This window comes from Halichoerus grypus, chromosome 5, assembly GCF_964656455.1.
Source record: "Halichoerus grypus chromosome 5, mHalGry1.hap1.1, whole genome shotgun sequence".
Classification (NCBI taxonomy): Eukaryota; Metazoa; Chordata; class Mammalia; order Carnivora; family Phocidae; genus Halichoerus; species Halichoerus grypus.
This window is the reverse complement of record NC_135716.1, coordinates 154,385,052-154,515,580: the sequence shown is the minus strand read 5'-3', so window position 1 is coordinate 154,515,580 and position 130,529 is coordinate 154,385,052. Positions and strand designations below refer to the sequence as shown.

At 48.3% G+C, this 130,529-nt stretch overlaps 5 protein-coding genes across 8 annotated transcripts in view; 3 read left to right on the top strand and 2 right to left on the bottom strand.

Annotated features, from left to right (window-relative positions):
* CFAP144 (cilia and flagella associated protein 144) overlaps positions 1–7,385 on the top strand; it is an 8,623-nt gene extending 1,238 nt beyond the window's left edge. Inside the window, exons 2-4 of one of the 3 annotated variants that reach the window (XM_036073447.2) lie at positions 2,203–2,262; positions 4,220–4,323; positions 7,204–7,385. In XM_036073447.2, the coding sequence (XP_035929340.1) occupies positions 2,203–2,262; positions 4,220–4,323; positions 7,204–7,314 (275 nt within the window). In that variant the 3' untranslated portion in view covers positions 7,315–7,385. Of the gene's footprint in view, positions 1–2,202; positions 2,263–4,219; positions 4,324–7,085 lie in introns of all 3 variants that reach the window. The other 2 variants (XM_036073448.2, XM_036073449.2) reach the window with 2 other exon arrangements.
* A 4,994-nt stretch (positions 7,386–12,379) lies between these two features.
* On the bottom strand, positions 12,380–19,841 carry EBNA1BP2 (EBNA1 binding protein 2). The gene is made up of 9 exons (XM_036073443.2): positions 19,599–19,841; positions 19,432–19,515; positions 19,036–19,205; positions 18,262–18,385; positions 16,877–16,966; positions 15,232–15,307; positions 14,917–15,010; positions 12,946–13,108; positions 12,380–12,839 (listed from the first exon to the last, which is right to left on the bottom strand). Exons 1-9 carry the CDS (start codon positions 19,662–19,664, stop codon positions 12,789–12,791), a joined length of 918 nt encoding a protein of 305 aa, XP_035929336.2. The 5' UTR covers positions 19,665–19,841; the 3' UTR covers positions 12,380–12,788.
* A 5-nt stretch (positions 19,842–19,846) lies between these two features.
* Positions 19,847–88,230, top strand: CFAP57 (cilia and flagella associated protein 57). The gene is made up of 23 exons (XM_036073440.2): positions 19,847–20,095; positions 20,219–20,391; positions 24,496–24,812; positions 26,166–26,452; positions 28,206–28,413; positions 31,478–31,630; positions 38,438–38,577; positions 39,580–39,745; positions 40,468–40,581; positions 46,391–46,603; positions 47,992–48,165; positions 50,812–50,973; positions 55,019–55,174; positions 56,579–56,672; positions 57,270–57,460; positions 60,673–60,846; positions 61,961–62,119; positions 64,517–64,660; positions 69,478–69,594; positions 70,905–71,039; positions 71,123–71,266; positions 78,556–78,688; positions 87,906–88,230. The coding sequence occupies exons 2-23, from the start codon at positions 20,235–20,237 to the stop codon at positions 88,118–88,120; spliced, it is 3,753 nt and encodes a 1,250-aa protein (XP_035929333.2). The 5' UTR covers positions 19,847–20,095; positions 20,219–20,234; the 3' UTR covers positions 88,121–88,230.
* Positions 88,231–95,964: 7,734 nt separating this feature from the next.
* On the top strand, positions 95,965–99,249 carry TMEM125 (transmembrane protein 125). Its single transcript, XM_036073446.2, has 3 exons — positions 95,965–96,115; positions 97,440–97,577; positions 97,799–99,249. The coding sequence occupies exon 3, from the start codon at positions 97,940–97,942 to the stop codon at positions 98,597–98,599; it is 660 nt and encodes a 219-aa protein (XP_035929339.1). The 5' UTR covers positions 95,965–96,115; positions 97,440–97,577; positions 97,799–97,939; the 3' UTR covers positions 98,600–99,249.
* A 9,350-nt stretch (positions 99,250–108,599) lies between these two features.
* On the bottom strand, positions 108,600–112,096 carry C5H1orf210 (chromosome 5 C1orf210 homolog). Of its 2 annotated transcripts, XM_036073445.2 has the most exons (5): positions 112,042–112,096; positions 110,834–110,926; positions 110,094–110,146; positions 109,826–109,942; positions 108,600–109,703 (listed from the first exon to the last, which is right to left on the bottom strand). In XM_036073445.2, the coding sequence occupies exons 4-5, from the start codon at positions 109,842–109,844 to the stop codon at positions 109,384–109,386; spliced, it is 339 nt and encodes a 112-aa protein (XP_035929338.2). In that variant the 5' UTR covers positions 109,845–109,942; positions 110,094–110,146; positions 110,834–110,926; positions 112,042–112,096; the 3' UTR covers positions 108,600–109,383. The 2 variants fall into 2 exon arrangements, with proteins under 2 accessions (XP_035929338.2, XP_077927866.1); XM_078071740.1 differs by lacking the exon at positions 110,094–110,146.
* Between the last annotated feature and the right edge of the window lie 18,433 nt (positions 112,097–130,529).

Sequence of the window (130,529 nt, the reverse complement as noted above, 5' to 3'; positions counted from 1 at the left end):
TCAGTCTGCACTGATCTGATGCGCTCCTAACTACTCTCTTCCTCCAAGCCCACTCTCCCCTACACCACTGCTGGCTGGAGCTATGCTAAAAGTGAGTTCGATCTCCCCAGTCCCTCTGTAACCCTCAGTGGCCCACAGCTTCTGAACTGAGGTTTAATCTGCTCAGTGTATAAGATCCCCGTGGATCGGGCTCTGCCGCCCACCTGGCCTCATCAGGACTCCCCTCTCCAGCCACACACTGCTCCTTTAATAAATATTTTAGTGCCTACTCTGCGCCGGCCACGAGCTCCCTTCTCTCCCACCATGTCTAAATAAATGGATTTCCTAAATATATCGCACCTTTCCCCATCTTGTTACCTTCATAATCATTGTTTCTTCTTCCAGAACTTCTCTCCCAACTTCTGGGCCTAATTAACTATAGTCCACTGCAGCTCAGCTCTGTAGAGAAAATGTAATGTCCCTTTCTAGATAAAAATTGTATATATTTAAGATGTACAACATGATATTTTGATATACATATACAGTGAAATGCTTACAACAGTCAAGCTAAGTAGCATACCCATCTCACAGAGTTACCCTGTGTGTATGTGTGTGTGCTTGTGTGTGTGGGGGGGGGTGTGGTGAGAGCACAGAAAATGTAATGTCGTCATTTTGCTCATAACTAACCTGGCTTTCCTCTGGAGCTCCCAACCAATTTCAGGAAAACAAATTAAAGGTCAATTCTGTTTAAACTTGGTCCATTACCACAATTTAAATAATCCCTTCAGGCAACATTCAGGCTTTCTAGGTCTCCCAGCTCATGTCCCTTGGGCACATGATTAGTGTGATCCATTGGGGTAAAGTGAGGAAGTATTAGAATTAGAACTCATATTTCTACTAGAATTTGTATTTATGTTTACTTTTAGGTATAAAGAAAGAAATTATACTACTCATAGTACATAGAGAACATATAAATACACATGTACTAGGTGTGTGCTCAGAAGTTTTTTACTGGTAGGAGTCTGAGGTAAAAAATCACTTTGGATAATGCAATATATGTTAAGAAAGAAAAAAAGAAGAAGAAGAATGTAGCAGGAGGGGAAGAATGAAGGGGGGGAAATCGGAGGGGGAGAAGAACCATGAGAGACGATGGACTCTGAAAAACAAACTGAGGGTTCTAGAGGGGAGGGGGGTGGGGGGATGGGTTAGCCTGGTGATGGGTATTGAGGAGGGCACGTTCTGCATGGAGCACTGGGTGTTATGCACAAACAATGAATCATGGAACACTACATCTAAAACTAATGATGTAATGTATGGGGATTAACATAACAATAAAATTAAAAAAAAAATCACTTTGGAGACCACTGGTTCCTTCTGGCCTCTGCTCATTTCCTACTAGCCTCCACCTAGCTCACTTCATGGAATTACTCTGGCCTTCTCGATGTTTCTCAAACCCACCAAGCTCACTCTTGGATTCCCTCACTTTATTTGGAGCTCTGCTCACACAGCACATTCCTTCACTTTATTTGGAACTCTGCTCTAATGCCCTTAGGGACCTGTCACCCCCACTCCCACCCCACCATCAACTCTCTACCCATGTAACATGCTTTATTGTTCTACAGCTCACTTACTTTTGCCCAGGTATTTATTCGTTTATGTCTGTCACCACAAATAGAAGCTCAGGGAGTACAGGAACCTCCTCTGTTTACAGCCCGGTCTCCTGGGCATCAGTAATTATGAGTTGAATGGATGTCTCTGGATTCTGCCCCTCTGCTATCACATAGCCTTCAGGGGATATATCACCGTGTGTCTAACCTTGTTTGGCTGCCTGGTCTGTCTGCATCCTTGTAGACCAGCTGTTTGAGAGAACATTCTGCAACAATGAAATGTTTTGTATCTGTGCTGTCCAAAATGGGGGCCATTAGCCCCATGTGGCCACTGAGCACTTGAAATGTGGCTAGTGTGCCTATGGAATGGATTTCTAAGTGTATTTAATTTTAACTATTCAAATTCAAGTAGCCACATGTGGCTGGTGGCCACTGTCCTGGACAGTGCCACTCTGGATTGTGAGGTCCTTGAGAGCCTTATTCCCAAGTGCCCAGCACAATACCTGACATGTGGCAGACACTCAGAAAATGCTCAGCAGGTGTCTGGCTCAGGTAGTCTTCAAGAGGGTGGGGCGTTAATGTTTTAACGTGAACCTATGATGCTGTTTTTCTCTAGTTCACACAATCACCAGAAAGCCCATGTCTTGGCACGATAACCTGGAGGAACCCGCAGATGGTAAGTCCCAGGCTTTGTGAACACCACTGAGAGAGAGCACAGATAAGCAGGGGGCTGGAGAGAGCTGTCAGGGTAGTGTTACCTTGGGGCAACACTTTGATCATCTGGAAACTGGACTCACACTTGTGAAGCTCACAGGAGACTGACATATCCAACCATACGGCCAATTCATTGACTGTCAAGCCAAGAAATGTACTCCTAATGGCCTTAACAGTGCATTCATATATTCATTCATCAAACATTTTGCTGTTACAAGCAGAGGCTCTGAAGTCATTTTAATGGAGTTCAAATCCTGGTTCTACCACTCATTAACCATGTGACTTCAGGCAGGTTTTAACCTCCCTGAACCTATCTCTCACGTTGTTGTGAGGATTAAACAAAATAAAGCAGGTACTCAGAGTATAGAACAGTATCGTACATGGTGATCAGGAAATGCTATTACTTTCATTATTACATGAGACAGTCACTCTGATGGGGCGGGGGGGTGGGGGAAGTGCAGACCTCATACCGCAGTGAAGGAGACAGACGAGTAAATAGAAAGTAAAATTGGGATGGCAACAACAGAGAAAACAGGTGCCCTAGAGAGGCCGTGGAGTTCTGGGAAGTCTTCTTGGAGGAGGTGATAATAGGCTGAGGTGGAGTAGGTCAGGTATAGAAGACCAGAAGGATATTCTGAGTTATATGGAAAGGCACAGAAATGAGAGACAGCAGCATGGCCCAGGAAGGCAGGTAGTGGGGATGGCTCTGGTATCCAAGTGGGTGGGCCACGCTCAGGACCGATGGAAGAGAGGTATTTGATGGAAGCCCTACCCTTCCTGGAAAGCTCGCCTCCCTCCCCACCTTAGAGTAGAATTTGATGGAGGAAAGATGTAAGGTTTATATAGGACGACAGGGTAGGAAGGTGGGGTGGGCAGGAGGCGGGAGGATCTCAGAGCGTAGCGGAGACAGACAAGTGGATAGACTCATAGAGCATCGTCAGAGGAAGTAAGGATGTTATCTGTGGTGAGGCGACCAGCCCAGCTGGAGGAAAGGAGAGGAGCTGGGGCCTTGCAGTGATGAGGAGAGTAACAGGCAGCGAGGGACCCGAAAGCGAGCCAGGAGTGTATTGCTAACTGCTTATATTATGGATAAGCTCAGCCCGGGGCCAGGTCCTTCATTCTCAGTCATCTTGCTGAGGTGGATATTGTCACTTGGCAACTCTGGATATCTCCCCATTTTCCAGATGAGCAGAGTGAGGCCCAGAGAAGTTAAACTACCCGTCAGGCTAGTAGCAGAAGGGCCAGGAATGTCTGACTAGGAAGCCCAGGTTCTTCCCGTTGTCAAACTGCCTCTCTCACATTGAGACGTGATAGGGTGGAAATTTAAAATGAAACCTTTGGAAGTCCTCAGACTCTGCAGTTACAGAGAGGCGTGGGGTTGGCAGCCATACCTATAGCAGTACGGAGGATCTGGCCTTCTGACGGCCCTCCTCCTCACTCCGCCGCAGCCACGTTGGCCCAGCTTGCTCGTGCCTCAGGGCCTTTGTTCTTGCTGCCTGTACTGTGCTTTTCCTCTGCCTCGGTCTCAGGGCTGGCTCCTGCTTGGCATCCAGATCCTGGTCTCAAGTAGCCACCCCTGCCTCTTTGTGCCCCTTTGCGTCCTCCTCCTTCACAACTGGCATCGCTGTCGGATTTGTTTGTCCCCTTGGGTATGGTGCCCGCCGTCACCCCACCTAGACCACAAGCTCCAGGAGAGCAGGGACCGTGTCCGTCACACGCTGTTCTACCCCTGGGGTCCGGAAGAACGCCTGGCACAGTTTGTGCTCAACCAGTATTTGTGGAAAGATGAGGCTTGCAAGGCCTTGGCAGGCCCCCGAGGCCCAGGGCTGTGTCTCTGAGGCAGGCTGTGGCCTGAGTAAGGGGCACAGGAGCTGTTGGTCCAAGCCTGCCTCTTTCATAACTCATGCATCATCTCCCAGCCAGGTTTCTAAATCTTATCCACCATGCTGCTCATGGGCCAAGGAAGAAATACACAGAGACACAGACTGAAAGCCAGGAAATCGGATGGGACTCAGAGCCCTTGGTAAGTGTGGCTCCTTTTACTTAGGAAGCACAGAGGAAACAGAGTGTGTGGTTAAGAGAACAGTGTATGAGGCCCGACTGCCTGGGTCTGAGCGCTGGCTGCCACTTATAAGCTGTGTGACCCTGGGTAAGTCACTGAGCTCTTCTGTGACTCTGTTTCCTCAGTGTAACATGGAGATAGTCCAGATATTACAGAATGAGGTGGTGTTCGTAAGGTGCTTCGAAGAGTGCCTAACACATGGCAGACGCTGTGTAGGTGTGGACCGAACAAAGCCCGCTGGCGACTGCCTGCCTGAGTCTGCTCTGCCCGTTACTAGGAGGGTGGTCTTGGGCACGTCACGGAGCCTCACAGAGTTCCATCCCCTTATCTGTGAAATGGGAACGCTGGTAACAACATGCCCCTCGTTGTCCTGGAAACGTACCGGTAGCTGCGAGGAGCCTGGGAAATGGATCATCAGCACGTTATCACCCCCCAAGGAGATAGGCTTCTGGTACGAAGACAATTTGAAGGACTTCCTGCCACATTTGTCTTTTAACTTGCCCACGTCTTTTATCACATAGACTGCTTTAGTTTTTGAGTCAGATGTGCCAGCCTATTACATCAGGTTTCTGGGGTTTGTGCCTTGCTTAGGAAAACCTTCGATATCCAGAGTTGCCAAGTGACTAGCTTTCCTTTTAGATTTTTCTCCAAGTTGTCGTATCTTCTTAACACTTGGCTTTTAGTCCATCTGTGTATTTGGCACCTGATGTGAAGCTGGAGACGCTCTTCCTCAGCTATATCAGAACTTCCTGCATTCCCTCAAAGGCACCAAGGTCTTGCATGCCCTGTGTCCTTACGTAGACTGCTCCTGCAGCCTGCCTCCTGACCCTAGCCTATACTCCTTGGGGGGTCCTCCTCGTCCTTCAGGACTGCTCAGGAGTCACCTCTTTATAAAGCCCCAGGAAGGGACGTGCGCCCCGCACTCCCCACCAGGCAGAGCTGGGCACCTTCCCAGTGTGCTCCTGGAGCACCGCATGCCTCGGCTCCCGCACCATTCAGCTCAGTTCCGTGGATCAATGTAACGTGGTGGCTCTGGAGCCAGTCAGCTGAGTTCAAATCCCAGCTCCACCACCTTCTGGCTGTGGGACCTGAACCTCTCAACAACCATTTACCCACCTTAAAATGGGAACAATAATGCTGACACCTGAAGGTGTGTTGTGGGGATTAACTGAGACAATGTGTCTAAACTGCTTAGGGCAGTGCCCAGCACATAGTAAGTGCTCAATAAATGCGGACTACTGTGATGCAAGTGAGGAGGAATAGGAAAGAGAGCTCGTAGCCCAACCAGGGAGCAAGCACCTGCTTCTTTCTCTTGGCCCCTTGTCTTGATCCCAGTTGTCCTTCTCTACTGAGCGTGCACCCTTCCCAAGAACTGCCCACATCCTGTAGGTCTTACCTTTCTACTGCGGGGCCTGGCCTTCTCACCCATTTATACAGCTCTAGGCTGGGGCACGGGGCTCTGCCGGAGGGCTACTGCAGGGAGATTGGAGTAAATAGCTCAGTAATAAGGAGGGAGGGAGGGAGGGAGGGAGGCTCAGAAAGAAGCTGCTCCTTTACAACAGCTCCTCTTCAGATGTGAGGCCTCACCCTGGAGAGCGGAGACTGGGAGACTGGGACACAGGAAGTGGGTCCAGCGGGCGCACCCCACCCTCACAGGGTGACGGAGTCTAAAAAGAGCAATGCTCCAAGGGACAGAGGAGGAGGATGGGTGGGGGACTGACTTACAGTGAATAAGGGCGGGGCTGGAGGGTTGTGAAGGGAAAGATAAATTATCCGAATTAGATAATTAAGCAACTTCAAAAAATATTACAAAGCGCAAATAATTTAACTCACTATTCTTCATTTTCTTAAAGAGGAAAGGCCTGGCTCCCGTGGGGACAGAGTGTGCATGTGGAAATGCATCTGTGACCAGCATATCTCACGGCAGGCTCAGATGGCCATAACAGGAAGGGCCAGTGAGGGTGCCCTGGCCACCCTGCCCTGCTCCAGCCCTCCTAGGCCTTGCAGATAAGCGACAGTGTGTGCCAGCGGGTCAGCCATCGCTGTGGAGTTGCAAAGGGTCTACGAATATGCCAAGCCTGTTCCTCGTCACAAATGTAGGGACAGTGCTGTCAGATGGCGCTGGTGGCAGAGTAAGAAAGTGTACCCCCCAAAGTTAGATCCAGGTGTCATGCAACCATAACAGTTAATTAAGCCGGAGGTTCAGAGTGATATGACTGGGGGCAAAAGAGGCTTGATCAGCCCGAATTTAACTCAGAGCTCCCTGCCCCCTAGCAGATCCTCACCCTGGACAAGCAGAAAACCCCAATCCCAATATTGGGACACTGGGGAAGCCGCACTCAAATACCTCTCAGCTTCTGCTCTCCTAGTAACATCTGATGAAGATGTATCCTTTAATTGCCTAAGTTCATCTTAGAGCTTCTATACAATTTATGTCAGAGTGCTTGCCCTTAGTTCTCTGTGTAACCACATCAACAGCATCCATTCTTTCATTCCACAAATGTGTCCTGAACCCCTAGGGTGTGCTGGATACTGTTCTAGGTGTTAGAGATAAGCAGCGACTGAAACATAGAACAGCCGCCGTCCTGGAGCTTCCATTCCATGGGGACCAAGAGTCCAGAGGTGTGGCCTCCAAGGCAGGTGTGGGAAAGGGAGGTGCAGCAACTCTGCCTAGGTTACAACTATTTTGATGTAAATGCTGGCATTTCCATTTCCCAAACAAGGTTGTGCAAGGAGACACACTGGAGGCCACACATTCGAGCCCAGGTCCATCCGACGTCGAACCCAGCTCGTCCCACCTCCGCTGAGGTTTCCTTCTGATGCCTGCGTTCTCCTCTCTAGGTCAACCCGGAACGTGATGACCGCAGGCTGAACCACTTCAGGGTCTACAATGATATCACGCTGTACAAGGCTAAAATGTGGAGCTTGGGAGAAGATGATCGCCACAAGTAGTCTTCCAGCGCTGACGGTGGCCCTGTCTTTAATACCAAACCTGTGTGCTGCTCGGATGAATAAAGATTACTTTCAAGCATCAGTCTGACTCTTCCTAGCTGAGTCTCACATTTCTCCTTTCTGCCCACATCCACTGCTTCAAATCCTTGATCTTATAAACTAGTGGCAGAATTTCAGGTTAAGATGCATACAATATTCCCTCTGCCTCTCCAGACCCCAATAAAGGACAATAAAAGAGACAAAAACATATGAGCGCACAACAGAGAGAATGGGAGAGGAACATCAGCATCCAAGAAGACTGAAGACATATTTCAAAGATGGAAAGTTGATGGAGGAAGGTAAGGAAACCACAGATAGGACACACTGAATGGGACACCTCAGAACACAGAGCCCTGGAGAGAGGTTCAGGACTTGGAGAGAGGGGGCTGTGAAGCAGGGAACCGAAAACGGACATTGGGAGGGAGATCCTCTCCCCACACACCAGCCAGGCATGGAGCATCTCCCATACTGGAGGTCTACTCTTGGAGAAACGGGGAAAGCCCAGGGCTCAGGGCCAGTGCATAAAACATAGGGTAGGAGTGAGGTGTGAGGCTACAAGCAATGAAAATCTGTCAAAGGAAGGCTGAACCCCTAGCCCACAAGTACATTGCGTTTCTACCCTGGGACCGAAGCTGGCAGGTTCCTCTCTGGAAAAATGAAATGGCTCTAAAGAAAAGGCCCCCACCTCCCCCCACCCCATGTAGTACCATTGGGAGGTCCCATAGAGAAAGAGGCACGGAACTCAGGGCTGGTGAGCGCATGGAGGTGCTGGGAGGGGGGAGCACCCCAGAGCACCCGGGAGCCCCGCACCCACCCACACCTTGCTCCGTGTAGCTCTTGCATTGGGCTGTTGTGAGTTATGCCTGAGAGGTTGAAGCCATAGATTGCTGTGATCACTCCTGCTTTTGGAACCTGACAAGATCTAATGGAAGTCTGCAAATCTGAGTGACCTTGCCCCGGGAGACATTTTCATACAATGTGATGAATTATTAATCATTAATGACTACTTGTGCATCTAGAAATGTGCCCTTTTGCTATAAGGGATCTGTGGTCAAACACCAGGAGGTGACCTGTGCTATCATAGATCTATGCCTTTGTCCCCCATTCCTGACACAAAGCTCCTAAATCCCATGTCATTTCCTTAGAGGTGATAGGGACACCTTTTATTCTAATGAGGCAACTCTTAGCAGCCTCTAGATAGCTTCAGAATGGGGGCTGCTCACCAGAAAGACCAAATCTTGATGAGAAACTTGGAAGTTTAGCCCCACCCCCACCTCTGGGGAGGGAAGAGGGACAGAAGATGGACCATCAACAGTGGTCAGTGACTTAATCAATCATGCCTACATAGTGAAACCTCCATTAAGAACCCCTAAACGGGGTGCCTGGGTGGCTCAGTTGTTAAGCGCCTGCCTTCGGCCCAGGTCATGATCTCAGGGTCCTAGGATCGAGCCCCTCATCGGGCTTCCTGCTCTGCAGGAAACCTGCTTCTCCCTCTCCCGCTCCTCCTGCTTGTGTTCCCTCTCTCACTCGCTCTCTCTCTGTCAAATAAATAAATAAAATCTTTAAAAATAAATAAATAAATAAAAACCCCTAAACTCAGGGTTTGGAGAGCTTCTAGGCTAGTGAACAAACACATCAAGGTGCTGGGAAGGTATCATACCCGAAAAAGGCATGGAAACTCTGAGCACCCTCCCTACCCCCATACCTTTAAAACATTTTGTCAAAATTTATTAAGATCCCCTTGCATGATTTCAGCAAGCAGCTCATTTTTCTGGTCCTGCGCTACTGAGCAAAATGAGGACTGCCCTTGTACAGAGTAACAGCTTACTCTCTCTCTTACGCTGAAGAAGTGAATGTGCTGCATTTAAAGGAACAGACCTAGCAGGGACGACTTTCAGAGCCAACAACTCTGTGATGAAAAAGAACCTGGGACCTGATCTATTTTATAATTTATACTAGAATCAGAATTAGACTCACATCTCTGCATATCAACTGTCTGCCTTTTATGCTCTCCTCGAAATACAATATCCAAGATGATGAAGAGATTTTTTAAAGTTCATCAAAGTACTAAAAGCTCCTATTGTTAAATGCATAAAATGAAAAAAATAATAAAACTAGCATTTGGTAGATTAGAATTTAAAACATTAAACATATTTGAGAATCAAGTGTTTTGCTTATAAAAAAACAGTGCTTGCCTTTTTCCTTGTGCAGGACATGGAGCAAGCTTCCTCTCTGCGTGTTGGCAAACTGTCTTCCTCCTAAGTTTGGATTCGCTTCCACCATTTTATCACCTGTACTTTCAACGTTACAAAATACCCCCGCAGGCCCCTTTAATGTGAACTTTCCTATGGGTGTCACCTCCTCAGGGACATCTTCAGCCTTTTTGTCATGTTCCTCATCACGTTGATAAGCTCGCTCTCACTCCCTTTGTGGCTGCGTATGGAGTCTCCAGAAAGCAAGTGTCGCCATTCCCTTGTCACCTCTTTTCTCCTATGGCTCCACTTGTGTCCTATGCAAATTTTACTACCAACCTTATCGCCTGCATTTATTCGTCCTACTTTCATCTTTCTTGGTGGATTCTCTTTCAATTGTCTGCTTTTGTAAAATGTGGGTTTATGGCTGGAAGACGAAGAGGCCGCCCAAGGGCACTCTGCCATGTGCGCGTGAACGGGGTAAGATGTGTAGTGACCCACCACCCACGCACCCGCAGTGATGGTTGCTCACTACTCATTATGCATGTTATTTAGGTAGAGATTTGTGGCCTGAAGAGCTAGCAGCAAAGTTTCTACTTTCTGCAATTACTCATGGTTAACAATACTTGGGTCACTGAAATGTGAATAGTGTTGCCAAGAAACTGCTACCTTGAGAGCTGAAATCCACCCACAAGCAAGAACAGCCTGTATCTGGCGCTGGGACCTGCCCGGTCCCCACCTACGTCTCAATGCATGGGACTGCAATATAATGCAATGGGAGGGATAGTTCTGCCTGCACCCTGGTGATACTTTGTGGGCTGATATGGTAGAGGAGGTGACATAAAGGACTTCTATGAAGTATATCTCTGAAATTGAGGAAAGTGATTCCATTTGCTATCCAAGAAAAAAAAGAAAAGGAAGAAAGGTAGGTACAAGTTTTCAAATTCTTTAAAGGTACTAGCAGTAATGACTTACTTTTGGCCTTACCAGTGTGAACTGTTAACCTGTGTTCTCCTTTCTTAAAACTCTCAATATGTTCCACACATAATCCAAAGTCTTGAACTGATTCTGAGGCTCCTTATTTGAATTACTATACATTACCCCATCCACTAATATTGTAGATTGTCAAAAATAGGTCAGGGTAAAACATTTTGGTCTTCTGAACACATGACCTGTTCACTCAGAATTTTGTTAACTGAAATTAGTTTACAAAAACTAAATTCATTCTTTTTTTTTTTTTTTTTTTTAATTTTTTTTTTTAAGATTTTATTTATTTGCGAGAGAGAGAACGAGAGACAGAGAGCATGAGAGGGAGTGAGAGGGAGGAGGGTCAGAGGGAGAAGCAGACTCCCTGCCGAGCAGGGAGCCCGATGTGGGACTCGATCCCGGGACTCCAGGATCATGACCTGAGCCGAAGGCAGTTGCTTAACCAACTGAGCCACCCAGGCGCCCCTAAATTCATTCTTTTGGTACCAGAAAGAATTATATGGAACGAGAAATTTTATACACCAATGATGCTACAAGAAAGGAAACAATGTGAAAATAAATCATTTTTTCTGCTTAAAAATGTACACTTCTCAGGTATTTCCAGCCTCCTTAAAGTATGGTTTCTAAACTGGAATGGAGAAAGGGAGGGCAGGTAAACTTCCTACCCTATCAACACAGAGTAAAACCTAACATGCAACGTGGCCTGCCCACCCATGTCCCACCTATGCCTAGCTTCCAGACAGCATTTGAGTACCTCTCAAATATGTACCACCAAGGCTCAGACATTATGAAAAGCCCCCAGGCAAAATAATTCCAAGCAGGTATAAGCTCTTACCATATGGCAGGCAATGTTCTAAGCATTTTACATATGTTAACTCACTTAACGCGGACAGAAACTGTATTTAGTAGACTCTCTCTAGACTCATGTCTATACAGAGATGAGATAGCACAAAAAAATTAACACAACGCCCAGGGTCAGACAGCAGGTAAGCAGTAGAAACAGGTGTTAAACCCAGCAGTCTGGCTCTTGACTTCCACACGGCTCAACATGAAAAAGGGGTATCATAATGCACAGGGAGGGGCTGGGGGAAACCCAAGGAAACAGAATGAAAGGAACAGAAGAAAAGTCTTAAAAAACCAAAATTACAATTCACATTCTAAGATAATAGAATAAAGAACTCTTAGGGGATAAAATGGAAGATGAAAGCCAAAATAAATATTCACTAGATGATTAGAAAAAAGAACCAAAGAAATCTTTTCCCTAAAGTGGAACTAAAATACAAACTTAGATCATCAGAAGGGATTCAAAATGTGACTAACAGAAACTCCAGAATTAGAACAAAGAAAATAGGGAGAAGCTATCCAATAAAATTTGCCAGAACTGAAGATCCAGCATCCTTCCAAATACCCTAACCAAAGAATAAAAACAGGCCCACACCAAGGCATGTCATCATGGAATTTCAGATTGCTGGAAGAAAAGCTTCCAGAGAGAAGAAAGAGAAGGAATGGCAGCAACTTCTCACATCCTCAGGAAAACTCCACCAGCCAGACTAAAGGCAACTGCCGAAATGTAGGAGTTCCCAAGTTCCCTTTCCTAGGAAGATACTAGAAGATGGTACACGGCAAAAGAAGGCATAAGCTAAGACGGGAATGGATTCCAGGAAATAGTGGGTCCAATCTAGATGGTCTAGAAGAGACAGGGTGAGAGCTGTATGACAGACCTAGGTTGGAGCAGGAATATATAAGGTGGATAAAATGACATGCGTCTAAGGAAAAATAAGGATATAGAAGGAAAATTAGGCATACAGAAAAATACAAAGTAATAATTAACTCGAGGAAAACCCAAAACCTGTGCCACAAAGGAAATTTTATCATAGTACATCTAGCTGACAGTGATGGGTATTTAAACAATCATAATGATATAAACACTGACTCCTGATTTATCTAAAATCGCGATACAATTACTTAGAAGGATGAGGAAGGTGTAAGTTATATCTTCATCTATCATAAAGGAAAGGCAATTTGAATTCAAAGTCTAAATTATCGTCAATAAATAGCAATCTTACTTAATACATAAAAGTAACTTCTCCATCTTTTATTCCTGAATTTTTAACCAAGATTATATGTTTTTTTGAAAATATTTTAGTTTATTAAAGAACTTTTTACAAAAAGAAACCAACAGAAGAAATCCAACCGGATGGTGAAATCCCAAGTCTACAACCCTTTTTCTTGGTTCTTTGTATACAAAGATGCTGCTTAGTGTGTTCTGCTCTTCATTTTCTCTCTTGTCCGTTTTCCAGGTCTCTTCTATGGAAAAAGAAATACCACATGTGGTCACACAGCAGTTTGGCCTTCTGCCCCAAGGAAAAGAAGGGCGTGGGTAGCTGTGGGATGGGACCCATGGCTCACTTACATTTGATCCTTTCTTTCCAGGCCTCTTGAGGCCCTTGCCATGAGCCGTCTTGGCCCGGAAGCTGGATACATCATCATAGCTCTCACGCGTGTTCCACTTGGAGCCTTTCTTCTTTCCACCAAAACCAAACTTCTGGTTTTTATAGCGCCGCTTAGCATTGGGCCTGGAAAAAAAAGCAGGCTTACAGGTTACCCACAACACTACAAATCCTGATGGATCCCATGGCCCACCAATACTCTTAGTTTCCTGCCTATAAGCAAAAGCTCTTAGATGCTACCGTTACCCATAATCTCATCCTTGGCCCTACATTCTTAACTCCAAAAACTCTCCAGGCAAGCTCATTTACGTATGGTTTTAACCACTAGAGCATGAAAACAAAGCAAGAACCAGGAAAGGATCCACATATATCTTGTGGCTCAACACTTATCCCTGGAAAGCTTCTTCTATTTTAACTAACTCTTGCTAGATCATCCTCAGTTGTTTCTATTCCTTTCAAGGATAGGACATGCAATTAACATTCAAATGTAATAAATTTAAAAACTGGTCATCCCACAGGAATCTCAAATTCAGCATATCCAAAATCACATGCCATCTCCCTTCCTAGACTGGTTTCACCTCCTGTCTATGAACACTGACTCGAGGCTGGTAGTCCTACCATCTATTCCAGCCTCCTAGGCTAGAAACCTGGGCGCCAGCCTTGATTCTTCCTTCTTTCACTCTCTATACCCAACACAATTACTGAGCGCTGCTAATTTAACTTCTTAATTATTTCTTCAACCCGTTTTCTCTTCTCTGCCCGTTACCACGTTTAGCTCATTATCATTGCTCTCTGGACTTTGTAGTAGCCCCCTAATCAGTTTCCCTGCCTCCCTCAGGTCCATCTTTTATACAAGTACCACTGTAATTTTTCAAACACATGACTATGACCTGGTCATTATTTTAAGCAGAGCCTATCAATGTCTCCCTCATTGCCTACTAGATAAAACCCAAGCTTCTTAACAAGGCAAACACTGCCTCTGTGACTCTGCCCAGGTGCCCCTCCAGCTACATCTCACCTCTCCTTGCCCCACACTGCACTCCCAGTGGTACCAAATGTTTGCTGTTCCTCATACACAAACCTGCTGCTCTCATCTCTATGCTTTTGGTCATTTGTATTCTTCATTCTTGCTAAAATCTGTGTCTCTCCTATTCTCCTGGTTAATTCTTGTTCATCCTTCAGACTAAGCTCAGGTGGGACTCTCCTCCAGGGAGCCGTCCTCACACCCTGATCCCCAGACCGGGTCTGCTATTTCTAAAATATACTTCCACACTACTTGGTAAATGCCTTTATCATGACATTAATACATTCTACAGAAATTATCATTTCCCCCAGGCCTGGTGTCCAGAGATGCATAAAGGTAAACTAGGAAGAAAATAATAATATTCGCCATTAGCCCTTTTAAATCTGCATAATACTATGAGGGCATACAATTTTCTCATTTTCACAGATGAGGCAACTAATATTTAGAAAGGTCAAGTAACTTGCTCAAAGCTACCCAAAATGGCAGACTCTAGACCCGAACCCTAGGTCTGCACTCTTAACCATCATACTGTGAGATGAGGAAATCAACTTTTACTGAGTATTCACTTAAAATGTGCTAAATCCTTAAATCACCCTACTTTAGGTTTTTCTTTTTTTCACAAATTATTTTTTTTTAAGTAAGCTCTACATCCAACGTGGGGCTTGAACTCATGACCCCAAGATCGAGAGTCAAATGCTCTACTGAGCCAGCCAAGCGCCCCCTAAATCACCCTACTTTAATCTTCCAAGACTGATAGGGCTAAAAGGGCCCATCACACAGGCTTGTAAGCCTTGGTCACAGGCAGCACTGTGCCCTCTCAGTTCTTAGGCCACTCCTGTGGAGGTCTTCATGGTGCTCATGGACTGCTTGCCCAGTACCCACCGCAAAGCCAAAGCAAAACCCTTCATACCCCTTCTTCATCGGCTGGCCTTTTGCTCCTTCCTTCGTTCTCCGTGCCACAGGTTTCTGATCCCCCTCAAGGAAATCCAGTTTATCAGAAAAGCCTAGGAGTGAAGAGGTACTTTGATCAGCACCAACACATTTTAAGAAACGCTTAAGTTTCAAAAAAAGGTTGTTCCTTGCTAAATTAATTTTAAGAGGCACATCCTGCTCCCCACACTGTTCCCAAACCTTAGTTCCAATGCAATCAAGGCTCTAGAGCAGTAGGTGTTAAAATTAGCAGCTGCCCCTGCCCCCCTATATCCTACAAGGGAGATATACTGACCTTTCTGATATTTCTTAATGGCATTCATCATATGTGTTTTCTCTCGCTGCCTCTTCTGAAGAACCTCTGTTTGCACCTGGGACATAAACAAAGGGCTGTCACCCCCACTCCAGACCATCATCACTGCAAGTGTCTCCATCCTCTTGGTGAAAACGCTGTGCTACCACCACCACCGACCATTTACTATATGCCAGAACTATGCTAAGGCTCTAAGTATATTGTTAGTTTATCTTCTCAACTACCCTGTAAAGTAGAAATTCCTATCACCCCCTGAAACTGAAGCACAGAGAGGCTAAGTAACTTGCCTGAGTCACACAACGAGAAAGTGCACAGCTGAATTCACACCCCGGAGTCTGCACTCTTACCCCATTACACAATTGTGGCTACAAAACCATAGCAAATCATGCCTAGGTCTACATCCAATTCTCAGATTAAGTACCTAGCCCCTACCGTTAGGAGGCATGAAAAGTACCAACAGAAACAATCTCCCAGAAAACCAAAAAGAAAAATAGCCGGAAGGACAAAAGCAGATGCTTACACTCAAAGGCAGGGTTTCTCAATCTCAATACTACTGATAGCCTGGACAGGATCACTCTTTATTGGGGCGTGGATGGCCTGTCCTGGGCATTGTAGGACATTCAACAGCCTCCCTGCCATCTACCCACTAGATTCAAGTAGCACACTCCCCATCGAGACGTGACACCAAAAATGTCTCCAGGCATTGCTGAATGTTCCCTGGTAAGCAAAATTCTCCCCAGTTGAGAACCACTGCCATGACATTTCCTCAAACCCAGGTCTTTGAGTTGACCTCAGCCATCAACCACCAGATCAATCCAATAAATGCACAGCTGCCCTTCTGCAGAGAACAGGATGCTGATCTACTCTTACTCCACTGAAGACCCATCAGTGAAGTGACTCCAAATATGGACAGCAGCTCACCACCCCAGATCATGAATGTTTATGTCCAAAATGTTGACAAAGTCTGAACACTCGTGCTGATCCTCCTCACACTCACTTTTTCCCACAATCCTGTCATCTTCTTTCCTAAATAACCATGAATTAAGAGGAAAAACCAAGAAGGGTTTCCCTAGATTTTACATTAGAACTCAGACAACCATAGTTCAAGCATACAGGTGCCATTTTTTCTCTCAGTTGGATGACAATCAACAATATGGTTCTTTCAAAGACCTTACAATCATCTAGGCCAGTGATTCTCCAAAGCAGGATGCATTTCAGAATCATGTGAAAAGTTTTTGGGGGAAGGGAAGATAATACACACAGATTCCCAGACATTCTGAAGCCTAGAAATCTGTTTTGAAAGATTTCCCCAGGTGATTTTGCTGTGAGGTCAGGTTTAGAGCCCACTGATCCAGACCCACCCCTTCACTGTCTAGATGTGCAAATGAAGTCCAGCAAAATGAATGACTCCTCGGCAGTTACCACGCCCCCCCCCGCTCCCTGCCCCGGTGAGACCCTGGTGTCAAGGAAAGATGGTATTTACGGATCCGAGCACACATGCCCCTTCTGTGGGGAGATAATTAACACAAGACAGAACACACACAGGGTACGGAACCAGATCTGACCCCGGCACCCCAGGCTGACAAACACTCGGCCACATCCTATGCCCGCACACTTTCCTTCTCACCTTCTTCCCGTATTTCCTAAGTGCTCGCAGTTGCTTCGCCTTTTCAGACTTCTCCATGGCCGCCTGTTTAGCCTGCAGCTTCTGTCGAATCTAAAACACAGAATGTGGTCAGCTTATGTGATTTCAGTCTGGGCTGACCACTACTTAGGGTGCACTGGAACGGGAGCAGATCTTCCCAGTTCTGCAAACTGGGGCTCAAAGAGAACTTGTACATCATGTTTTACACCTGAGGACAAGACGCCCAAAGACTGAGCGCTCTATCCAAGATACCAAAAGTATCAGGGACCTGAAAGGGCCTTCCCACTCCCAGTGTGCGGTTCCCTTATGCAGAACTGCCTGCTTGCCATTTTGCCTGGAGAAACTAACTTCTCCCCAACCCTACTGTCTGCAGACTGAGGTCAAACCACCTTGCAGCCTCAGTTCCCTTCTCCAATATAGCACATACACGTTAAAAACTCAAACCGGTATCAGGTACCCAGCCTTTTCCATCAGACACACACATTTCAGTCAAAGGGTAAGCACCTGTCAGGGTGAGTGTACAGAGATGGGCCGAGCTCATCTCTAGATTAGCTTTCCCAGTACCACTGAGACAAGAACTCCCTAAAATCCAGCTTGAGACCCAACAGAACTATTGGAATAGATCTTAGATTAAATTTTGGCAATTCTCTTCCTCCCAAAGTTAAATGAGGACCAATTCTACCCAACTCTAAATTATGCTACATCTGATATTAATTAGTCCCTCATCTTAAAGAAAACTAAGGCCCAGAAAAAAGGAATTGTTTATAAGTTATAGCCCCAGCCCTTGGCAATGGCAGGACAAGAAGTATGTTTCTTCTATACACCATGCCATGACCACACCAGCTAGGAAATGCAAAAGACCATCTTCATCTCTGGAACCACAGTTCTTACAGTACTTCTCCTCTCCTTAAATGTTTAAATTAGGAAAAAATCATCCTTATATTTATCTAATTGGTGGTGACTGGCAGCATGAGTCTGAAGTAGATAGTTAAGACAGTAATTGTCCTCTGACAACTACTTCCCTATTATTGGGCTTAGTCTTTTTAAAAATGTTATAGGAGATGGGGCGCCTGGGTGGCTCATCGGTTAAGCGTCTGCCTTCGGCTCAGGTCATGATCCCGGGGTCCTGGGATTGAGCCCCGCACTGGGCTCCCTGCTCAGTGGGGAGTCTGCTTCTCCCTCTGCCTCTGCCTGCCGCTCCCCCTTCTTGTGCTCACTCTCTCTCTCCCTCTTTGTCAAATAAATAAATAAAATCTTAAAACATAAATTAAAAAATAAAAAAAATTAAAATGTTATAGGAGATAAAGCCAGCTGACCACACTTAAGTGTAAAGCCTTCGCTTTCCAGAGAAAACCTTTATTTCTTACCTTCTGCATCTGCTGATCAGACTTGGCCATCTCAGCGAAATAGTCACTGGGCCTCTTGGTAGGGACTTTGAGCTGATGGAGGCGGGGTAATACTGCCAGCACCGCAGCCTGGGCCTGCCGGTAGCTGCGGATGGAGGACAGTGTGATGTGGGACAAACTGGGAAATAAGCTACGGGAGAGAGACCTTCTATTCCTTCTCACTTGCCTATCTGACAAGGACAACCTTGGAGTTATCTATCCATGGTCAGAAAAACGCTCAACATCTAACCTCCACCAGCAAGAACACACACACAAATGAAAATGTAATAAAACCTCATTAACTTGGTATCTAGGAGAAATTTAGCCATACACTCTTTAAAGAGGAAGGGGAGTCTGCTAAAAATAAGTTTAAGAGAGTGACCACACTAACAGTACCCATTAACTTACAAACTAATACGTTATGAATTCTTACGTAGTCACTGGAAAAAGTTCATGTAAGAACCTTCCAGAAGCAAGTTTTTGTTTAAATAACTGAAAGTACAAAAAGACTTGAACACTGAATACTTCAAAATAAAATTTAAAAATAAACTGGACTTTGGATTATAACTGGTGGACCAAGGGGCTCTTCTCTCAAACAGGCACAATCTCCTTTAGCTCTTTTGAGTCTAAGGAAGCCCTCCTTCTTACTCTCAGGCTTATGACAACTTCTGAGGAGCACAGGCTCACTACTTCTCCCCCCCCTTCCCACTGTCTAGCACAGGGACCCTTAACTCCCACACTTGAAAACAAACATACAAACTCATCTCGCGCTGGAAGTCATCTTCTGGATCAACAGTTTTCTGATCCTTGTTCTGAGGTGTTGACTGAGGTCCACTGACTTCCGGCACGGGACTCAGGGTCACATCAAGCCTTTCAACCCATTCAAGATTCCGCTTGAATTCAGCCAAACACTGCTTCAGGCCACTCTAGGAAATTCAAACACTGAGCCAGCATGAAGCACACGGGTCAACGGACAAAGCCCTAACCCCCAACAACCGGGTCGGTAATTGACCGTCCTAGCAATGAGCAGGCTGAGTCTTCCCTGGGACAAGAAGTCAGCACAACACACAAAATAACAAACAAAACAAAGCACAACAGTGTCTGTTGTGAGTATCTGTGTCCTAGGACCCCCGGCCAGGCGCCTGAGCTCACCACGTCGTTCACAGCCTTCTTCGGCCCCTCTAGCACGACATTGAGGCCTGGCTTCAGGAGTCCTCGGGAAAACGCATCCTGCAACTGCAGGGTACAATCGGCAGTCAGCACCGGGGGAGTGTGGCCCCTGTCCCGCGCCCAGCCCCGCGAGCTCGGCTGACACCTACCTCTCGGTCTGTGACCAGAGAATCATCAGAATCCGAGTCCGAACCTGACAGCGGGGGAGTGTCCATGTCTCAGCGAGCGCGCGCGTCCACTCTAGTCGACAGAGCCGGGTGGCCAGGGGCCCGCGCGGCCGGAAAGCGGCGCCTCTTGTCGCGGCGGCCTGCCCCCAGCCCCTCGCTCTCACGCCGCGGCCCACGTGCACCCGAGCAGCACCAGCGCCCACTGCTCTCCGCCGCCGCTCAACTTTTCGACCGGGACTTCCGCTTCCGGCCGCAGACGCACACTTCCGGTTTGCCGTTGCTATAGGAACCGGTCCGGCGTCGGAGAGAGTCAGGATTGCTTGGGACCCGTAGGAGTTCTACCGCTGGATACACGAATAGTCTGGTATCCGGAGGGAAGAAGCGAAAGGTGGGAGCGCGTAGCTGGGGGTCGCCTGGAGGAGCAGGCAGCCGTGAGGAGCGAAGGAGAGGGGAGAAGCAGGAGCCGCGGGCAAGAGGAGGTGAGGAGGGTGCTGGAGGGGCGGGGGGAGCGGAGGAGGGCTCCGGGGCGGGGTAGGGGGCGGGGCCGGGCGGAGGGGCGGGGCGTGTCTCCAGCCTCACCAGCTGCGCTGGATGTTCTGCAGAACTTTGTGGGGTACCATGTCAACCGTGGTGGCTCAGTCGCTGCATGTTTTTGGTCTTCGATCCCACGTGGCCAACAATATCTTCTTCTTCGATGAACAGATCATTATATTTCCTTCAGGAAATCACTGTGTGAAATACAATGTGGATCAGAAGTGGCAAAAATTCATTCCAGGTAAAAAGCCTTTCCATCCTGACACATAAATTAACCGTAGGTGCCAGATGTAACCCCATAATCCCAGCAAGGTTACTGAAAGGAAAGTTTTTTTGTTTTTGTTTTTGTTTTTTTTTAAGATTTTATTTATTTGACAGAGAGAGAGACAGCCAGGGAGGGAACACAAGCAGGAGGAGTGGGAGAGAGAGAAGCAGGTTTCCCGCAGAGAAGGGAGCACGATGTGGGGCTTGATCCCAAGACCTGGGATCAGGACCTGAGCCGAAGCCCGACTCCCAACGACTGAGCCACCCAGGCGCCCCTGAAAGGAAAGTTTTGTGGCCAAATTAAATATACGTGTTCCATCATATGAATCGAATGTCTCAAATATGTTTATCCATTGTAGTGTGGATGGACATTTGGGAAACAATAGTTTTTTTGCTATTACAAAGCATGCCACTATAAAGTTTCTTGCATTTGTGTATGCTCCTCCACCTGTGCAGATTCTGCAGGGCACACAGCCAGGACTAAAATTACTGGGTAATATGGTAGTACCAATTTACACTTCCACTAGGATGCATGAGAGTTGCCATCCCTTCCCAACCTCTCCAATCTTTGGCATTGTCCAACTTCCTTATTCTTTGCTAAGCTAGTGGTTGAGAAAGAGTGTCTTGTTGTAGTTTTAGTGTGCATTTCTCTACTACTAATGAGGATGAATAGCTTTTCACATGTTTATGGGCTATTCCTATTTAGTCTTGTGTGAATGTCCTGTTCAAGTCTTTTACCCAATTTTTTCTTTCTTTCTTTCTTTCTTTCTTTTTTTGGTAATTTTCTTATTGATTTTTGGGCACACTTTCTATATTCTCTATAGAATTCTTCCCACTTTGCAGCTTGTGTTTTCTCCTTCTTTATGGTATCTTGATGAACAGAAATCCTTAGTCTTAATGAAGTAAAATTGATCAGCATTTTTCTTTTTGTGTCTTGTTAAAGAACTCTTCCTACCTATTTCCTATTAATATATTCTCCTATATTGTCTCTTTTATACTTTATACTTTTGCCTTTCACCTTTTAGGCTCTGAGTTAGGAGGGTGCTTAGTGTGTTAGGGGAATAGCAAGGAGGCCAATGTGGCCGGACTGGAGTCAGTGGAGGAGTAGGGAGGGGGAGGCAAGATGGAGAAGTACCAGGGCTTTGTAGGTCAAAGACTCTTACTCTGATGAAGTAAGAAGCCATGGGGGCCTTCTGAGCAGAGTAACAGGATCTAACTTATGTTTCAGCAGGCTCTGTGGCTACTGTATAGAGATCAGATTTAAGGAGGGGCAAGGGAGGAAGCAGGAGACCAGGTGAGAGAAGACGCTGGCTTGGAGTGGAGTGGTGGCAGGCAGTAGGGATAGTGATAGAAAAGACTGAAGAAGGAGCAGGTTTTATGGAGAGTATGGGGAGGTTAGTTCTTGACATGGTAAGATTGGGATGCCCACTAGTGAGGCAATGGAGATCTTAAGTGAGCAGTTTGATTTTGGGTCTGGATACAAGGAAGAGAAGTCCAGGCTGGTGATAGAAATTTGAAGGTCATCCACACAGAGATGAAATATAAAGTCACTCAAATATCAGAGATTCTCTTAAGGAGTGAATGCATTTATAAAACAGTAGAACCCTAAAGAGTGCATTCTAGGACACTCCTACCTTTAGTGCTGGGGAACTGAGGAAGAGCCAGCAAAAGAGTCTTCAAAGGAGTAACCAAACAGATGGGAGAAGATCCATGCAAGAGGTGAAAATATTTCAAGGAGGAGTCCGTCATCAACTGGGTTAAAACAGTGTGAAAGCATTTTACAAGCTCTGCAATCAGCCAACATATATTAAGCACCCATTTGGTGTCAGGCACTGATGATTGGATGGATGGATGGATGGATGGATGGGTGGGTGACAGAAGGATGGATGGGCGGATGGATGAGCAAGAAAGCCATGGCCCCTGCCCTCTAGGAGCTCTCACTATTGTGGAGACATGTATGTATTCAAAGGAGCAGGACTTGAAGATGAGCAGGACATATGCTCTGCCAGGTACGGCCCTGGTGTGAAAGCACAAAAGGAAGGAGGGAGAAGTTTTCCTTTGCCTCCTCCAGGCAGTCTCATCTGTACTTAGAGTTTCAGCTTCCCACTGTGACTCTTATCTCAAATCTGCCTTTTCAGTCCCAACCAGTCCCTGAGCTTTAGAATCACATACGGCTGTCGGCTAGACCTCTTTTCCTAAATATCCCGCAGTGTGTAGCTCCCACACCGTATATCCAGAACTGAATTTGTCCTTTCCTTTTTGCTCCCTCTCTTCCCTTAAGACCCTCCTTTGCCAGATTGTCAAATACATGATAAAGCTATGATTACAAAAATAATGTAGTGCTGGTTTAAATATCCCAGAAACCCAGGTATATATATTTGTATATGTAAATGAATTTGATATATCATAAAGGTGGCATTAGGAGTCTGTGCTGGGACAACTAGTGAGGTATTTGGGAAATGGGAATCAATTTAAATCCTCACTTCATGCCTTTTACCATCCCAAATCCAAGATGAAGTAAAGACTTTAGGGTTAAAAAAAAAAAAGAAATCAGAAAAAAAAAAAAACTAGAACCAAATAAACATGAATAAAAATAAAATCCTTGGATGGGCTGTTTTCAGCAAAAAACAGTGGACGTCATCTTCACCATGACCCCTAACTCCCCCCACCTATCTGTGTTCCTTCCCAGCTGTCACCCCTACTCCCCGTCACCAGATGTCAGTCATTGGCTCATTTCTCCCCTTCCCCCGGCCTGACCCAGGCAACTGGTTGGACTTAGCCTTTCTCTCATCTCCCATCCCAGCCTTGTCACTACCCTCCTATTTTTGAAATAATCTGCCCCCTGGTTTCCCTTCCTCCAGGACTATCTCCTGCACAGTTGCCAGAGGGATCTTTCTACGACACACATCTGACCCTTCCAAAAATCTCTGTGGCATTTCATTTGCCTCCGTGGTAAAGTCCAGGCTCCCAGTGACCTAAAACCTGGGTTCTTTGCTGAGGCACAGTGACTTCCTGCAGCCCTTCCAGACAGGTCCTGCTGCTGGCCAGACTTGCTACAGCTCCTTGTGAAGCACAGCACAGGGCACATGGCGTCAGGGCTAGCCTCACTCACCCTCCCTGCCCTGGGCTTGAATCTGGGCCGGCTTATCCACACAGCACGGAAGGCACAGAGCCTTGGGCTTGTTCAGACACCCAAGGAAATGAACATAATAATAATAAATCCAATCTGCATTACATTCTTCTTTATACCAATCCAGTCATAAAATATAATTTTTACCATTTTATTTTTTAAACCATTTTATTAATTTTTACCATTAATGGAAGAAGGGGTCCGTGAAAGTCATAACACGGGCCTGATTTCGTCTCCCAAATAAAGTATTTGCCACTTGAATCTTGGCCTCAGCCTCTGCTTTCTAGACCACAACTTCTATTCTTGTGCCTTTTACCTCATGGTTGCAAGATGGCTGCGCTAGCTCCAGATATCACTGACATATTCCAGGAAAATTAGGGGTAGAATGCATCCATGTCTGGTTTCTGAGAAAGCACAAGCTTTACCATAAAGCCAGTCCAGCAGATTTCTGTGGCTGTCTCATGGCCAGAACATCACATAGATGACCAAACCGTGAAAGAACCTGGGGACTCCAGCCTCAAAAGTAGAGGACTATCGAGTGCTGGTGGCTCCGAGCATAAAGGCCTACCCTATTCCACCCCTCCAGACCCACGTTTGGTTTCCCCTGGCTCGCATGCGATTCTCCAGCCATACCCCACTGTTTGTAGTTCTCCACCATGCTGTTCCCTTTCTCACATCCACACCTTTGCTCTTCCTGCCACCTGCCGCCACCTGGTCCTCCTGGCACTCTTCCCTGACTTCTCCTCCTACCTCAGCCTCGGTGAGGTACCCATCCTTGTCATTTTCCTAATACCCCAGACATAGTGGTACCAAGGGACTGCAGGGATTGACAATTACCATTTCTGTGCCTCTCTCCCATATGTCAAACCTGCCACCACTGTGCCTGGTTCATGTTGAGTCATGGTGAAAGCACGATCTGCCCTCATTATCCCCCTTTACCTCTGTTTGCAGGCTCAGACAAGAGTCAGGGCATGCTGGCCTTGTCCATCAGTCCCAATCGGCGATACCTCGCTATCTCCGAGACTGTGCAAGAAAAACCCGTCATCACCATTTATGAACTGTCATCCATCCCTTGCCGGAAGCGCAAAATCCTTAATAATTTTGACTTTCCCGTTCAGAGATTTATTAGCATGGCTTTTTCTCCAGACTCCAAATACCTGTTGACTCAGACATCACCTCCAGAATCAAACCTTGTCTACTGGCTGTGGGAAAAACAGAAAATCATGGCTATTATTAGAACTGACTCTCAGAACAATGCTGTCTACCAGGTACCTCCCCGCATAACAAGTATTGTGCAAGTTACAAAAAATAGTAAGAGCTTGATGGAATGCTTTCTATGTGCCAGGAACAATGCTGATTTCATTTGCATTTTTAAATTTAGTCTCTCAACAACCACGTGTGGTCTGCATAATTATTATCCTACTTTTATAGATGAGAGAACTGAGGCTTCTAGAGTTTAAGCCTCTCACCTAAGATCACATAGGTAGTGGGTGGCAGGGGCTGGATTCACTGTCTGCTGTGCCTGTCTTCTTTCCTGTAGCCCAGAACTGCTTTCCCAGGTCGGCCCCCGAGATGGATTGAGAACCCACTTTGTCTTATGTCTGGCCTCTTCCTAGCAGCTTTGCTGGGCAGTGGAAAGATTTTAAGAATGTAATGTGAAGTGGTAGATCTTGAGGAACATGTCCATGAAATTGTAGTTACGTGGGGAGTGGAACTTGCCATCATGGTTTGAGGGCAAAACAAAGAGGACCCTTGGGAAGGCTGATTGACTGCTTAGGCAGTGGGTCCCAAAGAGGTTTTATCTTGGTGCAGTCACCCCAGGCTAGGATCTGGTACTCAGCTTTACAAGTTCAAGAACTCAGATCTGCTCCTGTTCAGAGATATAGCCAGTCAGTGTCTCAGGAATGGACCCCATTTTTCTCACAAGAGGCTGGTGGTTAACCCAGCATGTGACAACCAGAATGCTCCTGTCATTTACCTGGTGCAGTTCCTCCCTAATGATAGAGAACTCGGGAGGTGAAATTAGTTCTCAGAGGTTACTTGGTGACTACAGAATCAGACCAAAGACAGAGAGAGCCAGAAGATTATTTCATCTAGGTCTTGGTGAGATCAGGTCCAGCATCCCTATTCAGAGTAGAGTACATCCTCCCCAGTAAACATTTATCAGATGCCCACTATGAACCCAGCATTGGGAATACAAAGATGAAGAAACTATGGCCGGTCAGCTGCTCACCATCTAGTAGGGGTGTAGGTTGACTACTATTACTATATATCCCATTTGGTAGGAGACTGCATAGCTGTCGCTGACATGGTCCCTTTCCTCCTGGGCAGGGCACGTAAACCAACCAGATCCCCCTTTTCCAGCTGAGCCTTTGTTCCATTTTGTCAAGACTTGCTCATCTTCTTTTTGGCCTTGGTAAAATGATTTCTGTAGGTTTCCTAGTTTAAGATGCATGGGCCCTACAAACGTAATGAATCTGTGCTCTTATCAAATATGGTATCAAAATTTATCATGACTTCATGATGTTTAAAGGATACTCTGAGCTACCTGAAATAAATAGTCATTCGTAAAATGAGAAGTAATTCCATCAAGATTAGTTTTATCCTTTCACATTTTACAGGTGAGCTTCAATCCTCAGGATAACACTCAGGTTTGTGTCACTGGAAATGGGATGTTTAAGCTCCTCCGTTTTGCTGAGGGAACCCTGAAGCAAACCAATTTTCAGAGGGGAGAACCCCAAAACTACCTAGCCCACACCTGGGTGTCTGATGACAAGATCATCGTTGGCACTGATACAGGAAGGCTCTTCCTCTTTGAATCCGGAGATCAACGCTGGGAGACAAGTATAATGGTCAAGGAGCCCACCAGTGAGACCAAGAACCTGGGGAAGATCCAGGAATCAGAGAGGTAATGGCGCCCCTCTGGGTTGGTGCTCTTGTGAAAATATGCTCGTCATCCTAATAGCCTTATGCCAAAAATAGCATTCTTTTAAGGTCACTCAGAACTCCCCCACCTTAAAATCGACTCTTTTCATCTTCCCTCTGCCTTTCTCATGTTCGTCTATATTCATGCACAAATTTGACAGTTATGACCACAGCCTAGATACAATTCTTTTTATTTTTTATACCTACTCTCATTTTATAAGCATTTGGACTAGTTTTCAAAACCATAGATTTTCAAACAGACATTTTCTAGTGGCTGCCTAATTTTCTGATTCAATTCAATAGCTGGCCACCAAGCCCTTGCAGTGTGCAAGGCACCTTGCTAGGTGCTGGGGACATGGGTCCTCAAGGACCTCACAATTTGGAAGGAGCCAGCAGACCCACAAAGAAGTGCAGGGAAGTTGTTGGTAAATCTGACAAAAGCATATGGGGTAAAGTGGGGTCTCGGGTCAAGTTTACTTCTACTACAGCCAATAATAATCATATCTCAAACATATTAGAATGTACCATTGTATGTACTAGACACTGTGTTAAGCACTTTATATGTATTCTCATTTGAGTCTTACCCTATATAGTGCAAATTATTATCATGCCCATTTTATAGACAGGACAATGAGGCTCAAACAGGTTAAGCGACTCACCCAAGATCATAACACTGTCTCTGGAGCCTGAGCCCTCCAACACATGGCATATGATAGATTCTTCTTCCTGGGTAACTTTCAGTCCACCATTTTTCACCATTCCCCACACACGTGACCTCTCCTTTTTCCGTCGTGATTTTATTAGGAGCTTCCTAATGAGTCCCTCTGTCCTCCAGTTTGCCATGTTCCTAATCCTGCAGTGGGTCTGGTGCTCTAAGAATAAAGCCCAGACTCGTGAACTTGGCGCACATGTCCCTGCTGCTCTGACCCATCTTTACATCTGGGGCATCAGCTCCTGCCTCTGTCCCCCACACATGTCTCGTGCAGTCTTGCTTCTAGGCTCAGTCCTGTGTAGTTTCCCCTACACGACTCCTCGGGACATATTCACAGACTGACATAATCCTGTTCGTTTGGCAGATCAGCTGGGAGTTCTCAGCCTCTGCTCATCTCAGATGGGTGTACCACTTCTGTAATTGTCCTCAGAAAACCCTTGTTCCTTGCTGACTGGCTGCTCCCATCCCAGCCATCAGCTCCCTAACGGTCCTTAGCACTTGTCCTCTAGACTCTAAGCTCCTGAGGGCAGGAACTATGTCAGTCTTACTGAGTTTCACAGAGTTGTTAACACAGTATAATTCCAATACATATTTGTTATGTGGAAGGAAGGAGGGAAAGAAGAACAGGAGGGACGGAAGGAGGAAAGAGAGAGGGAGGGGGGAAGGGAGGAAGAAAATGGAACCCTGTATTCAAATCTCAGCCCTCCTGTTTACTAATTGTGTATCTTGGAAAACTCTCTGAGCCACTTTTTCCTAAACGAAAGGAGGATAATAATGCACGCAACAACCCCAGTAATAATAGTGCCCACACAGGGTGGTGAGACTACCAAATAAATGTGTAACCTTCCAGTCTTTCTTTGGAGTTTGTGTAGCCGTCTGAGGCCAAAGGGTGGCATTTTGGCTATGGGGCTCACAATGGGTGATTTCTCCCACCCCCAAAGACAGCCCTTCCTTCTCATCCCTAGCTGAACTCGCCTCGTGGGGACTGTCTCTGTAAACTTTACATGCTATTTTCTTTTTCTAGCCTGATCGAATTTCCAACCATCAGTTCCCCGGTCCCTTCCTATGAACAGGTCACGTTGGCCAGTAGCCACAGCCAGCTGGCCATGCCCCAGGTGTTCGCCCTTGCAGCCTATTCAAAGGGATTCGCCTGTTCTGCTGGGCCAGGCAGAGTTTTACTGTTTGAGAAGATGGAAGAGAAGGATTTTTACCGAGAGAGCAGGGAAATCCGGGTAAGGAGGGGAGAAAGAAGCAGAACTGGGGTCCTCCTGGCGCGTGTTCTCCATCAGCAGAGCACTGACAGGGAGTTTGCTGGGAGGAAGGGGCTGTAGGGTTGAGTGGAGATGGGGACTTGAGCCATTTGTCCCTGTGGGGAGTTTTCAGGACGGGGTGGACAGAGTGGGGCTTAAAATTGGGAGGATCTGGATTTGAATTCTGGAAGAGAACTTTGGCAAGTTATATTTTCTCTTTGAAGCTTAGTGTTCCAACAAAAATCATATTATGATATATACTGATACTTAACGTCTGGCACATAGGAAGCCTTCGGTAAATGTTTGTGGAATAAGTGATACAGACCGCTATAGAGAGAGAACATCTGTGCTTGGGGAGGATCCAGGAAGGCTCTGGGTGTTTGGTGGTCATCTCTGGGGAGGGTCCTAGAGGAAGGGTAACAATTGATGGGAGGGAACAGGTTAGGAATTGCAGGTGGAAGGAACAGGTGAGGCAGAGGCACCATGGACAGGGAGCAGGTGGTGTGTCTGGGAGATATTCTGCTCCCCGGTGGAGAGGAACTGAAATCACTTGAAAGGCAAAGATGGGAGCTGAGCCTGGTGAAAGATCTCAAATGCCAGCCTGAGGAGTGTGCGTGTAATTCAGCAGACAGCCTGCTTTTGAGCGCAATCTGCCAATGGTGTATAGTTGGGGGGGATTTGGAGGCATTAGGTGTGGGGTGGCTACAAACGCACAGACTGAGCCAGACTTGACTCTGACGTTATCGGTGAAGTGACTCGAGACGAGTTGCTGAATCCAGCAAAACCTTGTTTCTTCCTGAGAAAGTAGCCCATCCCTGGTGGTTATCAAAAGGATGAGCCAACACCTGTGTAAATCATGTGTGCGGTGCTTGGTGCTCAGCAAATGAGAGCACTCACTATCGCCATGCTTCGGAATCAGTTAAGAGGCTTTGTTACTTGAGCCAAGCAGTACTGAGGTCTAGTCACGGCAATGAATAGCAGGGAAAGTGGGAAGGAAAAGAGCCTTTGTGGAGGTTAAGCCTGCAGAACTTGCCCTGAGTAGACGTGGACAGCCAGAGATAAGGAGCTCCCAGAAATGATGCCTCGGCTTGGAGACTGGATGCCTGGGAAAAGATGCCAGTGGTAGGAAAATGGGGGTAGGAGCAAGGTGAGTGGGAACCATGGGGAATTATTAGGAGTTTACACTGCCTACTTCCAAAGCAATTCATTCTTGTTTGATTATTCACTTCACGAATATATGTTGAAGGTTTGCCATGTGCCAGGTTCTATGCTAAGGGCTGGGGTGCAGTAGGGAAAGCAAGCACACTAAGAGCCGGTCCAGAGAACACAGTCAACAGGCAACCAAACGAATATGAACTGATTGTCACATGCGGATCAACACTGTGAAGAAAATAAAGCCAGGAAAAGGACAGGGAGTGAGAAGGTTTCTGTTCTAGAGAGAGTAGCTTGGGGAGGCCTTGCTAAGGAAGTTGACGTTTTACCAGGCCCCGGAATAAAGTGAATCAGTTGGCAATGTGGGTTAGACTTTGGGAGTTAGATCAATATGTACACACAGACACACACACACACACATAGACATACACACACACACACAAACACACACAGCACAGAGTGCTTAGCTTGTGTCTGGTACAGAGCCGATGCTTTGTTTACTATTTTAAGGATTTATCATTGTGATTACTTTCACTACTGCTGCTTTCATTGAAACCCTCATATTAGGCAAAATCACTGACAGATAAAATATAGAGACGGAGAAGAAGAGGACTGAGGACAAAACTTAGCATTTCCTAATTCAGAGCCTGAGACAGAATGAGAACCCAGCAGAGGACACTGAGAAGTAGTGGCCATTCACTCACTCATTGAACAGATGTGGCATACCCACCATGGCCCAGGCTCCGTGCCTGATGCCTGAGATAGATGCATCAGTCATGGCCGCTTCCCCCAAGGACCTCCCTGGCTCTAGAGGAGAGCAGCAAGGCAGCACTTACTCTTCCGTTGAGCACTGCTACGCACTAGGTACGATGCTGGGCACTGGGACACAGACAAGGTCCTCAGTCTGTGGGTTCCCATACTGCTTTACACAGTGTGATAAATGTGGCAGCAGAGGACAGCTCCCTGGTGAGCACACTGAGGTGAGATTAGGGCCCACCCAGCCCAGGGCAGGGCAGGGCAGGATATTTCTCCCTCCCAGAGCCCTCACTGTGCTGGCAGAGCCGGGGGCGTTGACTATGGGAAGAAGGAATAGGGGGTATACAGGAGGACAGAACTCCAGGCAGGGGGAGGGAAACATGAGAGCCTGGTGTCCTGGCCCCCAGGGAGGCAGGTGCTGCCATCACTGCAACAGGATCTAGAAAAGTCAAGAAGATGAGGACGGAGCAGGAGCCTCTGGCTCTGGCAAGAAGGAAATTTCTAATATTGATGAGGACATTTCAATAAGTGATGCAGTGGGAGGAATTAAGAACTGAGTGGGTGGTAAGGATGTGGAGATGGTATATGCAGGCCAGCCTTTCGAGAAGTTTGATTGTTAGCAGACAAAAAGCAATGGCAGGGGGAAAGGAAATCTGAGATTATAATGTCTACTTGGGAACCCCAGGCCCTTTCAGGGATTGCTGGCTGGGCTGCTGTGTGGCCCCTTTTCTTTTCTCTGCCCTACATGGAAGAGGGGCTGTCACCTTCCCCTCTGCTGCCCCGAAGTACACATTGGTGTGCTTGACCACATGCCCTGGGCTTCTGACAGATGGGCAAGAATGGGATTTAAACTAACCCTTGTTTTCAGAGGGGATCTCAAACTGAGATGTAGAGTGTGATCATTTTTATCCATGCTACTGTCTCTTAGTCAGCCACTCAACACGTTAGGGTGAATACAAAACCCACAGAAACAGAAGTGACTCAAACCCTCCCTTCTCCGCATCTGAGGAGGATCCTTGGAAGCATGCTGGTCTGGGAGTCTGTAAACTAAAAGTATCTGAGAGAACTCTGAAAGTCCAAGGACACACTTATTGATGATGTGGGAACATTACTAACAGTTATTTTGCATCTTGGGCAGATTCCTCTGGACCCACAGAGCAATGAGCCAAGTCAGTCTGACAAGCAGGACATCCTCTGCCTGTGCTTCAGTCCCTCAGAGGAAACCCTGGTTGCCAGCACCAGCAAGAACCAACTCTACAGCATCACCATGTCCCTGACAGAGATCAGCAAGGTGAGTCTTCCCCAGTAACACTTCCTCCCAGCCCAAGGACTGGTTACCATGTGGGCAGATTTTTAATCCAAATTTGCTGAGCATGGCTCATTCAGCCTCTTCATAAGAGCAAAAGAAACTCTAATCTTAAGATTTCACTGTAGACACACTCTGCTATCCTCAGTGGGATTGTGATTGCTGCAGCCTCCTTGGAGGACACATTGGAGTTGTCTGTCGGGTTTAAATTGTACATCTCCTTTAACCCTGCGGTTGCACTTAAGAGAATTCAATGTACAACTATAGCTGCTCATGTACACAAAGACATATGTATATAAAGAAGTTTATTTTTCCTTTTTTGTTTTTAAATAACAAAGAAAGCTAGCATAAATACACTGCAGACATTGCAACAAAAAAGCACTATCAAAGATGAAGAGAATCACTTTGAACTTCCAAAAGGTTCACTTCATCAAGAAGATATTACAATTTTAAAACTGTATGCACCTGATAGCATGCACTCAAAATATATGAAGCCAAAATTGACAGAACAACAAGGAAAATAGACCATCTACAATCATAGTAGGAGATCTTAACATATCTTTCTCAGTAACGGTGTTTTTTCTTAAATAATAGGTTTATTGAGTATTTATTGGTATTTATTCACATGCTATACAATTCACATATTTAAAGTATACAATTCAGTGGTCTTGAGTATATTCAGAGAGTCGTGCAACCATTACCACAGTCAATTTTAGAACATTTTCATTGCTTCTGGTTCTTTTTTGTTTGTCCCTATGGATCTGAATTACCATCTGAAGTCACTTCCTTAGCCCAATACAGATTTGCTCCCACCTACCATCTTTTTGCTGTTACTGGCAAATACATTTCCATTCACCCAACAATGCATAACATACATATTGTTTTATATAGTGGCTTTTTCAGTAAGGTTAAAGAAGAGTGGGGATAAAATATGTGTTTATGTTATCTTTCATAATGACATAATACCTTTACTGGTGTTCTTTCTGTTTTTTGGTGGATTCAAACTACTCTCTGGGGTCACTTGCTTTCAACCTGAAGAATCTCCTTTAGTATTTCATTTAAGGCAAGTCTGCAAGCAATAAACTCTTTTAGTTCTTGTTGGGAATGTTTTTATTTCACCTTCATTTTTAAGAGATAGCTTTGCTGGATACAGAATTCTTGATAGACAGTTTTTTCTTTGAATACTTTGAACATGTTATTCCACTCCCTTTTGGCTTCTATTATTTTTGCTGAGAAATCTGCTGTTATCTTGTTGGAGTTCCCTTGTAACTGATCAATCATTTTGCTCTTGGTGCTTTCAAGGTTTTTTTTTTCTTTTGTCTTTGGTTTTTGATATTTTTACTATGATATGTCTGTGAATCTCTTTGTGTTTATCTTTCTTGGAGTTCATTCAGCTTCCTAGATGTGTACATTAATATTTTTCAATGAGTTTGGGAAGTTTTCAGCCATTATTTATCCAAATATTTTTCTGCTCCTTTCCTCTGGTACTCCCATTGTACATATGTTGGTGTGTTTAATGGTGTTCCACATTTACCTGCAGTTCAGTTCATTTTTCTTCATTCTTTTTTCTGTTTTTCAGATTGTGTAATCTTTATTGATCTGTCCTTAACTTCACTAATTCTTTCTTCTGCTAGTTCAGATCTCTTTTGAGTCCCTCTAGTGGATTTTTCAGTCCTGTTATTGTACTTTTTACCTCCAGAATTTCTTGTTTTTGTTTTTGTTTTTTGTTTTTTGAGAGAGAGCATATGCACAAGGGGGGGAGGGGTAGAGGGAGAGAATCTTAAGGAGGCTCCATGCCCAATGTGGAGCCCGACGCAGGGCTTGATCTCACAACCCTGAGATCATAACCTGAGCCGAAATCAAGAGTCAAATGCTTAACTGACTTGAGCCACCCAGGCGCCCCATGAATTTCTATTTTTTAAACAATTTTTATCTCTTTTTGATGTTCCCTATTTGATGTGACATTGTTATCAGAAGTTTCTTTACTTCTTTAATCATGGTTTTCTTTAGTTCTCTGAACAGATCTATAATGGCCACTGTGAAATCTTTGTACCTTAAATCCAATATCTGGTCACTCTCACAAGCAATTTCTGTTGCCTGTGTGCAGAAAAGTGCAAATTAAAACAAGTCTGAGATCTTTTTTTTTTCCAGTGACACTTTTCCTTGCTTTAATATTATCTTTTTCTGTTTTTGAAATGAGCTTTCAATTACAAAATAGCAAACTACACTCAAAAATGCCAGCCATTGGCATGCTATGGAGAAGCTCACAAGTAAGGACAGATAACAGCGTCCCGTGGGAGGAGGTGGGAAGTGATTGAAGCAGTGGTAACAAATGTTCACAGGAAGCTAAAACTATCCAAAAAGTTGTACCTTAATGTTAGCACAGGTTAGACTCGTCACTACCTTGGGGGGTGGCCTCAGTGTGTTTGGGTTCAGATTCTACAGGGCAATGCAGTTTCTTCCAGTTAAGAGTTCTTGGCTTGCACCAATCACAGGGGAGCCAGATGGCACTGGACCAGTCTAGGCTATTAGCTTTTCAAAATGCTGTTGTAGATGTACAGAGAGACTTCAGGAGCTCTACACTTCAGTGACAGTGTGCAACTTGGGTTTCCTGGCTGGATACGTAGCTCAGCCAAAATCCAAATGCCATCAGTGAGCTTTAGGGATTGGTACAGCATGTTCTGCCCTTCCACATTCCTCTTGGCAGTAGTATAAACGTTGTTTTGCAATTTGCTGGAAAATGTCAGCATTTAAATGACATTGTTTTCATTGGGAACATCCTTCCATGTTGCAAGGAAGACCTGGTGCTTCATTTTGCCATTTTCTACAGAAAGCACATTGAGTGGGATGAGGCAGCAGAAGTAGCCTCAGGGTGATATACTACACCTCTGGTTCCCCAGACAGCAAAGTGACAAGTGGAAGGGCCAACTTTTTCAGTAGCATATTATAGTAGTCAGAGTCCTTGGGTAACAACTCTAGAAACTTCATTAGCTAAAAGCACCAATGCTGAGTTGGCAGGAGATAGCCAGAGAATTACATGCTCACAGATGCTCTAACCTCCAAGGCATCTTTAGGGTTGTAATTAGATAGTCCAAAATGAAAATCTGGCCCCATTCAGTGCACTCATTTGGGGGTGTCAGCAGCTTATTGATGTTCTGGGTTCAGATCGAGCAGGTTGCTGTTTAGGTGAGATTCACTGATTTCAGATAATGCTACTAGAGCATTAGCCACCACCATCGGATTTGAATCTGCTATCAGATCCCACACAAAATCCAGAAATCCCTAATCTTCCACCATCTGGGCATTGATATCATGGAATTTTGCCATACAAAACTGCTGCTGCTGTTTTCTAAACATAGGGATCTTCTTCCTTCAAGCACTTGCAGAGGGGCGCACAGCGATCTTGTGTAATCTTGTCCACCCAGATGCACCCCATGGTCCTGACTGCCAAGGCCCAAATTAGAGGATAGGGATCTTCACAATCCACAAAGCTGTTGACAGCCATGATGGCCACATCTGGCTGACTCTTGGAGTAGTTCATCAAATAGAGGTACATGAGCTTCTTCAATTTCAGACTGTCGGTTTGCATACAGTTCACTACAACTGGAAGGAAAGAGCTGACATCCTTCCTTACAGTCATGGCAACAATCACTTTCTTCACAGGCTCCTTCCTCTTTTCTTTCTTTTCCTCATTGAGTTCAGCCTTCAATTCAAAGATTTCTCCTTTTTTATTGATTGTGAAGTGCTTGGAGTCAGTCATGGTTTTGGATCTTTTTAATTTAAATTCAATTAATATATAGTGCATTATTAGTTTCAGAGGTAGAGTTCAGTGATTCATCAGTCTTATATAACACCCAGTGCTCATTACATCATGTGCTCTCCTTAATGTCCATCACCTAGTTACCCCATTCCCCTAACCCCCTCTCCTCCAGCAATCCTCAGTTTTTTTCCTGTGATTAAGAGTCTCTTATGGTTTGTCTCCCTCTCTGATTTCATCTTGTTTTATTTTTCCTTCCATTTCCCTATGATCCTCTGTTTTGTTTCTTAAATTCCACATGTGAGTGAGAGCATATGATAATGGTCTTTCTCTGATTGACTTATTTCGCTTAGCATGGTTTGGGATCTTTAATGTGCGCCAGAGGCAAGGGCAGAGGGTGGCCGCAGCAGCCAGAGAGCATGGCCTGAGTGGTGGGGTAATGGTTTCCTGCATGTCACAACTGAGAGGCTTCTTTATAAGAATTATTTTTATTATATTACCAAAAATTAGAAAGTCAGATCTCACCGGAGATTTCTGAGAATAAGGGAAAATGGGAATCCTAATGTGATGATGACACAGGTGTTCTAGAGAGCAGTCTGATAGTTCCTGGTCAAATAGAGAATGCATACATCTTGTTACCCAGTGTTCTGCCCCTGGATGCATACCAGGAACTACATCATGCTGGTCTGCTAAAGAACATGCCCAAAGGCATTCACCTTGATGTTCATAATAAGGAGAGTTGAAGACAACCCAGATGTTTATTCCTAGGAGTGATAGAGAAGTGAAGTAGCAGGATGCATACTACAGAATACCAAACCTAAGTTAGAAGCGATGATTATACATATGAGAACATAGATGGTTGAGAGAAAAAAGTAAAACTACAGAATGCAATCAGAATCACAATGCCATGTATAGAAATAGCCAAGGACATAAATGAGACACATTAATTGGTGCCTTTGATAAGGGAGGAACAAGAGTGAAAATTAGAGAACAAAGGAATGAAATGAACACAAAATAAAAATTGACCATACATGAATTGATTATGACAGTCTACAGCTCTGTGCCTGAGATACAAAATCAAGAAAACAAAGATACAAAATCAAGGAAATAGGAGACAAGGTCATCAGATGAGCTTTGGGAATGGGGGAAAGACGAAGAGAGTTTGGAAGGCGTGGAAAGAGAATAAATGGCATGAAATCAGTATCTCTTGTAGATTCAGAAAGTGAACTTACTGAAAAACCTGGTGGAGTTACCGGGTCCATTGGAGGCTTGCAGTCATGAATTCTAAGTGAAACCAGTAAGCCTGCTTCCCTGATTCTCCATCATTGTACAGCTTCTCAGGCAGAGGTGCAGAAAAAAGACAAAAGAAAGAGAACTGCTGCTGTTTTTAAGAGAAGCGAGATTTGGGTGTGTTTAAAAGCTGATAGGAATGTACCAGTAGAGACAGGGAGGTTGAAGATATTGGAGAAAGAAGGGGTAAGACATGGAAAAGAATGGGAATAATTGTGCCTGCCCCCCGACCCCAGCACAGCACCTTTTCCTCCGAGGTAGTAGGGAAGGATGAGTGAATGGAGGTAAGCTGATAAGTGGGAAAGGGCCAGGATTTGAGGGAATCCCCACCCCAGCCTTCGTCCTCCTTGTGAATGGACCTAAAATCCGTGCACCTCATTGAATTTCCCAGCCATCACTCCTCATTCGGGTGTCCCAGCGATAATGCCCCTGGTTACAGAACATGGGGAACCCACACAACCATTGTAGTAGAATACATTTTCATTTCAAATCATTCACTCAGCTCTCACTGCTGCCGGTGACAGAGCAACACCATCTCTCTGGAGAGAAATTTGGCATACCTATCAAGGTCTTTAGAATTTAGAATGACATTTCCCCCCAGTATTCTACTTGTAGAAATGTATCCGTTGTGTCAGTCCCAGCCTGCTGATAGTGATGCTATTGGCTAGGAATGCCGGAGGCACTTGCCCAGACCCATACTACTCCTAGCAAACCCCCAGATGTTTCTACCACCAGGGCCAGTGATGTGGCTGGACCGGACCTTTTGTTTCTTACTATGATACTTCGGCAAAAAACATCAGGGAACTTTGGGGGAAATGATTTATTACTCACGGGTTCTGGAGGGTACACAGCACACGTTAGGGCCACACTGTGAGGTCATGGGGGGCAGCATGGGGCTTTGCCTTTATGAGGCTGTAAGGGTGGGATGTCTAGGGTTTTGTGGGTTCACTCTTTATTGGCTAATTTAAAGCCTACGAGTGGGATTGAGAGCACAGGAAGGGAGAAGTGGGAGCAATCAAGCAGTCATTATCTAAATTATCCAGGGCATCTGAGAAAGGGACCTCCATGGGTGGGGGCAGTCTACTTCCTTACCTGGTGGTTTTGCCAGCAGCTGACAATATGTTTATTCAAGATGGATATCTTTTGAAATGGATGCCTACACATTCGAAAGCTTAGTGTTGTACACTCACACTGCAGGATCTAAGGAAGTAATCAGAGAGGTACACAGACGTACATGCAAGGATGTTTAGTCTAGTGTTACTCCTCAATAACAACAAAAAAATGGAGGGGCGCCTGGGTGGCTCAGTCATCGGCGTCTACCTTCAGCTCTGGTCCTAGGATCCTGGGATCGAGCCCCGCATCACGCTTCCTGCTCGGCGGGAGGCCTGCTTCTCCCTCTCCCACTCCCCGCTGCTTGTGTTCCCTCTCTCGCTGTGTCTCTCTCTGTCAAATAAACAAATAAAATCTTAAAAAAATAAATGGAATCCACTGAAATGTTCCCACAGTAGACAAATGATATATATATTAAATTCTGGTATATCTATAGAATAAAATATTTTATCGCCATTAAGATAATGTTTTAAAATAAGAGTAGCATTGGAAAACATGCATGATATTAAAGCAGTCTTCCTACAGCCTGATTCCTGTGCACCCAGGCTAACTAATGTTCACGGTAGTACTGAGAGCTGAAGTGCACAGCCAGCCTTTTGCTCACTCTGCCAGATCTCACTCTGTGATTTCTCCAGGGGGAGCCCGCTCACTTCGAGTATCTGATGTACCCCTTGCACTCGGCATCCATCACCGGTCTAGCTACGTGCATTCGTAAACCCCTCATTGCCACCTGTTCTCTGGATCGATCCATTCGCATCTGGAATTATGAATCAAAGTAAGAATGAAAGGCTTTGCTACTGTAGTATGCAAGATTTCAGTTGTTAAATTTGTTCATGTGAATTATTTTAATTAGAGAGTTTTAAAATGTAATTACTTAGAAGCTTTCAGTTGGAAAAGATTTTTTTTTTTAAGATTTTATTCATTTATTTGAGAGAGAGAGCACAAGTGGGGAGGAGGGGCAGAGGCAGAGGGAGAAGCAGGCTCCACACTGAGCAGGGAGCCCAAAGCAGGGCTCAATCCCAGGACCCTGGGATCATGATTGGGGCTGAAAGCAGCTGCTCGACCAACTGAGCCATCTGGGCGTCCCGGAAAAGTTTTTTTTTTTTTTTTTTTTTTTAATCAAGCCAGGCAACTTACATGTTTCTCTTCTCTTTTTTGTTCGTGCTTGGCCTAGAAAATTGCTTTGTGTTTCATTAAGCGCTTACCACATGCCAGACACCATGCTGGACTCTAGGGACATAAAGATAACACGGCAGTATCTCACCTTCTCATATAACCTCCTATGTTCTTCCAGTTTTCCCATCCCCTCACTCCCACTAGATGTGTTTTTCACCATATGGAGCTCTCCAGACCACTCATTCCATCTATTTCTCCTTGTCACTGCCCCTAGCCACCCTTAACTCCCTAGTGAATTTATCCTCCTGGCATAGATTCCCTGAGAATCTCCAACCTAGTTTGGCCCCACACCGGAATATCTTTGGTCTTTGTATATAGCTGCTGGGCTGCTGAAAAGAAACTGTGTGATCCTTCTGATTTGGGGATTCTAAATGGAGCCGTGCCTTCAGCATCACTAGACAGCTCATTGATCACTTCCCCTATCTTCCATACTCATTGCTGGACACTCTCAAATAACCAAAGTCCAGAAAAAAGAGGAACCAATCATTTTAAGCAATAAAGTATCTCAAATGCTATGACAAAAGTATTTGCCAGATACAGTGGAGGGCTCAAGGGAATTAGCAGGCTGGACTTCTAATTCAGTAATCGATCTCTCTCACAGCACACTGGAGCTATTTAAGGAATACCAGGAAGAGGCATATACAATCAGCCTTCACCCGTCTGGACACTTCATTGTAGTAGGGTTTGCTGACAAACTACGCCTTATGAATCTACTCATTGATGACATACGTTCTTTCAAAGAATACTCTGTCAGAGGATGCAGAGAGGTAAGATGCTGGAGATAAAGGTCCAGTTTCTTAGAAAACCAGGGTTGAAATATCAAGGACTAACACGCTCTGGCAAGGTGAGACCAAAGCCTATCTTAGAGAACTTCAGTGGCTTTAAAAGAAAAAGGAAGAAATCCAGTTCTTCTCTCACTTCTTGGGCATATGGCTCCATCTCATTTTTCTCATGCTCATCAGGATATTTCATTGAACCCCAAACCTTGTGAGATCCCAGGTGTGATTAATCCTCTCTGTGATTGCAGAGGAACAAAAAAGCATCAAAAAGGAAAGTTGTCTCAGACTCAGGGTCCCAGCTGGAAAGGTGAGGTTGGAGACTGAGAAGGGCCAAGGAATATGCAGGTTAACAGGGAGAAGCAGGAAGCAGCCCATCACATTTCCCCCTGAGATGACTGCAGAAACCAAACAGTGACTGAAGGAATTGCTTCCCCACTCTGAAATCTCTACAGAGACGAGTGAATGCTGTGCTTTACCATCTAAGCAGCTTCATGGTCAGTGCACATGGCAGTGGCAGCATCTTGGCCAGTATGAGCTACAGGAATAGTGAAGATGTCAGCCAGTCCTCAGTCCTATCTGTGCCTCCCCCCAATTCCCACTTCCACACCTGTTTTAGCTGGAACTCTTTAGGAAAAGGAGGTCTTGACTGTAACCTCCAGACTGCTCATTTCTTTCTTTCATTCTTGCTGTCTTGTTTTGCTTCTTTATAGTGTTCCTTTAGCAATGGGGGTCACCTGTTCGCTGCAGTCAATGGAAATGTGATTCACATTTTTACCACCACAAGCCTGGAGAACATCTCAAACCTGAAAGGACATACAGGGAAGGTAAGTGAGTGAGCAGTGTCCAGGGAAATGAGGGCCACAGAGTCAAGCATTACACTCACCGAGTGAACAAAAAAGAAATGAGTCCTTTCTTCCTGGAGTTCACTGTTTACGTGGGGGAAAGAGACAATAAAACAAAAGCACAGGCTAATTACTAATTGCAGTAAATGCAGTGAAAGAAAAACATGGGGTGTTAGAATAAATAATGAAAGAGTTAGCATAATTTAGATTGGGGTGTTCACAAAGGCTGGGTCCTAAAGGAGTAGGAAGGAATTAACCAGACAGAGCTGGTGGAGATCATCATTGCAGGTAAGAATCCAAAGACCCTGGGATGAGAGATTGCATGGCTGTCAGAGGAACTGAAAGTCTGTGGGACTGGAACATAGATATCAGGATGAAACTCAGGAGCGAGCTGAGATTGGTGAGGTTAGCAGGGGCCCAAGTGCATGGAAACTTGCAGGCCTTTTAAAGATAAAAAAGATAAAGGTGGTCTTTCTCCTCCTTGTTTCTTGAAACCATTGAAGACTTTCAGGGCAGGAAATAATACGACCAGATTTGCATTTTAGATTACTTTGGCTGCAGAAAGAAGAATGTATTGAAAGGGACGGGGTGGAAATGGTAAAGAGAATATTGTGGATATCTACACTATTTTGGACCACGATGGAGGTGGGACAGATGGGGAAAGGTAGGTGGATTCAAAAGATATTTAGGCAGCAAAACCAATAGTTTTTAGACAGAGTGAGGTGGGGCATGAAGCGAAGGGAGGGGCCAAAGGTTGAAAGACTAAGAAGAAGTAGGCAAAAGAATTTGGAGAGAAAAAGCACTTGAGAAAGAAAGGCATTTTAGGCAGAAGGACTTGTTAAAGATGATGGGAGTATAAAATAGGGTAGTGGTTTGGGATATACATGGCTGGAACATTGGGCACATTCCAGAAGTGGCAGAAGGAGCTGGAGAGGTTGGCTACATCATAGTGTGTATACCATGCCAAGAAATTGGACTGTAGGCGATGAGAAGCAACTGAAAGGATTTAAGAATGTAGTAATGGGATTAGAAAGGTACTTCTCCAGGGGCACCTGGGCAGCTCAGTTGCCTTCAGCTCAGGTCATGATCCCCGGGTCCTGGGATCGAGCCCCACATCGGGCTCCCTGCTCAGTGGGGGAGCCTGCTTCTCCTTCTCCCTCTGCCACTTTCTCTCTCACTCTCTCAAATAAATAAATAAAATCTTGAAAGAAAGAAAGAGAGAGAGAGAAAGAAGAAAGAAAAGAAAGAAAGAAAGAAAGAAAGAAAAAGAAAGAAAGAAAGAAAGAAAGAAAAAGAAAGAAAGAAAGAAAGAAGAAAGAAAGAAAGAAAGGGGTACTTTTCTAAACAGTATTGAGGATGCATTAGAGGGGAGGGAAGTTGGAGGGATGGAGACCAGCTAAGAAGTGAGGGTAAAAGATGAGTCAGGAAGTAAACCATGGCTTTAGTAGTAGAAACAGAGAGAAGCATGATATTAAATTCCATTTTGTACACGTTACGTTTGATGTGTCAAAAAAGTATGGTACATGAGTGTGGAGATCAGGAAAGAAGGCTGGAAATGAAGATTCACGGGATTAGGTGGTAGTGGAAGTCAGAGGCATAGATTACATCACCAAGGGCCTGTGTGGAATCTGAGAAGAATCTTGGACAGAAGACAGGTGGTCAACATTTAAGGAACTGGTTAAGAAGAGAAAGCCTGCAAACAAAGGCACAGGAGAACTTGGAATCAAGGAATTGTTTCAGAGAAGCTAAGGAACTCATTCCCAAAAGGATAAAGTAGTCAGTGGCATTAAAGGTCAGAGAGGGGCACCCGGTGGCTCAATTGGTTAAGCATCTGATTCTTGGTTTTGGCTCAGGTCATGATCTCATGGGTTGTGAGATCAAACCCCGCATTGGGCTCCATGTTAAGGGGGGGTCGGCTTGAGATTTTCTCCCTCTGCCCCTTTCCCCACTTGTATGTGTGCACACACGTGCTCTTTCTCTCTTTCTCTCTCTCTAAATAAATAAATAAATAAATCTTGAAAAATTTTTAAAAATAAAGGTCAGGGGTGTCTGGGTGGCTCAGTAGGTTAAGCGTCTGCCTTCGGCTCAGGTCATGATCTCAGGGTCCTGAGATTGAGCGGCGCGTCAGGCTCCCTGCTCAGTGGGGAGTCTGCTTCTCCTTCTGCCCTTCCCCCCTGCCCGTGATCTCTCTCTCACTCTCTCTCTCTCTCTCTCAAATGAATAAGTAAAATCTTTTTAAAAAATAAATAAATAAAGGTCAGAGAGAAGTCCTGTAAAGTCTAAAAACGGACCATTGAGTTTAGCAAGTAACAGGTGCATCAGTGCAGGTGCTATGAAAACGCAAGCATTATTGAGTTGCTGAGCTTCCTGTTTCAGCAGTGTGATTGGTCTTCAAGCAACTGTGGAGATGCTGATGAAAGTATACCAGGTGATTCTGATGCTCTTTCTAGAACTATGTGCACCTCCATGGGAGGCCCTCCCTCACCAGTCCAGGAAAGCAGACATTTGTTTTACCACTTTGCAAGTATTTATAACACTGGTCTCTAACCAGGAATATGTGTTGGACTTACATCTGCAATACTAAAAAATACAGATGGAGAATGCAATAAAGCCCTGCCTACAGGGACATTTATAACCTTAAATACATATATTAGAAATATTAAAAAGATTTAAAAATCAGTGATATAATCATCCACTTCAAGAAATTAGAAAAGGAACAGCAAGTTAAATTCAAAGAAGATAAAAGGAAGGAAATAATAAGGATAAGAGCAAAAGTTAATGAAATAAAAAACAAACGCAAGAGAAGATCATCAAAGCCAAAACTTGGTTTGGATTTTTTTTTTTAAATAATCTCTATCCTCAACATGGGGCTTGAACTCACAACCCTGAGATCAAGAGTTGCATGCTGTACCAACTGAGCCAGCCAGGTGACCCCAAAGCTTAATTTTTTGAAAATGCAAAATGGACAAGCCCTTGACATGACTGACCAAGGGAGGAAAAAAAGAGGAAAGGTAAATAACCAATATGAGGAATGAAAAGGAGGTATCACTACAGATCCTATATATAATAAAAAAGATCAAAAGAGGATATTATGAACAACTTTATGTAAATTGAATATATAGATGAAACCAACAAATTCCTGGAAAAATTGAATCTGTAAAAGAATCTATAAAGAAAACTCTAGGCTCAGAGCATATCACTAGAGAATTATATCAACTTGTAAGGAAAAAAATGACACTAATCTTGAAGAAACTCTTACAAAGAACAGAAAAAAGAGCAGATACTTCCCTGTATTGTTCTATGGGGCTACCATAATCATGATACCAAAACCTGCCAAAGACATCACCAGAAAAAGAAATGATCAGCCAGTCTTTTTCATGAACATAAAAAAGTTCTAAACAAAATATTATCAAACCAATCTATCAATATATAAAAAGGATAATACAGCATGACCAAGTTGGATTTATTCCAGGAATACAAGATGGTTTTACAATTTGAAATCAATTAGTATACTATACCACACTAACAGAAACATGATTTTTCATCCTTATTATCTCCATAAATGCAGATACAATAAAATTGAAACATTTAATATCCATTCATGATTTTATTTTTTTTTAAAGATTTTATTTATTTATTTGACAGAGAGAGACACAGCAAGAGAGGGAACACAAGCAGGGGGGAGTGGGAGAGGGAGAAGCAGGCTTCCCGCGGAGCAGAGAGCCCGATATGGGACTCGATCCCAGGACCCTGGGACCATGACCTGAGCCGAAGGCAGACACTTAATGACTGAGCCACCCAGGCGCCCCTCCATTCATGATTTTAAAAAACAACACTTAATAAACAAAAAATAATGGAACTTCTCATTTTATTTATTAAAAATCTTATGCAAGATGTTTAAGTAAACCTACAATAAACAGCCCACTTGATCATAAGATTATGAAAGCATTCCTTCTGAGATAGAGAATGAAACATGATGCCTTCTGTTAGCCTTATACTGAGTCCTAACCAATGCAATAAGGCAAGAAAAGGAAATAGGTCTTAGTCCATGAGGCTCCTATAACAAAATAGCACAGATTGGGTAGCTCATAAACAGCAGAAATTTTCCCTCACAGTTTGGAGGGTGGGCAGCACAAGATCCAGGTGCCAGCATGGGTAGGTGAGGGCCTTCTTCCTGGTTGCAGATTTCTCATATCCTCACAGGGTGGAAGGGGTGACCTAGCTTTCTGGGGCCTCTTTCGTAAGGGCACTAATCCCATTCGTGAGGGCTCTACCCTCAATGATCTAATCACCTCCCAAAGGCCCTATACCTCCTAATACCATCATCTTCGGGGGTTAGGATTTCAACATATGAACCATAGGAGAGGTGGGATGGGAGGTAAAAGACATAAATATTCAGACCATAGCAAAATAAAAGGCATAAAGATTGGAAAGGAATAAATAAATCATCACAGATAACATGATTGAGTATGTAGGAAACTCAAAGAATTTTCAGATAAACTATTAAGAATAGCGAATCTAGGAATACTCCTGGAAAAAATGTCACTATATTTTTTCACGTGTATTTTTACATAGTAGGAACAGACAATGCAATTTAAGTGGTGGAGAGGGAGCTGAGGAGGTGGGTAAGGATGTGCCCGACAGGATTGGAGTCCTGGAAATACCAAAAGAGGTGGCCAGTGGGTCAGGAGGTTGGTTACTTATGAGGAGATTGAGAAAATAAGCAAATATACTGAAGATAATGGGAGGCAGGTCTCTCAGTCCTGGAGAAGGGACTTACAAATATGACAAAGGGGAAAGCCTAGAAAGTTGTTTCTTTGTTTAGTGACCTGGCTGAACTAATTCTGAGAAGTCTTTCTTTCCCCTGCAGTATGCAGCCTTGATGTCTCTGCTCAGATTTTTGTTCTTTTACTTTCCTTCTGGCTACCTAGGGGCTGCCCCTGGGTTGATCTGAGCCACTTATGAGTCACAGATTGTCCTTAGCCCCCTGAGCCAGGTAGCCTTTCACCCTTTCCTGTTGGATTTGTGTGGCCAGGAGGCTGTTGTCACAGTGCATGGAGTTCACACTTTTTGTTCACTTGTTCAGCCAGAGACTGACTAGTAGTTTGGAGGTTCTCTCTCTGACTGTACCCAAGAGAGTGCAGCCTTAGTCATGCATACAGTCTTCCAGGCTGCCAGGAGTAAGTGTGATTTTTATCTCTAAGCCTGGCTTCCTGGGAGATGCCCGTGCACCAGAGGAGATTATTATTCAGTTAGCGTTTGGTCAGATGTTATGTTTAAACCCCTTGTGCCAGTGAGGCTTCTGCCTTGTGTTAAGGGATCCCTGTGCAGCTTAGGAGATGCTTTCAGGTTCTCTCCATATCCTGCTCTGATTGCTCTTGAGTGGGTGTGGCTTAGCACATGCACACAGCCCTCCCAACCCCCAGAGTTGTCTCTGTGATTGTGGAAGGGCTCTTCCTGACCGTCTCTTTCCCTTGTTCTATAAAATTCTTACGCTCTGCTATTTTGCTTATATCGTGGACATACCAGCCTTCTCTTAATTGCTCTCCACCAATATCTCCATCATTTAGACAGTGCCCAGAGGGTGGACTTCTTCATGCCGTGTTCCAAATAAAGTCAGTTTTGTGCTTGCTGAAGGGCACGCACCAGGAAAGGACATGCTGCCTCAGTCTAGTGGAACACGTGAGGAGTGCACCCTCCTTTCCCGAAGGAGGGGTGTGCGTGTGTGCGTGTGTGTGTGTGTGTGTGCGTGCATGCATATTTTTACTGAGTATGTCTTCATCCCCTGTAGGTTCGTTCAGTTGTGTGGAATGCGGACGACAGCAAACTGATTTCTTGCGGCACAGACGGTGCCGTATATGAATGGAATCTGTCCTCTGGAAAGAGAGAGACAGAGTGCGTGCTGAAGTCCTGCAGCTACAACTGTGTTACTGTCTCCCCTGATGCCAAAATTATCTTTGCAGTTGGATCAGACCAGACCCTCAAGGAGATTGCAGACTCTTCGGTGAGTCGGCCCGGCCCCACCTCCCGGCTGCTGCCTGGGTCTGCAGAAGACAGCCTCCATGTGGGCCGCAGAAAGTGTGATGGGAAGAGGGCTCGTGAGAACGGGGCCCCTTCTTCTCGGGATAACATCCGGCCCCTCATGCCTTTTGGGTCAGCTCAGTCATTGTTACGCCTGGTATTTCCTGCCCAGCGGCTTACCTGACTGGTTTAAACTGTGGGGCCCCTTTCCACTTCCATTTTGCTGGCGGGCCCTAAGGTCTCCTCCACCCTCCAGGCCCGTCGGTCAGCAGCATCTCTAAACCGCACGCTTACCCGGGGGTAGAAACAGAACTACAGTTCCTGCTGTCATCTCGGCTTGCCACCATATTTGTTTGAAACCCTCAAACTCTGAAATTTAGGAACTACCTCATTTGGCTCCAAAGAGTTGAGGGAGGAGAGAAGAGATCAGCAAGGACACTTCTTCATACAAACGTGGCTGTGTCCTTCTCTGGGCACCCAGCGACAGCTGACCTTCGTTGGCTTCTCCAGCTTCTCTTGGGTGCTTGTTACCATCCCGGCGCTGGTGCCTGGGAAAGGGCACAGATACCATGGCAGCAAACTGACCTGAGACAGGTTTCCCCATGACTGGGACACAGCTGAGAGGAGGGCTTCTCTCCACTGTGCCCCTGAGTAGCTTAGTCCTAATTCTGTCATAGCTTTTCCAGGGCTGGACCAGAACAAAGCTCCTTCAGGGCAGGCCCGCCGTTCAGCCTCTTGGTATCCCCACTAACTAGCCCGCAAACATTCAACAAGTGTTTAGTGGGAGGGGGGATGTGTGGTTGGGTGGCTAGATGGGGAGGTGAGTGAGTTAGCAAATGAAAAATTGAATGAGTTCCCTGCTGGTAAGGTTTTCTTTATGCAAGGGACACTGGTAACTGCTGAATAACTGTAGAACCTACATCCCCTTCTGAGTCTGAGATGCAAGGTGGCACAGCGGTCAAGAGCAGAGACACTGGGGCCTGACTGCCACGGACTCAGTGGGCGAGTTGAGGCAAATTACTCACTGTCCCTGGGGTTCGGGCAACAGTAACTACCTCAAAGGGTTTTTTGTGAGGATTGAATGAGTTACAACATGTGAAAGCCATAAAATGGTGCTACTTGAAGGCTTCCTTTTATTAGTGTTGCTCCTAACTCCTCGAGCTGTCTGTCCACCAATCAGGCAGCCACAAACGACTAATTCGTGTCTTTTCTGTGCTTGGCACTATGCCAGGTGCTGTAAGGAATACGAAAACATTTTTTTCAATAGAGAACTTGCCCCCATGTTGCTCTTAGAGGAGAGGAGCGAATGACGTGGGCACCCCGGGGGTACAGCTCAGCCCCTCACCCTGAACAGAGCCGTCTGTGTCGCAGGTCCTTCGAGAGATTTCAGCATTTGATGTCATCTACACAGCCATTGTCATCTCGCATTCCGGGCGCATGATGTTTGTGGGTACCTCAGTGGGGACCATTCGCGCGATGAAGTATCCACTGCCTTTGCAGAAAGAATTCAATGAGTACCAGGCCCATGCAGGTCCTATCACCAAGGTAAGAAGGGACCCTCTGCTCGGGGGCCCATGCCCAGAACTAGCCCTTGCTGGGTCCATCTGATCTTGCCATCCACACACCTTCTTCATCCCTTCAACCCCCCAGTGGCTTTTCTCCCCTTATTCCTCTCTCCCTCTTTATTCATCCAACCACCCATTCAATGACCATTGATTGGCTACTAATATTCTTTATTTAAACTACTCCCAGGAATATATCCTAGGAGAGAATCAGAAATACACCTAAAGATTCTTGTACAAGGTTGCTCACCATAATATTATGCATGATAATGGGCCATTTAAGAGATGCTAGAGGCATCCCACCCAGATCTCCCATCCGCTGAGTGCTGTTCATGACACACACGTCTCCTCCTCCAAGGAAGTGCCTTGGACTAAAAAGAGTCAAAGCCCAGGAGATGAGCCCCTGCCCCTCCCTGAAGGTACAAAAGGCCTTCCCTCACAGAATAGCATGAGTACACATTTGTAAATTGTCCCTCCAACAACTGCAACACCTAAGGCTTTGAAGGATGTGCCAAACTGTACACTGGCTTGCCTGCAGACAATATCCTTATTAAGAAAGGATTTTTCATTACCAACTAGAACATTCCTGTACTGAGCTCGAGTCTTACACTCAAAGTAAATTAAAAAATCCCCTCTTTTCTTCAAAGCTATGAAGTTTTATGGATAAGGTATTTATCTTTCTGATTACAAAAGCAATGCATGTCTATTTTAGAAATAAAAATCCTCGAGGTGCCTGTGTGGCTCAGGTGGTTGGGTGTCCGACTCTTGATGTCGGCTCAGGTCATGATGTCAGGGTCGTGAGGTCGAGCCCCGTGAGGGGCTCTGTGCTGGATGGGGAGCCTGCTGGAGATTCTTTCTCTCCCTCTGCCCATCCCCTACCCATTCTCACATGCCCATGCTCTCTTTCTCTCTCTCTAAAAAAAGAAAAAAATAAAAATCCTCTTAATAATATCATTAATATTTTGATGCATTTTCTCCTCTTTTGTGTACATTTTGTGTGCATTTTAAATAAATTGAGACTATACTGTATGTACTCTTTTGTAGTCAGCTTTTTTTTACTTAATGCTATTATAAACATTTTTTTTTTTTGTATAATTAAATATTCCTCAAAAACATGATGTTAGTAGCTACATAAATGTCCTATCAAATGATGGACCATAACTTATTTAATTCTTTTCTTACAACTGGGCATTTAATGATCTTCTGGATTCTAACCAGTAGGCTGCTCTGCAGAGTCCCGTGGCCATCTCTGATCATCCCAAAGGCTGAGTTGCTAGACTGAGGTGAAATTCCTGAGTGGAAGAGCATTGCCATTTGTAAGGTTTTCGACAGATATCGCTGATTGTGAGAAGGCCTTTTTCATCATTGATTCTTTTGCCTTCACTTTTTATTTTGAGATAATTATGGAGTCACAGGAAACTCGAAGAGAGCACAGAGGTCCTGTGTGCCCTTCTCCCAGTTTCCCCCAGTAGGTACATCTGTTGATGTACCTATTGGTGCGATATTATGGAATGGTATCGTACCAGAAGAACTGATGTTGGTACAATATGTGTGTGTGTGTGTGTTTCCATGTCATTTTATCAGGTGCATAGATTCCTGTCACCAGCACTGCAGTCAGGATATATAAGTGCTCCATGGCCACAGAGAGCCCCCTCGTGCTGCCCTAGATAGTGACACCCACCCCCCTCAGCCACCACCCTCCCCAGTCCTGCACAAACACTCATTGGTTCTCCATTTCCATCATTTGTCATTTTGAGAATTTTATATAAATAGGATCATACACTATGTGACCTTTTGACCGTGGCTTTTTTCGCCCAGCTCAATACCCCTGAGCTCCAGCTGAGTTATCTCACGTATCAATATTTCATTTTTTCTTACTACTAAGTAGTATTCTATGGCATGGATGCACCATAATTTGTTTAACCATCTACCTGTTGTAGGATAGTTCATTTTTTCCCAGTTTTTGGCTATTACAAATAAAGCCGCTGTGACCCATCATACACAGGCTTTTGTGTGGGCCTTCATTTCTCCGGGATAAATGCCTAGGGGAATGATTGCTGGATCATAGGATAAGTTTCTGTTTCGTTTTTTAAGAAACTGCTGAGCTGTTTTCCATTCCCACCAGCACTGCATGCAAGATCCAGTTGCCAGCATTTGGCATTGTCACTATTTTTTACTTTAGCTGTTCTAACAAGTATGTAGTAATATCTCCCCATAGTTTTAATATGCATTTCCCTAGTGGCTAACAATGTTGAACATCTTTTCATGTGCTTTTTGCCATCTGTATATTCCCCTTTGGTAAAATGTCTCCATATTTTTTGCCCACCTTCTAGTTGGATTGTTTGGGTTTTTTACTGCTGAGTTTTGAGAGTTCTTTTTATAATCCAGGTAATAGTTAACTCTTAAGATTCCAAATCCACAGAGGACATAAACACAGTCTTGCTTCCTCTATTCACTAACAGAAGCTTATGAGAGCTCCCTGTCTTATTCTTACCCAGGATCCAGTCTTCCTGCCCGTGAGGGTGTGCCCGCTCAGGGTTGCCTGAATGAAGACCTCGCACATAGCCAGATCAGTTCTGGTCCTCCATGGCCTCTGAAAGCTTCCTCTCTAAGCTCTTTTTCTCCTCAGATGTTGCTCACCTTTGATGACCAATTCTTGCTGACCGTTGCCGAGGATGGCTGCCTGTTTACCTGGAAGGTCTTTGATAAGGATGGTCGGGGAATCAAGCGAGAGAGGGAAGTGGGCTTTGCCGAAGAGGTGCTTGTTACTAAAACAGACATGGAAGAGAAGGTAAGAATCAGATCGAATGAAGAGGGACGTGGAAGTGCCTTACCAGACTGTGTCCGAACCCCTGGGATCGGCATTCGAGGCCCTGTACGCCTGGCTGCACCCAGTGCCCCGCTCAGACTCCCATGCTCCCTGCACATTTCTGGCCCACACCACCATGCCGCTCTCCTCCCTGTGGCTGGATCTCTTTCCACCCTCACCCCTGCCCGCTATCCTGCCCCTGGTCATCCTGACTCCTACTCTGCTCTACATTTAGCCTGTGAACTAGCTCTCCTCCTCCCCCTCTTGGAGGGCAGGAACCATGACAAGCTATTCTCTTGTGTGACCAGCAGTTTCTAGCCCTTGCTAGACACATGGAAGACAGTCGATACATATTTACAGAATGGAACTGACAAGCTGAATATGCCAGTTGTATCTGTGAAACTTAATAACTGCTTAGTGGAGCCTTATTTATTTAAAAAAATGAAGTATTTAGAAAACATCCCTGAAACCCAGTCTTCTTAATAATAAAACAATAAAAGTAATGATAACCAACATTTTTTTTTAGATTTTCCATGAACCAGGCACTGTACTAATTACAAGTATTTTCTTGTTTAAATGTGACATCATCTCTATGAAAAAGATACTTTTATTCTCCCCATGTTTCAAGAGGTGACTTTGGAGAAGTTAAGTGACATGTTTTAGGACTAGAGTTCTGCTCTAGATTCAATCTAGAGCCTACTCTCCAAAGGGCCCTCCCTCCTATGAATGTATCAAACACTCTGGGAAGATGTGTTTTGAGAGTTTTGAGTGGGCAGCTAGCTCTGCACCGCGCTCCCTAAGGGAGACACTGAAGGGGTGGGAAACTCACAAGGCTTACAGAGAATGGCAGAGCTATGCATTCATTGCTGTTTATCCAGAATCTCGAGTGTGTTTATTGAATACCTGCGTTTGCTAGGTACTAGGGATGTATGTGTAAAAAGACAGGCCTGGGCCCTGTGATCAGGAAACTCATAGTCAAGTAGAGATGAGTAAAACCATCAGAACAGCCATGCAAAAATGGCCCCAAAGCAGGATGATAAGACCCAGGCATTTCCAGAGATCCCTGCTAGAGCTCCATGGAACTTTCTACAGGAAAGGCAAAGTGGGAGGAAAGGATGAGGGACAGCCTATGAGAGTCAGGGTCTGACCTACGGCAGGCAGGCAAGTATGTCTCCTCTCTTCCTTCTTCTCTCTGTTTTCTCCCCCATTCCTCCCAGAGGGTAGGGGAAGAGAGCAACTGGGAGACTTCAGGATGTGCCAAAGGCCTGAGGTGTCTGGGCTGACTCCCAACCCAGCCCCCAGCTTGGCCTAGCAGAAGTGCTGCCAAGCTGGAAGTGACTAGCATATGTTCTGCTCATTTCCTGGAGCCCCTTCTCTCTCTACATCTGTGAGACCACGCTCTTATTCCCTGTGAGCCTCTCTGTCCTTCCCAGCTCCCTCCCAGCTCTCTCTCACATTTCCAGGGACTCCTGGGTGGCTCGGTCAGTTAAGTGTCCAACTCTTGATTTCGGCTCAGGTCATGATCTCAGTGTTGTGAGATTGAGCCCCATGCCGGGCTCCACACTCAGTGGGAGTCTGCTTGGATGTTCTCTCCCTCTGCCCCTCCCTGCCTCCCACACTCGTGTGCGCTTGCTCTCTTTCTCTCTCTCTCTCTCAAATAAATAAATCTTTTTTAAAAAATTAAAAGTTAAAGTCACATTTTCCAGAATTCCTGGCTCTCTTTTTCTCTTTATAGTCTATGATTTTCTATGTAACTGTCTCTCAGGACATGATTCACCTACTCATTCAGTCATTCATTCATTCATCCATCCATCCAACTAGTACTCACAGAGGGGTCTGTTATGTACCAGACACTGTACTAAAGTCTGGGATGACAGAAGTGAAAGATATGCAGGGGCCTTTAGCTTGTAGCCGGGGAGGAGGCATAGGTAAAATTAAAAAGGGAAATTAAGTGTGTTACAGGTGTTATGAAGGAACGATGCTCTGGGGTCACAGGGGAAGGGACACTGACCCAGGCCAGGTGGTGCCAGAGGAAGTGAGCCTTGGATGGAGCCTTCAGGAACAGATGGAAAAAGGTCTTCCACACCAAGGAATGAGTGTGCAGAAGGATGAGAGAGGTGCTCTGGGGAAGACGCTCCTGGCTAGGTGGGGCCGGAGAAGAGAGGGTATGTGGAGCTGGAGCTGGAGAGGGATTGTGAGGGCCTTTTACACCACGTTTTAGACTTCGGACATTGTTCCTAAGGACCCGCTGAGAGATCTAAGTTAGGGAATGACTTGATGAGATTTGCATCATAGAAAGCCACCTCTGCAGCCAGGTGGAGAACAGACTGAGGGAGGGAGGAAGGATGATGAGCATGTGCCTGAAACCAGCACTCCCATCAATAAATGTATTCCACCAGTCCAAGGCAGACCCCAGGGTGACCTCCTCATCTGATAAACATTCATTTAGTGCTATGTTGCTGGTTCTGCGCTAGGCACCCAGGATAAAGCAGTGAAGCAAGATAGGCCAAGTGCAACCTGCAGGGAGCGCTCTTCCGAGGAGATGGTCTTCATCCACGGCCCTGTCCCCTTTACCCCACACCCAGTCAGGCACCACGTTCCCTAAAATCTTGCTCTTGAATCTCTCCATTCCACTCTCCTCCCCCAACCCCCACCCGGACTGTGCAGTACCCCCCCCCACACACACACCTAATCCCTCTGCCTTAGTGCTTGAATCTAGCCTGAGCTGCACACTGCCACCAGAGAGGCCTTTCTGAGACCAAATCAGCTTAATCAGGTTGGACAGGACCTTCAGAGGCCCCGTAGGAGAAAATCCTAATTTCTTATCATGGCTGGCAAGGACCTTGATGGCCTGACCCGGTCTAGGCTTCCTGTCCCTCTGCCTCCCACCCATACAACATCACACACAATGCCCTGACCAAACATCCCCTCTCTCATCCCCACCTTTGCCCTTGCAACTTGTGTTCGTCCCTCATCTCAGTCTCCCCTCTGTGCCAGGCTCACACTTGTCCACTGGCCGGGAATGGGGAAATGTGCATAACACATTGTCAGTGGCCGGGGGGGGGGGGGCGGAGATGGGCCAAAAGAGATGAGATAGGGATACGCAGCATGGGGTGGGGGGTGATCCTGGATGAGCGAGACGAAAACACCTGTGTTCTCCCCCTCTCTGTCATCAGCGTTACCTTTTTCAGGAAATGAAGGTGTGTGTCTCACGGTATTTTTAAAAAACTTTGGCATCAGTGAATACAACAGATTGCAAGAAGAAGTCACTAGACAGGAGCCAGCAAGGCAGGAAGAGTTAGGACCCAAATTAAAGTAATGATAGTGAGGCCAGAAGAGGCATGACAGATGTTGAGCGGGACACACTGACAGTCTTGTGGAACCACCTGGCTCTGGGCATCTCTCGCAACTTGTAATGATGTCATTTGACTCCTCTGTAGTAAGTTCCATGGGGCAGGCGTCATGGTTCAACACGCGTTCTTCAGGTACCTACTGTGTGTCAGGCACGCTTCGGTATATCAGTTTGCAAAGCCAACAAAGATCTCAGCCTTCCTCGAGCTTGAATTCTAATGGGGGAAGAAGACAAAAGGCAATAAACAAAATCATACATAAATTGTATTGGAAAGTGCCTAGATCTAAGAAAATAGTAAAAAGTAGAGCAGAGTGAGCAGGGTCATGAGTGCTGGGAATGGGAAGGGAAGGGTCACAGGATTAACTAGTTTGGCCCGAGTAGACTTCACTGAGCAGGTGGCATTTACGCATATTTGAAGATGAGAGAACTAGCGTCATGCCTGGCGCACAGCGGGGCTTACTGAATGGACGTCATGAGGGCAGAGGAAGAAGCTCATATGTCTCCTGGTTTTTAGTCGGGGTGTCTTGTGGGGAAGAGATGACAAGTTCTAGTGGAGACACGTGAGTTTGAGGCTGGGCGGGGCCACAGAGCTCAGAGAGCTCAAGGCCACCAGTTTAAATATTCTAATTCACCCACACTGTGAATGTTCTTGATTCTGGTGTCCTTCTCCCAAAGGCTCAGATTATGTTGGAGCTAAAGACTCGTGTGGAAGAATTAAAAATGGAAAATGAGTATCAGCTTCGACTGAAGGACATGAACTACTCTGAGAAGATTAAGGAGCTAACGGATAAGTTCCTCCAGGAAATGGAGTCCTTGAAAACGAAAAACCAGGTCTGTTTGAGAGACTCAGTCAACACCCACAAATAACAAGACGTTTTCAATTTACTCAAGATGGAACTGGCGTACACTATCCAAGCTACGCTCAAACAATGAACCATATGATAATGTGTGATTTTTCAGCATAGTTGATAACATCAGAAATGCTTACAGCAAAGTGCCAGGTGGAACAAAGCAGAATATAAAACTCTCTATAGTGAACGGCATTAATCAAGTAAAATAAATACACATAGATCAGTTCGTAAGAAAATAGCTAGCACTGTGATTACCTCTGGAAGTTGGGATTCTGGATCATTGCAATTTTGTTCTTTATACTTTTCTGTATTTTGCAAATTCTCTACAATGAGACTATATTATCTTTATGATCAAGAGAAACTTACCTAAAAACAGAATGAAAAGGTCACAGGAAAAACAAAGGATAGAAAAAGAGCTACCAGAATTTCAGGATCGTCGGCAGATTAAATAAAATTAGTCTAAATGGTCCTCTTGTAGTTAGATTTGATCCAGAACTCACCCAGAATAGTTCCTTATTCTCCACATATCTGTCTTGCCCTTCATCCAAAACCCCCAATTTTTGGCTCAGAGGGTATTTGTTTTTTTTGTTTTTTTTTTTTTTTTTTTTTTTTTTTTTTTTAGATTTTTTATTTATTTATTTGAGAGAGAGAGAATGAGAGAGAGCAAGCACATGAGAGGGGGAGGGTCAGAGGGAGAAGCAGACTCCCTGCCGAGCAGGGAGCCCGATGCGGGACTCGATCCAGGGACTCCAGGATCATGACCTGAGCCGAAGGCAGTCGCTTAACCAACTGAGCCACCCAGGCGCCCGAGGGTATTTGTTTTTTATGTTACCTCCACAGGTCAGAGAGTTTGACCAAAAAAAAAAAAAAAAAGTCCCTGGCTGTTAGTTTTATTACCTTTAGTCAACAAACATTGCTGTGGGGCCCTCCATAAGCTAAACACAAAGTTATTCCTGGGGGCGGCCCCTCTGCCTGCAAGGAGCTTTCCTGCTCGATTAAAGAAAACACTCCTTAGAAGCTGACACATTAGCACATCCAAGAATTTAGTTGACAGCAACATGCAGACAACAGAGAATTCAAATGAATCTTTACTTTCTTCCACCCCAAAATCCATCTGCTACATGTCCAAAACCGAACTCATCATTGACAAGACCCATTTAGTAGAAAGGATATAAATAGAGAAAGTCTAGAACTTTCAGAGCAGAATATAATGTAAATAAAAAGTGATAGCTTGCTTGTTGCTCATGGAACAACGCTTGGTGCAAAATAAGGGCTTGAGAAATATTTGTGAGTGAAGGAGGATGTCACTTATAAAATGTGTTCTTGCCCTAAGGCAGCTTTCAGCAGATGTGTGGGAATGAGAACAGTCCATTCTGTGTTTTAGGTTTTAAGAACAGAAAAAGAAAAGCAGGATGTGTCCCATCGGGAACGCATTGAGGACCTGCTAGAGAAACAGAGCCATGAACTGCAGGACCTGGGTGAGTACCCAGGTAGAGGCCATGGGGTTGGGTGGGGGCAAAAGTCTGAGAGTCCCCCAGATCCCACAGAAGTCCCAGGTAATCTGGCTTTATCTGTCCACACGCTGCATTTATGCCCTGGATCTCACTGTGGTTTTTACTCCTGTGTATTTGCTCATTCGTTAAACATGTACTAAACCCTTACTGCATGCCAACAGGAGATAGAGAAGAGTGGGGGTCTGGAGCCTGATAAGCTATCATGGGTCCCAAACTCACCAACCATATTAGGTGCTCTGGGGAGTCACCTAACCTCACTGAGCCTCAGTTTACTCTTCTGTAAAACAGGGCTGCTGATAACTATGTTGCATATTCAAGACATTCTTCTTGGCCCTGAACCCCCAAACATCCCTCTGCCCTTTCCTGGAAACCTTCTGCCTAGCCGACACTGTGGGGGCGTTTGGCTGCCTGATGAGCTGGTGGGGTGTGGGCAGGTGAGGAAGCTGGGCAGGCATTTGCCTCGTGGCTTTGAAGGCACCTGCCCTAGCTGCTGCTGGCTGTGAGTGGGAGAGCTCAAAGGCTCCTGTCCCACGTGAAATAACCATCCTTGCTTCTCTCCAGAATGTTGCAACAACCAAAAGTTGCTTCTAGAATATGAGAAGTACCAGGAATTACAGCTCAAATCCCAGAGGATGCAGGAAGAGTATGAAAAACAGCTTCGGGATAACGATGAGACCAAGAGCCAGGCCCTGGAGGAGCTGACTGAGTTTTACGAGGCCAAACTGCAGGAAAAAACCACCCTTCTGGAAGAGGTACTCACCAGAAGCTGACCTGCACCTCCCTTTCACGGTGCATCCTGCAGGCCTGGCCTGTGACCAGCCCAGAGAGCTGTGGGAAAGCCAGCCTCACTTTTGCCTTCCGTCGCCTCCCTTCAGATGCGTGCATCTGGCCTTGGCATCTGCTCATTACCATTTCTTTCCCTCTAGACCAGGGAACCCAGTGAGCTGGGAGGTGCTCAGCTTTAGGGACTGAAATTCTGTGGACAGGCTATGTTCATATCTGCTGTTCTATCCTAATTGTACCTTCAAGCCTTAAGGACTGGAGAGACCTTTTTAGGAGAAGTCGGTAGGACCTAGAGAGGAACCAGGGCCATGAACGATGGGGCAGGTGGTTGCCTGAAACCCTTTAGCCACTTCTTATGTCTTACGAGATGAAATCATTCCTTCACGGATTTAACAAACCCAGATGGTATCTTAATGGTTTACCAGCTTGAGTGTTGGGTGACCAAGAGAAATAACGACTGGGGGCCCGGTTTTCAGTTGTGTGAGGGAGGTGGTCACACAGATGGATCCTTGGAGAGGGGCACACAGGATAGCTGGGGGACGCAGACCGCCCGGAGAGGGCAGGGTCGGCTTGCAGGAGCGAAGGAGGCCCAGGAAGGACTGAAGCTGGAATGAACAGGAGACGGGGAAATGCAGGAGGGAAGGGCACGCGGGCAGAGCCAAGTCAGAGAACGTTCAGGCAGTTTGGGTTGCCAAAATATCTAGTTTCCCAAGATGAAGAGAAAACTGAGAAGAGCCAGATGGCCGCCTTTTCCACATGAAATTGCAGCAGATGGCACACTGTAAGTGAGGGGCAGGAGAGCCAGGGAGCTGTGGAAGGGGTTTTGGAGGGAAGGAGGCAGGGGGCGACGGAGGAAAGGACCAGCAGGTGCGTAGCTGAACGCGCAGCCCCGGTTGTATACCTGAATTCTGGCAGCCTTCGTCCGCCGGGCCGCGTGCTTTTCCACAGCAGGGCTCAGCAAGCGGGAAGGCGAGTGAGGAAGATGTGGAGCAGCCCTGCCGCCTGGCTGGGGCTTTACTGAGCGGTGCCACAGACGGACACAGGTCGTCTGCTGAGCAGCCAGCAGGTCCGGGCCAGAGAGGGGTAGAGAACTGAGAGCCTGGAAGACAGTGGGGGAATCGGGACAGGGCCAGGGGACGTGGCGAGCTGGAGAGCTGTGCCGGATACCTGGGGTCCAACAGGGAGATCACCGGTGCTGAGGGCAGGGCCTGCATTTTCAGGCTTCAGATGTGGCCCCATTCCAGGACTGGACCTGAGCGTGGGTGGCTGAGGCCACGGTGAGACAGGGCTCAAAGCACCCTGGGACATTACAGGACCCTCTGTCCCCTCCCCCAGTTAACGGCAGGAGGACTGAGTCGGCGCCCAGAAGTCTTCAGTGAGCTGGGAAGGGAGTAGGCAGTGGGGGATAAAGGAGGTAGGAGGTGGAGGGTGGAGGGCTCCTCACAGCTTGAGCCTCTGCAGGCTGAACTCTGACAGCCACACTGGGAATGTTCCCTGCCCCAGCCCTGCCTGGCCCTGCCGGCCTCCCAGCCCTGGTCTCAGGTCCCTGCCCACCTCCCAGCCCTGGTCCCCGCTGCTGCCATCCAGCTCCCTCCCATCCACCCATGTGGAGTAGCCAAGTTCCCCACACAACCTCTGAGCCTCTGCTCTGGATGATTCCTGGCCGCTGGTCCTCCCCCTTACAGAGTCAGGACGAGAGCCAACCCCTGGAGGGATTCTTCACTGCCTGTCTCCCCTCCCACGGGGCTAAGCAGCCTTCCTCTGTGTCCTCAGGGCCCCGAGACTCCTTGCTCTTACGTGGCCTGTACAGTGGCATCCTGCCTTTACTTCTCCCCACCCCCCCGCCTGGGAGCTTCTCAAGGGCAGGGACTGCGTCTCACCCATCAGCGATTTTCAAACCCTGCAAGGGATGGGGGTACGTCCTAGATGTTCCAGAAATGTTTGTCCACTTCCAGTAAACTGATCTGAGCTTTGCCTTTGGGGGCTTGGGGTTTGGGCAGGGGGATGAATCTGCCCTGAGGGGAGAGAGGCTGGCCTTCCTCCCAGGACCCCCACAGTGATTACAACCCGTTTCTTCTTTTGAGTCAAAGATTTCAACTCAGAACTTCCCTAGGGAGCTCCCACCTGGCAGGCCTCCTCGCCCACTTGGCTGGCCTACTTTCCTTTTTAGCCACATCTACCAGAGCCAGAGCGGTGGCTGATGGGTGACTCTGGGATGCAGACGGAGCACACGGCCCCAGGCTTCTGTCTAGCAAGGGTCTGGGGACACGTGATGGGGAACGAGAGCAGCCTTCCTTGGGAGCCCAGTTTTAAAACCATCTTGTCTCTCTGAGCCCCCGAAGCGCTCACTCCAGGGATGGTACAGCTCGCGAGCATGCCAGGGTCGGTGTGAGGGGAAAACAGTGGACTCTGACTTAATCTATAACTCGCACCACTTGGGGGCAAAGAGGAGGAACGCCCGAGTCACCTCTCAGACACCGCCAGGCAGGCGGAGTTAGTTTTCCCAGCATCCGGGCTCCAGGCTTTCACTGTCTACGTACCAGCTGCCGGGCAGGGGGTCCCCAGAGGTGAGCAGAGGGATGTGACGCCGCCATTGAGGAGCTTCCGTGCCAGTGGAGGGTCCTGTCCAACAGGCATCAGTAACATAAAGTGCTGGGGGACGTGCAGGGGACTGGATTAAGGAGCAGGAGGGCAGAGTTCAAGATGCCCTCGTTCAGGTAGAGACTGAGTACCTACTGTGTGCCCGGGCAGGTTGTAGTCTGGGAACGCAGTGGTGGGCGTGAGAGACCGGGTGTCTGCCCTCAAGGACCTCCTATCTAATGGGAAAGGCAATCAAGTAGTTCTGCAAATATAAAGTTACAACTGTCCCAAGTTCAGTGAGAGAAAGATAGAGGAAGCGTGGGTGTCGGGGTGAAGGAGACCCGCGGTGGGGCAGGTATGAGGATGTCAGGAAGGTGGTGGTTGAAGTGATGGAGCCTGCGGCCTCCTCCGGCAGGGAGAGAAGGGAAGACAGAGGACAGACAGGAGGACAGTGGAAGGTCTGGGGGCCCGTGGCCTTGGTTCCCGTGTCTGTAATAACACTTGCCCTCCCATTCCGCACGATAGGCCCCATGTGCACCTCTCCTCACGGGCCCGGGCAGCGCGAAAGTGTCGTGTGTCCCTTCTCCCTTCTCTGAGCCAGGCACAGGAAGATGTCAGGCAGCAGCTGCGGGAGTTTGAAGAGACCAAGAAACAGATTGAAGAGGATGAAGACCGAGAAATCCAAGATATCAAAACCAAGTACGAGAAAAAGCTTCGGGATGAGAAGGAATCAAACCTGCGGCTCAAAGGAGAAACGGGCATCATGAGGAAGAAGGTATGGCGCCGTTCTGGACAGGCCTGGGCTCAGGCAAGGGCTGCATTGCCCAGAATACCTCCGCCCTGCCAGGCAGGCACACCCTTCCCACCCCTCCTCGGGGCTCTCCCTTCTCTGTCCTTTTCACAGCGTTAACAACATTCACCCTGACACTGATGGACGCCGCCGGCTTTCATTTATGGGCAAGTAGGATTTAGTCAGTTTTCAGAGTTAAACCTCTGGTAGAGGGGCACCTGGGTGGCTCAGTCGTTAAGTGTCTGCCTTTGGCTCAGGTCATGACCCCAGGGTCCTGGGATCGAGTCCCGCATCGGGCTCCCTGCTCCGTGGGAAGCCTACTTCTCCCTCTCCCACTCCCCCTGCTTGTGTTCCCTCTCTCACTGTGTCTCTCTCTGTCAAATAAATAAAATCTTAAAAAAAAAAAAAAAAAAACCTCTGGTAGAAATGGAGATGAGGACTTCTGGAAGTTAGGTCAAGTCCTAGAGGTGTCCTTAGGCTCTCGGTGCAGGGACTTCTGGGTGGGAGAAGGACTAAGGCAGAGGATGCTTAGTTTACAAAGCAGGGCGAAGAGCTCACAGATCCTTGTAGAACTGCCAGTTTCCCCAAAACGTTTAGCCTTAGAGAAGCCAACTTCAAAGCAAACTCACGTTCCTTACCGTTAGAAATCACACTGCTTATCAATCAGGGACAATGTCGTCTTCCCTTCTTAGACATGGCCAAGGTGGCTCATCCGTTACAACATCTATGACCTTGAAGGGGCACGGATCCCCACCTTTCAAGGTTGGTGTGGTCATGGAAAACTCTGGGTCCAGGGGAGTTGGTCTCCAAGCTTCTTGCCCCGGACAGTCCATCCTCACAGAGGGGAATGGGACTGGATCTTCCCAGGCAGGATGCTACATCATTCATGTGGCCTAGGAAATCCCCAGACCTGTCCCAAATCAAGAATTCACTCCTCAAAGCCCAGAAATGTTGAGTGCTAGGTGTGTTTTCAGCTCACGAGGGTGGAGAGTCCGGGTCCCAGGTTGGTGATGGGAAGTCTGTAAGCGTACAGATGTTTGGGAGGTGGGGGGGGGGGGTGCAAAGACTGTTGTCTCTGTCGCTGCACTTGTATCCACAGTTCAGCAGCCTGCAGAAGGAGATCGAAGAGCGAACCAGTGACATTGAGAGCCTGAAGGGGGAGCAGGTGAAGCTGCAAGGGGTCATTAAGTCCCTGGAGAAGGACATCCTGGGCCTCAAGCGGGAAATCCAGGAAAGAGACGAGACGATTCAAGATAAGGTGAAGGCTCATCTCTGTCCTCCCCCAACCACCACCTAGATGGACCCAGGGGATGAGGACAAAGCTCAGAAGACAGGGCCCCTGGCTGCTTGGAACACATTCATGGAACCTGATGGGGGATGAGTGGTCTGCGAAGTACCTGCTGTGCGCTTGGTACTGGGCTGATTGCCGCAAACACACCACACTCCGTTTTCCCAGCGACCCCAGGGGCCACAAGGACCCCAGCTGTAGAGCTCAGGAAACTGAGTTCCAGGTGGTTTGGTATCTTGCCCAAGATCATATAGTCTATAGGCAGCGGACTTGGGCTAAGAACCTAAGTCAGCCGACTGCAGGGCCCGTGCTCCCCACTGCTCCAGGCATCCTCGGGTGACTGTGCCCATGGACGGGGGGCAGCCCACCCACCTCCTTGCCCCTCCCTGTGGTTGGCCTACAACTGCTGGGTGCCCCAGAAAGCCGGTATCCCTTTTCAGGATGCGTTTCTTACAAAGCACTTAGAAGACAGACACATCACATTTTGTGAGGCTTACCAAAATTTTGGATCCTCCTAAGCAAATCCAGGCTGTGTGCCCTCCTGCCCATCCCCTCACCATTCCCGCCTCAGGCAGGCAGAATTCTCCAGTGGTTGAGATCATGGGCTTCCACACTGGTTAATTGGGTTCCAGCACAGGTTTGCCATTTACTGGCCACAGGACCTTGTGCAACTTCTCTGAGCCTCGTTTTCTTACCTGTGAAGTGGGGTCCTTCACGGGGTCTGCTAAGGGGAATGGGATTGTGCCTGCGTGAAATTTCTGCATGTGAGTGTTTGTGTATGCATCTGGGTGTTGGTGTAGGGAAGGTCCAAAGCTCTCTTCAGATGCTCAAAGGGGGGTAAAGAGGGTAAGGCCTCCTGACCTAAAATTGCAACAGTCTCCTATCCAGCCAATGGCCTTCCTTCCCGCTTCCTACCCCTGCTCCCCACCACCGTACTCTGTAACCGTGTCACTCTTCCACTTAAAATTCTGCCATAGCTCCCCATTGCCTGTGGCAGGGGCAGCAAAGGTTTTTCTGTAAAGAGCTAGGTGGTAAATATTTCGTCTTTGCACACAGGGTGGCCTCTGTCACACTACTCAGTTCTGCCACTATGTTATAAAATCAGCCGTGGACCCCGCATAAATGAGTGGGCTTGGCCATGTTCCAATAAAACTTTATTGGAAACAGGTCAGATTTGACCCAAGGGCCATAGTTTGCCAATTCTAGCCTCCTGGACACCTTCTGAACCCCCTTGAACCCAACAGGCAGGACCGTAGCCTCCTCCCCGCCTCCTCTCCAGCCCCATTTCTCACTTCCCCGTGAACCACTGCTTTACACACCCGCTGGTTATTCTTGGCGCCCTCGGTATATACCGTGCCTTCTGCGCTGTCCTCTTCCACAACACCTCTCACAGGGTAGGGCTACACTTGTTGACACGTCTGCTTTTCCAGCTGGTGCTTTCTCCGTAAGGGCAGGGACTGTGTCATAGTTCTATTTGGCATCTCAGCCAAAGGTCTTCATTCAGTAAACATTTGATGGATGGATAGATCTGCATTCCAATTACTATCGCTGTGTAACAAATCATCCTAACACCTAGTGGTGCAAAACAACAACTGTTTTATTATGCTCTCAGATTCTGTGGGTCTGGCATTCAGACAGGCTACAACAAGATGGCTTGTCTTTGTCCCCAGTGGCAGGGACCTTGCTGAGCCTCAACCAGGGGTGACTCAAATAGCTGGGGGCTGGAAAATCAGTATCCAACGTGGCTTCTTGATGCACCTGTCCAGCCCCTTGGCCAGGAGGGGACTGGGAGGCTGGGTACAGCTAGGACTGGCCACCAGAGTACCAGCGTGCTCCTCAGCCTGATGGTCTCAGTGTAGCGGGACTTTTTCCAGGGCAGATGGCTTCCCTCAGAGCAAAAGTCCCAAGAGAAGCAGGCGGAAGCTGCTTGGCCTTTTCTGAGCTAGCCTGGGAAGCCACACAGCATCCTTGAGCGCGTTCTTCGGGTTACAAGCAAACCATAGATCAAGCCAGATGCAAGAGAACCGAATTAGATCTTAGCTCCTGACAGAGAAGCATACGGTCCCATTGTAGATAGAAGAGCCTCTGGGACGAGAGATGCTGTGGAGGCCAGCTTTGGAAAATACAGTCATCTACAAGCTGTACTTGAATGAGTGAATGAATGAATGAATGAATGCAGTCCTAGCACAGAAACCACAGAGGCAGGGCTGCAGCCTCATGGGGGAACCAGCCTTCCTATCCCCGGCCAGGAGAGCAGTCTGTGGCCTCCTCGGCCAGGGCACAGAATTGATGTCCTTTGCCTAAAGGGGATGCCATATACCATGGCTTCCTGCTCTCTCTCTCACTTCTCTCTCATCTCACCCACAGGAGAAGCGCATCTATGATCTGAAAAAGAAAAACCAAGAACTAGAGAAATTCAAGTTTGTACTTGACTACAAAATAAAGGAGCTGAAGAAGCAAATAGAACCACGAGAGAATGAGATCAAGGTGATGAAGGAACAGATTCAGGAGGTGAGAGCCATCTGCGACACTCGGGCCTCTTGGACCGCTATCTCCTCCCCGACTATTCCTGACTGGCCTGGGGTGGGGCAAGGAGAGAAAGCTCTCCTCACAAGCCCTGCCTGCTCCCAAGGGGTGTGGGCCTCCACTCTGCAGGGAAGCCACAGGAAAGGCCCAGCGGGGAGTTCAGTGGTGCAGAAGTGAAATGCTTTAAGGTTTGGCTTGCGGCAGGGGGTTGGGGTGGGCCTGGGCCCTGCCCGCACCTCAGTGTGCGTGCTCTGGGGGGCCTCTGGCCACCAGGGGGCGGTGTGTACTCAGCCACCAGCCCGTTGCAAGAGAAAGCATACCCCTCCAACATTTTTTTCTCAGTCTGGAAATGGTGGGGGCATATGCGAAGCTGCAGTGTTTGGAATCCATCTGAGGAGGAACGGGAAGTCATGAAGGCTCTTGAGAGGAGAGTGGCAGCTTTAAGTGTGTGTTCTGGGAAGCAGACAGGATGAAGGTAGAGAGGAGAGATTAAAAGCAAGATCAACAGGACAAGGGCTCCTAAGAGTCCTGTGAGGTACAAGTGTCCCCTTTCAGCCCCTCTGCCCCATGCACGTTGCATCTCCTTAAGCAGATTGCAGCTGACAGTGGGGTCCATGGTTGATCTAAAATCAAATTCCTGGGGCACCTGGGTGGCCCAGTTGGTTAAGTAGCCGACTCTTGATTTCTGATTTTGGCTGAGGTCATGATCTCAAGGTCAGGCTCTGTGCTCAGCAGGGAGTCTGCTCAAGGATTCTCTCCCTCTCTCTCGCTCTCATTCTCTTCTCCTCCCCCTCCCTCTCCCCCACTCTTGTGTCCGTGCTTTCTCTCTCTCTCTCTCAAATAAATAAATCTTTAAAAAAAAAAAACCTGAATTCCTGACTTCCCCTTCCTCCTGTTTCCTGTTTCTCAGTGAACGGCACCACAATCCACCCAGGTGCTTAAGGTATAAGGGTAGAGTCTTCTTGATTCTTCTCTTCCCCTAACTGCTGTCTCCAAATGATTGCCAGTGCCTATCTGATGGGCTTCCCAGAGACAGCTCCAATCCAGGCCTCCTTCCTCTCTGCTGCCTCACCTGCATCCAAGCCTCAGTCATCTCTCATCTGGACTTGACTCCCGCCTCCAGTCTGGTCTCCAAATAGAGGCCACAGCAAACCCCTACTGGTGTCCTCTCCCACCTAGAATAAAATCCACACTCCCTACTGGGGCCCTGCATGATCCAGGTACTACCCCTCTCCAGCCTCGTCTCCAGGCTCCCTCCCCAGCGCCAGCCCAAAGGCCCTCCAACAGTTCTGCTCCCCATCCATTTTCGCTGATGGTGCTAGGCAAGGATACAAGTGTGTCAGGGAGCACCCATGGTCTCAGTGGAACTGGATACCCAGGAGCTATGGTGGAGAAAAGCAAAGCCTTTTCTGTAGGAGACTCAGGAAAGAAGTCAGGTGCTGGGACCCGTCCAGGGCCAGAGTGTCCAGACAGGGTATGTTCTCGTGGCAGTGACTTACTCCCTGGCCTCTGGGAAGAGGTAGGAGGTTCCCAGTTGACCACAGAGCCACCTCATCCGGGCCTCCTGCCATTCTTGAGTGACATCAGGGTCCAGAAATGGCAGTCCAAAAGAGAGCGGAGGCCCCACTTGCCTGGAAAGTGAATGTACTGCAGCCCCCCAAAATCACTGTCCTGTTTCCTCTCCTCATTCGTCGGGGAGATTTACAGCCAGGTCAGTTCCTTTCCACCCCAGCACACCTGAAGGATTATTCACTTTCCCGTCAGGAACTGGGCCACCCGTGGCATTGATTCTCAGCAGGGCCTGTCTCTGCACCCTGAGGGTGAGTCCAACAGGGCCCCTCCTACCCCGACCCCTGGTGCCAGTGGCCACCAGGGCTGATATCTGGGCCCGGTTCCTTCCCCAGGCGCCTCTGACTTTGGGGCTTCCCTCTGCGGGTCAGAGACCCATTTGGCCCACCCACTGCGGGTCTCCTGTGAAGTTCTTTTTCCTACAAGAAGGAAGCTGTAAGAAACTCTGGCTTGTTGCTGGAGCTGAGACCTCTGTGAATGAAAATCTAATACTTCCTTATTTAGGTCCCTCCCTGAACATAGACTTTTCCAGAAGAGACAGGACCCCTTCCTAGGGAGAGAGTGTCCAGAACCTTGTTGTTGTACTTCACACTCTTGTTTACTCATCTAGTGCAGGGTTCCTAAACCTCAGCATTTTCATGTTTTAGGGCGGATAATCCTTTGTTATGGGGAGTTGCCCCATGCACTGTAGGATATTTAGCAACATCCCTGGTGTCTACCCACTAGATGCCAGGGGCCACCCTCCCTTTCCCCCAGATGTGACAACCAAAAATATCTCCAGACGTTGCCAGATGGCCCCTAGGGGGTAAAATGCCTCTTTCCTGCCTCCTCCCCCCATTGAGAGTCACTGAGTGTGAGGAGTAACACATGGAAAAGTTGATGGGATTTCCTCACCAGGAAAAGGATGCTTGTTCCCACATACTGGCTTGTATCCTAGCTGTCCAGCCAGTTATTCAAATTCAGCATATTTCACAATTTTTCTATGAAATAGGTCATTTTTGTTCTCGGCATGTTTTCATGCTTTGCCTGTATTACTTCCTTTCTCACCTAATCGGTCGTTGCTGGCTTCAAGACTACAGAGGAAGACGCACAGCCAGCTGTAGGCACTCAGCCATGACCTTGGAGAAGCCCCTTGCTCTCTTCCAGCCACCGTTCCCTTGGTCTCGCACCCTCGTGTCGCCTCCTGACCGGTCTGCCTGGCTCCAGTCTTGCTCCCTTCAGTAGGACCTCGGCGTCAGGCCACCTGACCCAGCTCAGCCAACCTCTCCGGCCCCCATCCCCCTTCCTCCCTCACCTGCAGCCCCCCCAGACCACCTGTAGCCTGTAGAGCTGCACCAGGCGGCCCACGCCTCTGGCGCTCTCTCTCTGCCTGGAGTTCTCTTTCTCCACTCTGACCTCCCATATACCTATTTGTCTCGCAAAACCTGACTGAGCCTCCCTGTTCTGGGTGCCACCCCTAGCTTCCTCCGTGCATGCAGAGGGCACTTTCTCCCTGGACCTTCCCTCCTAGCCCTCTAGACCTGCGGCTCTTGAAGACGGAAACCCCCTCTTCATCAGTTCTGTTTCCGCAGGCCTGCGAGCCCTGGCCAGCCCTCCCCAGTGGACACGTTCTTTCTTTAGCGGCGCACGTCCCCACACCTGCTGTGTCCTCCACCCGGTGGACACTGTGCCTTTATCTTTTCACTCTTCTTCCAGAAGGCAGGTTGCTTCAAGCACTCCTCTCCTCCCTCACAGAGGCTCCCCTTTGCCTTGGACATTTGCCGTGCACGCACTCAGTCAGACGAATAGCTACTGAGCTCTGTCTCCCCGCCAGGCGCTGGGTCAAAGGGCTCTTTTGTCTGTACAGAACGCTTCCAGTAATGATAACGTTCTACGAGCTGCCCCTTCATGTCCAGGACGTGGATGTGGCTCACTCAGCCTTCCTGGTACCCCAGAAGTCAGGAGCTTTGAAATCTGACCAAAGGACCTGGGATAGACTAGAGGAGCTACTCCAACCAGCCATGAAAAAACCCAGTGAACTAGCCCATCTCCCCCAAATAGCGAACCTCTCTATTAACAGGAATACTAGTGTGCACCAGATTTGGTCCCTTTGGCTTTGGCAGAAATTAGATCAACTGAGAGCTCACATACACCTGGTCTCATCCTAATCAGAAGCTCCAATTGTCATTCACATGTCTCTGGTTAATACAAATGCAGTAAGGAATAAAAAATCTTTCAGAAGCTCATTGGTGGTTTCTTCCTTTTCTTTTGAAGACGAGACATTCTCCTCAGTTGTGCTTTTTTTTTTAAAGATTTTATTTATTTATTTGACACAGAGAGAGAAGGAGAGAGCAAGCACAAGCAGGGGGCGCGACAGGCAGGGGAGAAGCAAGCTCCCCACTGAGCAAGGAGCCCGACATGGGGCTCTATCCCAGGACCCTGGGATCATGACCTGAGCCAAAGGCAGCCGTTTAACCAACTGAGCCACCCAGGTGCCCTTCAGTTGTACTTCTAAAGACCTTTTCAACAGAATGATTGAAGTGGAGGGTCCTTAGACTGGGGATGCCTACCTGCTGGTCCCTTACAACTTTCTGCTTAGGGTGGGATCGACTCTGATGGCTTGTGGCCCCAAAAAGTCAAGATCCTCTCACAGGATTTCACAAAGTAGGCAAGGAAGGTGCTTCTCTGCAGAACCCTGCTTCAGGTTCCAGGTTCCAGTAATTGAGAGTCACCAAGTAACAAAGAATTCAAGAAAAGAAGGTAATCAGCATGGCTGAAGGAACAGGGAAACTAAGAAAAATTCAGAGCCTGGTTATAGAAACATGTGATCTGGCTTAATATATCCACCAAGGGGTGGGGGCTTTGGGGATGGCAAGGAGTTAAGAAGAAAGAGTCGGGGTGTCCGACTCTTGATATCAATTCAGGTCTTGATCTCAGGGTCTTGAGATCCAGCCCTGCGTCAGGCTCTGCACCGGGCGTGGGGCCTGCTTGAGATTCTCTCTCTCTCTCTCTCTCTCTGTCTCTCTCTCCCTCTGCCCCTTCCCGCCACTCTCCTGTGTGGGCCCGCTCTCTCTCTCTCTCAATCTCAAAAAAAAGGAAGAAGAAAGGTTTCATTGCAGAGGACATAGGTGGGAGCTAGAAAAGAAATGCCCTGGTAGCCGGGGAAACATCGCCACTGAAAGGCTGCAGTTCCCAAGTATAATTTTATTCCCTTACTTTCTTATTCTTGACTTTTCCCCCCTTGTTCTCTATAGATGGAAGCAGAACTGGAGCGTTTCCATAAGCAGAACACGCAGCTGGAGCTGAACGTCACGGAACTGTGGCAGAAACTACGAGCCACCGATCAGGAGATGCAGAGAGAGAGACAGAAGGTGTGAGGATTTCAGAGTCTGGCAGATCTTGGATTCAGGATCCGGCACCTGTCGGCCGCGGGTAGCTGGCTTCCAAGAGACAGCGCCAGCACATTGCTAAGATACATTCCCATTTTAACTCGCTCTCCACTTGCTCACAGCCCTGCCTGGTTTCATGCCCATGCAAATGTACGTGACTGCCTCCATCTGAGACTGAGGACTTTGGGTAAAGTGCTCTAGGGGATGGGAGGCCAGTTTCATAAGAATGCTTGCAGCATTGGCTTGTTTGGCCTGGGAAGGAATATGCTCAGAGAAGTCATTTATAGGCAGTGGCAAAAGGTTTTGACTATCAGAAACAAAGCAAAAACATACTGAAGCAAAGAGAGCCTCCAAAATTGTTTATTCCAGTCTCTTTAGGTAATTAAGTAAGGCCAGAGAGATTAGAAGGTTAAGGCACCCAGAGCCAAGTAGCATACTCAGAACCAGCACTGGGAACTAGGTCTTCTGTTCCCAGGCCAGGACTTGGTTGCACCCCCACCCCCTAGCACAGGGCCCCCCATGTTTGGTGAATCGGATTGATTTTCCCCATCCCCCACATTAAGCGCTGACTCCGCACTAGGTCAGAACAGAAGCTGCAGAGCCACCAACGTGAACTGATGCAGATCCTGCCCTTCACAGACGGAATGGGTGGCTAGGTGATTTGTGGTGCGTGCACAGCAATCCTAAAGCAAGATGAAAGGTTATGATAGATGAACAAAGGGCTATGGGAGCAAAGAGAAAGGAGAGACCCTCCAGGTCAGGGGTACGGGAGGATGGGCATCAGAGAAAGCAGGATGGAAGAGTAAGCCTCTGGCCCAAGTGTGCAGATGAAACCAATCTGCCCAATTTGGCCATGTTTTCACTACCCACTCACAGCAGCCCTCCTGTCAGGAAGGATAAATCCTGGGTGAGCTCAGAGAGGGGACAGGGAAATGCTGGCCCAGGGACCTGCAAGAGAGAAGAGATACTATCCATCTTGGCTCAGAAAGGAACAGGGGGACCACTCGTGCTTCCTTTCATCTTTTAAGGCCTGTGGTCCTGAAAGGAATCCAGAGCCAATGGAGGAAGCTTCTGGGTGGCCTTTTAAAGATGAAGCAATTTGGGCAGAAGCACATGGGTGTTAGTACCTCTCTCTGCCTCTTGGCTGTGTGCCCAGCTAGGTCTCTGTGTCCACCGTGGGCCCCAGCAGCCAACCATGAGCCCCAGAGGAAGTGTCTCTCATCCTCCTGCTGCCATCTGCCTTCCCCCCGGAGAGCCCCTGGGGTGCCAGAACTATATGCCTGTGGTTGCAGGAGCGGGACTTGGAGGCGTTGGTCAAACGGTTTAAGACAGACCTTCACAACTGTGTGGCGTACATCCAGGAACCCCGGCTCCTGAAGGAGAAGGTCCGAGCTCTCTTTGAGAAGTACGTGCAGCGGGCAGACATGGTGAGCCCTGCTCCCCTTTCCCCGCACTCACCTGCTCTCCCAGGTGCCCCTCCCTCACTGAGAAGCCCTTTCTGCCCCATCAGGTGGAGATCGCAGGGCTGAACACGGACCTGCAGCAGGAGTATGCCCGTCAGCGGGAGCACCTGGAGAGAAACCTGGCCACTCTCAAGAAGAAGGTGGTCAAGGACAGTGAGCTGCACCGCACGGATTATGTCCGCATCATGCAGGTACCTGCATGCCCCTCAAATGTCTGGGGGGCCACTAGCTTTCTCCACAGCTTTCTCTTTGACTCCTCTCCTCTGCCTTCCCCGAGCTTGACCCGTGGCCCAGAGCCCCTCCAAGTTTTTCTAGGTGCGCCCTTGCCCACCCCTGCCCCGCCAGTGCCCATTCGTTTCTACCCCCACCCCTACTCCACAGGCACCCTTTCTTTTTTTCCTCTGGCCCTCCATCCACGTGATTCTAGCTCTCCTGAGTCACTCTCTCCTCTTTTCTGCGGTTTCCCACTCTTATTTCACCTGACTTTGTTTTGCTGCTTTTCAGTCTGCTACTTGAATCATGGGATCCCTGGTATCCAGTTCCCTCTGAACACACCCATCTCCACCCGCCTCATCTGCCTTTTCTGGTGCCTCAGGTCCCTTCCCTTATCTCTCGGGTCCAGAGCCAACCACACCCACAATAGTGTTGGCCTTACTCTGATTTAATGAGCTGTCCACATCCACCTCCTAGGATCCTTCATCGGGCTGTGCGGAAAGCGCTGACCCCATTACGGCCGCCCCCACTTGCGCACATTATCAGGACTGCCAGTCAGGATTCTACTGCCAGATTTCTGTTTGAGTATCAGTATCGTCTGAGGCAATTAATGTGATTTAATATCAAAAGAGAACATCGGAATCACATTTATAAGGCACATACCTTTTTGTGTTTATATTTCTTTAATGCCATAATTAAAATACTGGAATGAGGATGGGCTGCAGTTGGATTAAAACAAACCAGTTCCCGACTCAGCCAGTCCCTACCTGGGCGAGCAGAGTGCACCGCGATTCAGGCCAGACCCAGGCAGGGCGGGTCTCGTGCCATCCTACAGCCAGCCCCTGCCTCAAACCACTGCCCTTCTCCTGGGCCACAAAAGCAGTCAGAAGCCCAGAGAGAGGCGTGCATTCCATTGGTGGGACCCTTTAGGCACCAGCAGTGGGGACACAGACCCACAGCTAAGGGTCTCAGGACGCCCAGGCACAGAGAGCCCACCGGGCTTCTGGAATGCAGTGTGCTGGGCAGGGGGACCAGGACGACTATGGAAGCAGTTGGCAGCTGGTGACGTTGCTGAGCCTTCATCTGAGCCCTGCCACCAGAGCACAGGCCTGAAGTGTCCTCCAGGGGCGGGGTCCCTCTCTCCATGCCCAGCGGATTTGGGTAAAGCAATTGTCAGTCCTTGGAGAAGAAGGAAAAGGAAAGGAAAGCCCACAGGCTAGTCCGCCGGTACAAGCGTCCGCATGAGGCCCCTCAGGGCAGGCGTAGGTCTTCTTTTACTCTCGGGGACCCCAGAGGGCACATGCCCACTTCTGCTGGGCAGGGTGAGAGGGTGGAGGGAGCAAGGAGACACAAGCAGGGCTCCTGCCAAGCCCTGCCCCTCCCTGATGGCTGGGAGAGGGAGCCGTCAACCAGGGGGAGCCCCGGAAAGTGCCTTCTTGAGCAGCTTTTCTTGAGCAGCAAACCTGTGTGCTGTGGAACCCTGCGGATCTATAGGTGTTTCCCCAGACAACCGCAAGGAGCCAGAGGGGGGCCGGGAGGCAGGGTTCTGGGGTCCCACCCTTTACCCAGGGAGGCTCCTTGCTTATAGTAGCAGGCTCGGTGTCAGACTTTGTTTGGAAGAAAGGAAAGGAGGGAGGGAGAGGGAACGAAAAGAAAGGAAGCAAGAGAAAAAGGAAGAAAGAAAGAAAAACTTCCAAAGCCACTGTTCTCAATTATAAAAATGGTTTCCTTCTTTGATCTTCAGCTGAAGGAGAAGGGCCAGGCCAGGTGTCAGAGCAGCAGAAACGAGAGTGGGCACAGTCTGTCTAAACCCGGGTTATGCTGCCCCAGCCACTCTCACTGGGAGACCTGGGGGAACCTCCTTCGCTTCTCCAAGGGCCTCCGTCCCTATCCGTAAGATGGGGAAGAAAGTACCCACTTCAGCGAGTTACCGCGGGGATTGAATGAAATGACTAACACAAAGCACGAGGCACTGGCTGGGATGGAACAGGTGCTCCCAAATGCCCTCTCCCTTCCGGTCCTCCCACCGAAAGACCTACTTGAGAACCAAGGCAGAAGTCAGTGGGAGAGCCTGGAAGGCCATCCCAGCAAGGACCAGGGCTGCCTGTGGACTGGGGACGTGGGAGGGGGGATGGCGCAAAGGCTCCCAGACTTCCCAGCGGGTGGCCAGCGCCCCCCCCCCCCACTTTGCTCTGCATAGTTAAGAAGCTGCTTCTGCCGACACCAAGGCCCTGGCACTTCAGTCCAAAAAGGCAAGGAAGGCCAGGGCAGAACCCCAGAAAATGAGGTCACGGTCTCATTTATATGTTCAGACAGGAGCACAGGGCCTCCGCACTGGCTCTCCAGCATGCTTGCAGATAGGAAGGTCAGAGTCACTTTGAATACAAACAATGAGGACACACGTTTTATTCAGGACGCAATTTGGAGGGCTTCTTACAAGCCAGCTCCGTGCCAGGCCATGGAAGATTCCGAGATGAATGTGATAGTACGCCTACCCTCAACAGTTCCTGGTAGGAAACTTAAACCAGATACAGACCACCCCTGCTCAGTACAGTCTATCCAGGGCCGTGGGCCCGTGGGAGAGGCGGGCAAGAGGCACTCGAGCTGGGCCTTGAAGGGGAGTAGAGGCGGGCAGGGAGCAAGTAGAGGAAGAGACTTCCGGGCAGAGAGAACACCTGAGAACGGGCAGGCAGGGAAGAATGAGGCATCTGGGGTGTTTGGGGACCCCGGAGTCCACAGACCTTCCTTTATTGCAGAATTCCGGGGGCAAGGAGAACAAAGCTGGCTGGAAAGTAAGTAGCTTAGAGTCACTTGCCAGAGCTTTCCTGGCCACACCAAGAAACATAACGTTTCTCTTAGAAGCAGGTGCCACCCAAGGTTGAAGCAGGTAGGGGTGTTCTCTGTTTTGAAACGATCCTCTCAGTTGGCAGGGTGGGAAGGCAGGTGGTGGGAAACCCCATGAAAAGACGGCTGCCCCTTGAGGGGAGACGAGAAGGCCTTGGAAGGGGCTAGATTGTGGCATCAAAAGACAATTCAGGGTAGAAATGAGGAAACGTCAGGTCGGATGTGAGAGGCAGGTTGAAAGAGGACCAGAGAGATGCCTGTAATGTACAGTTAAGCAGGTGATGATCCCACCAACGGTGGGTTCCAGAAAGACACCACCAATGCAGGCTTCCAAGTTCACGGAATAAACATGCTGCCTGCATTTTCCACGCTGCCAGGCACCGCAGTATTCTTAAAGGTGTCAACATAGGGAAGGCCAATAGGGGGTGCTATAGGCATTCCCTTCCTTCTCCCTTCTGGGCTGAAGGCTCTGTCAGGGTCCATTCCTGCGTCTCCACCAAAGGCAGTCCTGGACAGCTCAGTGTAGCCCCTTTGTTTAGAAGGTTTTCTATAGAAATGGACTTTAGCGTTCCCCCAGCCGGTCATACATATCCCAGGACCTGACACTTGATGGACCCCAGGTCACATTCTTCCTGCCGCAGAGGAGCTGCTGGAGGACTGGGGGGGGGCTTTTGTAGGTGGTGCCGACCGAGGAGGGACCAGGAACAAAAGACTCAGCAAACCTGTCGCATCCACATTGTAAGCTCACACAGCTACCCAAAAGCATATACAGTTGACCTCAGTGTGACCTCTGGACTCCTCAGAACACAGACCATGCCAGAAAGCACTGTTTAAGGAGCCAAACGTGTACTTTTGGGGGGATTCCATGGCCGTCCACATACTATGTGAGGTGTTGGAATGGGGTGACATCAATGAGAGGTGGAAAGTAGAGTCTGGGAGGCAACAGTCCTAGAGGCAGACACAACTAGATTCAAGTCCCAGCTCTGCCACGATGCACTGCCTTGGCCTCAGTGTGCTCATATGGAAATGAGTCTAATAATACCTTCTTATGTCATAAGATTGTCATGGGGATTAAATGAGTTATTGTACGCAAAATGTTTGATGTGATGCAGGGATCCAAGCAGTGCTTGAAATTATGATTACTCTTGTCGTCGTCATCATCATCAAGCATTTAGTGCCTCAAATCCTGTTTGCTCCCCCTTAGTTCCAGGCCTGAAACACTCTTCCCTGCCCCCCACCTCCCCAGGGAGCCTTTCTCACACTGGGTGAGCATGCCTCTTCAGACTCTCATGGCATCTCTAAGCACTGGATCCAAGCTGGGCCTCCCGTGTCCACCACAATGACCAGTGCACAGTAGGCTTTCAGGAACTGGTTCTTAGGTGATTTTTATGCATGAGTGAGTGAATGAATGAATGAATGAACAAATGAATGAACAGAACCAGGAACCAGGCCGCATTAAGTCATGGGTCTCAATCACACTCTAATAGGGACTGAGTCACGTCCTGGAGGCCCATTTAGGTGGCAGTCATCATGGAGGTGTCCGAAGCAGGCAGTGGGGTTAGAAACAAGCATTCACACCAAAAAGTACCAGGAGCCAGAAGCCCCAGTCATGGTAGCAGAGTTGTCGAGGGTGGAGGGCTGGGGAAACACTAGGGCAAGGGCTCTACCTGGGGCCATTACGGTAGTAGAGGGGAGAGGTGATAAGAGCTGGCTACGAATCACAGCAGGAAGGGTGAACACGAGATCTGGTGAAGGCACAAAATTGATAGGACTTAGTGACAGAATGGCTGGAGATGACCAAGGAGTACTTCAAGATATAGCTGGAGAGGACTGGTCAAATGGTACCTTCGGCCATCTCTAATCTTCATTCTGATTATTGTTACTTTACTGAACAAGGCAAGCGAAGGGAAGCTAAATGATGCCCATGAAGAGGGGGAGTGGAGAGAGCCCCTGAGCTGGAGCAGGTTTGCCTGAGTTCCCTGCGGCCCTCCTAAATCTCCCTGCTGTCTGGTCTCCCCTGCCCGACCTTTACGCTCTGGTTTGTAATTTTCTTGTTAGTAAGAATCTCTTCTTCAGCTTGATATCTGCTGCATTAGTTATTCATTTGTTATCCACTCCATAAATATTTATTGGGCGCCTCTTACATGCAAGGCAGAGTCCAAGGTCTTAGAACCAAATACAAACATACTTAATTGAGTACGTCACGTTAGAAAGTCAGCGTGGAGATGTTCCAGGGGAGGAAACTGGCAGCGAGTTTTGCTGGAGAGCATCTGGAAAGGAAATGTGGGAGTTTCATCACTAAGGCCTGGGCTACTTAAAGAGTAAAAGATCAGATGGAGAAATCTGCTGACTTTATAGGAAAAAAAAAGCACAAAGCCCAGCCTGAAAACAAGGGATCAGCAATAATTGGGCATTTCATCCAAGAGAATTTTTTTTAATGAGGAATACTGAAATTAAGTGGTATACTGAAAATCTGAAGGTACATCTGATATGCTCAGATAAAGAGGCTCCAGAGGGAAAGAATATGTTAGGGTGTCTCCAGTTCGGGCACTGCTCCCACGTGGGCTCTGCAGGCATATCCCCCAGCAGAGAAGCGGTTGTCATGGCTCATGGACAATAGTGCTTGGGATCACCCTGTTCTCTGGGCTGACTCCATGCTTCCCACTATGGAGAGTGTCCCAAGTGGTGGTAGTCCCTGGCACAGGTCTGTTTTATGTAGATTTGGCCTGCATTTGCCTTTTTTGGCACCCTGACCCTCAAGGGCTTTGCTACCCACCAATGGTCTGGCCCTCAGGCTTGTGGCAGCATCTCTTAGGAGCTAGTTCAAAATGTAGAATCTCAGGATCAGCCCCAGGCCGACTGAGTCAGAAGCCACATTTAACAGAATCCTTTGCGCTGTCACATGAGAAGCAGTGCTGTGGACAAGCCAAGTACGGAATAGCCAGTCCTTTTCTGGACCCATGGGAATGAGGACACCACCGTGGAGCCACCCTCAGTGCCCTCAGGCTGAGTGTGAAAAGGAAAGCAGAGATTTGAGGTGTCGGAAGGGAAGAGAGAAGCAACTGCTTGGTTCCAGGTGCAGAGCCCCCACCACGGGACCCCCAGCAGGCTCCTCATCCTCGCTCCTCTGTGTCTGCCTCTTACTTTGTGTCTGGGGATATAGAACAGCTGCATGTCCCCCACACACCAGCCATGTCCTATTTCTGTGTCTTTCACTTGCTGTTCCAGTTGTGTGTGACCCCGTTTACTCTCTCCTTGGTAACTCCTTGCAGCCTCAGCCCAGGGATCAGTTCCTAGGAATCCACCCTGGTCATTCAGGCAGGGCTAAGTACCTTTCCTCTGTGCCCCACCCCTCCATTGTTCCCTTGATCCCAATGCTCATCTCCCTTGGCCACTGGTGACATTACCTGTCTCTGCAACATCCTGTGGTCGGAGTTTCTTGGTCAGTTTCAGAGCTGCTTCAAGGTCATAGACTTGGGAGCGGGTGAACTTCACATCCCTACTGAGCTCATTTATCTCCTTGATCAGGGAGACATTTTCCTGTAGAGGAGAGGTGGCAAGGTGGCCACCATGCTTGGCTACACCCAGATCCCCCACTAAACCCAAAACTCTTCAAGATCAGAGGCCAGGTCTTACTTTCTATATACCCCAGGATCAGCACAGTGCCTGGTCCATAGTAAGTACTCAAGTAAATATTGGAATGGGTGGATGGATGGATGGATGGATGGATGGATGGATGGATATTTGTCAAACACAAAAAGAGAAGTGAACTGTCAATGGATAGAGCAAATGTTCATTATTCATTTATTTTCTATGCTCCTCACTAAACAGTATGCTGCTGAGGGCAGAAACCATTTCTTATTTCTGTCTGTATCCCAGGGACATAGCAGATACCATATAAATGTAGGTTCAACAAATGAATGGGGAAAAATGAATAAAGTATAGCATAGTACTTAAGAGCTCAGAGCTCTGGAGCCAGACTGTCAGAGTTAGAATCCTGACTTTGCCGATTCCTATCCATGTAATTTGGGCAAGTTACATAACCTCTCTATGCCTCAGTTTCCTCTTCTATAAAATTTTGATTATAATAGAATTTCCTCATAGGGTTATTATGATACTTCAATGCATTCAATTCATATAAAGTGCTTAGAAAAGCATTGTTGTTGATGCTGGAAAGGGTCTGGATGCTTGGGAATGGTATACTCTATCTGTATCTTATGTTGCCAGAGTCCACCTGAAGGTAAGTCAGCTGGTACCTCAAGAGGTTTATCCATGGGCTAGGATAAGGACTTGTACCCAGTAGAGGAATCTGGGTCCAGGCCCAACCCTGTCTGTTCCACGCACCCTCAGCCCCAGGCCAGGACAGGCCCTGTGCCCACTGATCACTCATCCATCCATACTCATTCTCTCTTCTCCTCTACAGGAAAATGTCTCCCTGATCAAGGAGATTAATGAGCTCCGCAGGGAGCTGAAGTTCACCCGCTCCCAAGTCTATGACCTTGAAGCAGCTCTGAAACTGACCAAGAAACTCCGACCACAAGATGTTGCAGAGACAGGTAATGTCACCAGTGGCCAAGGGGGATGAGCATTGGGATCAAGGGACCAATGGCAGCCACAAGGAGGTCTCCCTTTGGCTTCCAAGGCTGCCTTTCCCCAGAGTCAGATCACATCTACCCCATGGCCTTCCGGGAACCTCTCCATGCTGTACACCTGCTATCCAAAGGATCTGTGAGACACTTGCCACATTCAAACATGTGCGGGACCAAAATCCTTGGGGTTAGCTATAGTTTTAGAATTCAGAATCTTTCCGATTTTAGCAAGAGCGTACTATATACTGCATATTACATAACATCCCTAGAGGAGTCTGAGGCAGGGCCCTGAAATCAAACACATTTGTATTTCTTTAGTGAAACATGAATATTCACACTGAACTTCATAAATTTTAAAATGCTTTACATTTTTAGAGCTCTTGGCACTTTAGGATTGAGGATAAGGGATTGTGGGCCTGTGCAATTAAAATAAAGACAAAAAGAAAGATTAGAAATATTCAAATGGAAAGGAGGAAAGAATGACATTAGAAATATTAAATTATATCCTAAAGTTCCTCTGAATTTCTGACAGCCAAGGCAAAAAGAGAAACAGAGAAATATGATAGTTTAAATAGTCCTCATTTATGGCAAAAGGTAGGTTTAGAGTTTTTTTTCCTGGGGAAACAAACCTTTCCTTGGCACTAAATTTTGTAAGAAACTTAACACACAGATCCTTATGAAAGGGATGTTGAATAACACAGTGGACAGCCTTTAACTGTATGTCTTCAGACAATTAAAAAACATGCATCAGGTATCCATTTCTTATCTGGATCACTCAGTCAATAAAGACAGAGAGTATAAGGCATTTCCATGGAAAATTAAGTCAGTGTGATTCAAGTATATTGTTTTCTGGTGGTTTACGCTCAGGAATAGCGCTTAGAAGCCTCGATGAATGGAAACCTGCCATGGCCATGGATTGAGGCTTTCCAATATCAGTCATCTCATGTACTATGGTCACGTGAGAGGTTATCATTGGGAGAAGGTGACTGAAGTATACACAGGAACTCTCTACTATTTTCGTAATTTCTTGGGACTCTTAACCTATTACAAAATTATATGTATAATTGTGTTGTCTTATCTGCCCTTTTTACTAGCGTCGAGGAGAAGTTGAGACAAGAGTAGACTCTCTGAATAGTACCTGAAGTGACAATATTAGGTCTAAAGAACTGACGCAAGAGCACAGTATGTGTTACGAAGATTGAGATACTTGACTTCTTGGAGATGAGGTGGAAGCATAGATGTGCCTGCGAACAATTGCAAAGCCTCTCTTTAAAAAATATTTCAAATATGCCCAAGTGTCCTAGCAAATAATCAACTGAGACGTCCTCAGGATACTGTCTGATATAGCCAATTTCTTCTTATTACTATTGTTGAAATTTTCAGACATATACAAAAAATGAGAGAAAAGCCTAAGGAATTCCCATGAATCCATTCCCCGACTTCAACAAGTATCGGTTCCTGTCACTCTTGCTTCATTGGTATCCACAGTCCCCAGTTATTTCCTCTCTCATCACAGTGGATTATTTTGAAACAAACCCAACATCAGATCATTTGTGTGCTATAGTTTTACTCAAGGAAGATTTCATTTGTAACAGTTGAAGATAGGGATTACCAACTGTCTGCTTTGATCGTGAAGAACCTAAGTCTGACTTCTAATTTTGAACATGGGGCCACCAAGACAAGTTAGCTCAAAATATATATCCTCAAGTTTTGTAAGATTGACCAATTCAGTTGGTTTTTAAGAAGTCTTTATCTGGGGGCCTGCCTGGGTGGTTCAGTCAGTTAAGTGTCCAACTCTTGATTTCAGCTCAGGTCATGATCTCAGAGTCATGAGATAGAGCCCTGTGTTGGGCTCCATGCTCAGCAGGGAGTCTGCTTGAGATTTTTTTCCCTCTGCCCCCCACCACCCTGTAAAATAAATAAATATTTTTTTTAAAACAGAATTCTTTATCCAAACAGGACAGGTTGCCATCCCCAAACCACCATTTTAGTTTTAGCAGCATTTGTGTTAAGTTTTCATTCACATAACAATTAACTAGCAGGTCTAATAGACACCTGCATGTTTTTCAATTATTAAAACCATATAATTAGACTTCTAAATAAAGATGGCTAATTAGAAACCTACTAAAATGGCATAAATAAACCATATGATCAAAGGAAACACAAAAGGAAAGAGATACAAAATTTTGAAAGCTGGAAAATGGATAGATGAGTGGTAAATGACTTCATAGACTTCTAAGCCAGAAGTCTGGAACCTAGAAGAAACTTAATGTACATCACAAAACCTCCCCAAGGCTCAGGAATTAGCAGAAGCAGATATCTCAGGAAGTAGGGATGAAGGTGGGGCTGAAAACAAGGAAAAGTTTTTAAGAAGCTGTTAGATCTACCTAGTATCCAATACAATGGCTAAAAATAGATGGATCAGGTCCATCATCATGAAATTCCTAAAGACCAGAAAACAAAGGAAAAATCCTTCAAATTTCTATAGAGGATAGGGGGAGGTTTCATGCAAAAGATCAGAAATCCCAATTGCAGGATACAAAATCAACAGACAAAAATTAGTTGCATTTTTATACACTAACAATGAACAATCCAAAAATGAAATTAAGAAAACAATTGCATTTATAAAAACATCAAAAACAACAAATGCTCAGGAATAAACTTAACCAAGCTGGCAAAAGACTTGTACATTAAAAACTACAAAACATTGCTGAAAAAAAATTAAGACACCAATAAATAGAAAAATATCTTATGTTTGGAAGACTTAATACTGTTAAGATGTCAATACTACCCAAAGCAATCTACTAATAGTACAATCCCTGTCAAAATCTCAATGATTTCTTTTGTAGAAATAGAAAATCCATTCCAAAATTCATATGGAATCTCAAGGTATCCCAAACAGCCAAAACAATCTTGGAAAAGAAGAACAAAATTGGAGGTCTCACACTTCCTGATCAAAACTTACTGCAAAGCTATAGTAATCAAAACAGTGTGGTACTGGCATAAAGACAGACATATAGACCAATGGAATAGAGTAAAGAGCCCAGAAATAAACCTTCACATATATGGTCAAATGATTTTCAACATGGGTGCCAAGACCACTCAATGGGGAAAGGACAATCTTTTCAGCAAATGGTGCTGGGAAAACAGGATACCCACATGCAAAAGAATGAAGTTGGACCCTTAACCTTACATCATATACAAAAATTAACTCAAAATGGACCAAGGACCTAAAATTTCAGAGCTAAAACTATAAAACGCAAAGAAGAAATATAGGAGAAAAGCTTTATGACATTGGATATGGCAATGATTTCCTAGATATAACATCAAAAGCACAGGCAACAAAAGGAAAAATAAATAAACTGGACTACATCAAAATTTAAAACTTTCATGCATCAAAGAACACTTTCAGCAAGAGTGAAAAAACAATCCATACAATAGGAGAAAAATATTTGCAAGTCATATATCTGATAAAGACTGAGACCCAGAATAAATAAAAAACTCCTACAACTCAACAACAACCAAAAAAATTTTTTGATGAGCAAAAGACTTGCACAGACATTTATCCAAAGAAATTACAAAAATGTCTAATAAGCATATGAAAAGATGCTCAACAGAAATCATTAGAAATATGCAATTTTTGTTTGTTTTGAGAGAGAGAGAATGCACATGCAGGTGCACACATGTGTACAAGCGGAGGGGGAGGAGCAGAGGGAAAAGGGAGAGAATCTTAAGTAGGCTCCATGCCCAGCACAGAGTCCAGCACAGGGCTTGATCTCATGACCCTGAGATCATGACCTGGAGCTGAAATCAAGTCAGATGCTTAACTGACTGAGCCACCCAGGTGCCCCAGAAATATGCAAATTGAAACCACAGTGAGATACTACTTCACGTCCATTATGATCACTATTATCAAACAACAAAACAAACAAACAAACAAAAACCCTGCAAGTGTTGGTAAGGATGTAGACAGGGAGGGAAGGAAGGAAGAAGGAAGAAATGGAGTTAGATCAATATAGAATGAATTGGGAAACTATAAGCTAACTAGAGAGGGAAACTTACCTTACAGAGGGAGATAGGTGAGATAAGTATCTGTCAGTCTTGGCTCTGGATGAAGGAAAGAAAAAACAAGAGAAAAGATCTCTCCCTGAGAACTACTAACCAAAAGTCCAACTCAGGCAGGTTTAAGTCCAGAATTTACACTTAATTTGTGGCTCAAAGCAACCTTGGCTGAAGATTTAGTTTAACTGGTAGTGTCTCCAGGTCCCAAGCAGAACCAAATACAAATTTTCTATGGAAGAATACATTTTAAAACCAGTTGTCAAAGAATTCCTATAGATAACATTCTAAGGAACATAAACTCACAATCAAAAATCACTAAATACAGGAGGAAATAAATCACCATGAGTGAAAAACAACAAAAGTATCAAACTACAGAATAAAATCAACAAAGACCGTGGATAATAGAATTATTAAAATAAAAATATTTAATATATTTAAAGAAATAGAAATTTAAAAATAAGACAAAATAAGAGTTTCCCAAGATTGGCTAGGTAGATTAGAAAAAAGAACCAAAAATACTCCTAGAAATGAAAACTATAGGTTGCAATTAGACTCAATGGACAGACTGAACAATGGGTTAGAGGTATCTGAAAGGAGACTTCGTGAACTAAAAGAATGAAGAAATTACCCAGACTGTAGCCCGGCGGGACAAAGGTATAATAAAAGACAAATAAGACGGGTTGGGATAACCCAACTTATGTCAGTTTGAGAAAGAGAATGAGGAGAGGCGACATTATGATAAAGAATAGCTGGAAGTTTTTCAGAATTGATGAAAGATGCCAATCATCAGGTCCAGGAAGCCCGGTGGATCTCAAGCTGGATAAATAAAAAGAAATCTATATGTAAACTGCAGAAAACCAAAGACAGAGATGTTAAAAGCAGCCAGAGAACAGAGAGATTGCATATAAAGGAATAACAATTCAACAGATACCTGACTTCCCCAGAGCAACAGTATAAACCATGTAGAAATTGTGAAATAGTGTCTTCAAAGTGCTAAGAGGTAATAACTGTCCCCTGGAGTTATGTAACTGGTGAAACACAAGAAAAAATTTTTTTTACAAACAACTGAGAGAATTTGTCACCAACAAAACCTCATTAAAGGAACTTTTAAAGAATATATGTCAGGAAGAAAAATTACTCCAGAGGGAAGTCTGACAACTGTATAAAACAATACTAACAATGTCTAAATTGTGGATTAAAATACCAAGACAGAAATAAAACACTGAGCATTTAACCAGGGGAATCAAAGCTAAAGCATTCTAAGTCTTGTATTGTTTTGCAAGAGGGTAAAGATATTAATTTACTTTGGACTCTAAGTTAAATATACTTCTTAAACTTTTCAGGATAACTATTAAGAAAGAAAGAGTGTATATACCTTCCAAACCAGTAAAGGGGAAAACCCCCTAAATTTTGAAAAGGCCAAAAAAGAAAAGGAAAAAGTGACATCAACATAAAATGCAAATAAAACAGTAGAAATAAATGCAAATGTATTAGTAGTCACATTCTTATTTCCCATCATGTAAAATGAGAACTTAATCTCCCAAAGGAAGCTTGCAGGCAGGATGCGGAGAGGAGACTGCCCAGCTCTGGTAGAAGGCAGGATCAAGGCAGAGCACGGACCAAGAGGACATGGGGAATATGAGGAGCAAGATGGGGACAGGGGCCATGAGGAGAGCACTGACATGGCCCAACCATGGAGGAAAAGGACAGGAGGGTTTACACACCACAGCGCATGGAAGAAGACCATCAAAGGGGGACTCTGTAAGACTGAACCAAACAAACTGATGAGCAGGCAGGTCATTATCAAAGGGATGAGAAAGAATTGGGGCAGTGAAGAGAAGAAACAGGAAAAGCCCAGCCCATGCCCTCAAGATGTTCACAGACCAAGGAAGGAGACAGAGGGGAAAACAAGGGCCAAAGCCCCACATTCAGCCCACTGGACCATCTATCTTCCATGTGAACTGGTCTCGGGAGGCACAGTTGCACTCCTGGGAACATTCATGGACAGGGTCACCCAGGCCAGGGATGTTTCAGGAGACAACTGCTTCTGGAGGCCAGCCACCAGCCAGCAGCTGTGTCGACCCTGAGCTGTCTCATAGCTCTGCAGTGTCTGATTTCCCCATCCCTTGCCTGTTAGGATACTCCTCATCCAGTACATCCCAGTGCCCAACCTCTGAGGTCCATTGACCTCACTCAGTGATTGCAGAGCCTGGAGGAGCTTAAAGCTACCATCTGCATCAAGATCCTTGTAGCACCTGGTGAAGCACTGGGACAAGAGAGGATGGTATGGCTAGTGGTAGGGCAGAGTAAGAAAAATTCCAAGTGCTGGACTATTTCTAGGCTCAGTCTAGTACATACCTCCAGGACTGTGGCCTCACAAACACAGGTTGGATCTCTCTGGGCAACAAGACAATAACTGAGTAAGTGTAAAAGCAAATGGAGAGGGCAAAGATTAGTCCAAAGACTACGCTGGTAACCAGGAAAGAGGAAGTAGCTAAGGGAGCAGGTGGAGAGGCAAACAGAAACTAGGCAGAGGCAAGTGTTACAGGTGGATGGGCTTGTAGGCTGGGGTGTGCTGTACCTTCCCAGGGGCTGCTCTCCCCAGGGCCAGGCCACAGCTTGACCAAAAGGATGGTTATCAGGGGCAACCAGTAGCAGCAGGAGGATGACGAGTCAAGAGCTAGAAAAAGAAGAAATAATAAAAGATCAAAAGCCTAGAAATTGCCAAAAAGAAGAAGAGTTGAGGAGCAAAGGCAAGAAGAGAAGGGTCTAGACTTCTCTTAGGAAGAGTGGGATGAGTCAAGCACTCTTAATGCTGGCCCCATCTTCAGACCAATTAGAAGCCCAAGGCAAGGCTGGCCACTGGGCTTTGCTGACAACTTGCTCCTTGCAATACTCTCTTCTTTGGCTTCCAACATGTATTCTTTTCTAGAGTTAACTTCTGATGTACAGGAAAGAGGTTGGCAGTGGGTAGGAAAGAGACCGCTCTTCTACTGAGAGAAGATTGACTGGGAGTTGGAGACACACACTGTCGGCGAAGTAGGTGTCAGTGTCATCTGTGAAGAGTGGAGGAGAGGATGGATTTGGCAATAATTTCTTGGATGTGACACCAAAAACACAGGCCACAAAAGAAAAAATAGACTACATAAAAACTGAAAACTCACATGCATCAAAGGACACAATCAACAGAGTAAAAGGGCAGCCTGTGGGATGGGAGAAAATATTTGCAAATCATGTATGTGATAAGGAGTTAGGGTCCAGAATATGTAATTAACACCTGCAGCTCAACAGTAATAACAAAACAACCAGATAGAAACATGGGCAAAGGACTTGAATAGACATTTCTCCAAAGAAAATATACAAATGGCCAACAAGCACATGAAAAGATGCTCAACATCATCCATCATCAGGGAAATGAAATCAAAACCACGATGAGATGCCACCTCACATGCGTTAGGATGGCTGCTCTCAAAACAAACCAACAGAGAAGTGTTGACGAGGATCTGGGGAAATTGAAACCTTAGTGCACCATTGGTGGGCATGTAAAATGGTGCAGCCACACTACATGGCAGTTTCTCAAACATTGAAAATAGAATTATCATGTGATCTAGAAACCACTCCTGGGTATATGCCCAAAAGAACTGAAAGCAGGGTCTCAAAGAGTTATTTGTACCTCTATGTTGATAGCAACATTATTCACAGTAGCCAAAAGGCAGAAGCAACCCAACGTATATCACTGGATGAAGGGATAAACAAAACTAGTATGTACATGCAATAAAATATTCTTCAGCCTTAAAGAGAAAGGATTTTGACACATGTTGCAACACAGATGAACCCTGAGGACATCATGCTAAGTGAAATAAGCCAGACACACAAAAAAGACAAATACTGTGTGATACTACTTATCTGAAGTTCCTAGAGCATCATGTTCTTAGAGACAGAAAGCAGAATGATGCCATGAGTGTTCTTGCAAGAGTTCTGGGGAATGATTGCGCAACAATGTAAATGCACTTAATGCTACTAAACTCTGTACTTAAAAGTGGTAAGATGGTAAATTTTATGTTATGTTTGACCATAATTTTCTTTAAAGAGTTGGAGTGAGGAGTTAGAGTACAGGCCAAAGTTCAGAAGCACAGCCGGAGGGGGGGAATGAGAGTTTGCTAACCACAGGCAGGAAGTTCGTCTGGGGCTGGAAACTAAGAATTTGAATCGCATAGGTAGCTAGCACACAACAGGCCAGGTGTGAATGGAGAAACTGGGTGGTTGGATAATCTCAGGTTCGGGCTGTGCGGGGCACATGGGGCCGGAGGACAAGGCATCTAGAATGTCAAGGGTGCTGTCAAGAAAATGGCAGAAGAAACCCATGGTGGGTCTAACTGGACAGAAAAGGGAGTGAATCTAAAAGGAACCCCTTTGGTAGGTAAAAAATGGAATAGTCCAGATAGAAGAGATATACACTCAGTCAAAGAACAGAAATCTTGAAGGCAGTGAGAGAGGTGGTAATGGGAGGATGGGCTACTACAGTAGAGATTTAAAGGTGCGGGGTCCTGGGCCTGCTGAGGGAGGGGAAGCCACAGAGCGGATGCCAACATGGCATGGAGGCCAAGGACATAAATGCTGAGAGTTCAGTCTGTGGGGCCAGGGAACGGGATGAGCCATGGACCCTCGTGGATACCGGCATTGTGTGGGGTGATGGCAGCACCCGAGACAGGAGGGTGGAGTCAGGGGAAAGTCTTCAAGGAGCATGAGTGAGTGGCCAGCCTAGGAGGGGTAGAGAGGGGTCTGCCTCTTGGAACAGGGGTCTTATGTGTGGAGGAGGACTGGGGGATTTGGAAGCCAACCTAGGTCAGCAGGAGAGCGCCACCCTGCTTGGGGAATGGGGCACAGGGGGAATGAGCAGAGTCCGCTGGAGGGGCCTGGGCCAGGCAGACATGGAGGCAGGGCTCAGGAGACAGTGAAAGGGCCTGTCTCTATCCCTAGCATCTGGGATTGAGTGTCTGTCCCTCAGTAAGTGCTCAATAAATCAGAGGACAGAAGGGAAGAAGAGGGATAAGCTGGTTTCAAAAAAGCTTCGCAACAGTCCAGTAACAGGCCCACAGTAGACCTGCTCTGTGCCTTTCAGTGTCCAGTGAGGACATGTCCGGCATCGCACCCACCATGAGACTGAATGAGCAAGAAGAAACCGGGAGAATCATCGAAATGCAACGCCTAGAAATCCAGCGCCTCAGAGACCAGATCCAAGAGCAAGAGCAGGTGCCGGGCTTCCACCCCGTTGGTGGAATTCGGCTTCCTTCCCTTCTCCAGTCAGAAGTGGACTATGAGGTGCAGATCAACTGATCCCCTCTGGTAAGCCATCTGCAGGTGCCCCTGTGCCTCTGCCCCCAGGCCAACTCTGTGCTGTCCCTGCAGTCCCTGTGGCACTGGCCCCGCCAACCTCTTCCTCTTGCCCCAGGGAACTTGAGACATGGGCAGAATAAAGATGTTTGCCCACAACCGTGTCCAACTCTCTGTTTAGCCAGGGAGTCAGGGAGGGGTAGGGAAAGAGGGGACCCTGAGGACTGGGGGGCTCCAGTTCGTCCAAAGCCGTTGCTGCTTGTCCCTGTCCAGGCACAGGGCTGCCTGTCACTGCGGAGACCACACGGTGGACTTGGGCCCCGCTTCCTGCTGCCTCCTACTCTCTCTGGGCCCCTAGGGTGTGGCTGCCTACACCCTGTCACAGTGACCAGGAAAACCTGGAGCCGGAAGTCTTGCTGTTTTGTGCAGGGCTCTGCCTCTCAACGATCAATGTTGTGGCTAGACTGGCCCTTGTGGTTCTGATTATGATTCTGAGACGTTCTGCAGCAACCACCATCAGGAAACTTCGAAACAAAGGTTTATTACTTATGGGACCTGGAAATTACACTTGGGCCACACAGCAAGGTCAGGGTAGGCAGCAGGAAGAGAGGGAGGGAGAGAAAGCAATCTCACAGGCCTGGGGTTCTGCCCTATTGCGGTCAAGTGTGGAGGCCTACGGTCTCTGGGCTCATCCCCCTCAGACCAGTGTGTACCCAGCATGTCCTCTGCCCTCTAGGTGAGCACGCCCAGGGAGGAGGAAAAAATTCAGGCCCCTCTGATTGATTCCACCACAGAGACAACAACCTATGACATCATCATGCCCGGCAGGTGGGATGGAACAGACTTCATTCCAAGCTAGCATCTTGGCTTTACCTTTGCAGAAGAAACTGACTTGAAATGGGGTCAGGGAGGTCAGCGGAGCCAGATGCTTTAGGGTCTTGAAGGCACATTACAGAGATGACACTGTCCAGAGGCCAGCACAAAGCCCCGAGAGTCCCTGCCCTCCGCTCCCAGGCTCTTGCCACACTGGCTTCCTTTCAATTCCTCCAAAAAGTCAAGTTCTTCCCTGCCTCCGGGTCATTCCACATACTTATCTTCTCTGCCTGAAATGCTCTTGTCCCCACACCTCACTCAGTGAACTTCATCCTTCAGATGGTAGTTGAAATGCCGCTTCCTCAGAAAGACAGTCCCTGATCCCTCCCTGCCCCATGTAGATTACACGCGCCATATTGTTTTCCTTCATAACCCTCACTAGAACATATCCATTTGATGGTGTGATGCTGCCTCTCCCACTGGGTTCTCAGTTCTGTGGGTGCAAGGTCCGTGTCTGTTTTTCAAGTTCCCTTGCATGTTTGGGTGGAGCATTGATGGAGGGACCCGAGAGTGGAGGCGGGGGGCTGTGGGAAGGACGCTGTGGCCAACCACAAGTAAGAGGACAGCTTCCGCGACCCGGATGGTGGCAGTGGAGATGCAGGGGTGTGAATTCTTCTGACTTTGGGACCGAGGGAGTTAGCCCAGCACAGGGAGAGGGACTCGGGAAGAAGGCACGCACAGAGCAAATGGGGCTCTTGAGCAAACTGGGTCTCTTCTGTGGCCAGAAGGATATTCACTGGGGCTAGGATGCAGCAACATTCAAGCGACAGGGTTTTCAACCTAAAAATGCCCTAGAATCAAATACCTCACATTTTACCTACAAGATGGCCCACAGGTTACAGGTGAGGAAATCAAAACCCAGAAGGGTGAAATCGTTGGCACAGGCTCGTCTTGGCGGGGCCAAGATTGCGGCCCTGGGGCTGCCAGTGGCGTCCACGTTCCAGCCCTGGGCCAGGTGGTGGAGGTGACAGGAGTATCAGGAGTCTCAACCAGAAGGAGAGGGAGCTGACAACTCCCAAGCTAAGCTCCCCTAAGCTGCTGGCTGGCTGTAGTCCAGCTGCTGGGAGGGAAGCGGAAGCAGAAGCCCCAGCCGAAGGAGAGCGTGGCACTTGGGCCAGCAAGGAACAGGGTGTTTGCTCAGCTGCCCAGGGGGGCAGGGGAACGGCCTCTGGCTGGCAAACCTGGAGCCGGAAGTCTTGCTGTTTTGTGCAGGGCTCTGCCTCTCAACGATCAATGTTGTGGCTAGACTGGCCCTTGTGGTTCTGATTATGATTCCGAGACGTTCTGCAGCAACCACCATCAGGAAACTTCGAAACAAAGGTTTATTACTTATGGGACCTGGAAATTACACTTGGGCCACACAGCAAGGTCAGGGTAGGCAGCAGGAAGAGAGGGAGGGAGAGAAAGCAATCTCACAGGCCTGGGATTCTGCCCTATTGGGGTCAAGTGTGGAGGCCTACGGTCTCTGGGCTCACTATTTAAAATTTAAGAGTGGGAATTTAAAGGGTAGGAAGGGGGAGAGGGCCTCAACGGGTCAGTTACTGAAATCAACCAAGATCTCTGCAACAGAGAAGCCTCCTGGCTGGCAATGGGTTTTTTGAGACAGTCCTCTTTGAAGCAGAGGTCAGGCACTTGCATTACAAAAAGAGAAGTCACTGTCGGGGCTCAGCGATGCCAGTTCACCGCTCCATTTTTCTCTGGGGTTCCTACAACCAGCTGTTGGGTGGCATTGACTGGGTGGTTGATACATAGGAGACCTCGCTTCCGCTTTGCCTATCCTGACTCCATGGGGAGCTTCTCACCCCACTGGGGAACCTCCCCCTTCACGACCTCCCTCTTCACTGGCCTACAGCCTGTTGACCACCCCCCACCCCATTGACAGAGTGAGCCTGGCAGTCACCTCCTCCTGCAGGACCCCACTGGTCACCCAAGTGGCTAGGCATTTGGCATACGGACTCCACTCTCGTTCTTCTGGTTGCGGTCCATTATTAAGCTCTGGGGACTCATTCATTTATGGTGGGACAGCTGGTGCTCTGGGAGACTGCCCTCTCTCTGGGCCTTCGGACATCCATTGGCTCCCTTGCCCTTTGTCTAGAGTCTTAGCATCAGCTACGGCCAGACAGTGTGAGCTGCCTAGCGGAGTCTCCTCTGCCATCCTGTTCTCCTGTGCTGAAGACCCTGCCCCACAGGAGATGTAGCATTTGCATTTACCTTTCCCCACTGCTTTTTACACAGAGCATGACCAGCCGTTACCAAACAGCTGCTCCTAGGAAGTGCCTGAGGGGCCCTGGTGGGCCTGGGAATATCCGCGTGTCCAGGGAGGACTCCCTTGCAATCACTGCTCTGGATTCGGAGTGAGAGGTTAGAGAGAAGGATGTCAGGCCCAGGAGTGGGGTCCATTCTTCCTGAGCTCTGTTGGGATAAGCTCCCCTAGACCATTGGAGGTTCAAGGGCCTGCTTATGCTTTGAGCTGAGCTGGACGGGAGAGCAGACTTGCAAGGAAGTAACCCTGCTGTGTGCCAGGCAGCGGGAAGAACTAACATTCCCCCTCACCTACGATGACCAATCATGCACGAGAATTGGTATTTATTGGTCATCTAGTGTGTGTCACATGGTGGGATTTGGCAGGGGTGGCAGGTGTCGACTAGGACTCACCTAGCACCTCCTCTATGTACCGATGCAGTAAATATGTTAAAATTGGGACTCTGAGAGTCTAGTTCTGAGCAGAAGAACTATGGATGCCTTTCTTTGGCTCCAAGTAACAAAACCCAACTCTAGCCAGTTTAAGCCAAAAGGGGAAGTTTATCATCTGGCGGGGCCGGGGGGTGGGGGTGAGGGGTGGGGGGGTGGTCTCAGGAATCTCAGGGCAGAGATAGAACCAGAAACTTGAACCAGCGGCTGGCTGAAACCACCCCTCCCTCTCTTGTCCCCGCGCCTCTCTGCAGACCAGTTTCCGTGCCCAGCTCAGCTGGCAGAATGTGCCTCAGCATCTCATTAGTCCCTGCTCCAAAGCTGAAATGGCATCTCTAGTCCGATTTTAAAATGCCAAAAGAGAAGTATTTTTGGCCTCACTTGAGTCTGGGGCTCGTCTCTAGCCATACCCGGGCAGATGGGTCACAGGACGTGATCCTGGTTGCTGGGGTTCATCCCTGGGGTGAAGGCGGTCATTGTGAGCAGGGCAGACACTCCCAAAGATGTCTCTCTGAGGGAACTGTCACTCATGGAGCACGGGGGTCGGGCCAGGTGACGGGCGGTGGCTAGAGCTGCAAACCGCTTTATGCCTCTTGCCCTCCACGCTGCCCTTCAGGAGGGCGGGGACAGCACCTCTTCTGCTCATCACCGTGTCTGCAGCACCTGACACAGCAGCTGGTGGGAACACAGAGAAAGGAAACGGTAAATGTTTGCTGGAATTCATCAAGAATATAATTATAGTATTTAATCACACACACACAAAACTATTTAGACTAAGTACTGTTGTCCCCATTTTACAAATGGAGGGCCTAAAACACATAGAGTTTAAGCAGTTTTTCTCTGGTTACACAGCTGGAGCTGGGGGTTGACACTTCAAGGTCAATCTAGCTCCCAAACCAGCGGGCTTTCCACCATTCATTCAACATGCGTTCACCCCGCACCTATTTTACACCAAGCCGATTTTAGGAGCTGGGGAGACACCATGAATCAGGCTCAAATCCTGTCCGTCATGAAGCTTACATTTTAGGAGAGTAGGGAGACAATATTCCAGACAGATAAGAAAAATATATAGCATGCTGAGCCGTGATAATTGCTACAGAGAAGCATAAGAGCATAAGGGAATAAAATAGGGCAGGGGACAGGAAGTATGGGGAAGGTTGTGATTTCAGGGTGGCCGGGAAGGCCTTCTTGCTGAGAAGGTGATGTTTGAGCACACACCTGACAGAGGTGCAAGAGGGAGTCATGTGGGAGAAAAGCATTCCAGGCAGAGGGAACGGCCCATGCAAAGGCTCTGAGCAAGAGCAAGCCAGGGAGGGTAACTGTGATGAAATCAGAGAGGGCCTTAGAGATCCAGGAGGACTTCGGCTGTTTGCAGAAGGTAGGCCAGTGGAGACACGTAGCACGGCTCTGCCTTAGGACAGGGTCATCCCAGCTACCAGGGTGACAGTAGGCTGCGGGCTGGTGGGAATGCGGCAGAAGCCAGGAGACTGGGCCACAGGGCCTCTCTTTTGAGAGGTGGACCTCTCAGAACTCCCACTAATGGACCAGTTAGAATCCACACTTTGCACTCTGTGCCCACTGCCACCTCCTACTCCTAGCTTTCCCGGCTGCCCACCTGAGCTGCCCCCACAGCTTCTGCTTTGGGGACAGAGTTCAAAAAGCCCTGCAAGGAGCCTGCCTGTCCACTTGGACTCCAAAGTTATTTGATAAGACCCAGACCGAGACCAAGGACTCATGCAATCAATGTGTGAGCTGAGGAACCTTTTAGGCTGTGTTACCATCACCCAAAAAGGTCTTTTCAAAACTGCTCAGGGGAAAGGGAGAGAAAAATCTCATGAGTTCCGCTGCCCCAGCTCCATCCAGGACAGCTGGACCATGGGTCTGGCTGCGCTGACTTCTTGGGACCAGGAAGATAAATACTTGCTAGAAATCAGCACATCAACCTGAGGAGAACACAGCCTGGAGCCCTGACCCTCCCTGCCCCCTCACCCTGCCCGCCCCAGGGCAGGGGGTACCTTTATAAAGTTTTGCAAAGTGGCACACCCACGTGGTCCTCCCTGAGATCCAGCCTGCCCCACAGCAGTCAGCTTGCCATCACTTTTCCTTGAGGGGAAGAATCATCTAGATCTGCACTGATCAATCAGGGAGCTGAGGGCCACATGTAGCAATTGAACATTTGCAACAAAGCTAGTCTGAACTGAGATGCACAGAATAAAAGACTGAAGTAGCTTATTACTCATTTGTAATCATTCACTACCTGGAAATCATAATCATAAATCATAATCATTCACTAACATGAAAATATTTGGGGGTTAAATAAAAATTATCGTTTATTATTTTCACCTTTTTTTAACCTTTTTAACGTGGCTACTAGAAGATTTTATTATTTGTTTAAAGATTTTATTTATTCATTTGCCAGAGAGAGAGCACAAGCAGGGGCAGCGGCAGAGGGAGAGGGAGAAGCAGGCTCCCCGCTGAGCAGGGAGCCCAAAGCGGGGCTCGATCCCAGGACCCTGAGATCATGGCCTGAGCCGAACAGGCAGACGCTTAACCGACTGAGCCACCCAGGCGCCCCTACTAGAAGATTTTAAATTACATCTGTGGCTCACATTATAATGCTATTTGACAACACTGCTCTCAAGTTATGACTGGCTCCCCCATCCTCTCCACAGAACAAAGCTAAGAGAGGTCAAGCATGATTATTTTGTGAGCCGATAATGGGAAGAAAACTCCGACTTTTTCTTATCTATTTCACACATACCAGAAGGAGAGAGAGGAAGAGGCATTGCAAGGGGCCCAATCCAGGAGATGGGTGACAGCCTGCAACCACCTCCAAGCGGGCCCCGTTCACCCACCCGAAGTGCGTGCGGTGTTAGAAGCAGAGCGCTGGCCACGTCCCTGGTGCACTTCAGAATCCTCCAAGGGCACCTCAGAGGAGTCCAGACGCCTTGCCATGGCAGGCGAGTCCCTGTGCAACCTGCCAAACTTGTCCTTCCAGCCTTAGCTCACATGCTGCCTGCCCCTGTCTCTTCACACATTCATTCATTCAACAAATATTTACTGTTACTTCCCACGTGCCAGGCAAAGTGCTGGCTACTAAGGTCAGGTGGTTAGCAAAACAGACACTAAGACCCCCCTGTCGTGGGGGATGACAAGTAAGTAAATAGAGGCAATTACAGCACATGCTTAAGTAAGAGCAGCTGTGGGGCAAAGCACTAGGGGCTGTGGGTGCACCAGAGGCACCTAAACCAACCTGGAAGTCCGAGAGGGCTTCCTGGAGGAGGTGACATCCCAGTTGAAGAATTTGAGTTGGCCAGACTGAGGCTGGATGGTGGTAAATACCCCGTGCAGGGGAACTCTGAGTTCAAAAACCAACCGGAAGGGCAAAGCAGTGGACAGAGCATGCAGAACTGAACGACATGCCATCTGGCTGGAGGGCAGGGGCCAGGGGCAAATGACTGGCCTGGGGGAGATGGCAGGGGCTGTGTGAGCCCTGCAAAAGAGTGTGGCATATACCCTAAAGGGTTTATTCTGCAAGAGTTTTAAGCAAAGGAGCTCCCGTTTCACACCTGAAAAGCCTTTCCCCTCCTCTGGGTGAGCTCAAGTCCCACCTCCCCCAGCAGGAGCCACATCCAGGGGGCCAACCTCCTGCGTCAGGCCCTTGGGGCTTTAAAGGAGACGGAGCAAGGGGCTTGTAAGGGCTCCAATCCAGGGATGAGGGTACTGGGCCTGGGTTTGGGGATCAGCTGGTGTTGGGATTTGGGGCTGAGGCCGGATTTGAGTTTGGGGCTGGATTTGGGGGCTGAATTCAGGAACAAGAGTCAAAGTCGTGGTCTAGGGTCTAATTCCAGAATTTGGAGCCTGGGGTTGGGGTGAGGAGTTGGAGCTGAGGTTTCAAGCCAGATTTGGGGTTGGGATTTGAAGCTGGGGCTGGAATTGGATTTGGAAATGGGGCTGGGGGTTGGGGCTAAGATGTGGGGTAGGGGTTGCAGTCGGAGCTAGGAAATCTAGTTAGGGTTTGAAAGTGCAGCTGGGGTTGGGGTTAGGCTTAGGCTGGCACTAAAACTAAGCTGGGCTTGGAGCGGGGGGGGGGGGGGGGGGGATGGGTTAGGGTCCAGGCTCTGGGGCAGATAGACAACATTCCTCCTGCTGCGCAGATCTGAGAATTGTGTTCGAGCCCTAACAGCAGCAGACAGAAGCCCCTCCCTTCCTAGGAATGCCTCAGCCCGGCAGAAGGAGCTGTGCCACGTCAGCCAATCGACTCAAGCCCTGCCTAGGAAACACCTGCTGATCCTCCTCCCTCCCCACGCACACCCCCAGGGCTTACCTGGACGCAGGTTAGGCAGGTGAAGCACCTCCCCGGAAATGGAGCTGGAGTGCCGCATCTGCTTGGCCCTGCCTGCTCTGATCGGATCCAGCACTTCCAGGCTTCTTGTGAGTGCCCCATGGTCCCCTGACCCCCAACGCCCCCACTTTCTCCTACTGGCTCGGCCTGAGAACCTCCACCCACCCCCAGCCTGGCCCCACTGTCCCAGCACACCTGTGCAAGCGCTTTCAGACCAGTGAAGGCACAGTCCTGAGGAATGCTGGGATTGACTCCAGGTCCCCTCCTAAGGCCCCTCCCCCACCTCCCTTGGGGGCATCTGCACCTGCTCCTCCCACCCTGTGTGCTAGGCTGCCCCTTCAGAGGGGTTGTGAAGGACAGACTCATCGGGGGTGTATACCGTGGAGGGCCATGTTCATCATATTCCTGGAACGACCCAGGACCTGCATCCTATGTGTAAAGCAGGGGTCCTATCCTGAATTGGAGGGGAGAACATTACATTCTTTTATTTAAAAAAGCGTTCTTTAGGCATCTCTGCAGGGCCTGGAATTCCCATTGGAATTTTGAAGTGGAGATGTCAAATGACTCGCCCCCATCCTTCAAGATAAATGTTATTTTCCTCACTTTTCCAATAGGGAGACTGAGGCTCTAAGAGGAGAACTCATCTGGGGCTTCTCTGACCCTCCCCTAAGCCCCTCTTCTGACTCACCCACACACCGGGCATTTATCACATATATGCACCTGCTGTAAGCTGGGTTTCCTTGAGGGCAGGGACCACCCTGCTTTATTTTGCCCAGTTTGAGTCATGTTGGCTGGCTGTTAAACGAGTAACCACTGTCAGGTCCCTCGCCCAAGTCCCATGGCTGGTAAGGACAGCAGCTGGGGTTCAAGGACAGAGCCCTCCTCCCTTGCTCCACTTTAGAGAAATCCTAGAGGAGGAGAATGGCATGAGGGGGTTGGTGAGAGGGAGAATGGAGAAAGGAGGCAGGAAGAGGGTCGTGGGTGGGGGTGATGAGGCAGGAGGCGTGGGGATGGAAGCAGGGACTATGTGGAGAGAGTTTTACAGGTAGCCTCCCTGGGACGTGCACTTCACAAGGAAGTAGGAAACATGAGAGGAGGAGGAGGTCTAGGCTAAGATGACGAGCTTGGGTCGGGACGTGTTGCATCAGAGATGACTAGGGAACATCAAGGTAACAATTGGCTTTGGGTCTGGAGCTTAGGAGGGAGATCCAGGTTTGGGGGAGAGAGGGATTGGGGCACCAGCAGCTGTGGATAGGAAATCAGATGAGATGTTGGGGAAGGAGAGAGTTAGGGATTAGATCCTGACCCACAGAGAAGTAGCTGCAGTCCCAAGAGAGAAGGTTCAGGGTCAGGCTGCTGGTTCCAGAAGGGTTAAGTCATAAGCCCCCTCCCTCCCCGCAACCCTCCCCCCAGGAGCCAGCGGTGACAGCTGAGGCCATGTGAGTCTGATCCTGAATGAGGCTTTATCTCTGCTCTCGGTCCCACCATCCACTGTGGCACCAGCTCCTTCGGCCAGCCGGGATGGGACAGGCAACTGAGAGAGCCAGAGAGGTCAGGGGCTGGGCCAGGGGCTTCCCTGGAGGGGTGGGGGAATGTGTTCTGTGGGGGAACTCTCCTGGGGCCATTGGAGAGGCATTCCCAAGTGGCAGTGCTGGGGAGGGGTCTGTCGGGGGACACTGGGGCGGATTCCCAGGGATCATCCCCCAGGCTCCCGGGAGAGACCATAAAGGGCGAGTGGGCTGGGGAGGTAACAAGTGTGATCCCCCCTGCAGGTGATGGTGACCATACCCTGGACTGGGAGAGGAACGGGACTCTGGGCCTCTAGCTGCCAAGCAGGCGGTGGGGGGCTCTAGGCCATGACCCACACCTTGTAGCCCCGACGCTGCGCTCTGCCCTCTACCCCGCCCGCCGCCATGTCTGAAGGAGAGGCTCCGGCCCCGCCGGCGGGGGGGCTGCCCCCAGACATGCTGGCAGAGCAGGTAGAGCTGTGGTGGTCCCAGCAGCCGCGGCGCTCCGCGCTCTGCTTCGCTGTGGCCGTGGTCCTGGTGGCGGGCTGTGGGGCGGGGGGCGTGGCACTGCTGTCCTCCACCAGCAGCCGCTCGGGCGAGTGGCGGCTGGCGACGGGCACTGTGCTCTGCCTGCTGGCCCTGCTGGTTCTGGTCAAGCAGCTGATGAGCTCGGCCGTGCAGGACATGAACTGCATCCGCCAGCCCCAGCACGTGGCCCTGCTGCGGAGCGGGGGAGGGGCCGATGCCCTCGTGGTGCTGCTCAGCGGCCTGGTGGTGCTGGTCACCGGCCTGACCCTGGCCGGGCTGGCCGCTGCCCCTGCCCCGGCCCGGCCACTGGCCGCTATGCTGTCGGTGGGCATCGGCCTGGCTGCCTCGGGCTCGCTTTTGCTGCTGGGCTTGCTGCTCTATCAGGTGGGCGTGCATGGACACTGTCCCCGTCGCCATGCGGCCGCCCCCTCCACCCACGGTGACCACAGGGGCAACGGCGGCGTCTTCAGCATCTCAGGCCAGCTGTCTGCCGGCCAGCGTCACGAGACTACATCCAGCATCGCCAGCCTCATCTGACCCAATTCCCCTTTTCGGCCACCTGCCTCAGCGGCCACAGAGCTGCGCCGGGCTGTGAGCGGGCGTGAGTGGGTGTGTGCTTGCACGTCCATGTGCAGAAGAGTGTGTGTGAGTATGTACGTCTCCCCAGGACTGTCCAACCCTCTGTAGGGTTGTGTGACTTGTGCTGTGTGACCACGTGTCCCCATGCCACAGGAAGGCGTGGGGGTGTCTCCTCAGAACTGGGGGTCTGTGACCATGGAATGGTCAGTCTGCCTGTCCCTCTCGAGTCCCTGAAGATTCTTGGCCCCTATTCCCAACACCCCTCAAAGGCCACCCTGCCTTGTGACACCTATCAGGGACTTCCCAGGAGTGACTGTTACCTGCCTAGCCCGGAGACCATCCCGGTGGCTCTTCACTGAGGAGAGTAACTGGTGACAAAGTGGAAAGAACACGGGCTCCACGATGTGCCAGGACTGGACTGGAACCCCCTCCACCCATCTACCACTCACCAGCTGGGGGCCTGGGGCAAGTGACTTAACTTCTCTGAGCTTCAGTTTCTGGAGAGTCACAGTCGTGGTCGTGGAAATCGGTCGTAAGGGCCACATGCCATCGTGTATGGAAGGACCAGGCACATGGCAGGTGTGCAATAAAAGTGGTGGCCGCTGTCATTGTGATTGTCCCTCGCCATCTCACCTAGAGACCTTCCCTCCCCCTCCCCTTGCCCACCCCCAACAACTACCCTTCTCCAGGGAACACTGTGCCTCTCTCAAGCTGACAAAAGGTGCTGTGTCCCCAGTCAGGCCTGTGGTTTCTCCCCATAGGTACTGCGGAGGCGAGCTGGGGTGACTGGATGCTTCCCTTCAGGAAGGTGGTGGGTTTCTGGTCCCGGGGAGTGGGGTGTAGAGAGGAGTGTGGCCCGAGTACTTCACATTGGCTCCTGCACTGGTTCAAGATAAAGCCTGAAGCACTGGGGTTTTATCAGCTGGTTTCTCTGGAGGCTGCAGCTCCCTACCCCACCTCTAGGACCAGAACATCTTGACCCCTGTAGTTGCTGCACCAGCCGGCCTTCCTCTGCACCCCACCCCCGCCCGCCCCCCAGGCAAGGGAGGGTTGTGTGAAACCCCCCTGGGCTGTAAGAGTCACTTCCTGCTTGGGGTCAGCCCTGGAAGGGATCGCCCTCCTGGGTGGCAAAGATCACCTCCCAAAGTTAGTTTCATCACTCCTGCTTCTCAAGGTCAGATGCCGCGCAGCCTGGCCTGGGCCCCAAGAGAGGCAGGGACACCAGACGGGCCTCCAGGGGGCGCTAAGCATAGAGCTACATGTGCTCTGATGGGAGAAAATTGCTTTCAGGGGCCAAGATCTAGGGGCCCTCCTGGAGAAAATGCTGAGCTGATGGATGAGGGAAGGGCGTTGCCAGCCGAGGAGGAAGCCAGGTGAGCGGAAACAAGAGGCCATGTCCGGGAGCACGGGGACAGCAGAACCTTTCCCCGGGAACTATGGCATCTCAGACCCCACATATTCAACATCCCATCCCCCTCATCCTCATCCTGAACCATCTCCTCGTCTCACCTGGGGACTGTGGCCTTCACCCAGCACCCAGGTTAGAAAGCTCGGCGTGGTCCCAGACAGCACTCTCGCTCCCTCCTTATCCGGTGTCCAGTGACCACATCACCATCTGTGGACTCCCCCACACATGTGCATGGGGTGCTCAGCTCTCCAGGCTCACTCCCAGTGCCCTCCCCATCTCTGCCTGATTCTTGGCCCCTCGGCCTCCCTGCTTTTGCTCTTTTCTTCTTCAGTTTACCTCCTTCCCAACCCCAACACACACACTTGAGCCACAGTGACTATTAGGGGAGGTGATGGGGTTGGGGGAATGTAACTGCCAGTTGACCCATGAGCTGGACCCAGGCGATGGGAGGCTCCTCACCCCTTCTCCTGTCCTTGAAATGTGTGTCCCGCTTGCCTTTCCGGCTCCTAGAAGCTGCCCCAAGGATACAGCCTTGAGACAGTGGTGTCATGGTGAGACTATCTGGATGGTACGAGAGACTGAACCCAGTGAAGGCCTCTGTATAAACTCTTACGGTCTGACAGGCAGGTGCAGAGATCTTGTCTTGTAGCCACCCAGGAAAAGCCTCATAAGTAAGTTCCCTTGCCCATTACGCCTGCCAGCCACCGATCTGGAGTGGCCTGTCTCCGTCCCTGGTCTCTTCCTGCCCTCCACGTATGAGGTCCAGTTTCAGACTATACCTGGGAAGCTCCAGGTGGCAACCCAGTGCTGTCCTAAAACAGACTTACGTTCAGGTCCTTCCCTGATCCCCCACGGCATGCAGACTAATGTGCAGCCTCCCTGACATGATTTGGCCTCCCTCGCACCTCAAAGCAGCCCATGAGCCAGCCCCACGGAACTACTGTGACCTCCCCATGTTCTCTCACTTCTCCCAGCATTTGTTTCTCCTCCTTGCCTTCATACCCTTCAAGACCCAATTCTCTAGGCATCTTCCCCAACCCTGTCCCCCCAAACTAACGAGTTGCCCATTTTCTATGCCGGGCCCCACAACTGTAGACACCAGTCTGCAGTTCTTTCCCTGTGTGCCTGTCTCCTGAATCAGGATTGGGGTGTTGCTCATCTGCATATCCTTTGTTCCCAAGGTGGGCCTGACACATAGTAGGAGCTTTACTGGATGAATGAATTACTCAGCTTGGTCGCATGGCAATAGGTATGCGAGGATCAGGGAGAGACCTACCCAGAACGGGATGGGTCGGGAACTTGGGCCACTGTCCACTGTTGGCCCAGAATCTTTCTGCCCCCAAATTCTCACTCTTCCAGGGCTCCCATTCTCAACAACTCCAGGGCCATCAGAGGACCATAGACTGCCTCTCCATCCTGTAATATGGGGAGAAATCCTGTTTCTTTTCATCTGAGACAGGGTTAGACTCTTTCACGATATTTCTTTTAAAAAACTAAAGGAAGGGTGCCTGGCTGGCTCAGTTGGTGGACCCCGCAACTCTTGATCTTGGGGTCATGAGTTTGAGCCCCACGTTGAGCCTAGAGATTACTTTTAAAAACCCAAACAAGGGGCAGAAGGTTTGTTTGAGAAAAACAAACAAATAAAATGCTACAACAAAAACAAAAAAACTAAAGGAAAATAGAAACAGAGGCCTAGAGAAAGGGGAGGGGATGAGTCCTATCGCACAAATGTCCGAATAAGCAGCCGTTGCCGACAAGGCCCGTGTTGGGCTCTCCTGGGGAGGATGCCAGATGAAGAATATGGCCCTTGCCCCCGAGGGCCGTTCCAAAGGGCAGTGGAAACCTCCACACCCAGCTATCATGTGGGTCTGGGCAGGAGCTGGGTCAAGGCACAGGCAGGGCAGAAATGCTTCTGCAATCACTAAAGCTGACTTCCCACAACCTCCCACCTCCAGCTTGTTTGCTCAGAGCATCTCTCTAAATCCCATCTCGGTCCACGCTGCAACCGGACATCCACTGGCCCCTCCTGTCTTCCCTCCCCCTCCTGTCTTCGCCTCCCTTCTGGTTAAGATCCCATGGCCCATCATTTCACCCACTCCTTGACAGAGTCCTCAACTCCTCAGCACCCCTCTCCCCGTCCTTTGGTCCCACTGCCCCAGCAAATCCCCCTCCTTGGATGAATCCACCCACGGTGGATTATTATGCCTCACGGTGAGCGGTTATTAGAGAAATCCGCACGGCCAGGCCGCCTGGTGTCACCATGAATTCCTCGTCACCCATCTCAGCTGGGCTGCCATTCTACTCATCAGTTCCACTGTGCTTCCCTGGTCAGCTCCTGCTTCCACAGCGGCGGCCCCTAAGTTCTCTCCATGGCCTTCAACCCCAGCAACACCCCCGCAGGCTTGGCCTCCCTGTCCCGAGAAAAGGAGTCATGTAGCGGGAAGCCTTCACCTTGCTCCTACCAAATAGCTCCACCTTTACTCCCATCTGTGGAACGGCCTTGTCGGCCCAGCTGAGGAATTTGGACTTTGTCCTCAGGACAATGAGAAGCACAGAAAGCTTTTAATGAGGAAAGTACTCTGGCCAGAACAGGATTTGGGACCAGCTGGCTGCAGAGCCAGGAATTGGCTTTAGGAGTAAACGAATCCGAAGAAACGTCCAATCAGTCCCAGAAGGGCCATTTCCGCTGGCCCCTGAGGGATGAGAAGCAGATGGCCAAGCTAGAGAGATGGAGAAGAAAGACTATCCCAGAAAGAAGGAAGAGCAGACGGAGGGTCCAGAGAGGCTTTTCGCAGAGAGAACTTGGCTCCTTCAAGGAAACGGGGTTTGTGTGGCCGGAACTGGAGCATTCACCGGCAAGAGGCAAGGGGTGCAGCCAGGGAGGAGCCCTGGGCCAGTCCCAGGCTTCAGAGGCTCCAGAGTAGGTGGCACCATTTCTTAAGGTGAAGAGGAAGCCGGTGAAGGATTCTCAGCAGGGGAATGGCCTGGTCCGAATTGTGTTTTAGGACAATCATTCTGCCTGCAGCATAGAGAATTAACTGCGAGGGGCAAAAATAGGGAGAGAGGAATCCTTTGGTTGATGAAAGCATCTCCAGATGCGAAATGATGGCCGCCCAGACAAAGGGGTGGCTGTCAGGACAGAGCCAAACACAACAGAGCTGATGGACGTTCGGAGGGTGGGACCAACCTGTCTTGGTGACTGAGGAGCTTTTTAAGCTGGGAGAGATGTGATGGGTTGATAGAATGTTGATAGAACAAGAGGGTTAAGACAGAAGGCAGAGAAGAGGCTGTTCTTAAAAGTCCCCAAGTGGAGAGGCAGGGAGGGCAGCTCCAGGGCACGCACCGGAGGCCTTGGGCTTAGGATGCCACTGTGATAGGAGAAAAGAAAGAATGCAGACCAGGGAAGTTTGGAGCAGGAAGTGGAGGGAGGCCCTGGCCAACAGCTATTCTCCCTGTGACGCAGAGGCCGTTTTAAAGAGCTGCTACGGAGGAGAGGTGAATCTAGCCAAGGAAACAGCAAGGTTGCCAGAAGCCTGGAGAGCCCCTGGGAGGCTGGACACCAGGCATTAACAGAGGCTTTTCGCAACAGCGTACAGAGGCCAAGATGCAGGCCTGGGGGACAATGGGGCAGGTAAGGGGAGGATGTTAGCGAAACGTTGACCTAACAGACCCTGAAATCTAAGCTGGTATTGGGTAAAAAGCAGCGCTAAGCAAGGGCTGATGGAGAGACCATGGAGGTCCCCATTGGGCAGCGGGGCAGGTAGAGAGAGGCACTTGTCACAGGTTCCTCCTGGGCTCAATAGTCACATTCCAGGTTCTCAGCCGTGTCACCTGGACAGATACTGGAAGAACATGTTCCAGAAACTTATGATCTGTTCCAATCTGGGTGGTTCTTACATTATATCCAGTTACATCCCACGTGAGACCTCAGGCCTTCTGGGGACACTCAGTTGTCTAGAGGAGCTTCCTCCTGGCCTCAGGGGACCAACACACGCCCCCTCACGCTCAGCTGTCTGCACGCCGATGGGGGCTGCCTTCTCGACTGTTGCCCAGGACCTGTGAGGCTCCTCTGGGCATAGCCATGGAAGTCAGCCCCAGGGACTGGCTTGGAGCATACCACTTCTACCCTCACAGCCTGCCCTTCCAAACCTGGAGCTTGCGCCCTGAGACTTCTCAGCTCCCATTCACTCGGGGGAGGGGGGTGCCAATCCCGGGCAGGATGGGAGCAAGTCCAAGTACCAAGAGGTTCCTTCTCTAGATCTGTTTTATCGGTACTCTGGGGTGAGATCACGGCATTGTTGCTGAGTGAAGCAGGCAAGTTGCAGTTAACTTGTTTGTGCCTCAACTTCTCAGTCTATAAAATGGGGGTGCCTGCCCAGCAGGGCAGTTGATCTTACTGTTATTATATTCTACACTATCAGAGATTCTAATCCAAGTCCTTTGCTGTCCTCACCGGATTTTCTTTTCTTTCTTTCTTTTTTTCCCTTAAGATTTTATTTATGGGGCGCCTGGGTGGCTCACTCGGTTAAGCATCTACCTTCGGCTCAGGTCATGATCCCAGGGTCCTGGGATCAAGCCCCGCTTCGGGGTCCCTGCTCAGCAGTGAGTCTGTTTCTCTCTCTCCCTCTGCTGCTCCTCCTGCTTATGCGCACTCTCTCTCTCTCAAATAAATAAAATATTTTTTAAAAAAAAGATTTTATTTATTTATTTATTTGAGAGAGTATGTATGTGTGTGCACGACGGGGGGGTAGGGGGAGGGGGAGGAGCAGAGGGGGAGAGAGGGTGGGAGGGGAAAGAATGTTAAGGAAACTCCGCACTGAGCACAGAGCCTGAGGTGGGGCTCAATTTCACAACCCTGAGAGCATGACCTGAGCCAAAATCAAGAGTCGGAGGCCCAACCAACTGAGCCACCCAGGTGCCCCAGATCTTCTGACCTGAGTCCTGGGAAACAGACACAGTCAAATCTCCAGCCCAGAGTGAATGAGGAGGAAGGAAGCTTGGCAAGCTTCCGCCGCCGTCAGGATGAAGACTGCCCCCCTGCTGTAGGGAGCAAGCCCTGAGGGTACCCAGAGGGGTTTGGCTGACATTTGCTGTATTCTACAGGCTAGGGTACAGAGGGCTGGGGGCAGAGGCAGGCTGGGGCCAGGGCCTGATGCCAGGGGAGGGAGGACAGAGAGAGGTCTGGCTGAGTCCCAGGCCTCCCACGATTCTAGCATCACTGGGCCTTTGAACCTGTGGACCCAAATCACACTCCCTCTTTGTGCATGGGGCCAAGCGTGCAGAGCACAGTGGAAACCCCTCCTCAGAGGAATCCAGGAAAGCCTCTCAGGACAGGGTCCAAGGTTCCTACAACCTTAGGGGCCTGCTCAGCCAGGCATAACACCCACAGCAGGTTCTGGGAGGAAGCTCTCCCTGCTGCCCCTTGCTGGGTGCTGGGCTCAGGAAAAACAAGCCCTTACCTTCCCTGGATCCTTCAGAGGTTCTGACTCAGGTCCCGAAGAATATGTGACCATGGGGACAGCTGAGCTGCTCTCTGGCCCAGAACTCAGGCAGGACAGCCCCTCTAGGTAGGCATTGAGGGGACATGAGGGCAGGGAACAGGCCCTGCTGCGTTCCCAGCGGCTCTTCCCTTGCTCAGGACGTGCCCTCAGCCCCTTAGTTCTGCTACTCAAGGTCCTTCTCAAGGTCTTGGGCTGGGGCAGCCTATGCTGCTGTCCCAGACACAGGGACTTTCCAGGCCTGCAAGGGTCAGACTGTCTCTGGACTCGGGAACAACGGCCGGGGTTGGGGACATGTGCACTGGGCTCCCCTGTCACGTCCTCCTCTGCTGACAAGCCTTTAGATGTCAGTGTTCCCCTAGTTAGTGCTCTGTACCTCCTCCACTCCACCCAGGCCCCCTGATCTTATCACTCCTGGGTCTCAGGGACCCCACTGCAGACTAGTCCCAAACCCACATCTGCAGGCCGGACTTCTCCCAGGTGAATCCAGCTGTCCCTGGGCACCTCCCCCTGGAAATCGCGCATCAAGCATTGAATCCTTGTTCCCTCAAAGCCGGCCCCTCCCCAGGTTGCCCAGCCACCCAACCAGAAACCAGGGCGACTTCATTGCCTCCTTCCTACCCCCCACATCCGGCAGCAGCAAGCCTGCCAACCCTTCCTTCCCTGTGTCTCTGGAATCTCTCTGTTCCCTGCCATACCTTAGGCAGATCTTATCACCTCCCTCTGGGTCTATCCCTTCCGACCCATTGGCACAGCATCCAGAATGACTTTTCTATCATGATTACATCATTCCTTGACCAAAAAAGTCCACAGATGAGCCTCAGCTCCTCTCATATTGAAATGCAAGGTATCTTGGCACCAAAGCCCTAGCTGATCTGGTCCACCCTTCAGCTTCACCCCTGCCTAGGGCACCCCTCAACCCTACACTACAGCCCAACTTGACCTGCCTTTTTCTCAAGCTCCTCCCTGTATCAGTCCTGCCCTCACCTTCCTTCTGTGCTGGCTCTTTTCTCAAAGGCTAGCACTGCATCCAAAGGGCATATGCAGGGTGGCCACCTGATTCATGATGACTTCCCCTTGTCTGGGAATGACCTGGAACAAATAGGCAGGCTCCCAAAATCACATTTGCACTACAGGAGCCTGCCACCATTCATAGCTGGTTGGACTAGTGGTGGATACTTGACCCAAACTGGGCTGATGCATTCTGTCACCTGAGTACTTAAAACTTGGAATCCAGAACTCGGGGGTCCCAGGCATGGAGTCTCATTAATGCCCACAAGTGACATAAGAGTACGTGCCTGTCCTCAGGCTGCTGGAGCCACCTGCTTCCTGCCCTCCTGAGTCAGCTGTCCCTTTAATTCTCTTCCCATTGCTTTCGACCAAAAGCTTAACTTTCTCCCTTCTTAAAACTGCCTCCCTTGCTTAGATTATTTGGTTTTTTGGTATTGAGTTGTATAAGTTCTTTATACATTTTGGATACAAACCCTTTATCGGATATGTCATTTGCAAATCTCTTTTCCCACTCAGCAGGTTGTCTTTTAGTTTTACAGAAGACACGAACAGACATTTCTCCAAAGAAGACATACAGATGGCCAATAGACGCATGAAAAGATGCTCAACATCACTCAATATCAGGAAAATGCAAATCAAAGCCACAATGAGCTATCACCTCACACCTGTCAGAATGGCTAAAATCAATGACACAAGAGGATATGGAGGATGGGAGAAAGAGAAACCCTTGTGCACTGTTGGTGGGAACACAAATTGATGCGGCCACTCTGGAAAACAGTATGGACGCTCCTGAAAAAATTTTAAAAAGAACTAGCCTACAACCCAGTATTCACACTACTGGGTGTTTATTTACCCAACGAATTCAAAAGGGTACGTGTACCCCTATGTTTATTGCAGCATTATTTACAATAGACAAATTATGGAAGCAGCCTGAGTGTCCATCAGTAGATGAATGGATAAAGAAGAAGTGATACACACACACATATAATGGAATATTATTCAGCTGATTATTCAGCTCTAAAAAAGAAATCTTGCCATTTGCAATGACAAGGGTAGATCTAGAGAGCATAATGCTAAGCAAAATAAGTCAGTCAGATAAGGACAAATTGCATATGATTTCACTCATACACGGAATTTAAGAAACAAATGAACAAAGGGAGAAAAAAGAGAAACCAAAAAACAACTCTTAACTACAGAGAACAAACTGATGGTGACCAGGGGGGAGGGGGGCAGGGGGATGGGTGAAATAGGGGATGGGGATTAAGAGGACACTTGTCATGATGAGCACCAAGTAACGTATGGAATTGTTGAATCACACATACACCCCAAAACTGCCTCCCTTGCCCCAATCTCCCCACCAGCAAGGATGAGCCTGCCCTCCTCCTCTTCATCAAACTCTTGAGAAAGTCTCCCACAATCGACTCACTCCCTCACCTTTCAACTCCTCACTACTCAGCCTGCAGTAATGAAACAAATGTGACAAATATTTATTTAGCATCCACCTTGCGCAAGAATGAGGACACAGAATGAGGCATGGCCTGTGGCTTCAGAGAGTTCACAGTCTAGCCCTGAAGACAGGCACATTAAGGGGGCTGTGCAAACTCCAATACAGATTAAAATCCACCGCCATGGCCAGAGAAGGGAAGAGGAACTCACAGGGTGCAGTGAGAGGGAGGGCTCACGAGAGGCGTCCTGGAGGAAGGGATGCATGAGCCGTGTCTTCCAGCTAGGAGTGACAAGGAACATTTTTTTTTTTTTAAGATTTTATCTATTTATTTGAGAGAGAGAAAGCGAGAGAGATAACAGAGGGAGAAGGAGAAGCAGACTCGCTGCTGACTGAGCAGGGAGCCCGATGCGGGCCTCGATCCCAGGACCCTGAGATCATGACCTGAGCCAAAGGCAAATGCTTAACCGACTGAGCCACCCAGGCGCCCCGACAAGGAACACTTTAATGCACAAGTCCCAATTCAGGAAAATAAAAATTAGTGACTCCTTTTTACTTTCATTTAAAATGAAAATAGATTTATTACTACCTGTGAAAAATGTCATATAACCATTTAGATTACTTTACTGAAAAAATTTCAATAAGAAACTTGGCACACTGGTTTTCACCAGCTAAACTGTTATCATCCTGGCACACCAGAAATGCCGGCAGGTAGGCAGGCCAGAGGGACTCTATTGGCCAGGGATTTTCATCACTGTCGTAGAGGATTTTTTTTTAAGATTTATGTATTTATTTGAGAGAGAGAGAGAGTGTGTGCATGCACATGAGCAGGGGGAGGGGCAGACAGACAAAGAAACCTCAGCGGGGAGCCCGATGCAGGGCTCAGTCCCAGGACCCTGAGATCATGACCTGAGCAGAAATCAAGAGCCAGCCACTCAACCAAGTGAGTCCCCTCCCCCCCCACCGGGTGCCCTCTGTCATAGAGGATTTGAGAGAACAGAAGGGCAGTGTAGGCCGGGTTGAGAGTGTGAGCAAAAAGGGCATGGAGAAACACCATGTGGGAGAAGAGGAATAACAAATAATTCGTTTAGTAGGGAGTGAGGTTGGGAAAGTGAACCAAGAGGCTGAAAGAGGCCTTATTTCCCTAGCCAGGCCCTTGGTAGTTGTCCTGAGAACAGCAGGGAGCCATTGAGGGTTACTGAGCAAGAGAGGCTTTGTCACTTTAGTACCTAGCGTCAGGGAAGGGAGGCTTGCTCTACCCCTGGTTAGCCCTGAAGCCCTAGATACCTCTCTCCCTGAGGCTTGTGGCCCCTCTGTAATATCCACTATCCTTAAGTTGTCAGGTATGGGCGGGGGGTGGAGGGGGTCTAAAGATTGGGGCTCAGAAGGAAAAGTTGTCCCTGCTACCCTCAGTCCCCAGCCCACCAGCGCCAGGCTGAATGTAATTGTCCTCGATGAAGCCGTCGTCGTCCTCTTCACCCACCTCCGGGCAGACCACCTTCGCCGTCCTGGGCAGCGGGCGGTGCTGGTAGCTGGCCCGGTACTTGCGGCAGAGGTGGCATTTGGCAGCAAGAGCAATGAGGAGAGAGAGGACCACAGCCCCCAGCACGACCCCTACCAGCACAGGCCATGCCCGGGCCCCAGTGCCCGGTCCAGGGGACACAGCTGATACTGTTGGGAGCCCTGAGGGCCCCACGATGGCTGCAGAGGGAGGGACAGCATTATGGATGGGGGCCCCAGATGGGTTCCCTGGGGAAACCGAAAGGTGTGGAGACAGGGTCCTTCCCCCAACCCCCCCTCCTCGGCCTCCTTCCCAAACTCACTTTGGTTTGCCTCACTCATGGAGGGGCCTGAAGACGCCAGTGAGCCTCGGCTTCTGCCAGAAGAGCCTGAGCTCCACAGAAACCCCCAGATGCCAGGCAGCCCTGGAGGCCAGAGTCCTAGAAGATACACACACAAGTGGGTGTCCGGGGAGCACAGGTGCACATTCCCCGGGGCACACGCACGGCCACGTTAGGGCGCTGCACAAACTCTGGACACTGCACGATTGACCATAACCAGTTGTGCACAAAAGAGAAATGAGCTGTGTACCTGGAAATTGGCTATTTGTAAGGGAACACTGTGGGGTCCGGCTCTGCAAGCCCCTGAAAAAAATGCAGGAACTTACTCAACACTGTGTCTGATTTAGGCACCAGGCAATGGGCTCACAGACACCTCTAATGTGGGTATCAACATTATCCCCTCTCTGTAGAGGAGGACTCTGAGGCCCAGAGGGTGAACTAACTCAGCCCAAGTCCCAGGACTTGAACCCAGGTCTCTGAAACCAGGGCCCAGAGCCCAGTCTGCTACACTGCTTGGTAGGCTGAGGATGGGAAGGGGGGCAGAGGTGGTTCTGGCTCCCAGGGGCTGGACAACAGCAATCGCTCAGAGCTAATGAACCAAAGTAGAGACCACATGTAGAGGAGAGTGCCAGTCCCTACCCAGGCAGGGGGCCCCACTCCTCCTCAGTCAGGAGCTCCTGCCACCCCACCTCGACCCTCAGCTCTTCAGACACATGGTTTGTCCATCGACCTCCGTCTGCCCCCAGAGGGAGGCAGTATTCAGGGAGTAGCCAAATGCAGATCACCTGGATCAGGAAATTATCTGGATAAGAACCCCTAGGGCTAGGGAGGAGCAAGAGGGAGCACCTGAATTAAGGGAGTATCTGGAGGAAGATCATCTAGGCTTGGGAATACCAGGAGGAGGAACGCCTGAGTCAGAGGAAGGCCTGGGGGAGCAACACCTGAATCTGAAGAGTATCTAGAGGAAGAGCACCTAGGTTAGGGAAGTACCTGTCAGAGGGACGCCTAGGACTGGAGTAATGTGCAGGTGGAGCACCTGAATCAGAGGAGTACTGCGGAGGAGTATCCAGGCTAGGAAAGCACCTAGGAGAGAAGCATCTAGTTTAGGGGAGTACCTTCCATATTCTTTAATACTGATATCTTCATGAAACCCTCCCTCCTCTCCTCCAACCTGTCACTAAGCCCCATCAGTTCTTCCTGGAACTAAATATCTGTGCAATGGCTCTGCCCCTCCCCTGCACCCCACTGGCCACTGCCCCATCCAAGCCACCTTCATCCTATTCCTCGACTCCTACATGACCTCCTAATCCATCTTTCCCCACCTCCAGTCCATTCCCCAGAGTGATGGGCCTAAAGCCCAAATCTGACCCCATTACTCCTAAAAATTCTTCCAGAGCTCCCCAGGCCCTAAGGGCTGCACGTAGATTCCTCAGCATGTTCTTCCAGTCCCCACAGCCCAGCACAGTTCCCTCCCTGTGCTACACACACACACACACACACACACACACACACACAACCTCCCAGCTCACCTTCCCTCTTGTTTCCCAGCCACCCCCTCCTCAGGATTTTGAGTTCCCTATCCCTCCAGGTGAAATCAGACCATATCTGCCTGTCAGGTTGTCCCAGGACCCCCTTGGAGGACCCCTTCCCTGGCCTACACAGTCAACTACCCAGCAGAAGTGGCCAGTTACTAGATGGGCAGCTGCCTGGGGCCAACGCCTGGGCTGGTTAATGTGTGCCCTGGTGCTGGCAGAGAGCTTGGTGCTCAGCTGCTCAGGGTGGGTAACAGAGGAGGATGGGGGAGCTGGAGAGTGAAGGGGGGGCGTCAGAAAGGAGAGCTCAATCACTCATTCACTCACTGGGTGCCTACTCCGGGCCCCAATAGGCACTGGATCCTCAGAAAAATCAGATTTTAAATGGAAATGAATTGTATTCAAATTGATGTCTCTAAGATTTTACTCCTACTCCTTTCCTGCCTGCCCTGTCCCTGTGAATTCTTGTCAAGGACACACACCCCCACAGGCTGTCACCCTACCCCCACAGGTCACATCTCTTCCACCGACAAACACACACCCTCTGATCTCACAGACATACGCACCCCACCCTGATTTGGGGCTCCTTTTAAAGCTTCCAAGAGCCCTCAGGGATCTTGGGATCCCCCTCCCAGGCCCCCCAATGTCTTCCCCTCTGCTCCCCACCTGCAGGAACTGTCCACAGTCCAAGGAGGAAGCTTCCGGCTGGGGCGGGCAGAACCTGGACAGGTGGGTGGGCCGGAGCTGCCGCTTGACTCACCTGGGGACGCCGCAGGCAGGCGGGGCCTAACCCGCAGGTGAGGGCGGAGGGCCGGGCAGCAGGCAACGCCTCCAATCAGGAGGACTAAGAACACTTCTTGCCAAGCTTTTGCGGTGACCTTCTGGCGTAGGCCCCACCCCCACCCCCAGCGCCGTGTGGGAAGTTGAGGGGGGGGTGGCCTTGCGGCTGGGATCCAGAGAGGGGTCCAGGAAGCCCTAGAAGGGACAGGCAGACATCTCAGCAGGCAACTGCTCGGGCTGAGGGCCCTGATAAGCTAGTGAATTTCCCATGACAGGTACAAAGTCCAGAGTTGAAGCGGGAGTTTTGCAGGCCCTGGAAGGCGGTGGGCCGGAACTGGAGGGGAGGAAGAGAGAGTTCTTCCCGGGCAAAGCCACAGGGACCAAGGACACTCAAAATTGCCTGCAAAAATGTTTGTGAGCCCTCGCTGGGGGGGTGGGGGGGGGTGATGTGGAGGTCAATGGGGAGTGTATCTGTGCCCTTGGGGGTTTATTGTGTGCCTAGGTGTCTACCAGGATAGAGGCTTCTAGCCTTCATCTGGATCTCAAGGATCCTGGGAGCCCACAGAGCTAAGCTCTGAACCTTTCCCTATTGCCTTACTCCTCTTCCCCAAGCCTAGTGCCTCCTTGCTCTTTAAGACCCAGCTCAGGAGTCAACTTCCAAGAGCATTTGGTCCTCCCGGACTAGCCCCGCCTTCCCCCTGCAAGCTCCACCTTCTAGCCCAGAGCACCCTCTGGGCCGACCTCCCACCTTCCCACTGGAGTTTTACAGTGGGGCCAGGTGGAAGGAGTTTCACAGTGGGGCCAGGTTCTGACAGCAGGCCCCTGACATAGGGCAGGTTCTCAGTAAATATTGAAAGGAGGAAGTGTTATGAACTAAGCCATGCAGGCACAAGAATTCACAGGGAGCCACAGGGTACAGCCTGAGCAAGGGCTGCCCCCAGGGCTTGTCAGTGCGGCCCCGGTAGAACCTGCAGGACTTTGACTATCTTAGCATGGAGTTGAACTCCTACTGCCAATGGCCCCTTCCGAACTCTCCTGCCTTGTCCGTCACCTACCCCGCACACTGCGCCAGCCACGCCAGACGGCTCTCTATTCCTAGGACCCAGCATGCTCGCCCCTCCCAGGCTTTGCATGTGCCCTTCCTGGGACCCCAACCCTTCCCTCCAGCCCCGCTCCCCACCTGTCCATCTCCCACCAGCTGATTATTCCTCCCAGGCCAATTCATCACTCAGGCCCCAGCTCCAGTGCCTCTTTATCTAGACCAGCCCTCCCTGACATGCCCTTGTCTGGGTCCCTCCTCCCCTCCTCTGTGCCCCGAAGACCCTGGCCCTTCTCCCAGCTAGCCCTGACCGCACAGTATTGAGATTTTCTCTTGATTTGGCACAGTCCCCTATGAGCCAGTAAACTCTGGGGCAAGGGTCTGTGTCTGTCTTGTTCCTCTCCATATCCCCAATATCTAAAATGGCAGTAATAAATGCTTCTGAAATAAATGAATGAGAGGAAAGTGAATAGTATCCCAGATGGGGCAGTGAGGAACCAAGGAAGGTTTGGGGTCTTGCTTTGATTTTGAATCAAGGACATGATCATAGGATTCAAAAGCTTTCATTGAACACCTAACAGTTCCAGGAGCTGTGCTGGTTCTTTTTTTAATTGAGGTATTCATATAACATAACCTGATTCACGCAATTCACCATTTTAGCCATTTTCAGTGCACAGTTCAGGGGCATTTAGTACATTCGGAACGTTGTGCAAACATCCCTCTATCTAGTCTAAAACACTAGCATCACACCGCCTGGGTACCCCAACCCATTAAGTAGTCACTCCCCATTTCCTCCTCCCTCCAGCCCCCAGCAACCACTAATCTGCTTTCTGTCTCTGTGGATTTGCCTATTCTGGCTATTTCATACAAATCTAATCATATTTGTGCTAGATTTTTAATAAACTATTTCATTTAAACCTCATAACTACATTATGAAATAGATGTTAATTATCCCTTTAACAGATGACGAAAATAAGGCCCTGAGAAGGTAATGTGCATGAAGTTCCACAGAAGAAAACAAGTAAAGGTCTGCACATCCATCAGTCATTTATTCAATGAATACTTATTGAACACCCATCACAGAGCCACTACCAGCCCATACAACACGCATTGCAAAACAGCAGAAGGCAACCTGCTGGAAGCCCCCAGTGCATGGAGAACAGAGAACAGGCTGTATGTCAGCACCTGCCCCTCAGCCAGGAGCTCTGATGCAGTGAACAACCCTTACAACCTTCCATGGCAGCCCTGGCAACCATGTGGTAAGCTCAGTGCTAGCTAGCTAGCACTGGGGACAGAGTTCCCCTGACCGTACAGCTTTCGTTCTGGTTGGGAAGGCAGACAACACACAAGTAAAGAAATTAATAAGATTAGTTCAGATAATGAGTGCTATGAAAAGTAAAGTAGCTTCATGGGATAGGGAGTTGTAGAGGTGGCTGCTACTCTACATCAAAAAAAGAGGGGACTCACGGAAGAGGGAATGTTTGAGCTGAGATCTGACTAAGGGTAGGATAGCAATCATGCCAATATCTGGGGGAAGAGCATTCCAGAAAGAGGGAACAACAAGAACAAAGACCAAGGGAGGAGAGCACGCTGGCTCATCCAAGCAACAGAAAAGAGGCTGGCTGGAGGGAGACAAGTCAGTGGGGAGAGATGGGAGGGGTGTTTGAGGGGCCTGTGGGACCAGCTCACGTGGCTCTATCCTTCCCTCCCTCGGTGAGAGGGGCTGACCTTCTTTCACTCTGTGTGAAGGATGGACTAGAGGAGGCCAGGGTAGAAGCAGGGAGACCAGTTGGGAGGCTGTTGCTATCATCCACGAGAGAGGGAATGTGGCATCCATCAGTCAGGTGGAAATGGGAAGAAGTGCTCAGACTCTAGACATATTCTGAAGGTAAAGTCAACATGATTTTCTGACTGGATGTGGGGTTTGAGAAAACAAAAAAAAGGAACCAAGAATCACTCCAGAGTTTTGAGCTAGCAACTAGTAGGCTAGAGTTGTCATTTACTGAAATGAGAAGACTCTGAAAGGGGCAGATTTGGGAGGGCAGTCAGGACCCCAGTTGTGGACATGTTAGTTGTGAGATGCCGTGGGGCATCCAGGTAGCATCCTAAGTACGCAGTACCTTAAACTAGCCTGAATGCAGCAGGAAGGGAAGAGCTAGACATCCAAGTTTGAGAACCAGCAAAATGTGGATGATTTTTAAAGCCAATCATCTAGATGAGATGCCCCAAAGGAAATGTAGAAAGAGAAGAGGGCCGAGCCTTGGAGCTTGCCAGAAGCAGAGGTTGGGGAGGGGAGGAGAAGCAGAGGAAAGGAGGCTAGGACTAGCCAGCGTGGTAGGAGGCAGACACACCAGAGAGATGTTCGGGAGGCCAGGGAAGCAAGCGTTTGAAGGGCAAGGGCTTGGTTAGCTATGGCAGATGCCGATGATAGGTCAGCTAAGCTACGGACTGAAAATTGACTTTGAAATAGGCCATGTGAAGGTCCCTGGCAACCTTGACAAGAGCAGTTTCACGTGTGGTGGGGACAAATGTCCGACGGGGCACGGTGTGTGATGCACGAGCGATGCACGAACGAGCATGGGAACAGAGGTAGGGAAGGAAACTCCATCAAGAAATTGTGTTGTAAAAGGAAGAGAGAAGCAGGGCAGACTTGGGAGAAAGGTGTGGGATCCAGGGAGGATTTTTTTTTTTTAAGGCTAGGAGCTTTTAGACCATCTGTGTCTGCTGATAGGAACAATCCAGGAGAGAGAGGAAATTGATGACACAGAGAGAAGAGACAATGAGAGTGTGAGTCCTTAAGGCATCAAGGGGCATGGGGTCAAGTGCACAGGTGGAGGGTTGGCATTGGACAGGAGCAGGGAGACTCCCTCTGACGAAAGTGGAGAGTACAGGTGAAATGATGGGAGCCTTAGGGAGTTTTCTTCTGGTGGCTTCTGTTTTTCCAGAGAAACAGGAAGCAATGTCATCAGCTCATGGTGAAGAGTGGGGAAGGGGGGTGTTGGTACTGGGATTCTAGAAGATGTGAACTCTTCATCCTGGGGTTTGGGAGAGAGAATGGTCCGGCCAGGTTTGGGGATTTGCCTGGCAAATCGAATGAAACCAGAGAGGGGCAAGGGAGCCGAGCTGCGGGCAAGGGATTGTTTGCCATGCTGGCCCATGCACTCTGGGTGGGGTAAAGAGGATGTGAGGACCAGGTGCAGGAAGTGTGAGGGACCCAAAAAAGTGGTAGGATGGACGGATTTTAGGAGCCATTGCTGGTGGTGCCAGAGAGAGTAGGTTGAAAGAATAAGAGGTGGTCAGCAGATGGTGGCATATGGCAATGGAGGTTACCCAGGGGGTACAGTTCTTGATATAGACATGCCCTACGAGATGAACCATGGGTGGTCCTGAGATGGGGGTCTACAGACCGATGATGGTCTTACTATGCCCTGAAGCATGTTAACTCCACCCGCTAATCAGAGGACTAAAGAAAACGTGCTAATAGCTCTATTAGTAAATGGAAGAGACAGGATTCGAACCCAGGTCTTCTGACTCTAAGTCGAGCACCTTTCCAGTTATATCCCACCTAGATCCCTCTTCTGTGGGTAAAACTTCCCATCAAGGGGTTCGGTTTCTCACAATCATTTGCAGTGACAGACAGCAGTCACTTCAAAGATTTGATTGTATCTCCCAAAAGAAATGGAGGGCACTGCTAATAGAAGAACAGGGAATGGATGCTGAGCAAGCAAAGAACAAGGTGTCCTGGACACCCTTGTGGCTTAGTCGGTTAAATGTCTGCCTTCAGCTCGGGTCATGATCCCAGGGTCCTGGGATCGAGTCCCACATCGGGCTCCCTGCTCAGCGAGGAGTCTGCTTCTCCCTCTCCCTCTGCCTGCCACTCCCCTGGCTTGTGCTCTCTCTCTGACAAATAAATAAATAAAATCTTAAAAAAAAAAAAAGAACATGGTATCCTGCTCCCCACCTTGCACCCACTCCCTTCTCCATCTGGCCCAACCCCTCCCTGGGGCAGCCCTGGTGCTATTGGCCCTAGCCTCAGGTGGTTGCGGTCCCCTTTTGAGAAGCTGATGAGAGCAGGAAAATGCTTGTGAACACAGTCACAAATATGTTCACAGGTCAGCATGGAGTAGGTGCTCAGTAAAAACTTATCAGATGGATGATAGGTTTTTATCAGTTAGAATTCCAGGGGGCTCACCTGCTCTTTCCAGGTTAAGAACTGGTGTTAACCCTTTGCACTCTCTATGCAGGAAGCTCTGTTCTGTTGTAAACAGATGGCCCCTTGAAATAGGTAGAGGACCCCTCCTTCTTGCAAGCCACTGGAGGGTGGTTGCCTGCTTCCAGGTCCCAGTCACGGGCAGCCTCCCAGAGGTGGAGTCAACACCTCCTTAGGACCACCGGACATTCTTCCTCCACCATTCAACCCCCACGGTCCCTGGAGGCTGGCCTGTCCCCACTCCTGGTCTGCCAGCGCTGACCTCCTGGACATGCCCCAGCATTCAGACAGTGACTGACGTAGCCCCAGTGGGGAGTGGGATTGAAGCTCAGTGAAACAAATCTCCTGCTCTGCTCATCACCAAGAAGTCACACTTCACTGAGGTAAGCTCAAAGGATATATCCTGGTGGAGCTTCCCAGACCCAGACCTGAGACTAGGGAAACACGGGAGATGGAAGCTTCCAGTGTTTCCTCACTTCCTCAAGGAGGACAAACCTGTCCAGGGCCACATTATTCCACAAAGCCCTGAAAGAAGAGCTTACCAAGCTTCTTCTAGCCCCAACCACACCACCCGGAAACTCCAGTATAATTTCCTCAGATGGTTGCCACATCAGTCCAACAGCCGGGTTCATGGGACAACTTCTTCCCAAGCTGCCGTCTCCATCTTGCCACATTGGATATATAATTAGAGCTCACATGTGCCCAGTGTCATGAGGTAGCCGTCTGTAGCCCCCCATGGTGAGCTATCTCTGGAGTCACTGGGTCCAGGAGGACAGAGCTCAGCAGGCCTGGCAGAGGATGACCCCACCCTCTCCTGAGGGATGACATGCCCAGGCAAGTGGCCAAGGGGGCAGACCAGCTGGACAGAGTGGCCCCATCATGCTGCCCCCACCCAGCCCTGCCTCCCCACTTCCCAGGCAATGGGAGCAATCATCTCTCCCACATTCTTGCTTTCTCGTGGGGCTCTGGTAAGAAAGGGGGAAGGGGGGAAGTTGGTGCCCACCTGTGAGTCCCCGGGAGTGCTGGGGCCGTTCCCATGTGGAAATGCTCTGGTGGCAGGTGCCACTTACGGCTGAAAGGAGGCATGTCTCCGCCCGGGGGCAGGGAGCCCTCACCCTGGTGGTGGTGTGCTAGCAACCCGCCCTCAGAGAGCTGGCAAGGACGGCGCTGGCAGAGCACCAGCGTGCCTCCAGGGGAAAAGGGTCTCAAGAAAAGAGTGGGAGTTGGGGCCCTGTCTTCAGACACTTCCGTGTCATCTCCGTGTCACCAGCAATGGATCACAGGAGCTCATGGACTTGTGCTGTCATTACTTCTTCTCCTCAAACAATATTTGCCGTGAGATGGAACAAGTAGGAAGCACCCCCTTCGTTCACCCGGGGTTGTGGATTCTGCCCGACGTTTGGCTGTGGTCTCTGGTGGCAGCTTACTCTCATCAAATGTGCTTTGTATTCTGAGGAGGCCTGCTATTGTTTGAGGCAGAAGGACAATGAGTCATTTGTGTGGTGTGCTATTGGCCCTAGGATTTCAGGGTGGCAGGGGTGAAGCAAGGTCCTGGTGGATCTTCAAGGCCCCACCTCTGCTGGGCCTCCACATGACCGTAACCCAGCACGGCAGGCACGGAACTCATTTTCCCAGAGGAAAACCTCTAATGCTTCCAGAGCGCATGCGGGTCGGCTTCCTTAAATCATTTTTAAGAGTTTGGGGGATGACACATGCCAACGGTAACAGCTCCCCAGCGACTGCGGGCAGAGACTTGAAGCTGCTTGCCATCCAGAAGGACGGTGTAGCCCGCCTCGTTCACAGTGAAGCTCTTTGGCGGGGAAGCAGATGGTCTGGGGTCCGAGCTGAGCTCCAGCACTTAGCTGCCTTTAAGAAGCATGCATGTCCTCACCTGTACCATGAGGAAAATAATAATGAAACCTCAAAGGCAGAGAGCCCTCGAGAAGGCATTAGCACCCTTTCCCGGCACCTGTAAATGTTCAGTAACTGTTAGTCATGGTGATGGAGGTTTGTTCCTAAGGCTCCTGCTTGTGTTACCGGGTCATTTTCATTTGGACCAAGGTCAATAAACACCTGTTATGTTTGAAGTAAGTCCTGAGCTTTGAACTGTCTGAACCCTCCTGTGGGGTGTTCATTCCGGCTTCTGGCCTCATAGGGTTTCTCGGGGCCAAATGGCCTTTGTCAAGCAGTTTGCATGAAAGGGACTTCATTCAAAGCCTTGTCGGATTAACTGGGGCTTCCTTTAAATAAGGGCTTGTTTTCAGAAGCTTTCTTTCTCCAACAAGGAGAAAGAATACAATGGATTCCAAGTAATCTGCAGTCCTCATCACAGCTTGTCACAAACACCTGGCACATCTTTTTAGCCCAGGGCGAAAACACACACACTCACTGGCTAACTCCAGGAACACAGCCTCAGCCTGATGTTCCAGAAGCATCTGCTGACAGACTTCCTCTCAAATATAGTTATTTCCTGGAAGAATAGCAAAACTGGTTTTGAATCAACAGTATGGCTTTAGTTGCTAGGGAAGTTAAGCCTTGTTACCAACAGCTGACCTAAAAAAATCTTAAAAGAATTACTTTCTTTTTTTTTTTTTCTTCTTTGCTTATCAACATGAAGAATGATTTATTGGTAAAGTCAATTTCAGGCAAACACAGGGACTTAGGAATTGGGTGACCGTGTTGCTTATTTCAACCGAAAGAAAACTTCATCAGTTGCATAGGCAACATTTTATTTGGTTTTTCAAAAAGCAATTGTGACCAAGAGGAGAGAGAGATAAAGCACTTGTGGAATATATAAAGACACCAGCATTTGGGGTTGCACATAACAAAGAAATATCTTAAATACTTTTCAAAATATTCTAGGAGCCAATACACAAGGGCAGGCTTTAGGAGAAGACAGGAATGTAATGGGGAGGGGCATATTGGGACCACCCATCTCCTTAACATCAGTGGGGAAAACAAAGCAGCATTCAACTTCACATACTGACTTTACACAGTTTGTATATAATAGCTTGACTGAAATCCAAGAAGCAAAGATGGAACTCTCACTCTGTTTATTTTGAAAAATAATTACATGGACACCCAGGTAATCCACCCTTGTCTGGCAGGTTTCCTTGGGAGGAGTCTCTGTGACTTAGCAGAGGACTGATCTGACACATTCCTATGGCCTTGATGTCAATTTTGAGGGGCAACTTGGAGAGATTCATGTTCTTCACCCTCCATGGACCCAGCCCTAAGTTTTGCCAATAGTTTTTTGTGCATAATTTGCATAACAGTTTCACCCAGATGGGTCTCAATTCCACCACCATTTCTGCAAGAAGACTGGGAACTTGTTTACATAAAAAATTAAGTCGAATTCATGGGCATTTTCAAAGGAACCTGTAGCATGTTTCCACACATATTTACATGCAATCTAAAACCCTCAGGGCAGTTTAAGAAGCCACGTGGAACACCATGGAAGACCATGGGAGACCACGGAAGGGGCATAAATTAGTGTGTGGTCTGAGTGACCTGTTAGGGGAGGGGAGGCTGGTGGGCCTTGGAGGGTTGGGCTTTTCTGTCCCCCTTGAACATGAGGGTCACTTGGACAACAGTGGACCCAACCCATTGGGGTGACCATAGGAAACGGGCCCTTACTTTCCTAAACTAAAAGTCAAGAAAATAATGCTTCGATTGGTGAGCAGCTGAGCACTCCTTCCAAAGTGGTACTTAAGACCACAGCCAGACCTTCGCACTCCTGAGCTGTCTCATGTATGGCAGAATGTTTTTTGCCTTTTCTCAAATCAAGGAAATAAATGTGAAGTATTGGACTCCCTTTATGTCACATGAATTTTATTTTATTCTCAAATATGGGTCAGAGATCAAAAAAATAGAAAAGGTAGACAGTGACAGTTCTTACTCCCAACCCCCTGTTCCCAGCTGCCTTATTCCTCTCACCCCAAGTACTTACTTTTATAAATTTCTGGTATGTCTTTCCAGTTCCTCTATGCAAATACAAGCACTATGAATATACATACATATTTTCTCCTTTCGTACCCAAAAGCCAACATACTGCACACACTGTTCTGCAACTTATTTTGTCACTAATTAGTGTGTCTTGGAGAGCCTTATATAGACTTAGAGAGTTTCTTACAACCATTTTTACAGCCGCAGAATATTCCATCATATGGCTACCTCAAAATTTATTTGCCCAGTCCTGTGTTGACTAACACTTCGGTCTTTCCCAATCTTCTGCCATTACATATAGTGTTGCAAGGATGAGTTCCCAAGAATGTGAGTCAGAGAGTCAATGTATTTGTGGTTTTGACAGATATTCCCAAATCACCCTCCTTGGGAGCTACACCAACATGCATTATATGCAAACATACCTATTTCCCCACAGCCTCATCAAGACTGTGTTTCTGCCAAGTTGGTAGATGAAAATGGTACTCAGGAAGAGTTTTACTCTGAATTATTCTTACTATAAGTAAGACCAAGCACATTTTCATATTTTGAAGGACCATTTGTATTTACTTTCCTATAAACTGTTCATAATCATGGAATTGTGTGTTAACATGTTATCTTTTTTATAGTCTTTGCCCATTAATCTATTGGATTTTATGTGTTTTTATTGATTTCTAATCTGTAATACGAGTTACAAATTTTTTTAAGATTTATTTATTTATTTCAGAGAGAGAAAGAGCATGAGCGGGGGCAGGGGGGGAAGGGGCAGAGAGAGAGAGGGAGACAAGCAGACTTCCCTCTGATCGGGGAGCCCAACCTGGGGCTTGATTCCACGACCCTGAGATCATGACCTGAGCTGAAACCAAGAATCAGACACTTAACCAACTGAGCTATCAGGCACCCTGAGTCACAAATATTTTTGACATTTATCTCTTATTTTTGCCTTTCAGGTTTTTCTTACATACACTAAATTTGATTAACCTTTTCGTTTAAAGTTTGTGGTTTTTGAGGCCTAGTTAGAAAGGCTACCCAATCCAAAGTTAGAAGGAATGGGGCACCTGGGTGGCTCAGTTGTTAAGCATCTGCCTTCAGCTCAGATCATGATCCCAGGGTCCTGGGATCAGGCCCCGCATCGGGCTCCCTGCAGGAAGGCTGCTTCTCCCTCTCCCACTCCCCCTGCTTGTGTTCCCTCTCTCTCTGTGTCTCTCTCTGTCAAATAAATAAATTCTTTTAAAAAAAAATGTTAGAAGGGAATTCACCTACGTTTTCTTCTAGTTCTTTTGTGGGCTTGATTTTTAATGTTTAAATCTTAGACTCATTTGGCATTTATCTTTTTTTTTTAAGATTTTATTGTTTATTTGAGAGGGAGAGAGAGAGAGCGCGCACCAGCGGCGGGGAGGGGCAGAGAGAAAGGGAGAGGGAGAAGCAGACTCCCTGCTGAGCAGGGAGACTGGCGGGGCTCCATCCCAGGACCCAGGATCATGACCTGAGCTGAAGGCAGAAGCTTAACCGACTGAGCCACCCAGGCGCCCCTGGCATTTATCTTGATATATGATGTATAGACCCAACTTCATTTTTTACAGATAGCTGCCATTTGTTGCAACACTATTTATTAAGAAGACCAACTTTTCCTACTGATTCGAAATACCACTTTTTATTTATGCTAAGTTCCTGTATGTATTTGGGTCCATTTCTGGATGTTCTCTTCCATTGGTCTATGTGTGGGCCAGTTCCATGTTGTTTTAATTACTGAGACTTTATATGTAATATGTTTAATGTTCTGGCAAATATTGCTGTGAAGTAAACTATCCCAAAAATTTAGTCATTTCAAATAAAATTCTTGTATTCTATCTCCCAGTCTCTGTAAGTCAGGAATTCCAGAAAGTCTTGGCTGGGTGGTTTTGGCTCATTGGGTTATCAGACAGTAACTATGACTGGAAAAATGTTGGAGGGGAAGAGCTGGAGCAGCTGGGGGGCTGGCCTGTCATCTCTTTGTCATCATGTAGCTTCAAGGTTTCTTTATGTGCTCTCTCTACGTGAGCTACTTTGGGCTTCCTCACAGCATGGCAGCTTCAGCAAGGTGGGACTGTCTACATGGCAGCTCAGAGTGATGGTGGGGGTGCTTCTAGGAACTAGAAGCTGCCTAGCCTTTCTCACCCACAGAGCATCACATCCTCTGCATTTGTTTGACTGCAAACGACTCAATCCTCTCCAAAGCCAAGAAGAGGGAACATGACCCCACCTCCCAGTGGGGCAAATGTCAAGGTCACATTGTAAGAAAAACACGTGGAATGGGAGATACTGTTGCGGCCAATTTGGGAAATACAATCTGATAGGGCTGGAACATCCTTCATCAATCTTCTATTTCAGAGTTTTCCTGACTATTCTTACCAGGAGAAGTCTTTCAAATAACCTTTTTAGAAATCGGATACTTGAGGTGAATTCACTGATAATCATGTGTTAACCTTTTATCATTTTCATAAAGTACATTTAGTTCTAATTATGGTCAAGCTCTCACTATCAGATATGATCCGTTTCTGAAAAATATGCTTTAAAAAAAAAAAACCAAACAATTGGGATGAATGTTGGGTTTGGCAAGGGAGAGGGTGGTTCTAAGATAAAAAGCATTGCCCTTGACCCATGTAGTAATGGATTAAAGTTGGAGACATCCTATGAACTCACGTTTAGCTTAATATAAATACAAATTATTAAATATAGAAATACTTATGCACCAGTTGGCATAAACACATATATTTCCTTGCTCTGTCTGCTGGGAGGGCCTAGGAGTAATACCCCAGCAGCAATGAACATACCTGGCACCCATCTTCTGGTTTCTAATGCCATTCTCAAATAAAAAAAGGCACAGTTCCTCAGAAATGGCTGATTCTAGGACTAAACCAGGGAATATACACGATGAACCTGGAGCATCTTTTTTGTACCAGGAAATAAGGAAGTGCTGAAGCACAAACAAACAGCAACAACAAGACCCTACATTGGTGGGGATATGTCAAAGGAATGGAGGAGTCAACTGAAAGATCTCCCAATGACCAAAGATAGAACAATCCAAGCAATAAAATAAAGTAGCATTGGATTATAACCCAAAGCATGAAAGAAATACGCATGAGTCCATAGTGATATACATAAATGCTTAACTAGATAAATGAGTGGAGGAGAAGAGAGACATATCTCCCTTTCAGAAGAATTCTGAATAATTTATGTGAAGTTTCAAGGAGGGGGAGCATAAATCCCCCCCTCCTTAAGTGTGGGCTATGCATAGGGACTTCAGAGGGGACAGTGAAGAAAGGCAGGAAAAGAATAGTGACGTTACAGTGGAAAAACCTGACCACTACCACCTCAGCTAGGTGATCAGGGTCAATATCAACAGTGATAAACATGTTGATAGGATGTAGCTGTGATATGAAAGGATGAGAATAGCACTTTACCTCTGTGGCCTTGTTCCCCAAAACCTGCAACCCCAGCCTAATCATGAGAAAAACATTTATAGACAAATTCCTATAAAGGAACATCCTACAAAATACTTGATCAGTACTCCTCAAAATTGTCAAGGTCATCAAAAATGGGAAGTCGGAGAAACTGTCATGCCAGAGAAACTGACAGGCCAAGAAGAGGCTAAGGAGACATGGCAACTAAATGTAATGTGATATTGTGGATGGGATCCTGGAACAGAAAAAAGGCATAGGAAAAAACTGAGGAGACCCAAATAGACCACGGACTTTAGTTAATACTAATGTATTGATACTGGTTCATTACTTATGGAAAATATACTAATGTAAGATGTTAACAGGGGAAAGAAGGTGTGGCATATATGGGAACTCAGTACTATCTTCTCCATTTTTCCATACATCTAAAACCGTTCTAAAAAATAAAATCTATTAAAAAAAAAAAAAGCACTGCTCCTCCTTCTCAGGAGAATGAGATTCATAGGAGCCTATGGGCTGTGGCTGTAGACAGTGCCAGCACTGCCCATCATTCTGATACTGAGGAAACCCGGTCAGGTACCACCAGCCCCATCCCTGACTTCTTCACAGGGTCAGGTGAAAGGTCAGGTAGTCCCTTGATGTAAACCTAGGATGAGGGAAAGGATATTTTCCCTAGGACCACCACTATCTGAAGTACAATCTAAGTGGAGCCCTGGCCAGCCAGCCAATCCTCATCTCTAAGAGTGAGCTCCCACCCAGCCTCCTGCCCATGACCCAACATGGTCTGGGGGTCCCTATTCCACCCCCCTTCCTTTCCTTCCTTGCTCCCCAACCTCCATTCACAGAAGAGAATGGAAGATGGAGGGTGGTCCGTCTTGGAGAAAAGCAGTCCTTGGCCCCAAATAAGCAAATACAGCAGTCTCTCACGGTCTGGAGTCCTCTGAGCACCTTGGGGTCAAGTAGGACACTCGTTGGTCATACTTGGCCAAGGAGGCCAACACAGCCGACTAAACCCCATCATTTTGGAGGAGCTCTGTCCTTCCCACCACACCCCAAGAGAACTTAGAACCACTGTGTAGGAAAGACTGAATTCCATGTTGAGATAGTTTGAGTCTTGTGTTACAGCCAAGATGGAGATGGTAACAAATCAGAAAGGCCTGTGTTGGAAATGTCCAGTGCAGAGTCTTTATATGTCCGCTCTATGGAGACATGCGACGTGTTCTGAACAGTAAGGGAAAAGGTGCACACCCAGATAGATGACCCTGTTGGACTTCTTGTTTCCTGTGGCCCTCGCTTTCTTGCCACGCGCACCGCCACACCACAGACTCTGCCATACCCCAGAAATGCTATAACCCTTAAAACAAACTCAGATCTCACCTTTGACCCCAGCCACCTATCCCCCCAACTCCGTTACCCTACTAGACTAGTGCGACTCAAAATGTGGCTGGCGGCCCAGCACTCGTCAGAGAACTGTTACAAGGAGATAAGGGCAAAAATCGAGAGTAAGCATCCAGAAACGTTTCTGTCACGCTGCTGTAGCTGCGAGACATCCGAGCACGCCCCCCGTGGGCGCGTAGAGATGCCGTCACGTGCGGACTCCACACAGGAAGCGGAAAGTGGGGGAGCGCTGCCTATCGGGCATGCGCAGTAGGACCGCGCATTGGTCCGTGTGATCTGAGAAGCTGCGTAGCCGACTCCCCCGCCTCTCTTGACTTCACCCTTGAAGCCGTAGTTCTTGCTCCTCCTATAATTCACTCCTGGGAGAAGAAACTCTTCTCTGAGAGAAACACCTCAAAGCCCAGGCATTCACCCCTTCCCTCTGGTTTCACTTCTTTCTCAACCCAGCGTGGACCCCGGAGAGAACCTCCATGAAATGTTCACACCATCCAGTGCATCGGCCCAAACGGTCTCCACCAGGAGTGAATCCACTTCCGAGTCAGGCTGCTGATTGGTGCTGGAGTCCTGTGAGGGAACCACCCTTGGTGGGATGATGGAAACTGGGAATTCCCTCCAAGGAAGACGCAGCCCCTACCCATGCCTTTCCCTGTTATAACACAACAAACACACATTTATTTTTTGCTGAATATTTATTGAGAGCCGATTATTTGCAGTGTTGTCAATTATGGGCAGCTGTGGTCCCTGCCCACAAGGAGCTCATTGTCCAATAGGAGATACTGGCCAGGTAGTGCAAGGAAGTTGAAGCTTAGGGAGAGGTACAGGAGGCCAGGGGAGAGTATAGCTGGCCCTGAAGAAGCACACACACGTTGTAGCCGGGCAGTAGCTGGGCATAGTTGTGTGTGTGTGTGTGTGCGTGTGTGTGTGTGTGTATAGAGGTGGTCAGTGGGGGGAAGGGAGGTCAATCATGTCTCTCCAGTCAAAATGGAAAAGACAGCTTCTGTTATCATTTTTCTCAGACTGAGTCATTATTAGCAGCACATGCAGGAAAGAAAGTACCACAATCAGGGTTGTGCATTGTTATGGCCAAATCAGATCCTGTGGTTCTGAAACTGTCATTCTGGAACTTGGATCTCCCCCCCCCCACACACACACACACAAAAGAAACATCATTCCAAAGGAACCTCAATATGGGTCAGACATCACTACATGTGTCACTAAATCATACACTGAGCCTCTAACAGGAACCCCAGTAAAACATGGGCCTTGCCCAGAAGAGTAAGTTGGTTCCCATTCTTTCAACAAATGCCCTGAAGTTTCAAGTCTTCAGGTCTCTGCCATGAAAGGATCTCTGTTGCCTTTTAGGCTAAACATTCCAAAGCATGGTGTCTGTCCTTATGGTTGCAGCCCCAGCATGTGGCACAGGGTCTGGCCCACAGGAGGGGTGTGGAAAACATCTGCATGCAAGCACGGGTTCCTGGGAAGCTGCAGGCCTGTCCCCACCTTGGTTTCATTAACCTGTTCCTAGAGAAGGACTATGCTGTCTATGATCTGAATGTTTGTGTCCTCCCAGAATTCAGTTGAAATCCTCATGCCCAATGTGATGTTAGGAGGTAGGGCTTTGGAGGTGATTGGGTCACGGGGGCAGAGCCTTCATGAATGAGATTGATACCTTTATTTAAAAAAGGTCTGAGGGGCACCTGGGTGGCTCAGTCAGGCAAGCGTCTGCCTTCAGCTCAGGTCATGATCCCTGGGGTCCTGGGATCGAGCTTAGTGGAGAGTCTGCTTCTACTTCTCCCTCTGCCCCGCCCCCTACTTGTGCTCTCCCTCCCACTCTCACTCTCTCTCTCTCTCTCTCTCTCTCTCGCTCTGGCTCTCACACTCTCTCTCAAATAAATAAATTTTTTAAAAGGTCCGAGAGAGGTCCCTTTCCGCTTCTGCCGGGTGAGCGCCCGTGACCTGGAAGAGAGCCCTCACCTTGATCGTGTTGGCACCCGCTCTCCCAGCTTCTAGCCTCCTGAATGGTGAGAAATAAATGTTGTTTATAAGTCACTTAGTCAGTGGTATTTTGTTACGGCAGCCCGAAAAGACCAAGAGAGACCACTTCTCCACAAGAAGCAGCCCCAAGTCTAGACCAGCTATGAAAAATACACAATGACTTTCAGTGTCACTGGAGGTGACACCATTGAGCAAACCCAGTGGGTCTTGATAGTTCCAAAAACACAGGTCCATTTTTCAGTCGCTATGGGCAAATGATAGTTAATTTCATTACCCATTCCTTTTTGGTCCAACTACAGCTTCTTACCAGTAACGTTCCAATTATAGGTCCCTAAAATTTGGCATTTGGAAACTAAAAGTGGCACGCAGATTAGATTAAAATCCCAATCTCAGTGGCACTAAAATCTCTACTTCAGCATTCCACTAGGAAGCCTGGTGGCCCCGAAACCACTGGCAGCTGGGTGGCACTGGGTCCCATGGCACGCCCGAATACACCCACAGACCGGCAGCTGGAATTCCCACTATTTGCAGGAAGGCGGCTTTCTCCGCAGTGAATTATCAGCCTTGTGCGGAGCTGGTCATGCTGCTATTCCCGTTCTTGAGGGAAAAAAAAAATCATCTTTGGTCGACCTCTTTCATTATGAACTAAGTTTGTTTGGGGGGTTCAAGGATTGACCTCACAATGTGTAGAGCTGCATATTTTCATGAGCATTCTTTCGACTGTGACTTTCCCAGTGACTGAGACTCTGAGATACGCATTATGGCTTTAAGTATTCCTATTGCGACAGCAGATCCATGTACAACCCACTCAGAATGTGTTTGTGCAGTGATATTTCATTTGTGACATGCTGTTTGTAAACCCAGGCTATGTATATTACTTGCAACAGTCAGCCTTCTAGAATGAGTGCACCCCCAGTGCCAGGGATAGGCATGGGTTTGCAGCAAAAATAATGACATCGGGGCACCTGGGTGGCTGAGTCAGTTAAGCGTCCGACTCTTGGTTTCAGCTCAAGTCATGATCTCGGGATCGTGAGATGGAGCCCCACACCCCCAGCACTGCTCAGTGGGGAGTCTGCCTGAGATTCTCTCTCTCCCTCTACCCTCCCCCTGCTCACGTGCTCTCCGTCTCTAAAATAAATAAATCATAAAAAAAAATCTGACATCAGGCAGACAATGAGCTGGTGCCTCTGGCAGCAGCCTAAGCTAAGGACTGTAAATGCCGGAGGCTCACTCCCTGCACATTCCTTGGATCTGCTTAACAGGTGCCCTTGAGGAGCCACTAAGTCAGAAGTTCAAGTCCCAGCCTTGCCACAACCCCAAAATGCCCTCAAACACCACAGGCCTTACTTTTCCCAGCTGTAAAACAAAAAAACTATATGAAGGGAAGCCAAATATACCACCATGAAATATATCTCCTTGGCATATTGATTATTTTAAGCTGGTTATTTTTTTTAAAGATTTTATTTATTTATTTAATTGACAGAGAGAGAGAGAGAGAGAGACAGCGAGAGAGGAACACAAGCAGGGGAAGTGGGAGAGGGAGAAGCAGGCTTCCCGCGGAGCAGGGAGCCCGATGCGGGGCTCGATCCCAGGCCCCTGGGATCATGACCTGAGCCGAAGGCAGTCGCCTAACCAACTGAGCTACCCAGGTGCCTCTAAGCTGGTTATTTTTAAGAAACAGTAGACACAGGGGAAGTTCTGAAAACTGCATAGAAGTTACCCTTTTACACTGATAAGGAAAATCTCCATTTATAAGGGTGTCTCCCCCTTGTTGTACCAGGAAGAAGGGAACGACTCAATCTCTAGAAACTCTTATCAACAGAGGGCAAAAACTTAAATCTGCACAACAATCTTACCCACGTTTACTGTGCTTTTCCTAGTAGTCTCCCAGAACTGACTCCCCAGCCCCCGCATCCTCTTTTGTCCGTAGCTGAAGATGGTATTTAAAGTGATGGCTTTGGCCATTTTGGGGAGTTACTCAGTTTTCCTGGGTCTCTCTTATAGGTGTGGAAAAATCTTCCCTTCTTCCTTTTAAGATTCTTTAGCTGGTCTGATAATTAAATTGATATAAGCCAGATTAACAGAAGAAAGATAAATTTAATTACATATATATGGGAGCCCTATAAAATATGAGACCCAAAGAACAGCCAGGTGGCTAAAGCTTATAACATCCTGAACTAAGGCAAGGGTGGGCTACAAAAGGGAGGTGGGTATGGGCAGGAAGGCAAAAGAGATGTTTAAAAAACAAAGGCTGCCCCATTATGTGCACAGCAAAGGAAAGAGAAAGCTCTTCCCAGCCTCATACCTAGGAATGGGGTGTCTGTGGGTCTATGGGATGGGGGGAATTTTC

Coding starts and splice junctions, on each gene's coding strand:
- EBNA1BP2 (XM_036073443.2), bottom strand. CDS start 19,664: ATGGACACTCCCCCGCTGTCAGGTTCGGACTCGGATTCTGATGATTCT. Junction 19,206..19,431: donor AGAAGGCTGTGAACGACGTG/GTGAGCTCAGGC, acceptor TGAATTTCCTAG/AGTGGCCTGAAGCAGTGTTT. Junction 13,109..14,916: donor GGCCAGCCGATGAAGAAGGG/GTATGAAGGGTT, acceptor TTTTTTTTCCAG/GCCCAATGCTAAGCGGCGCT.
- TMEM125 (XM_036073446.2), top strand. CDS start 97,940: ATGTCTGAAGGAGAGGCTCCGGCCCCGCCGGCGGGGGGGCTGCCCCCA.
- CFAP57 (XM_036073440.2), top strand. CDS start 20,235: ATGTCAACCGTGGTGGCTCAGTCGCTGCATGTTTTTGGTCTTCGATCC. Junction 28,414..31,477: donor GAGAGAGCAGGGAAATCCGG/GTAAGGAGGGGA, acceptor CATCTTGGGCAG/ATTCCTCTGGACCCACAGAG. Junction 38,578..39,579: donor ATCTGGAATTATGAATCAAA/GTAAGAATGAAA, acceptor TCTCTCTCACAG/CACACTGGAGCTATTTAAGG.